At 33.9% G+C, this 144,179-nt stretch overlaps 3 protein-coding genes across 4 annotated transcripts in view; 2 read left to right on the top strand and 1 right to left on the bottom strand.

Annotated features, from left to right (window-relative positions):
* Positions 1-59,899: 59,899 nt before the first annotated feature.
* On the top strand, positions 59,900-119,532 carry LOC126965632 (suppressor of lurcher protein 1-like). Its single transcript, XM_050809303.1, has 15 exons — positions 59,900-60,071; positions 66,470-66,500; positions 81,109-81,181; positions 82,714-82,891; positions 97,022-97,248; positions 99,276-99,432; positions 100,996-101,055; positions 101,136-101,224; positions 104,024-104,143; positions 105,191-105,241; positions 105,624-105,810; positions 106,341-106,531; positions 111,421-111,628; positions 117,307-117,539; positions 119,408-119,532. The coding sequence occupies exons 2-15, from the start codon at positions 66,486-66,488 to the stop codon at positions 119,470-119,472; spliced, it is 1,854 nt and encodes a 617-aa protein (XP_050665260.1). The 5' UTR covers positions 59,900-60,071; positions 66,470-66,485; the 3' UTR covers positions 119,473-119,532.
* LOC126965640 (60S ribosomal protein L32-like) lies at positions 114,262-114,709 on the top strand. The gene has a single exon (XM_050809315.1). The coding sequence runs from the start codon at positions 114,317-114,319 to the stop codon at positions 114,707-114,709; it is 393 nt and encodes a 130-aa protein (XP_050665272.1). The 5' UTR covers positions 114,262-114,316.
* A 13,568-nt stretch (positions 119,533-133,100) lies between the features above and the next one.
* LOC126965636 (collagen alpha-1(II) chain-like) overlaps positions 133,101-144,179 on the bottom strand; it is a 26,535-nt gene continuing 15,456 nt past the window's right edge. For both annotated transcript variants that reach the window (XM_050809308.1, XM_050809309.1), the window contains exons 6-11: positions 142,955-143,139; positions 142,340-142,409; positions 139,686-139,778; positions 138,549-138,715; positions 135,823-136,032; positions 133,101-133,263 (exon numbers count right to left, since the gene is read on the bottom strand). In XM_050809308.1, the coding sequence (XP_050665265.1) occupies positions 133,120-133,263; positions 135,823-136,032; positions 138,549-138,715; positions 139,686-139,778; positions 142,340-142,409; positions 142,955-143,139 (869 nt within the window). In that variant the 3' untranslated portion in view covers positions 133,101-133,119. The remainder of the gene's footprint in view (positions 133,264-135,822; positions 136,033-138,548; positions 138,716-139,685; positions 139,779-142,339; positions 142,410-142,954; positions 143,140-144,179) is intronic.

Raw genomic sequence — 144,179 nt, 5'->3', positions numbered from 1 at the left:
AACACTCGATCACAGTCTCTGTACGAGGTGGAATTACATAGTATGGATCATAAAAATGAAGTGGTATTTTAAAATTACCTATTTTCAAAATGTCTGTGTCATAGTCGATGTTACAGCTGAATGATGTAAGGAGGTCGGTACCTATAATGCCATCATATGGTAAATTTATATTCGATATGACATGAAACCTATGACAAATCGTTTTCTTTTCGGCCAGCTGTAATTTTAGACCAAAATGGCCAAGTGTTGGTGTAGTTTCCTCACCTGGATCAATTCCTTTAATATTAATCGATTCCCGTTTTAGATGTTGTTTATATAATATACTGGACTGTTTTATTAGTGATATAGCTGATCCTGAGTCAACTAAGAGCGTAAGGGGAACATGTGAAACTTGCGTGTTTAAAAGAACGTGTGGTAACAACCTTTTAGTTGTGTCTATATTTACTTCGTAAATATTTTGATTGTGAGTGTTTCCTTGATTTGGGCTAGACATGAAATTGGAGACATCGTCGGTTTGGGGCTGGCTACCCTGTTGGTTGATGTTGGTTTTAGGGTGAATAGTACTGTCAATTTGGGGCTGGTTACCCTGTCGGTTAGTACATGGTAAGATAGTAGTAACACTGTCAGTTTGGGGCTGGTTACCCTGTCGGTTAGTGTTGGATTTAAGGTGAGTAGTACTGTCAGTTTGGGGCTGGCTACCCTGTCGGTTAGTACATGGTAAGATGGTAGTAACACTATCAGTTTGGGGCTGGTTACCCTGTCGGTTAGTGTTGGATTTAAGGTGAGTAGTACTGTCAGTTTGGGGCTGGCTACCCTGTCGGTTAGTACATGGTAAGATGGTAGTAACACTGTCAGTTTGGGGCTGGTTACCCTGTCGGTTAGTGTTGGATTTAAGGTGAGTAGTACTGTCAGTTTGGGGCTGGCTACCCTGTCGGTTAGTACATGGTAAGATGGTAGTAACACTGTCAGTTTGGGGCTGGTTACCCTGTCGGTTAGTGTTGGATTTAAGGTGAATAGTACTGTCGGTTTGGGGCTGGCTACCCTGTCGGTTAGTACGTGGTAGGAATTTGTGAATTTTGAGTGTTGTGTCGATTTTGGAAGATCTCCGGCCCGGACGGCACAAGCGCGGGCCAGGCCTTAGTTTAAATCCTGACCTTGACCGGGTTGAGCATCATCAACCTCGTCTTGGCCATAGGCTTCACTAGATGTGTTTTGAAGGAAATTGACACGTGGGGGTGGTCTGAGAGGCCCTTGTTTCTGAAAGGTATTTTGTTGGTTACGGAAACGATTGTTATAGTCGCGTTTCCGACACACTGATATATCGTGACCCGGTATTTTACAGTATCGGCAAATGATACTTGATGATGGGATTGTTGATCCCCGAAAATTAGAAGTTGAAGGCTGTGAATTGGTGTTTGGATTTGGTGACCTTTGTGGTTGCCGATACTGATTCAAAGGTTTTGGTTTGTGCTCATTATTAGGATTTCTCTTGAAAATACTTTGTTGAATTCTCTCTTCAGATATCGCGAGGTTTATGGCCTCGTTAAGATTCTTAGGCGACCTGCATCTCACAATGTTCGAGACCCGTGGTTGAAGGCCCATAAGGAAATGGTGGAGGGCAAGATCCTCCATAGCGGCTGTACGACCAGGTAACTCTTTAGCTTTAGTGTTAGACAAGGAAATTTCGGTTAATAATTGTGAGAGGCAAGTTTCCACTCGAAGCGAATACTGGCTAACGTTTTCCTGTGGGTTCTGCCTACTTTCTTGTAAGTCCGTAAGAAGATGTGAATAATGTTTGCGTTCACAAAACTGGGTTTTAAGAAATTCTCTGAGTTGATCCCAGGATGTGAATTCCTTTATAGAGCAAGCAATTTCTGCCTTTCCATGCAACTGGCTAAGAATATATTTAAAAAGAACTGGTCTTTGTGAGTCGGAAGCTAGCTCATATGCGTTATTAGAATTAATTATAAATGAATTGACTGATTCTCGGCTGCCGTCGTAAGGTTTAATAAATTTAAATAGGGTATTTAGGTCTAATTCAGCCATGACTGTTGCTGCGAGAGTGGCTCTAGTGATTCTTGGCGAATGTATTGGTGATTTAGTTAGATCGGTGGAGGCCTCGTCCACTTCGGGGATGTTAATATTTAATTTAGTATCTTCAACCTTGGAGACTTTGGGCATATTACGTCACGCGACACGTCGCAGGTGTAATGATGCTTGACATAAAATATATAAGATCTTGTAAAATAATTAACAAACTAATTGATTATAATAATTTTAACAAATAGTCTGGAGGGACCCTAATAAACAGCTCTAGACAAAACAATGACAAAAGACTTACGATAAGGCGGCTAATACGGCGAATGCCTCGAGCATTGATGCGATAAGACGTGATTCCCGAAATGCTGACTCTTCAGTCCTTCACGACGATTGTGTTGCAAGTTGCACGATGAACGACACTGCACGATCACAGGTTCACGATTTTGTGGATAGAGACTTTTTGATTTATTGGATTGTATATGATTTAAGATTACTGGAGATTTTGATTACACAATGAATAACACTTTTCACAATCACAGGTTCACGGTTTTATGAATAGCGATTTTTGATTTATTGGGTTTAAGATCACTGGGGATTTTTTGATTACACGATGAATAACACTTTTCACGATCACAGATTCACACTTTTATGAGTAATGATTTTTATTGGTTTATGAATAATTTAAGGTCACTGGGGATTTCCGTATCCCACCGCTGCCACCAAAAATGTTATGGGTCTCTTTTGAGTTCGCTTTTTAAAAAAAACATTTATTTAACACAAAGAAATATAATATATTATAAGGAATATGAAGACTTGATTATACAATAATAGTTTTAGAGACCCTTGGGCAGAACCGTAACTTATGAGAAGCGAGCACGAACTGGCTGCCCGCGCGCAGCTAGGGCTTATATTACTGATCCAATAATGCTGGTTGAGATGGAATAGCAATTAAGTCAGCATTAATACCTACATAACTGGGGTAAAACAGTACGTGTGGAAACCCACACTCAGCTCTCTAAGAAGAGATGTCAAGGCGCGGTGGTCCGCTACCTCTCTGGTCTCTAATTTGATGAGAGATTGGTACGCCCTCACCTGGAAGGAGAGCGTCTTCGGGATCCTATTTTTAATAACTAACCAGCGGCCTCGGTCTCCTATAAAAATAGGAGGCGGGCACTTGGTCGGAGGCGGTACGCAGGCTTTAGCGGGCGCGGGCGCGGACGCGGGAGCGGAGCCAGTTGTGGCCGCGGCTTTCTTCGCGGGTGTGCCATCAAGATAAGGCGATTCGCGACCGCGCTTCTTCTTGCGACTGACGGTGATGAAACCGTCAGCATCCGACGCGAAACTCTCCGCTCTCGACGGTAGAGCGGTTTCCGGCTGGGCCGGTGAAGCACCGGAAGCCTGAGGGGCTTCCGTGTAGTCAGGACTGACCGCGGGGACCTTAGGGGTCGCCTGCGCGTCAAAGTACGCCTGAAGGACAGGCAGACGGGCTGATCGGGTGATCACTTTTCTCGGTTTGACCGAGGCCACGGAACTTGCGTCGGACGCATTACCTATCTCCATTTCGGTTTCCCCGTCGGAACTCGAAACGTCAGATGACGATTTATATTTTTTGGCTTTCGCTGTCTGGATATCTATTGTTTCCTTAATTAACGGAGCGATCTTCTCCGTAAATAACTCATCTAGCAGGGCGCGTAGAAGGCCCTTGTGGGCAACCATTGGTGAAGCCATGGTTGTTATTAATTAGGTTAAGCGGGTGACAACCCCCGCTGCCCGAGTCAGGCAGAGGGGGAATATAATAATAAAGTGGACAACTATAGTTTACTTGTGCACTTGCACATTAATAAAATACTATTAATAATAATAAAAAATTAAAAGAAATTAATAATAATAATTAAGCCTAAGACTTAGCTTTGCTGGATGTAGACTGGCTGGGCCGGAACCCCGATGCACGCTGTGCAGGCACCCACGGAGAAGACACACACGGCACGATCTGCAACACTCACAACAACCCACGATTAGCGTGCAGAATCGCGAAACACAGCACAGGTGCTAACTAACACGATCGTAAAACCAGGTAATTAACACAGATAATAACTAAGCTACGTTCCGCGAAGGAACGTAACAGGTGCGAGACTCAAAGAGTCCCGAACAATAGCGCGCGATAACAATAGCTAGCCCAGGTGGCCTGAGCAGATAGTGCGATAACGCAGGTAATAAAAATATTCGAAGGAGGACAGATAACGCGGCACGTGTGCTCGCGTTGCCTGCCTGAATCGAACTCAATCTCCTGACAATTCTAATAAGCCCAAAGATGGGTTTTATGAAGTTCTGACTCTTACTGTAAGGCTTCCCATTCCAAAACCCTAATCAAAGCCTTCAGCAAAAAGGCTGCGCATGTGGCAGTAGGGCTAAGTAGGGAAAACTTACGCGTTCCTAACAGGACACTAACGGGGCACTGAAGATTAAACAAACACCTCTTAATCCCAGGCCTCACAGATTACAGAGCGTGTAGATTCTATAATAGTGCAGAAGAAACCCCGTTGTATATCCTTCTGAATGTGGTCCTTTAATACGTTAACGTAGCATCTCTTTGGGGACACCAATTCTTTAACCATTTGAGATACGTCAGCTCATTGCAAATAATAATTAACATTTTAGTTAATCACTTTATCACCACCGCACCGTACACCGATGGAACACGTATCATTGGTGGGCTTTCGTTAGTTTTCTTCATCATTTCGACTTTAATGATATTCAAGTGTTTGATTTGTTGTTGTAAATCCTAGAATCGCTTCTTGCACTCACTTGATATTTAAGTAGATTCAATTTATTAAATATTTTTATAACGATATAGAATCTATTAAGCTTTTATTGAAGTAAACGTCTAATATCTAGATAATATTCACAATTCAGACAAACAACTGAGGTGTGCAGCACGGGATACTCAATGCTCATTGATAACTACGGTCATAACATATTATCCTAATTTGGTCTGATAACTACAATCGCTACTGGTTGCTGTCAATTAATCAAGATATATTTTCCTAAAGTGTTCACCCTCTTATCCCTATAATTTCTAAAATATGTCAAAGCATACTATTATTGGTTGATATTGATCGTAATCATAAGTCATTTTTCTATTCAAATGTGAACAAATATTTTAAGTGACACAAGAACCCTGTGTAAAGTTTGACACAAGATAAGTGTCTTCTAGTTGCCTCACATTTCTATTTTCTTTTACTTTCATATAAGTTTGTATGAGTTACCCTTCATATTTGAAAACACATACAAACTATCATTCAGAGTTCCAACTGAAATATATAAATAATATATATAAGTATATTATAATGTATTAGTATTCTCATTGAATTATGAAATATTTCATATTTAAAACGCTTTGATAACTATATTACAGCCATTGTAAAATTACCTTTTTGATTTAAGAAAATGGCCGTTCAGTTTTTGTATGTTCTTTTCATTACCTCTACTTTTTTCTAACATATGGTAGATTAAATAATTAAAAACGACGATCTAAAAGATTATTCGAGTTTGACTTTGAATTGTTATTTGCAACTTTTCTGTGCCTGTTTTTCATTATTCCATAATAACGTATTTTGGATTAAAATATATGGCAATCAATTTTAACTATAAAGGCCGGTAATGCTCCTGTTATTCCTTTGGTGTTGCAAGAGAATATAGGCAGCGATGATTACTTAAGTTAAATAAACTAACACTTAAATTGCTGTCATCTAGCACACAATTTTATATTAAAGTGGTGGCAAACGGGTGAGACACTCACGTGATGTGAAGTGGTGAGGAAATCATGGACATCCAACACCAAGGGCTAAGAGATGGGTGCCGGCATTTAAGTTGGGTGAGTATGCTCTAAAATTTAAAGTCCCTAAGTCGTATCGATCGGAAAAAGTGCAGCCGGTAATTGATTACACTAACGGCCGTTTCCAATAACCCATCTATCCTTAGTTTAACTTACTAGAGGTATACAAATCTATCCTTTAACGCTTACTTACATGTCAATAACCTATCGACTAAAGCATTGGACTATTACTATATTGGACATCACTATGGATACATAAGATCTTTACATTAAACGGTGACAGCAATGTATCCGTTACTAGAGATACGTTATTGAAAACGGCGCAAGAAATTTGACGCTAAATGCACGGTTGAAATAAACCAGACGGCAACATGATGCGGGTGGAATCTCCCATGATAACGTCATATAAGTAATATAGGTCAACCACCGGAACTCATCTGAGCACTCTTTGCATTATCTGTCTACGCACCGTCAAAGAATCAAGCCGATCAGAGATGATGCGAGTCGCTCATCGTTGTATGAGGTCAAACGGAAGAAGCTGTCCCGTCCGTCCAGAGATGAGAACAGCTGCTGTGATATTGTATCTAAGCAATTTAAAGTGATAACTCTCATATCTGGCATATATACTTACACAAATTAATTTGAAAACAAAATTTATGAACGATGCAGGACACGAACCCGCGACCTCTCGCGTTCCGTCCCGCATGGAGTTAGTGTCATATATAGTCACAGGAAATGACTTGTGATAACGTATCGTCTCGCCTTGCTCAGTGCACCAAGCTTTGCTGCGATGCCCTTAACAGCCGGAGAGTAATGTATGTTTGGTTATATATATTATAGGCGACAGAATTAGTACTTATAACATTTATTAATAATAATATATTTTATTTGACACACACACGGAATAGGTACAAAAATATAATAAAATACAATTATAACTAAAAGTAACCTAAAACATATTTTAAAAAAAATTAATATATAGCGTTTCCATATTATAATATAACATCTGTATGGAAGTGTGTGTCAAAAGGGATGTTACCAGGACTCAGATTACCTGTCAATTGACAATTGGTCACAGCACTTATTTTCAGTGATTTCTTTCACCTTCTTATTTAGAGTGGATATAACTGTAGTTACTAAAGCGAATTAGAATCATAATAAATATAATTTTACACAAATTAAATATTTAATTATTAAAATAATTGACAATCAATTGATACACAAGTAACTATTTTCGGAACTTAATTACTCATCGCATTTCATAAATATGAATTTGAATGGCATTGCAGCTTACGGCGTTGTCGTGTGACGGGTCGTCTCCCTCTCTCACATATGTGAGAGAGGGAATGATGGCTGGTCCATGCGTCAGCCGGTGAACGGGTGCTGCTTTTGGTGCCAGGTCGACCTGTTATAGTTAATAAATCATTGTATTTGTTGGATGCAATATCTAATTGTGACAGTAATCACGAAGCATGAATTCAAACTCTCAAGCTCTATAGATTGATGCATCCAATATACGATAATTTATATTTATATAGTTAATTCTTTATAACTTTTTATGAAATAGTTTATATAATTTAAAAAAGACTCATATATTGGATGCAGCACCTTACAAAATAATTTGTTATGTATATTACAGCCATTACTCTATTTGATTGAAAAGAGTGATCGTTGAGTCTCTTATATGTTCTTCTCACGAGCTCAACGTCTTACGAACATACGGTCAACTCAGTAATTTAAAGGAAATATTTGTAGTGGCACATACAACGAATACATTTTTTAGCATCAAATGCTTGGTGTACTCCTGTGCCATTTCTCCAAATGCGAAGACCGTATCTGAGTACTGACGTGACATGTCCATGGTACGCCATTAAAAATAACTTATTAGAAGCCATTCTCCTCAGTCTTCTAAAGAAATACACAAATTTAAAAATTCTAGATCATAATTTGATCAGAGGCATTTAGGTCCTTATCTAACATAACACCTAAAAATATAGTACTGTAAACTTTTTCAATATTTATTCTATTATAATTAATAATAAAAATTGAAATATTTAGATCAGTTTGTCGATGTCCTGTTACACACAATTGCATATACTTCGTTTTCAATAAATTCACAACGAATTCCATATTATTAAGCCAATTTATAATATTTTTCAAAGTACAGTTAATGTTCGATGCATATACATTTAAATTATCAGTATTAGTGGACATGAGAATCGATATCAGCAAACATAAAATACCGGTGTTGAATGCTTTTTGAAAGTCATTAATATTAATTATAAAAAACAAAGGACCCAAAACAGTTCCCTGAGGAACTCCATTTTTACAGTTGGAATAGGATGACTTCTTGCTTTACGTTTACCACGTTCATTTGCGTACATTGCCTGCGTCCAATTGAAGAGAAAGCAGGGCCCCTAATGCCATACCTTTCGATTTTTCTTAATAAAATAACGTGATTTACGAAATTGAAAGCTTTGTGCATGTCAAAATGCGAGTTGTCAGTTTTTTGCAATCAAGATTGTCAATTACTGACTTCAATATGTTTATGTAATGGTAAGGGAAGTGGATGAACCCTTTTGAATTCCATATTAGTTTGGTGATATAATATTAAATTTTAAACAGTAATTCATAAGTCTTATATATCATATAAGAGTTATTAGACGGTAATTAGATTTATCTCATTGATCTCCTTTTTTAAAAAGTGATATTGTGCGTGGCTCTTTAAACACATCCGGATAAGTAGCTGTTTTGAAGTGTAAATTGACCAGATAAGTCAAAACACTTAGAATCTCAATTCCGGACTTCTAGCAGCTTCTAGATAGCCCACAAGCGGCATTGTTTAATGACTTTACTAATTCTACAATTTCTAGCTAACTGAATGGTATTGCAAAAAAAGAAAGAGTTAGGCACTTGGTCTACAGTTATAGCAGGATCAGCTGGTGAACTTTTGGAATTAGGTTGGATTGGTAAATTACAAAAATAGTTATTAAATTCGGTTACGGTGTTAGATGGATCAGAAGTTTTCAAGACTGAAATATCAATTACAGGAGGTGCATTAGTACTTTCTTCTTTTATAATAGACCAAGATGTCCTAGCCACATTCTTATTTTATTTGAGAAGATTACCTGCACAATTACATTGAACCTTGCATATGGAATTGCATTTCCTCATAATAGTTTAGAGCGGCTTTGAGCACTTTATTTGGGATGGATATAGAATGATAAACTCGCGTCAGGACACGTGGCCTGATCGAAAATTCGTAAGACAGTCGTTTATTATTATTATGGATGTAAGTTGATTTTTCTGAAAGATTTTTTATAGAAATCTTTTTTATGTATAATAATTGTAATAGTTCTGAAGTGGTAAATTTTTATGATATATAAATTGTCATTTTTGTGTACTATAACGCAATAAATGAATATTGTAATTAACCACAAAAATGCTAGTGCTTTTATACGGATAATAAAGAAATTCGTTCGAAATTATTCCCTAACCATTCCAAAATATTCAAAAATACACAACACGAATGTTTAAGTTTCACTTCTGCCGGCACTCCCGGAGTACAACCCGTTTTTTTTCTATAAGAGGGGGCAAACGGGCATAAGGCTCAAGGGATGGGGAGTGGTAAGTCAACCGCCCATGAAAATCCGTTATTATAAATTAAAAGTGTTGAATAAATAAACAAGAACAATCTAAGACAGCAACCAAATTGGCGTGCATTTTTTGTCATCATTTTAAAGTAATAAATAATAATTATTTAATAATCAATTCAATTATTGAAATCTTAATTTCTGTTAAATTAAGTATAATAAGACACAAAATACTGTACATATTTTGCTTTAACTTTTCTTCTCAGTGTAATATTCCATCAACGTTGGGTTTAAGGATTACTTTGCTGTTGGTTATTAAATTTTAAACCTTCATTACGTATTCTTTTTACTTAGTTGATCTCAGTCGCGTTCATCACTTATTTTATATCATTAGATTATGAAAGCATAAAAACCATATTTTGAAATGCAAAAAACATTTTAAAATCATCATCATTATCATCAGCCGGAAAAAGAACTTTGCTGGGTCAGCACTTGTAATGTAATAAAATTGTAAAAAAAAGCCCGCATAAAGTTGAAAACAATTTAATTTAGAGTTTTATTTGCTTGAGTGGTTATTTGTAAGCAGATTAAATTGTCCAAATTATTTATGAGGGGCTATTCAGTATCGCCAACCTCTCACGAAACACAAACCCTTTTTCACACTGTATATAGAAAATAAGATTTATTGTTATAATTTATTAAATGTAGGCTTAATTTAAATTAAATGTGTGATATTGTCTGTAATACAAAGTCGTGAATATTAATATTTTTTTTGGTTTGATATATTATCATTATCACTATCATTTTGGCCAGAAGACGTCCACTGCTGGACAAAGGCATCCCCACAGATCGCCATGACGATCGGTCCTGCGCTGCCCTCATCCGTTTATATATTATAATATGTGTAAAGAAACAATCTTTATCTTGTAGGAAAACTTACAAGATTCTAGTTTTACTACATGTAAAGCTGTGTAGCGATGCTGCAAACAGAAATTACAATTTAATTTACATTTAAAGATAGTGTCAAGTTGTATTGATAGCTTTATTTATTACACAGTGAAAAATCACTCTGTAATAAAGATTAACTTTGAAATATGCGGTGATTGATAATTTAGTGATACGGTCAGAATTTTAATTGCTCAGAACTTTTGTAACGCTCTTTTAACGCTGTGGGCGGCCGCGGCGGTGATCACTTTATATTTCATCACCAAATATAACCGTCATTCGGACGGTTGGCTCCGTTGGTAAGAAAGCTCGGACGATTTGAATCATCTCGGAGTAGTCAATTTTCAAAAAGCGTTAGATTAGATTGACGTTAAAAAATAATAGAAGTAGGCTTCAATATAGAAGTCAAATTACAAGTCAAAATCAATGTTCACTCGTACACAACTGTATACAAACCAACTAGCTGGTCTTTATAGAGTTGTGAGTGAACGGCTCGTAAGTAAGTCGACGCTAAGTAGAAACGTCGCTTTATTGTGTGTCGCTTCGTTCATTATATTTTGGTTTGTATAGTTTGTAGTAAAAGAAGAGCACACTGTCAGTCAAGTTTGCCAAAAACCATCTGTCTACAGCAAATACCACCTCTGAGGTAACAAATGGCTCTAACCTTCATAATGATAACCATGCTATTATAATATACTATCTTATTTCATTTCAACCGCACCCTCCCTGTAAACGTGCTCTGGAAAGGTCAAGAAACATCGAGTTTACTAAAATAATATAAAATGTGACTTTTACTTCAAAATATAATTTAAAATCTCAGTTACAATGACACGCGTTTGAATTCTTTTAACAAAGTGTTTCATTTTATGTAAATGTTTAACACTCGCGTTAATCAAAGAAAATACTATTGAACCCGCTATGTAGCAACGTCACTTCATTGTGTGTCTTCTGCCGTACTTATCACGGGGTATGAATGATTGAGCTGACTTGCTGTTTGATTCCTTCTGCCGAATGCCACCGCACTGACTGTCTCAAACTTAAATGTCATTCCCACGAAAGGATAGATATGAGGTTTTCATTCAATGTTTTCTAGGTTCTGTAGCTAAACTGTAGAATATTTGCAGTACGATACGGCATGGTTACCTCCAAGAAAACCGCAAACGCCGTTGTTCCTCATGATTCTTTCGGTGTTGTAATATATAATACTATGTTTACTCACCATCAAGTTCATTTATCCAACTATTTCATATTTTTTACAAAAAAAACTCATAAAATAAAAAGCGATACCTTTGATATTTGTAACAGTTGTTACCTGCCTTTTTCGCTACTACACATTTAATCAATCACTTTATTTGCGCGCTCGCGACATCCTGTCAAATATACTTGATCCTGTAAATGTTTAATTTAGGGGTTTATAATGTTTTGTTATTTTTCAGAATATTAATATAACCTAACTTATTTGCTATCCTAGTAATTCAAACGTCAATATTGTGCCTAAACTACTAATCTGGGGCCCCGCCAAGTGAGCAAAAACAATACAGGCCATATTCCCCCGCCTGTAACTTCGTTGTGGATAAAATATTTAAAAAGCTGATTTTTTATTAAGCAGCTAGACATTGTATAAATACGGCTCACGGTATATTTCATTCGTTCATTCTGTTTGAACCAGTTAAGAATTATAACTAGTCAAAGTTTCTTAATTTTGTCACTCACTGACTGAGTGACTGTCTGACCGATCATCAAAAGTTTGAGGTACTTCTACCAGACATAGATGTTTAAAATTTAGAATAGGATTAGTGTCTAGTATACAAAACAAGAAAAAATTAAAATATTTTTCATATTTAAAAATGGCCATGGTAATCTATTATGTTATAATGTCACTATAAGATGTTGTTACATTAGCTAATTACGTAATAACTTAAGACAGTAGGACCCATAAAAACGGACTAAATAAATTGACCGACTTCGTACTACATGGATCTCACAACATTTTACGATACTGACCTGAGTTGCGAGACTTGCATTTGTTTACTAGTTATGTTTTTGATGGCATTATGTCTTTCTAGTTACTATTGAAATTTGAGTAAAGGATTCTTATCCTTATCATTTTTCCAAATATAAAAATAAGAAGAAGATATAACATAGTAAGGCATCTTGTTTCTAATCCCAGCAGTTCAAACAATGACAGTGGTATATGTTATTATTATAACTGGCATCTTTTTTTCTTCATGATTCTAAATAAAACTTATAGTAGTAAACAAAACCTTGACCTAAAATGGCAAACACAATTTCACTGTAATTTATAAGGTGTGTAAAAAAACTGCTATCAGTGAATTCCATACATTTATCATTTGGGACGCTCGTCAAACGTCTTCTGGGACTACACAAACTCGATCAATCACTTTCTCTCCGAATTTAGCACACTCCAGTCTGGTTATACTTTGTCCATTTGATACCCTGATATAATGCTAAACATATTTTAGCATTATATCAGGGTATCAAAACCTACCTTTTTCTATGTCAGTGTCTCAAACAAAGACAATACAACACGATTAATATAACTGAGTACTGTAAATTGATCGATTAAATAATTAATGATATAGATACGTTATAAAATGTTACTATTTATATTAGAATATCGTTAATTAGTTACTGATGTCTCAATTTGTCATAGAATAGAGTATAAAATAGCACAATTAATGTAACATTTATTTATTTATATATATTTTTTTAAGAGTTAAATTAAAAAATTAGATCTATACTGCATTTATTTATTTATTTTCATGGACTTATATTCATAATTATAATTTAAAAATTACTAGTCGCTGCTACTCCCAGACTCAATAATGTTGGGGCTACTGAAAACCAGTGCTACATTGGCACGACGCCATTGCAGCTTTTTACTAAGTTAGCTCCATTTGGTGACATTCACTGCCGCACAGTACCTTTTTCGTTTTAAGCTATAAATTGTATTATTTAATTTGTTAGTTCTAAGAAATTATTACTTATTTTGGTTTGTATCATTTTAATAATTGTGTGGTGGTGGTTTTTGTTATCAATAAATTTTTATTCTATTCTATTCTATTCCATTCTATTCTATTCTATTCCATTCTATTCTATTATTAACCTATGAACGTTACATTATTCTAGTGTTCTATTTCATAACAATAATTAAACGAGTATTTATTTTACATGATTACTATACTACTAGCTGTCCTGGAAAACGTTGTTTTGCAATATAAATTATGTTTAGTGTTTATCAGTTTTTTTTTCCGAATTACTTTTTAAAGCTGACTACCACGAAAAAGTCTTAATATAATCAAGCCTACCACACTCACAAAAAATGTGGCTTTCTATTAGTAACAGAAATTTCAAAATAGGTTCAGTAGATCCAGAGATTATCATTATAGACCAGTGTCGATAATTTTTGAAACCCTAAAATAATAATAGTAGGTTCATCCTACTTTTTACTATATACAACTTTGCCATTTGACTTATTTTCATAGGACTTGCAGTTTAGCCGGAAATCGAGATAAACCGTTTATTACCTTAAAACACCCCTCTTTTCCACTTCCCGACCTCAGATCGTCCGTTATTTATTTTTCCTTTCATTTTTCTTATATTCTCTTCCTTTTTCAATAGGTTTCATCCTACTATTATTTTTTTTACTTTTTATCTTTTTCAAAAGCTTCTGCACTGGACTATTATTAGAAAGTATTTTAGTTTGTCGACAATATTTCAATGATTTATATTATTTTGCTATTCAGGACGGAGACAAATTAAGAAACATGAAAATCAGTCCAGCCATTCTCCAGATATAAGTGTTGAAACAACTATAATTATTGTATCATCATCATCTTCAGCCAGAAGACATCCACCGCTGGACAAAGGCCTTGTATAATGTATGCAAATTGGAACTTAGTATTTTTTATGATGACCTCACCAATAAATAATGAATCTTTTAAGAATTACTACAAACAAGCTTTTATTGCAAGAGCAAAAACTAAATTAAATACTTGGATTTTAGTGAGGATGGGTATCTTAACGGATATATTTTATCTATATAATATTATATTACTAATGCATTTTATTTTGGCAAAATATTAGATTTAGTTTTAAGTAATAACGTGCTCATTGTGTCAGCATGCACTGATCCTTTAGTACCAGAAGATCCCTACCATAAGTCATTAATTGTGCACTCTAACTTTTCATATATACCACACTTGAAACCAGCTGAGCGGACAATTTTTAACTATAACAAAGGTAATTTTGAGGAAATGAGTGCGGAACTAAGTCAGATTGATTGTGAAGATCAGATCAGATTCTATTGCGGGTCGATTGTGTCACAGATCTAGATGTAGCTCTTGATAGCAAGCTAACTTACGAATGTCACATCGACAATATTGCAAATAAGGCATCACAAGCACTTGGATTGATAATACGTTCAGCGAACTGCTACAAGAGAATGAAAACATTAAAAATTATTTTTTGCGCTTATATTCGTAGTCATTAAGAGTATGCTACTCAAATCTGGAATCCGGTATATATGATACATAGTAAAAGAATTGAACAAATACAGAAAAAAATTACTAGATTTTAAAATTATAAAATTAGAATTCCCAAAACAGATTACAAAACTCGGTTTACTCGATTTCATCTCTTACCATTAACACTCCGTAGATCCATGGCTGATATTACGACTATTATGAAAATTGCTCAGGGTAAGATTGACAGTCCAACCTTGTTATCTAAAATAAACCTCAATATACCGTACCAACATTCCAGAAAAAAGAATCTCCTCCATATTCCACTCATGCGCAAAAACTATAGATCACACTCCATTATACCACGTACTTCGTATAATATTAACAAACTAAAATCATCCGAAATAGATCTTTTTTGTTCCAGTTTAGGTAGTGTTAAGAAACATATCATACAAGATTATTTGCAAGACACAGAAAACTAATATAATGACATCATAATATGTGTATACTTTAAGTCAATTTAAAATGCAAAAATGTGTAGTTACCTAGTACATAGTAATTCCTTTAATTAGTTTAAGCATTTGTAAAAACGTAAAAAAAAATAATACTACTTAATACCAATTTGTGGAGGCTTTTAATTGGGCCATATGAACATGTAGATATATGTATTTGTATTGACGGCTGTTAGCCACCCTATGAAAATAAAATAATAAAATAAAATTCTATATTTATATTTTTATTATATACACGTGTAGCTAGTGCGGATGTATGTTAATGCGTGTATCCGCACGTATATCACTATGTAATATATATTTTCTTTTCAGTTTTACAAATGTATTAAATTTTGAGTTTTGTTAATTGGATATAGGATACGATAAATATTTAAATATTATAATTATTTTTTCACACATTACTGCCAAAATAGCTTGCACGGAAAAAAATCTAGGAAGTTATAGAAAATCATAATATCAGTGTTAGGAAAATACGTCATAACGTTTGCTGAGAACTTTCCTTTTTGCGAATCGCGCTGCTGCCTCGTTTGTTATCATTCTAATTATTAAATGATCCTTCCATGATTTAAAGTATAACTATCTCTTTCTTTATTGTTTTTTAACATTTGTATTGTTATTTTTTTTTTCTTATCAAATAATGTTAATTGTTCATTTCTATTGTACTTATAAAAAATTTGGCAGTTTTCGCAAATAAAGATTATTATTATTATATTATTATTATAATAATAGCTATTGTAGATAGTATAGTTTGTATGGATAGATTGGTACAAATGTATATATATCATGCAAAAGTTATAGGTAGCTACTACAATATCCTCTTACATGCATAAACTATGTAAAGGGAATTATAGCTGATTTGCTACCTCCCTGCGATTTGTTGATATTCATTTAAAATGCAACTTTTAATGGGAACTACAGACGTTTAAAGTAGATAACTCCCCCGCCCGCAGTCGTACGACGAGAGTGAATTTCTAATAAATTCAAACACTTACTTCAATTTGTACATAATGGGGGTGGCGAAAAATATTTTAGCGCTATCACACGGCTTTGAAACAGTAGGTAGCTATTTAACTCTTTTTTGGTTTTAAAACTGCCATCAAAAATAACATCGAATAATCGGTAAATTTAAGTCTTACTCTTCTGATGACGAAGACAGAGCGGCTGTATTGATTTTTAACGGTGCGACGTCACCTCTGTTGACGTTACAATTGTCGACTTGCTGGTAATCACTCATAATAATTGTATCATCGAAAGAAAATTGCAGCAGTATTAGATCACCTTTGTATATTCCACAGGCAGAGTAACGATATCCCAGGGAGGTCCGTACCGTACGACAGCTGGAGCACGAATTCCTCGAGGGTCGATAGATAGGGTTCAGCGCACGTGCACGTGTTTTCGATTAATGCTTTTTAACAGTAATTTGATATCAGAATGTAATCAAATGATGATTTATGATTGAATTTTAGAGAATAATTATTAGTCTAATTATTCTCGTTTTTATAATAGGTGAGTTCTAGTATTGACGCCGATTTACATTATCCGTATTTTTGTGATTCCTACGGGCTTTGTGCCGCCTATTATTTTATAAACTTTTGAAATAAAATAAATAGGTTTATTGCTTTTTATTAAAATTTCATGCAAGATATACATTGTGAGCAGCAGATATTGTATTCAGCTCAAGCTGGAAAATATTTTTTTATTATAATAATGATATATGATTATAATAAAAAAAAATTAACAAAAAAACAACCGACTTCAAATTACAACACTATTTCACTTACTGTAAGTCGTTAAGGTGTCCCATTGATCATCATATTCGACTTCAACAATTACTTGACCATAACTATGTTATGGTAGATGACTTAAATATCCGGATAGCATAATAAATACTCGGCCGAGTATCGTTATTTGCTCCTAAGAATTGAAGAGTTCCGTTACTTTGTTATGGATTCTGTAATCAGAACCTAACCAAACTCTCACCATACAATCTTTGAAGTATATCCTTTCCAATTAAAAAAGAATTATCGAAATCGGTTGGCGCGATATTGAGTTATTGGTAAATTTATAAACCACTTTGCTTAGACGTATGTATAGCAAATTTAAGACTTTTATGGTTTTCTCATGGATGCCATTGTCAGATCGAACCAAATTACAATGGGAATACACGGGAAGCACTAGCTTTCAAATAAAAAAAGAATTATCAAAAACGGTTCACCCAGTGGAAAGTTTTGAGGTAACAAACATAAAAGAAATACCGACGAATTGAGAACCTTTTTGAAGTCGGTTAAAAATAACTTTATATATCTTTTCTTCTCTTTTGTATTGTTTATTATCTTTTATGTATTTACTATTGTCTACCAAAACATAATATAAAATGAGAGAATTTTCTAAAGCAAATCAAAAAGCGGTACAAAGAATCAGAAACATTATTAAAGAAAATTGAACAGAGCTGTGAATTTATGGCGCTAAAACCGGTTAAAGGGATTTATCGAGAGAGTTTATTCAAAATCTCTAGATAAATTATGTAATATATTGGTAACTAACATTTGCTACACCTGCATTTCTGAATGCGCCACCTGCTGCTTGACCACTGGGATGGTCTGGGCCGATTGGAGTTATGAGGCAAACGGACACTTAAAATGGTCCAAGCAAGAGGCTTAGTGCGTTATTATTCCGGTCAAACCTATTACTAGCTATTATACGGTTTTTGATCGTCTTTAAAAAAGAAACGCCATACATCCTGATTGTAAATGGTTTTTGGATGCTTATTACCTCTTATTTCTATCGTTCATTTTTTCTTAAGGTTAGTTGGTCTGATTTTAAAACTCATATCTGATGATGGAGTTTATAACTTATAGATCGAATTTAGGTGTAAATTTTTATTCTATAAAGTTGAAGGATAAAAAGAATTAATGTATATCATCATAGGTTTCCTCAAGCTAATGTATCAAACCTCTGATGTCACCCATGACCTCGGGGAGAGTCCTCGGTGACCCCAGGTATTTGGCCCGGTACGTGGCAACACTCCTACACTTCTCTCTTCTACCTCCATATAGGCTCTGTGCAGTGGACTGTGGGTGACACCTATATTAAACAGATGTTTTTTAAAAGGGCATGTTATTACATGAGTTACTTTGCGTTACCTTGGTTGTGTGACTTTTACCAGCTTGCGAGAGAGCTTGGAGTCTATTTGAGGTACAGCTTCTTTTGCTTGTCTACACCCACTCGCTTCCATCCAGTATTTATTATGTAGTTCCTTGGTGTGTTGACGTATGACCGTTGCAGGCATCTAGAGAGGAGAGGGATAATTGGATCTGGTCCTATTGCTATCATCACTGAGCCCTCCTGGCCAGTTCATCTGCGGCATCGTTACCTCGTGAGTCACTGTGACCCTTTATCCGTCGAAGAGTTACTTGGTTGTTGTTAGCATATAACTCTACCGACACTGGTGATACGTGTATATTTGAGTTTGAGGTGATAGTGTTGCTTTGTGTATTGCTGTCTGAGAGTATGAGGATGGGGTAGTCCTCTACCTTTCGATTCAAAGCTGTGGCCGCTTCTATGATACCCATGCATTCTGCTTGGAAGAGTGATGCAGCTATTTTTAAATTTAGGTCTTCCGAGATCACTCCGTATCCTGTAAAAGACCTTGTCTTCGAGCCATGGTGGAGCCAAATATAGACGAAGGCGACCACTCGCTCTCTGGTGAGTAAGTTGTTTATGTGGGACCAGTATTTTTACCACAAATAATCCAGAATTTTTTGCATAAATCCTGAAACAAATATCTGTTAGGGATTGCACACGTAACCCCGCCTAACTCACAGCTCCTGGATTAGGGTGAGAGCTATAGGGTTAACCTATGACCATTTCCGAAGTTGAGCCGCTCCGGTTTCGCTGGAGGGGGGGGGGGGGTCTCGGCATATTTTCCCCCTGGTCTCTGGAACTTCAGATACACTGAGCCCAGCATAAACCATAGTGGGCGCTCGTGCTCCATTAATTTGGGGATTTTCTCCTCCACATACCGCCGATTGCTTTGGTGTCCTTCCATTCAACAAATAGCAAGATGCCACACTTTATGCGGTTGGGAACATCCCAAATGTTTTTCACAGCTAAGGTGTAACTACTTGGGATTTTAATATCCGGAAGCCGTTTTCAGCCATTCCATTGTCCTGAGATTAGAGTACCATAGTTTTAGGATACCTCCGTCGTAGATAGGTTTGCCCTGAAAAGATAAATATGTGTAGATATACAACATTTTTCAATGCAGCAATGAACGTAATCGCTTTGCAATTTGATTACAGACAGTCAGCCATTCTCTCTTTTCATTCATAGTAGCTATCATGGCTGCTATGAGCTTCTCTTCAAACTAACTCTAAATAAACTATACCGTATTCGCGTCTATGTGCCCTGTTGTGACGGATGTTATTGCCCACGCCAGGGTCAGTTTTCGTGGCGTTAGCGTATGACGTTAGATTAGGCCTATTTCGTATTTTAGCACTCTTGTGGTCACCCCCCTGAGAGTTAGTATCGCTTAAACGAGTACGTGTGGTTGATACCAAGGGTTGGACTACGGTGCAAGGAGGCCCTCGTTTTGGGCCTTTCCGGGGGTCATACCGGGTTTGATTACCCGGTATATACCAACCTCGTAAGTTGCTGGGTGACGGTTCGGGTTCAGAGGAGGGCATTGAGGCGCTTGCATTCTTTGTATTGGCCTTGCGAAGCCGATCTGCTATACGCCTCTGTCTACTGTTGGGTCGATGGTGACCTGTATTCTTCGGTGCTGATTGACTCTGCCTTATATGGTGTTTGTCTTGTTTTCGGCACTTATAAGACACGAGTGTCAAACCGGCCTCAAGTCTACTGACAAATTGGGCAGACACTTCCGATGAGGCGTCTGTGCTCATAGACGCTTCTTTTATAGGCTCATTGGCCTGTATGCTCCGCTTTGCTTGAGAGCTAGGAGTATTGTTATATTAGCTACCTATTTTTTTTCTCGCTAACGCTGACGATACAACCTCATATATTGAGCAGCGTTGGCATTTTCTCTGCGTAGAATATATGATAATTCCTTTATAATTATAGTATTATTTTAACAAGTGAGATTTTATAAATGTAAAGTTTTGAAGTAACTGAGAGTGACTTCCGACATAAAAAATCTCAGCACTCAGTCGTTGAAATGTTGTAGAGAATAATCCTCATTTTTTAGATTGCGACGTTATTTAGCACGTTCGAAGACCTAATTTTATATAAGATATTTAATTTTTGTAAAAATTTTGATACACAAAATATCCTTACGACATTCTCAGAGCAACACTATCATCTACGTTATTGAGATTCATATATACAACTACTACAGTTACTAATTAAGTTTGAATCAGAGTACGGAGTAATGCAACATAATCATTTCTTTTGTGCGTCTGTTGTAACTGAACTCCTCCTAAATGGCTGGACCGATTTTAATGAAACTTTCTGTGTGTCTTCAGGTGGATTCGAGAATGGTATAGATTCACAATTGAAGTACCTCCTAAATGTCTGAGCCGAGTTTGATGATTTTTTGTGTGTTCCAGTGAATTTGAGATTGGTTTAGATTCTCAATTCCGTCCATATAATATAATTCTCCTGCTCATGTGTATGTTAGTGAACTCCTCCTAACGGCTGGACCAATTTTTAAAATTTAAGATGTGTGTACAGGACAACGTCTTTCAGGTCCACTAGTATACATATAAATAAGCTTGGCAAATGTAAAGTAATTTCAATCAAATTCCTACAATATCCAAACAAATATATTTTGTCAATGCATGCAATGTCAAAGTGATTCAAGCATGTTTTTACATGACACTACAAAATTCTTTAAGAAAAGTGAAATCGAATACAAAAATAAATAACTGCTCAAATGATTTAAAGGAAAACTGAAAAGTGGAAATAAAGCCGTACTCGTCGTAAGAATGCAAGGGCTTATAACAAATCCCGCGGAAGTAGGAACGTAGCGCTGGCGAGTCGTCTGTGAAATGCTCCTCACATCCGAAACCTATTTTGTTGTTCAAATCCTTCTGGAAGAAATACATTCTCACATTATATAAAATTTTATTCATTCACGCGAAAGCCCACTGTGTTTTTCAATAAAACGTTTGGATATTGCCATAAAAACAAAGTTGTAAATGAATAACTTTTTTCTGTTTCTATAATAAACAATTTATTGGTCTTACTACAAATATTATGAACTATCTTTTTTATTTTGTGAGTATCGTAAGCGGATATTATTTTGGAAAACGTCATAAATCATTTCAAACGCTGACATTAGCCTGAAGCTCTTCTCCCACTGCCCGTGATACATTCATAAATCAAACCATTTTGGCAAGTAGATGTTGCAAGCCAGGTCCCTTCCATGTTGTGGTCTGAATGGTCCATCTAGCGTCTGGAAATGTGTCCGGCCCATTGCCACTTTAGTTTTAATGCTTGACTTAATGCATCAGTAAGTTTTTTTTTCTTCCTTATCTTCTGGCTGTGTATCTTATTAATTTTCCTTAATTTAAGCATGCTTCTTTCCATTCTGCCCTGACATGTCCTAATTAAGTGTTGTATTTTCTTGGTAAACATCCATGTTTGACAGCCATATAACAAAGTTGTATGAACACAGGTTTCCATTACCGTTTTCTTGAATTCTAAACTGTAGTTTCCTTTTAAAATTTCCTTCTGGCTCCAATATTTTTTCCAGGCTAGATTTATTCATCAGTTTATTTCCTCTTCATCACTTATTTGGGCGTATTATAAAGGAGACATTAAATAAACACACAGGCAGAGATATTTAACAATAATCATAAAAAATAAATTAAAAAATAAAATAATTCGAAATTTAAAATTTTCAAAGAAACAAATTATACATATAGAAAACAAAAATGGAATCACCCTTAAGTGCGAGTTCTGACGGCTACGGCTCGGAGTGGAAGAAGTAGGTGTCAGTGTCTACGTTAGCTCGCAGCTACTTACAGGATGTTACGAAATTATATTTTTGAAAAATTATTTATTTAGGTGAATTATTCTTACTAGTGACCTCTACAAACTCATTTTAATTAATGCTGGCAGTGGGAACGTTGGTGCGTTATATATTCCACTGTCTTACCCTTCCATGTCTCACTAGCAAGAGGTTCGTGAACATTTATTAATGCCGCTAATACATAAATTATTCTTTGTTTTATTTCAATATTATTGTGATTACATTATGTTTATAAGACACTCGTGAATGCTATAGCAGCCTGAAACTAATTGAATTTCTTCTCTATAATTGTTCTTATTTATAACGCTTTGTAAATAGTTGTAACTGAGTTTTAAATTTTGTACAAAAATGATAATGAAAATGGAAGTATTATTATAATTTGTGTACGTAGTGAATAGACAAGAAAAGATAAAGAGTTAAGGTATTTTAGTTATTAATTATAATTACTAAATGTAAATTATGCCGTCACATATTAGAGTCCTGATGAATCGCAGCTTTATCTTTATATTATACTAGCTGACCCAGCAAACGTTGTACTGACATATAAAGTAATCAAAAAATTTTTGGGGTATAAGAAGTAGATGCAACCGATTCTCAGACCTATCAAACTTATTTTACTACAATTATTATATTAGATTGCCATCTTGCAACCCTATAGCGGATTTGTGGATGAAACAGAATAATATAAAAATCATAATACAAAAATAGTTGTAGATCATAGAAGGGCGAAAATTTGAAATCGTATCTATTTTTTAATGCTGAATCATAATAAAATAACTAAAAAAAATCAAATATAAAAAATAGTTTAGGGTTGGACTACCCTTAACATTTGAAATTGGGGGATGAAAAGATGTTGTTCGATTCTCAGACCTACCCAATATGCACATAAAATTTCATGAGAATCAGTCAAACCGTTTCGGAGGGGATTAGCTACAAACATTGCGACACGAGAATTTAATATATTAGATGAAATTTGTCAAAAGGATAATCACGTAACCTATAAAATTATCTACTTAATTTATTCACAGCATAACATAACTTAAAGAAAAACATGACAATCAGAAAATATGTAAAAAAAAGTAGGAATATTTATTATTTAAATTATTATCAAATAATGAATATTATTATTTACTAACCAAATGACGTAACCGATAGAGTTAAGGACTCATCTGCAAGTAAAAGCGTTTAAACTACAGATATAACTTAAATATGATTGCCTGTAAGAACATGGGACGAGTCACAGAAAATCCCAAGAGGAACAGAAGTGTCGCTAGCCAGGTGTAGTGTACACGCTATTCTGAAGATAGCTGGAAACACCGCACTCAATTTTAATAATAAATTCAACAATTTCCCTCCTTGCATGACCTCTCTATAAATTAATATTTCAGAAAGTACGCCTTTCAAAATTCATTAGTATTTTTCGTGTAGAGTAGGTGTTACCTCTGGCCATTAGTATTTATGATTAGTCTTGGTGATGTTTTATCATTTATTTATTTTACTTTAATTAAAGCAGTTTACACCATGACGATTTTATTTATGATCATGACTCTTAAAAAGCGTTATAAAAATTAAATAAAAATTATAATTGCAAAGATAGATAAAATTATAATTTTAATATATATATATTAAAATCTCAAAAATAATATACTCGCACCTCGGTTTTTGTACATTTTTTAGTAATATTTTTGAAACTCTTGATAAAATACTTAAAATTACCAAAGTTCTAGTTTTACAATTATAAAAATCTAATCTATCTTCATTTCTTACACACTATTATTACTGCAGTAAAAATAGGATTACACAAAATAGTGTTAGATTCATATTTTAATTTATAATCATCGATATCATAAATATAAAAGTTTTATCTAGTTTTATCGCGGATATTATAAATAAGTATCGTGAATGATTTTATACAAATTTATTTTCGTATTAAGTCTATGGGGTGTCACATGTTGTTGTTCACAGCCCGCCCACTCAATATTTTGCCATAACTTTACAATGTAAATAATAAAAAAGCTGAACTAATTTAACAACTTACAAACATTTTTCGTTTCCAATAACATAAAAAGCAAAGTATTTGTTATGTTATATAATTATCATATTTTAATATAAATCGTGTCATAGCACAGTGATATTTTAAATATTGTTTTCCTTAATATCTTTCAAGACTTGTTGATGTTTACAGTTTCAATATGTCCAGTGTGTATTACAATATAATATGACAGAGATAACATTACAATGCCGCTATTTTCACCGACCCTATTAGAAATGTAATGTGACAACCTATTAATGAGACACTCGTATATAACTTTATTTGGCATTCTAAAAGTAGTCTCCTCGTGTTCCAAATCTTATATTGATAGAGTCGTTCCTGGTTAAATTAATAAAATTAATTTTAAAAATATAACTTGAATCTATACTTCTTACTAAATTCGTTAAAAAAAGTGGTTTGAAATGTGGAAATCACGGACAAAAATTTAAAATCGATTCGAATGTGTCTAATGTCAAATCACATTATCATCTGTCTAAGCCCTATGAGATGATACAAAACATTGTATGGTGGAATTATCTATTATATAGGTCTAAAGATAGAATAATAACGCATAGAACGTGAGTAGGCCCAAGCGAAATGAAGCAGTTTCAATGTGGTCGTTTATGACCACATACGTTTCCCGCCGCGTCAGTGTCATTCAAGTCATTCAGTCAACTTCCAGGACAACCAGTGCGCGAAATTTAATTGAAAAATTACAGTAAAAGGGTGTCACAAAGCGTTTTATAATAAAAATTATGATAAGAAAATCATTTTTCACACGTAAATACTATTTCACAACTTTTAATTTAAGCTAATACATTCGTCAAAACAGTAAAATATTTTGTGAACAAAACAGAAGCCATTAAAAAAATATGTTGCAAGCTATGAAAGTACTATATACCCCGAGTTCCTCCGCTGGGATAGGTTTTTGTGTTTATAATGTACGACGCTACATGATGTTATAACTTTATTTGGCATTCATATTCAAAGTCAAAGTACCTTAATTCAATTAGGCTTAAACTAAGCGCTTTGAATAGTCACTATAAATATTTCTTTTAAATTACTGAATTTACCATATGTTTGGAAAAAGTTGAGCTCGTGAGAACATTAACAGCCACTCTTTTTAACCGACTTCAAAAAAGGGGGAGGTTCTCAGTACGTCGGTATGTTTTTGAAGTGAAACTTCTTTATCGACGTATGAGAGAAATTTTATAGCAAATCGTCACGATTTTTGGTTACGCGCCATTTTTTTTAAACCCAAGATGGCCGCCGCACAAAATTATGATTTCAACAATATTGATATCGAATCCGAGGTTCTCGAGGGTGCAAATTTATGATTTCAACGAAAAATCGTTGTTGTGCCTATTGGAACTAAAAAGTTCCAGTTGGCACAACAATTTTCACCGCAGCCATATTGGATTTAAAAAATGATCCCAAATTCGTAATATAAAATATTATTTTATTAGTACATAATATTATCAAATCATTTATCTCATTAACATCTCCAATAGCTTTAGACTCAATGGAGCCTAAAGGAATAATGATTCCCGAAGACTTAAATCTGTTTTTTTATTGAAAGAATAGCGTCTGTCGGGTCGGCTCGTAAAAAATAAAACTTTGAGTAAGTACTGAAAGTATTATATTATAACTTTCTAAAATTAACCATATTAATATTGAGTCTAGGCGTATAAGGTATGTTTTAAAGATGAATTCCTTCAATAAAATCACTGAAAGCTAAGCGTCCCCGTTCGAGTGACTGGACTGGACAAACAATGCATAATGTAATTCTAGAACTTTAGAATTTCAAAGCTGTATTTATCGCTGTTGTATCTGGGCCGTTCTGAAAATTTTTAACAAAAAACAACCGACTTCAAAGACACTATTCCAAATCACTAGATATAATATGCTTTAAAAAGTATAAAAATAATTGCGTATGTTTATACTATCTAATTAATTAATCTAATTCTAGTTACGATTATTGTAATTTTTGGAGTCAGTGTCATCCAAGATAGGTTTGTAATTACGTACATAGTTGTAGGTGAGATGCGCTTGAGTCGTGAGGAGGCGAGAGGCGAGAGCGGGTCGCGGCGGAAGGACACCGATTCCAAAAATAATAATAATCGTAACTAGTATTAGATTCATTAATTAGACTGTACAAAAATACGCAATAATTTTTATTTTTTTAAGTGCATTTATATCTATTGTTTTGGAATAGTATTTTTGAAGTCGGTTGTTTATTTTATTATTTTATTTTTATTTTATTTATACTTATTGTTACAGATTTGGCTGCTATCTTATATATTCTATTGTTTATGATAATGTTAACTCAGTTTACGTGAACGCGCTCAAAATGTATCGGTGAAATCGCTTTGTCTCTAATAGAGATCAAAAATGACATTTCAACAAATTGAAGGAAAACTGAGATTTATTAACGATGCTGATGCTCTACTTTTGTGCATCCATATGATATATTAATTTACATATCTCTGACAAGAAAAAGTATGCGTTCCTGTCACACTCATGAAACATTTATATTACATACAATAATAATTTACTCGTATTTATTAAGAAATAATTCATATTCAGTGCGCTATGGTCCCGCCTAGTGAATAATAAGGACAAATGGAAGAAGAAAGGGAGGGCTTTGGTCAGCAGGGGGATTACATATTAAATATTAAAAGTAAGTTCATAAGAAAGTAATAGTTTTATATTTAAGTAGGCTTGAATAAATAAATGAACATATATATTCAACATTATAAGTTTGAGTCGAATCAAATTTATTTTGGACTATTCCTGATGTATTGGAAACCTTTTTTTCTCCAAATCGTGCCAAACGATACTCAATCATAATCTTCAACAAAAGTCTCCAGTATATAAATATTTATATTATTTATAATGTGAACAAATATTTTGTGCGACACACGATCCCCGAAGTAATATTTGATACAAGTTAAGTGTTTCCCAGTTGCCTCACATTTTCCTTTTTCTTTTACTTTGAGACAAGTTTGTATGGATTGTCCTTCTTTTTTATAAGACATCATATAAATACGCTTCCATTTTGTTATTTGGAGAAAATGCCTTCATTTTTTATATAAGTGTACCTATTCATGAATATAAAAGTAATTTACGAAGATACGGCATATACCACACAACCTAAAAAGGGTTTCACGCAGTTCACTGGCAGATCAAAATACTAAATAATCGGGATTTCGTGCTGGTTAATCTTAAGCGCGGCTTCCCGACTTCCCGACCTCAAGACGTCGCCCACTCGGTGTGCTCGAGTATTATCGTCCATCAACACAGCAGAACTGTTCTGTAACACGTAGCGTTGGTTGTACATGAGTGCATTCAGAGAGCCATTTTCCATGAAAACTAACTCTGACAGACAGAGATCAAATAAAGATATTCTGGCTTCATCAGAAATAAAATTTTACTCCATTCTACATCTGTCCACGTCGCACACTTTTGGTACAATCTTATTCTGGCAATACGGTGCTCACGGAATAATTTTGGAACCCGGGCTTCTCTTCGCCCATGTATTTTAACTTTCATCAGTCTCCGCCTGTCAATCACGTTAAATAAAAAGCTTCAGTGGGGTGCACATATTGCCCATCTAGCAGATAGACTCAGCTCTGCGGCATATGCAGTTAGAAAGATTAGAGAGTACACGAATGTTGCGACCGCTAGATAAGTGTACTTCAGTTATTTTCTCAGCATCATGACGTACGGTATTTTACTATGGGGTCATTGATATAGTGTTTGCTCTGCAAAAGAGAGCTGTTCGTGCTATATATCAGCTTGGTTATAGACAGTCTCTCAAAGAAAAATTTAAAGAAATAAATATTATGACTGCTCATTGTCAGTACACTTATGAAAATTTAATATACGTTCATAAAATCGTCACCTTTTTGCACTTAATAGTGATTTTCATTATTATAACACTAGACATAAGGGATTGCTTGTTACTAAGTCTAGTAGGCTTCATAAGATACATAATAGCTTTAAGGGTAAATGTATACACTTCTATAATAAAGTCCCAGCCACTGTTCAGACATTATCTATAAATAAATTTAAATGTTTTATAAAAAAATGGCTCTGTCGTAGATCCTATTACTCCACTGCTGAATATCTAAATGATCGGACAGCCTGGGAATAGATTGTGATTATTTTATAGCGATAGAAATGACTGTACAATATTGTATATTTTTATTGAAAAGAGCGCAAAAAAAGAATGCTTGGAGAGTTCCTTGCGCCGCTTCTTCTCTCTCAGAGCGCCATTTGTTTCCGAAGCGGTAGTAGTATCTAGTAGTTATTAGAAATGACATCAAAAAGAATTCTAAAGGAATAAATTTTGAGAAAATAAATGCCTTTTATTCCTTATATTATGAGACTTGGTTAAACGAAAGCATCCATAGTAACGAATTATTTAATGATAACTACCTTGTTTGGAGGCCAGATCGCGACAACCGAGCGACGGAACAAACACTAGGAGGCGGAGTTCTAATTGCAGTTCATCGGGAGCTTGCTACTGAAGTCAAGATGACTGGAATTCTACTGCTGAAGATCTAATGGTAACTATATGTCTACAGCATCGTAAGCCGCGGGTGACCTATAAAATGTGTAGTTTATATGAGTAATCAAAATTTAGGGAACTCTTTCACAGTACAGACGTCGACATTCGCATTAAATCTAACAAATATTGTAATGAATCATCCAACGACAAATTTATTGTATTAGGGGACTTTAATTTACCTAACTTAGAATGGAAAATATCTGAGGACGGTTGTTCATATCAAGCATGTAGTATACAAGGTACCTCTCAATTTGAATTAATTGACAACTTTTCGATTTGCAATCTTTTATAATATAACTCAATTTTGAACATAAATAATAAAATATTAGATCTTGTACTATCGAATAATGAGGTTTCCGTCTTTCAGTCAACCAGCCCTCTAGTGCCTGAGGATGCCCACCATAAAGCATTAACAATTTATGCTGAATTCGTTGAACTATATTCATTAGAAAGTGTTCCACATTTAAAGTACCAGTATAACCTAGGAGATTACGATAATATTAAAAAGAAACTTGATGAGGGTGATTGGATATACCATATTAATAATAAAACTTTTGAAGAAGCTGTAAGTATTGTTTATGATACATTATACAAATAAAGAGACGAGTATATACCATCTAGACAAATTTACAATAACCGCAAATATTCCCAGTGGTATAAATTGCCTCTTATCGAAATCTTACAGGAAAAATACAAATATCGCAAAAAATTAAAAAATTATGGCAATCTTTCCGATTTTAATTCATACGTCACTTTAAGAGATCGTGCTGTTAGAATGGAGCGTGAAATGTTTGATGAATATATTAAAAAAATTGAGACGAATATAAGCAAAAATCCTAGGTCATTCTGGTCGTACGTGAAGTCGAAGACTATTTATTATGGTGATTTACATACTTGGGCCGATACTCAAGTAATGGTGAGGAGATATTTAATATGTTCGGAGATTTTTTTCATTCAAACTTTCTCAACAACACAGTTTCCGTCAATAATAAAGGAACAATAGTTGTCATTAACTCGCTCAGTGATATTTCCCATATAGAAATAAGTGAAGAAGAAGTTCTTAAACTATTCAAATGTTTGGATCCATACAAGTCTGCTGGTCCCGATAACATTCCACCCTGACTGATCATCAGGTGCGCCGATCTCTGTACTCCCTTGACACTTTTTTATAGACGTTCCATAAATGAATGCATTTTAGCTGATATCTGGAAGAAGGCCTTTATCACACCAATTCATAAAAGTGGCCCTAAAGACTGAGTGGAAAACTATAGACCAATTTCTAAACTATGTGTGTTTGCCAAAGTTCTAATTCTCTTCTCAAAAAAAATTGTGTGCAAGCAAGTTCAATTTGCCCTAAAACACATATTTAGTGAAAATCAACATGGCTTTCTTCATGGAAGATCAACCACATCGAATTTGCTTATTTGAACTGAAACACTGTCAAAGTATATGTTGGAGCCTTCCCAAGTAGATGTCATATACACTGACTTTAAGAAAGCATATTTTGATAGAATTGACCATTCTATTCTTCTTGACAAATTACTACAAATAGGGATTCGAGGCAACTTATATCGATGGTTTTCAGCTTATATCGCCAATAGATGTCAAGTTGTTGTTCTAAATGGTTTTAAATCTGCTACTATGTGTATTCCTTTAGGAGTCCCACAAGGATTCATTCTGGGCCCCCTCTTATTTAATATTTTCGTAAATGACATATCCTCTAATTTTAAACATTCCAAAATAATACTATACGCCGACGATATGAAAATACTTTGCTCGGTTAATTGTGTTAGAGACGCTGAACTTTTACAAACTGATCTAGATAAATTTGTTAGTTATTCTGCAGAACACAAATTAGATCTCAATATTTCAAAATGCTTTATTTGCACATATACTAGAAAACAGAATGTCGTACATGAAAATTACTCAATATTTGGAACATCAATAACAAGAGTATCATTCATTAAAGATCTCGGAGTTATCTTTGATTCAAAGCTTCTATTTGATCTACACATAAACAATGTAATTATTAAGGCTAATAAAACATAAGGGTTTATCATAACTGGGTTCTGAACTAACATCAATTAAACTGTTGAAAATATTATACTGTGCTTACGTTCGTAGCCATCTAGAATACGCATCTCAAGTATGGAATCCAGTTTATAATGTGTACATTAACCGCATTGAATCAATACAGAAAAGATTCATACGTTACTTACAATTCCGTACAAAAAACTATTACCATAATTACATGTTACGCTGCAAAAAAATTCATTTTTTGCCTCCCCAAGAAAGGCGACGTGTTGCAGACATTACTTATATACTAAATATAGCAAACGGTAGAGTTAACTGTGCAGAACTGCTAGAGCAGATTGGCTTACGAACCACTGTCAGCTCCCAAAGGCAGGGCAACCTACTTGAAATACAATCAGCAAAATGTAATTATAGACAGAACAGTTTTCTTATAAGAGCATGCAAACTTTATAATGAAGTTAATAGTGAATACGATCTTGACTTATTCAAGACGACACCATTTCAATTTAGAATTTATATAAAGCAAAAGTCGGTTATATAATATTATATTAAATGTAGGTAAACGACTACACACAATAACTAGTTATTATTTGTGAAAACTTGTAAATAGCTATCTGCTGTATAATAGATTAATTTGTAATATGTATCTAGCTGTAAGTTTTCTAAAGTTGTAAAATAAAATAAATAAAATGCCTTTTAATCCATACGCAAATACTCACACTTCTAACATCGAAGTAATAACATCAAGTAGGTAGAATTTTTCGACGGTTTCAAATATCTTGGCTTACAATAATTCAACAGTATAAAAACTAAACGTACCTACAATAACTGATTGAAATATAATATTATGACAACTAACTAAAAGTGTTGAAACATTGAATAGTATTCAATGACCCGTAAAGAATATATAGATTAAAGTCAGTAAGAGTAACACAATTATTATGATTTATCATTAGTTTAATATCACACTTAGGAGGATGTGAGGGTAAAGGTTAGATGTTGAGTATCTTGGTTTGTTATGAATGATTCGATTGGGGTGTAACATGTATGTTATTTTAATCTTCTTCAAGACGTATTTGCAGTATTATTAATCGGTATTCGCATTACAATTTCCAGCTTTATTATCAAAATAATTATTGAAGTGTACGAGCACGAAACATTAATTATATAATTTGATTTGCGTGTTAGGTTATACCTAAATACATAGAATAAAAACGCTGAGAACGATAGTTTCATTCATAGTTCCTGTCAATATAGAAGTAACATAATAATTAAAGTGTGCGTGAGCGTCACGTACTTACATTCGCCAACACGCACACAGACAGCCGAATAATGCTGCAAGCGAATAAGTAAAGAAGAGGTTCTTTGGAATAGTTGTTTTTTTTTAAACTCGATGAAACGAAAAAGCGAGATGATAGAGGCGCCGTTCCCAGCTATATCTGAGGTTTTCTAGGTGCAGAGATCAATTCAGAGATTCAATTTTTCAATACAAATCGGCAATTTCATACTTTAACCCCTAATGTATGTTGTTTATATCAACTGTAATATGAATAAAAGGAATAAAACAAATGATTTTTTTTTTACTTATAAGGAACTATTGACAACTAATCTTTTTATAGACTTAGTAGCATAAAAAACTACGTTCTTTCCACTTTCAAAAGGGTTTATTTTTCAAATACATCGTTGTTTCTGTACCTATTATATAATAGCGTACGAACGAGGATCCATTATTTCATTGAACCTATAAAATCACAGAAATACTAACCAAAGATACAATAAAACATTTACACAATAATCGTAATATCGTCAATCATAGTAATCATATAATTTTATCTATATAACATTCCAGGCAAGTAAAATAAAAGAGTAATATTGTATGTAATATATAGTAGGTAGGTCTTACATCACCCACTGATAAATCGGTTTCAGGTGAAAAATCCGTAGCATTAGAAGGGTTACACCACATTGATCGTACTCCATTAGCTCAGATAGATTTAGAGTGACGATTAAGGATGAGTGGAATTTTTAAATAGCTCTCAGAATATTTTGAGAAAACCTTTGTTGTTTATTATCTTTTTCTATTTACATTGAAATGCAAAATTAGTAGGTTACTTTTCATTTAAAATAAATAAGAACTAACAGTGTGACTTATGAATTAAAAATATCATTATTTCGTTTATTAGTTTACTAAAAAATTAAAAAGCTTTATTTAAAAAAGGTACTGAGCAATTGGCGAGTCCATTTTTCATTTATACGTTAAATTATTACAAAACAAAAGTGAATATAATGTAAAAAGTTTAAGTGGTATATTCCTTCGCGAACCGATACCTCTAATCTTCAACTCCGTTGATTACCTAGCGATTTAAACGTGCGAATATTACGCGCTCGTACGTGTATCTCCGCGTATTATTTTACGTGTAGGAAAAGAATGGTTATAGTTAGAAAAAAATCAGTGAATGTATCTGAAAGCTATTGAAATAAGCTAAAAGACTATTCATAAATTGTGTTTAATATTAGTTTACACACACGATACAAAGTTGAAAAACCATATGTAAGAATAAATGAGTATTTTCAATGAAAACAATTGGTTTTATTTATTAGTGTTTATGGTTTTATAATAAACTTTATATTCTCCTTCTAAAACAAAACTAAAATATACTTGCTTTCATAGTAATAATTTGAGATATTTATTCCGATGGACTAGAAGGTCAAGGAATTCCCTTGACCTTGATCGACTTTCAAGTGCGATCGCTTGTGTATGATATAAAATGTAACTATGCTATATTTGAACAAAATAAGTAATTGAAATATATTTTACGATAGTTTTTCAAATAAAGTAAACATAAATCAACATATTATTAAAAAATATTAACAAAATATATAAATAATAAAAAAGGAAACGACGCTTCAAAGTCCGTATCACGTCGGCGGCGGACGATATAGACTCAAGTCCCCGCACCCTTTTTCCAACATCCCATTGTCTTTATTCTTATTTGTACAGAATTTAACTGAGTTTTATTTTTTTATAATTTCAAAGGGCCATTTGTACCGGTGGTGTCGTATTACCTGTGGAACGCTAAAAGATATAAGCAGCAGAAGCATTCAGAAGATATTTATATATTTTATTGTGTTAAGTACGACTAATAATATTATTATACATAATTTATAAACCAAACATCATTAATTCAGCCGTCAACTGCCCCCATCTTGCTCATACACTTATCTCTGAACACACTTGATGAAGGATCCACAATAAATACAACTGAATACTTTTACGCTGAGGAAGCTGGTATGAAAAAGGCATAGTTTATTAATATGAACTACTACTACACTCAATGATAATATTATATAAAAAAAATATATTACGCAAAAATACTTAAATATATTTTAACTAACATCAAAAATGGAAATTAAACTTATATTCAAATTAAATTTAAAATTAACATCTATATTCTTGACATATGTTCTACACCTCCGTACAATTCAAGGAAACTCCTCAAAACTCGTAATAAAATTGTGAACCTAAAGTGTATTAAGTGATACGTCATTGAGATGTTATTACACCACTGACTAATACTGACTACTGACAATACTAAAACGAGTAGGTTCTATGATTAGAGATGACTTCAACTTGGCTGGATTTCTGTTAAGCTATAAATAGTGGGTACAAAGGCGGACTAATTGGTATGAGGCGCCCCCACACCGTCCGATGGTACGGCCGTACCAAATCGGGTAATGTGTTTAGCCTATTAGGAAAATGACAATGACACTCCTTAGTAGTATTTAGCGAATATTCTATGAATATTGGTTCGAATACGAAGCACAGTAAGTATTTATATTCCAAATTCAAACACATTATTATTATTTTTAATCTAACTAGATATTTATGGCCAGACAACGTATATATATAATACGATATTGTAAATTTGATTAATTAGAGCGCAAAAAAGAATGCTGGGGGGAGTTTCATTCGCCGCTTCTTCTCTCTCAGAGCGCCATTTGTTTGCGAAGCGGTTGTAATGTTAGAAGTGACATCAAAAAAATTCTAAAGGAATCAATTTTGAGGAAATAAATTGCTTTTATGCCTTTTAATGCAAACACTTTGTTTGAAGGCTTTTCTTGTACCTACTACCTACTGCTATAACTAACGACCGGATATTACGGCCCTTTTAATTTTCACAAAATCCAGGTCAGAACTGTACGAACACACTCCGTAACACACTTTTAATGGTTGTTGTTCATAATATAATTCAATAGTAGTTATAATGTTCACGTAATATAGCAGTTTGGTATGAGTGATTCAGTTATTGGATGTACCGACATTACTAAATGATAATTTTAGTAGTTGAGCTAGTGAGATGTTTCTAAGCAAGTGAATAGCAAGCTATTCAAGTAAGTCAATGTGATAAATGTAATATATAAAAGTAAATATAATTTTGTAATAACATAAACGGAACATAACAATACTAAGATTAACAAAGTTAGTAAGTCTTTTGTGGGGCGATATATATTCTTTTACAACAAGATCCCAGAAAATGTTCAAAACAAAAGTATTATGTTATTCAAAAGAATTGTTAAAAAACGTTTGTGTGGTAAAGGTTACTATAACATAAAATGACTTTCTTAATGATGCCACAGATTGGGAATGGAGTGACCGCCCTCAGCCTATTAAATATATATATATATATATATATATATATATATAATAATAATAAGTTTAATTGTACAATATTACTTTGTAAACATATTTATTCGATGAAAAAAAAAGCCCGCTGAGTTTTTACGCCCATTCTTCTCAGGTCTGAGGCATTCATTTTGGAATGGGTGGTAGTTGTTTGACTTTCAATAAGTGATGTCACATCCTATTTTGAATAAAAATATTTGAATTTGAATTTGAATTTGAATTTGAATTTGAATTTGAACATATTGTAATATAAACATGACACGATATGATCACTTTATCAGTATTATGCTGCTATTATTTACTTTCTCCTTCCTCTTCTTCAGCATTTGTATGCAAGATGTACCAATTGGTGAAGTGAAAATGATGACGAAAACCAACGGATCTATTTAGGTAAGTATTACAGGTGGAGATAAGATAGCCATAAGCGATACTCTAACTAATGAAATTAATGAGAATGAAAATTACCATTTTGATTCAACGAACTTTAAGCCTAATTCAGTTCTTCATATTTCCGTTTCTTTAGTTTCCAATTGTTCTATAAAAAAAATTGTCTACGTGCCTGCCATCCAAAACATAGCATACAAAACATCTCCTCAACTGCACTTCTAAAACAAGATATAAAAGCTAATTGTAACAGTAAAAGTATAAAAGTGAGATCACGTGAAACAAAAGTTTGTGTTAAACATTGTGTGACACGAAGTTGGTTAACTTTATATATATCTTCATAAACACGCAATAACCGACAGAACATTTGTTCTTTCGAAAGTTCTTTCTTAATGATTTAGTTATTTTAAATATTATGATTTATTATTGCATTAAAATATTTGCGTTATTTTTCTTATACCGCATTTTTAACCAATTCCGAAAAGGAGTAGGTTCTCAATTCGATTGGTATTATTTTTTATGATTTTTTAACATTTTATGAAATTTTTTATAAATATTTATGTTAACGTGGATGGTGTTATTACAGTTTGTGTACTGCTTTTTTAGGAGTTTTCATTTAGTTGTACATTATTATTAACCCGTTTGCCAATAAGTGGCTACCGCCTAAGACCCACTTGACAGGTATGTTAGCTAACAAACGTTCTTCACGATATTTCAGTGTCTCACAAGAACGTGAAATAGGAGATCTATATTGTTTACACCACGCGGAACCTTCGTAGTCCTACCAATAGCCACTTAAATTAATACTATTTAATATATGACAATAAAAAACAACTAAATCTTATAGTTTTGTCAAATTAATGACACTAAAAAAGGTAGGTTGAAGTCGGTGCCAAGCCAAATATAATAGCAGGTACCTACACTCGCCTCGCCAGTGACTTTAAGCGCGATAGCTTCGTCTAGAACCAAACAACCCAAGCGGTCAAGCACCGACTTACAGCCTATCAATAGGTAGTACATACAAATAATAGTACTTTATTAATATTCATGGTATAAGATTTGCATAAGAGGTGTATTCAATTAAATCTCTTTTAAGTTATTTTTATAATTTTGAGTTTATGAAGTCGGTTTTTTTAAACATAGTTTTTTTATTTAAGCTATAAGTCGACCGGACTGATATTATAGTCTTTCCTGAAAGTTGATTGACGATAGTAAACAATGATTTGAATAATAACTTTTATTTAAATCACCTCAGCTGAGGAAGAGTTCAGTGCCTTAGGTACACATGTTTTGAAATATTAAGGGTATGAGGAGTTTAAGTATAAAATTGTCTTTTTGGCTTACTGGCTACTTTAAATTAAAATATTATAGTATGTGGTTGAATAATATGAGGTAGGTATGGTTGAATTTTAGCATATCCTAAATTTGACCATATTTTGCATCATCAGTAAGAAAAGCTTGAATAAAATATTATGTTTATTTATGATAAGCTTTACAGAGTATATAAATTTCTTGATATATTTGAAACGTTATTGCAAAATGTATCACAGATCCAGAGATAAAAGTATCCAGGAATAACCTAATGTTAAATAGCAAGAAAACGAAATTTAAATATTTTACTGTTACTAAATGTCAAAAATGTAGATGAAAGTGTTTTGTTAAACGGAGAGGTGATAAAACCGGTGGAATCTGCTATATTTCTTGGCATTACTCTGGATTCCAAACTACAATGAGGCCCCCATATTGAAGGATTGGCAAATAGACTTAGTTCTGCAGCATAGGCGGTTAAAAAGATTAGACAATTAACTGACATAGATACGGCGCGACTTGTATACTTAAGTTATTTCCATCTATCCTATGGTATATTGCAATGGGGCATCGCAGCCAATATTAATACAATATTTGTGCTGCAAAAAAGGACTATTTGCGCTATTTATCATCAAAATAATCATTTAGAGCAAAATTCAAAGAAATTAACATCTTGACTGATGCTTCTCAACATATTCTTGATAAAGTAGTGTATGTTTATAGGCACATTAGTGAATTTGATAGAAACTCTCATAACCATAACCAGGAACAGACATAAGCTTATAATCACTACTACTCGGCTTAGTCGAGTTAGTAAATGTTTTGTGGGCGATGTATATGCTTTTACAACAAGATCCCAGAAAATGTTCAAAACAAAAGTATTTAGTTATTCAATAGAATTGTTAAAAAACGTTTGTGTGGTAAAGGTTACTATAACATAAATGACTTTCTTAATGATACCACAGATTGGGAATGGAGCGACCGCCCTCAGGCTATTAAATAATAAGTTTAATTGTACAATATTAATTGTTAACATATTTTTATATGAAAAAAAAGCCCGCCGAGTTTGTTGCGCCCATTCTTCTCAGGCCTGAGGCATTCATTTTGGAATGGGTGGTAGTTTTTTTGACTTTCAATAAGTGATTTCACATCCTATTTTGAATAAAAATAATTGAATTTGAATTTGAATAACTTTTTACTATCTTAGATATAATATGTTTCTAAGTTAACATTCTATATTTATTTATAAAATAATTATCTTCACTCTAGTTTTAAGGTTACGATTTTATAGAAGCAATAGTTAGTACTTTACTGGTTCTATTAATCCACACAGGGAATAGCGCAGAGTTTCAAAATGCTCTGCAGTGACTCATGTCGTGACTTACAGTCGGTACATGCTGTTTATTTTCATTGAAAGTTTCCAGCTTCCCTCGGGATCTGTTTGACTGAGTCTTGTAAATAAATATATTATGTAATATAAAATTTATATCATCAACTGAAATAAAATAATTATATTATGTTATATATTATGTATGCTTTTAAACTGTATTCAAAATTTATCATACTTTAACTTAATGTAAAAATAATAGAGATATTTAAAAATGCCTTCCTCCAGAAAATAGAAAAAAAAACTTTAAACTGTAAATATTCTTCTGAACTAAAGTCTTTTATTATTATTATTTTATTTTATCTACATTTTTTCTCGTTATTTAGCTTTTGTTGACTGTAGCCAAGCAACTTACATGTACTTTACAATTTTATACTTTTACTGTCACGAAAAGAATACTATTACAGCAAATATACTACAATCAAAATACAGTCTGTTGTCGTTAATGTTATATTATAATATTTTTAAACTGTGTGTTTACGTGTTTATTAACTATGTAGTTGATTTGAATTATATATATACTGCTTTACTTACTCTGTGTATTGTAAAAAAAAAGGATCAACAACCTTAATATATATTAGTCCAGTGTCCTGATGTTTCTTTCCAGTGAACTCCTAAATTAATGAAGGGATTTAAATGGGGAATTACTTCATGGAATGCAGACAATCAGCAACAACAGCCAGCTTGAGAGATAGGATATGTTTTATTTAGATTTGGGACCCATTATTATTTTTGTTTGAGAATATTTATTTTTTATGGCCATATATTCTATGAGAGAATTTAATGAGGCACGGTTTGACAGTTCTGCTGTGAAACAATTTCATTATAACAACAGAGAGTATATTTTACGAAAAAATTCTTGATGTTATGAAACTTTATGTTGTTGACAAATTCATAAAAAAAGTATTTTATAAAAAAATTGCTCTGTCGTAAATCCTATTACTCCACAGCCGAATATTTAAGTATTCGGACAGCCTGGGACTAGATTATGATTATTTTATAGCGATAGAAATGACTGTACAATATTGAATATTTTTATTGAAAAGAGCGCAAAAAAAGAAAGCTGAGAGAGTTTCTTGCGCCGCTTCTTCTCTCTCAGAGTGCCATTTGTTTCCGAAGTGGTAGTAGTATCTAGTATATTAGTAATGACATCAAAAAGAATTCTAAAGGAATCAATTTTGAGAAAATATATGCCTTTTATACCCTTTTTATGCCTTTACTTCTACGAGTATATTAAATAGACTATTAACAATTACATGATTGTAAGAGCTTTTTAATTAATTGATGCTGTTGTCCCCCTGTAGGTGGGGGGGGGGGGGGGTTGAATAATGTGCCAACGGACACCTTTATTCAGTCATTTTCTATCCAAATTTATGCTCAATGGCGCTGCGAGAGGACCGCGTTTTATTAAAAAAGTTTACTACCTGTGCAAATTTTAATCATTCGTATTTTTTTATCCGAAATCAGATGGATTAATTCTTTAATTCTGGTGATGTAATAAAAGTTTTAGTAGTGAAAAAATAACAGTTTTTTTATCCAGCAACAAAATTGAGTTACATTGACTTACAATATACTATCATACAGACTAAGAAACTAATACCAAACATGGCTGAATATTTACGACGATCCAATAAATGCAACTCTTTAAAAAAAACTCCCCCAAAAATCTTTCTGGTCTTAATTTTCAAAGCATGCTAATGACTTTTGTGTTTTTCAAAACATTGGAATATAGCTCAATTGATTGTGATATTAAAACCTGGCAAACCAGCACAAGAACATTCCTCCTATAGGACTATAAGTCTGCTACCTATAGTAGGTAAATTACTCGAAAAATCATATTATCCAGATTGATAAATCATCTTGAGAAGGTGTTGCCTCAGCACCAATTTGGCTTCAGAGACGGTCATGGCACGATCGAGCAAGTCCACCGCCTGGTTGAAATAATCAACAGAAATTTGGAGAACAACCAATACTGCTCTGCCATATTTCTAGACATCAGTCAAGCATTTGATAGAGTCTGGCATGATGGCCTTCTTTATAAAATCAAACGGAATTTTCCTCATTGCTTCTTCCAAATCATCAAGTCATACTTGGGAAAAAGATGCTTTGAGGTTAAATATAACGACGAAGTATCACCAATGCATGAGATTAAGTCAGGTGTACCCCAGGGCAGCATTCTGAGACCAGTGCTTTATCTTATTTTCACAGCAGACTTACCATTTCTTGATGAAGTTACCACAACAGCTACATATGCAGACGACACAGTGCTCCTATCTGTACATGAGAAACCACATACAGCATGTGACAACTGTGATAAGAAGTACATACTATTTAAAGGTAGTATATCATAATGTATAGAATTGTAGACCACACTTGACGCTACTCACAGAACGTAGTGATTATATTCTCTTTGTGAGTCACAATCAAACCATGTTACTGAAGGACGTGTCTCATTTACTACTACCCGAAGACATCTTTCTTTAGTTAGTTCAGGAATGGTTTTATAAATGGCGCATTAAAGCAAACAAGGATAAATCCATTCATGTAAATTATACACTCAGATGAGAAACATGTCCACCAGTTTTCATCTACAATGAGCAAGTGCCTCAGGCGGATGATGCAAAATATCTTGGGATGCACCTTAATAGACGACTTACGTGGTAGAAACATATCTGGACCAAACGCAAACAGTTAGATACCAAAGTCCGCAATCTATATTAGCTGTTAGGTCGAAAATCCAAACTCACATATGAAGGCAAAATGGCTGTTTCCAAATCAATTCTAAAAAACCTATTTGAACATATGGCATTCAGCTCTGGGGATCGGCAAACACAAGTAACATAAAAATACTGGAGAAGTTCCAAAGCAAAACAATCAGAAACATGCTTAATATTCTTTGGCATGTTAACAACAAACTGATGTACGCAGACATAAAACTGGAAACCATTGAGCAAGAAATAGAAAAATACAGTTACAGCTACCAGTTTAGACTTAACAGTCATAAAACAAACTTGCTTTTAAACTTCAGGGTCCTTGGAGCCTTAAATTCACTAGGCTGAAGCGCCACTGTATTCAGGGACTAGCAGCATGATTTGTCGACAAGGATTGAGAGACTTCTCACCAAAAAAGCCTCTCCTAAACACAACACCAAAATATAATCATTTGCAGACAGCATATTGGATCATTATTGAAAGACTTTGCCTAGATGCAGAATACAAAAAGAAATAAAAAACTGGTGATGTAATTAAAGTTTTAGTAATGAAAAAATAACAGTATTTTAACCCAGCAAAAAATTGGGTTACATTGACTTACAATATACTATCGTACAGACTAAGAAACAAAATACTAAGAAACTAATACCAAGCATGGCTGAATATTTACGACTTGTCAATGAAAATCAGTTTCAACAACAATAGATTCGCTTTCCGCATCTAGCGGTATCTTCATTAGAGATTCTTCTCTCTTGCACGCTGTTATTTCTATGTTAGACATGGCTTCCTATCCTATCTCCTTTCATTTCATTTCATTTATTTATTATTAATTATAATTACATACATTGTGATGGCTGATCGTTATTGGTAAGTAATAATAAGTGAGTTTAGTTTTTTTATAATAAACTGTGATATTAATACTTTATTTAAGAGTCTACCCTAGACCCTCTATACTGGTATTTAATAAGCAAATTCAATTATTACATTAAAATTTATCGATAATTTGGCATTCCAACGATTAACAGCGTTCTTTTTGCGATACGCCCCAGCGCCCGTCACAACCCTACAGTTGGACAAATATATCGGCATTTACGGATCATGCGTCATTAGTAGTAATATTCACATGATACTGCGCGGCTCGAGCGATAGAAGTCCGCTGGCTAATATCCCTTGGCTAAGAGTCAGTGTGTCGGTGACATAGTTGGTGAGATCTTTACATTTACTAGACAGTGATGGGACATCTAGTCAGGTTCGACCGAACGACAGGATAATGGAACATGGCAAGATGTTAAACTACATAGCTATTAATGATTTTTAATATTTTCATGTTTAATGGATCCAACGGTGTGAAACTGGCTCGGAGTGCTGCAAAGTGGAAACCACATTTGCTGCTTAGCCTGACGTGATGCATAGCGTCTACGGAAGAGGCGTGGAGCATCGTGAGCGCGCCTCAGAAATATTAAATTTGTAACGATAGAGGAGCATAGTGCACATATGAAATTAAATAACTTAAAGGGCGTGCCCTTGAACCGTGTTTTTTTATTATTGTTGCAGGAGTGGCGTGGTACCTCAGAGCTAATCACGTCATAAACTGGTATTTAAAGGAGATTAAATCTGTCTCTTATACTACATAATTTGGACAAATATTTGAATAGTTATTACGATGACGATAAACAACCGAGTGCGCGATATTATGGTGCGGTCCGGTGACAGGCGAAAGGGGCGGGCACGCAGGCGGTCGTAGGACGTAGAAGGGAATAGGGTGCCGTACGGATTTGGTGTATCTGAAAAATATATACAAATACTTTTTGTTGTTGTCAGCTTTAAAAGTAAGTCGAAGAAACAACGGTCAAACACTAAAAATAATTTATATGGCAAAACAACGGATGCCGTGTAGTATTCCTATAAAAATTAATTATTTTCATAATCCAATCTGATAAATTAAAATTTGGCGGATGATTAAACACACTGTTCAAAGTACACTTCAATAAACAATTTAACATTTAATTGATAAACGAAGGCGCCATTAAATTTTCAGAGATCTCAAACAGTGCGGAAATATTGGATAGAAGTGTTTTTGTTTTTGCCGCTGGTAAGAATAATATCGTCCAATTTGATTATCGTTTAACAGATTTATATATTGATATATTTATGGTCGTGACTCATTCCTATTTAATTATAAGTAAAAGCTTGGTTGACATTTAAAGAATGCCCTTAACTTTTTCTCCGTTTTCAATTATACGGTTTGCTATCTGATCTCGTGTCTGTTATATCTTATTGTGTTATCCAAATAAACCGAAAAAGATGTAAAAGTAGACAAACCGCCTGTTCTTATGAAACTTGTACAAAATTAAGTTTGGGAGACTGGTATTTTATTGTACCCAAACAAAGATAAAATTCAAACAAACTATTGGATCTCCTATAAAGCAATTCAATTTATATATTGAAATAAGTAACAATAAAATAATAATAACTCTGATATATAAAAAAGTTGACTTATTTTATTATAATATATTATTCTGTAAGAAATTTCTTATTGATAAATTTTTCATCAAAGAATTTTCTTCTTGATGATTGTTGAATAATTGATTGATGAATAATGGTAATGTATTTAGTTCATTGATATATGGATTATAGATTAATATGAATACAGATAATCTTACTACCAAATAGTTTATATCCATCTGAACAGAAAGGCCGCACCAAAAGATTATAATATTATAATGACTATATTTTTAGAATAGCCTTGGGCAAAACATAACGCAGTCTACTAGTACTTTCAAAACCATCAGACTTGCAAATATAAATTTATAAAAATGTACCCAGTCTTGCCATAAATACTGAATGAAACAAAGAAAAAAATTGCTGTTTTCTGCAAATAACATTTACTACGTTTACAGTGTGTTAGTTTAATACATAAATATAAAAATCTTATTCGAAGCCAATGGAGGCCATTGGCAGCAATACAGAACTATAAACGTTGCGGCCAGTTATCAACAGAAGCCAAATTCAGAAAATTTACACGAAGAATTGAAAGTTTGGAAACTGTATTGTCGTTGGATCCCTCATGAACTGACAGCGGAGCAGAAGTGGGTCAGAATGGTGCTCACTGAAGCTATTGAAGTACGACCACGGACATTCTAATGCTGTTTATGACATTGTCACAGGAGACAAAACGTGGTTTTATTGTTTTGAACCCGAAAAAAACAGTAATCTTTTGAATGGGTTTTTGAAAATGAGAACAGGCCAACAAAAGCGAGGCAGGCGAGAAACGTTGGTAAAAAAATGATCGTTTTTTTTTCTTAGCTACGGGTCCCATCTGCACAATTCCACTTGAAGATCAAAAGAGTGTTAATGCCGAGTGGTAATCTGCCATTTGTTTACCCAGGTTGTTAAAAAAAGTTCGCGAAAGACGGCCAAAAAGCCGCGTTCTCCTACATCATGACAACGCTTCTTCACACACGGCCAACGTATTAAGTCATTTTTTGCTTCCGAAAATGTACAACTCTTCACTCATCCTGCACATAGCCCCGACCTAGCACCCTGTGATTTCTGTATTTTTCTCAAAATCAAAGATTTGATGAGAGGTTTCACTTTTTTTTTAGCTTTGAGAAGCTAATTCAATATACATAATATTATTATAAAGAGTGCTTTTCGAAGTGAAAATGCCACACAAAAAATTTGCATAGCTTCTATTTTATACACAAATTTTAAAATGTAATTAAAATCATATACTAAAGTCTACAGTCTCTTAAATCTGTGAATCAAAGTTAGAGTTAACGTAAAATGGCCGGCCGTTTATGCCCCAAAAAGTACATTGCGACCCAAAGAAATCAAAATATATACGGCATTTCCGTTGACATAGATATTTGAAAATCAGTAAATATACTTCAAGTGTAGGGAAAAGTCTGAAACCTATACATTTTTAAATCATAAAACAACAGGAAATGGAAAAACAAAGGGATGCAAGGGACGGCGGTCCAATTTTGCATTAAGTTAACCAATTTTGAATTTTGAATTTTTGTTAACCGTTAATCGTATGAAAGGCCTTCATTGGCTCAAGGATAAACAGATTATTATTTATATCAATTATGTACAATTTTCCATTTATGACGAAGAATGAAAAAACCCTCATTTTTTATAATATATAGGTAGGTACCTCTTAATACGTTCGAAACTCTCGGTGGGGTAGTCGATTGTTTTTAATATTGTGAAATGTATCAGTTTTATGTTGCATCCTCCGAATGCTTACACCTGCTAGGCTAACAGCCAGCTTACCTGTCCAAGTCATTACAGTGTGTTGAGAGGTCGCTCATTACTATGAATCATAAGTATTATATGAACTGTACCTTCCTACCTTAATCAAAATGGCTATAATTTTACATATTCGATTTCCTATATTAAAGTAGTGTTCCGGAGAGTCCGTAATAAGTAATAAGTCCCGCATTAAGATTAAATCAGTTTCCATAACAGATTCGTCACGGATGAAATTGGATTTGCAAACTTTGTCTGGAAAATTTTATTAAAATGGGATTTTTGCTAGTAGACTTTGTCGATTTACATTTTATTATTGTTTTTAAATAATAGAGAGTTGTTGATAGGTTAACAATTAAACACCAGAGTTTTTTGTTGTTAAGAATATGAAAAGAGTATAAAATAGGGTCTCGTATTCAATACCTGTAGATGCAAACTTTTGTATAATTAATATTTATGTTTGTTTACGAGTCATGGATGTGTATGCATTTAACCGAATTAAATATATCGATATTTGGTAACCATAGTACAGACTATACTTAATAAGCCAAATTTGAAGCTAGACAATATTAAGTTTGAAGTGTTTCAAATATTATCATTACATATTATAAAACAAACTACCCACCGTGTCTGTTTGTCTGTCTGTTCGCGATAAACTAAAAAACAACTGAAGCGATTTTCATGCTGTTGTCACCAATAAATAGCATTAATAATGTATGGTGAAATTGCGTATCTTTTATAGGCCTACAGAAAATCCGCAATAGCATATGTCTGACTCTTAAGGATAACAACCTGTATCTATTTTAATACTTTAAAAAGTTGGTAATTATACTTAGTCTGAACATAAATACTGTAACAATTAAAAATAAACATTTTTTGTGAAAAATGTTTCAAAACATCAACACACATATCAAGATACCATTCTTGACAAGGTTGTGAAGCCCCTTAACAATACTATGTTTAATAACTAAGAATGGTCCTTCTAGCAAGACTAGGCGCCGGGTCATAAAGGTTGGTCTACACAGTCTTGGTTGGAAACCAACGTTTCAGACTTCATCAGAGCTGAAGACTGGCCGTCGTCTTGTCTCGATCTTAATCCGCTGGATTATGATTAATAATCAGTTTTAGAGAGTACGGCTTGCTCTAAACGCCATGATAATTTGGAGTCCCTAAACCAATCCGTACGATTGGCAGTGAAGAATTTTCCCATGGAAAGAGTGCGTGCTTCTATTGATAACTGGCCTCTACCTTTAAAGGACTGTATTGCAGCCAATGGAGACCACTTCGAATAAGGTTTTTATATTTTAAACTGTTTTATATTTTTGTATAAAACTAACACACTTTTCTTAAGTTGTAACAATATTTATGGCTAGTCTATTTATAATATTTATGAATTTTCTGTAATGTTATTAAATTTCGTTTTCCGAATAATTTCCATAAATTATCCATATTTTATTTCCCTTGGCAATGTTTAATCATATCGGTTTGATCGGATAAAGTATAATTGAATTAGCATTCGATGGAAGCCGTACTGTGGCCTTCCCAATGAAATTATATAAAGAATTAATCCTATTGAAAAAAGTTTATATTGTATGAACGGTATTTATACAATATTATTAATTTTAAAAATGGACTTACTTCCTTTATATTTTATTTATTTTTTAATTTGTAAATGCAGATTAATATGACTCATTTGAATAATGTTGGTTATTCCATTGCGCAATTGCGTAATAACATACAATACTTTTAAAATATCATTGCATAAGTCAATTTCTCTCACAGTTAGAGCCAATTTTTTATGTGGCTGGAGTGCTGAAGCAACTCTTATAAGATGGACACGTCAATACCACAACATAAACAAACGTCACAAATTTAATAATTAACTAAGTTTAAATGAACAATGTTGAGAGTATATTATTTTGTCTTACATTTTAGGCTGTACTTTGCATCTTATATATATTATGACTGTATCTTTAAAGTGTGTTATAAGTGAGAAATTACACTTTAAATTGTAAGACATTTAATTGTTTATCTGATTAGCGTATTCAGATAGTATTGATGGAATAATTGAATAGATAAGATTCTTATAATATTGTTTCTTTAATCATTTATTTAAAAAGTTTTTATCTCAAAGACATAAATTGATTATAAAAACAATAACAAGTGTTTGTATTTGATTCTCCAAATCGTTGATCCGTTTACGGTTAACCTGGCCATTTGACTCCCAGTTAGATTTATAGACTTTTCATAACGGATTTATGGCTACCATTTATTATTCACTAACCATTGTACAATGGAATTTATGACTCAGTTTTCCATAAATGTTATACCAACAATTATTAACGCGGCCTTAATTTCGGTTTCATGTTATTATGCATTACTCATCTCAAACTTAAACATCTGTTAATAATTTTATATTTAATAAGGTAAGTAAAACAATTACCTATAAAGAAGATTTTAAAATTTAATATTTTTTGTGGGTACTTATATCATACGGGTACATAAGCTAAAGTGTAGTCATATTAAAAGACATATAAAAATATCAAACAAAAATATAGCTCCATATCCTTATCAAATAAATATTATAATTTTTTAGTCGAAATAAAGAATTTATTATTATTCTTATACGAATGAAACTGTTGAAGCATGAGATATGAACATTTAGATCATGAAGTGTTCGAGTAAAGTGTACTTGAGGATATACTCGCTATGAATCAATCTGGAAAAGTTGTCGATTTTCTTGGAGTGTTTCTCGTTCACTCCATTAGTAAATGTGCTCGAAATAAAATAAATAGAAATGCTTTTAACACTTGTTCAAATTGTAATTATATTATTGTTTTACATGAATGGATACTATTTTAAAGAATGTGTGTGTATGCTAGAAGTAATACAAACTTTTTTCATTATACCCCTCTAAAGTACTCTGACTCTGTTGGTTACCTTACCTGTTCTTATATATAGACTGTGTCGTTAAATATTGCCAAATAAATACCTGAAAATATTAAATACTTTCATCACTACGAAGCTAAACTAGATTAAGCTGTTTAACCTGATTCCTGCCGCCGAATTCCACCTTCGCACGACACGCCACAAGTTAGGTTATCATCCTCACCATCTGGATGTGTGCCTGTCCTCCACAGTGCGGTATTCAAGGAGCTTGGAATGAACTTCCTTGTGCGGTGTTTCCGGGACGAAACGACATGGGTACCTTCAAAAAAAGCGCGTACCCCTTCCTTAAAGGCCGGAAACGCTCTTGTGATTCCACTGGTGTTGCAAGAGATTGTGGGCGGCGGTGATCACTTAACAACAGGTGACCCGTACGCTCGTTTGTCCTCCTATTCCATAAAAAAAAAACTAGATTGAGATTTATCAACTCACTACATGGTGTCGGACAATTATCTCACTTTGTGTCACTAAACTCAGTCTCATAATTTTCTTGTTAGCCCTACAGAGAGACTTACAATTACAATTATTAATAATAATAAACGCTTAAGTTAACACTCCCATTCTGCTTCCAATTTGTGAAAAAAAAAAATATACTTAGTATGCTCTTATTCTTGGTTGTGATAAAGTTGTTGATAAAATAAAATAATAACATAAGAAAAAAATATTTTGATAACAATCGTAGGCACTTTTGTAAAGGTTGCAAGATGGCTACCAATAATGGCAGTAGTATGCAAACATTATTAATTAAGTCTTGTTTAGTAACTTAGTAAGGGTTTTATTAATAATTATAGCGTTTTGCTCGTCTCGTCAGTTTTTCTCATAATAAAAACATAATCTACATAACATTAGATTATATTCATATTGCTTCGGTATTTAATAAAAAATATTTTATATTTGAAGTTTTTGTAGAGATTGCGCCTTCTGTAGCGCACGATAATATATAAAACCTGTCATTTATGCAATGAGATATTGTCAGCAATATTGTATGAACAAACAATACGGATCTTTCAAGTTCATACGTCTCTTACCAACTCCTTTTTATTTATTTACATCGGGTGCTTCACCATACTTCCCAAAAATGGACTAAAATCGACTTTTTAATATTTATAGATAGAATAAAATGTTAAGAACTAGAATGAAAGAATACAATATAGCTATCGTGAAATTAATATACATATAATTTTGAATGTTTTTTGCCAAATATACTTTTACGCAACTTAGCTTATTTTATATAAGGAATACTTTTGTTAAAAAAACTACGTTTAAAAAAAACGAGTTTAAAATCTCTAAAGTATAAATTACTATTATTTATATGTGCTATCTATTGATAGGGTTTAAGTCGGTGCTTGCCCGCTTGGATTGTTTGGTTCTAGACGAAGCTATCCCGCTCAAAGTTACACGAGGCGAGTGTAGGTACCTGCTATACATTTGGCTTGGCATCGAATTCAAATATATCAATAGGTAGCACATACAAATAATAGTATTTCATTAATATTCAAGGTATAAGATTTGCATATGACGTTTTAAATTAATTTATAATTAATAACTCTCTTAAGTTATTTTATAATTTTGAGTTTTTGGAGACGCTATTTTTTATTATTTACTTTTTAGTGTCATTAATTAGATAAACTATATGATTTTGTTGCTTTTTATAGTCATATATTTAACAATATTTTTTTATGTGGCTATTGGTATGTCTACGAAAGGTTCCGCGTGCCGTAAACAATATAGATCTCCTAATTCACGTTCTTGTGAGACACTGAAATATCGTGAAGAACGTTTGTTAGCTGTGAATGAAAGGTAGCCTTAGATTCACTTATCGGCAAACGGTTTATGAACATCATCCACATTAACATAAATATTCATAAATTGAAAACTACTGAGCCAAACTATGTCAAATTTTTATGGCTCGAAATGGCAAACATCCCGCATCATAAATCTCAGCGTAATCATAACAAGATGTATATACATACATAAAAAAATACCAATCGAGTTGAGAACCTCCTCCTTTTCGAAGTCGGGTTAATTAGGTAAAAATTCTATTTCTGGCTCTTGAGAATATTCTACTTAACATTTCGTTCCGGGATACACTGAAAGTTCTAATAAGCATAAAACTTATTCTGTTACAAGTCCATGAATGGATTTTATTAGTTAGTTTAAGAACGTGAGCCATTGAACCAGGAATCCTTCATTCATGAATTGTATTTATACCGTAATATATATACAGGATGTCCCAAAGTTATGCCCACTTAATTGACTACTTTCTTTTAAAATACTCTGTTACTTAAGAAGAGTTATTAGTTTTTGGCCATTCTTTCGATTGGCATCATAAAAGTAGTGGTGTTTTTTTTTTACATTTCAGTCGGTTCGATTCCCAGACGAGGAAGTAATTTTTAGAAAATCTTTGAATGCAGAAGTACTAACTTTTAAAAATAACATAAAGTCTTCTTTCAGTAAAATAACCTATCTTCGATATTTAAGGTACTTTCCCTTCATGTCCCATAACTTTGGGACATCCTGCATATGGAGGTAAAAATAAAGCTTTCTTTGTGCATGATGTGTTCACCTGTAATTGCAGGAACACGATTTTTTAAATTTATGTTACAATCTTATGAATTGTTTTGTGTATTCTGTGTTGGTGGACCTTGTATAAATAAATAAATAAATAAATAAATTATACATAAAATAACACAGAAGTAATTTACGTGCTAACGATAGGAATAGAATGAAACCGTATCAAATAAAAATTCAACTTAATTTACGTATAAAATTTGATTAGATGAGAACTATAGAATATAAAATTCAACTAAAAAACAAGAAAATAAATTTTAATAAATTTAAATCGAAAATAGTGTAAGAAAAACATATATTTCATTATAAAAAAGCGTGGGGTGTAGAAGAATTATTATTTTAATAATATCTTAAAAAGCAATAAATTGTGATTAACAATTCAAATTCAAATTCAAATATTTTTATTAAAAATAGGATTTAAAATCACTTATTGAACGTCAAAATCTACCACCCATTCAAAAGAGACTGCCTCAGACCTGAGAAGAATGGGCGCAAGAAACTCAGCGGGCTTTTTTTTTTAATATAAAATATGGATTACAATGTAAAATAATATAGATATTGTGTTTTAAAATGGATATGGGATAATTTCTGGAAAAAATATAGATAAAAACGCCCCCTTAAACAGTATTATAAGCTCTTATAACGATATCACGACAAAAAATGGTAATATAGATATTTTTCATATGACTAATATAAATAAATTTAAAACCGACTGCATTAAAATATTAAGATCTTAGTTATGTAAGTTAAATATAAGAAATAAACTAATGTATTGTTGTATAGTTATAAATTTTATAAATCTCTTTTTTTAAAGTTCTAATTTATTTAAGTCATTTAATATCATAATTTTTATTTAACTCTTCATTTCTTTAATCTTAATTCTTCAACTTTGTTAATCTTTTCGCATTATTTTAAATTTGTTTACACCTGTAAAGACATGTCATATTGTACTATCCCTTGTGTACTTGCTAAAATTTTAATTTTATAATGATATGTTGTTGGTGTAACTATCTAAATAAATAAATAAATAAACCAAGATTGACACCGCGCTATTTCTATTGCTATTATGATCACAACAATAGGGGGTATGTTGCCAGGTTCTCAGAGTTGTACAAAACGAATTTGGGATCATTTCTGAAATAAATGATGGTCATCACGTAACATTATCATAACTACAATATAAATATCGTTTCTGGGGTTGGATGAGATCGAATTCAAAATTAATAATATATTTTAGGGTTCCAAGCAGCCGAGTGAAAAAATCAGAAGCCGGTATAGTATCACTCCCGTTTATCTTTTCGATAATTTTTTGTTTATGTTTAACAAATAGAAATTTTAATATTCATTTGTATATACTACACACAATATACATTTGACGCGCACTAAATAGCAGTTAATACGATCTTGAATGATCCTTCATAAATTAATCAATTTCAACATGAAGTTATGATGATAAGATTTATTACTTCAAGGTCATGACAACACCAAACCGCAGACGGTACAGTTAAGCTATTTTAAGGTTTACATTGACCCTCGATACGGAGCCATATTAATTTACAGTACACAATGAGATCTACTAATCGGTCGCATTATAACTATTTTAAATTAAAGCTAATATGGAACCGGTGAATTAGCAACTAGTTTCCTAAGAATATAGTTCCGCTTTTGATCGATAATAAAATATATTCTATTATTAAGCTATTCGCGCGATTTATAACCTAGGTCCTAAAGAATCATTAAGAGAAAAATTTAAAGAAATAAACAATTTGACTGTTGCTTCTCAATACATTTTTGATAATGTTCTGTATGTTCATAAGCACATTGAAGAATTTTCTAGAAACTGTGACAATCATAATGTTAGCACGAGGAACAAACATAAACTTGTTATGCCTACTACTCAGTTGGGTCGAGTTAGGATGTCTTGTTGGGCGATGTATATGCTTCTACAATATGATCCCAGAAAATGTACAAAACATATGTGTTATGAAATTTAAAAGAATTAGAATTAGAATTAGAAGAGCACAAAATAATTAAACATAACAAAAATCGAGACTACAAAAAGCAATAGGCGGCCTTATCGCTTAAGAGCGATTTCTACCAGGCAACCTGTAATGAAGTAGTTTTAGTTGAAAAGATAACAGAAGGTGGTGTTATCGATATGCATATAATTTAAACATACACATACAGTAAATAATTCCAAGAAAAGAATGTAATAAATTTGTCACAGTAATAAATAATAATTGTGGAGCATTGTTTTGAAAGATTGGAGAGTTTGAGCCTTTCTGATTTCAGAGGGAAGAGAATTCCATAGGTTAACAGCTTGCACAGCAAATGAATTAATGAATTAATGAGTACAAAGCAAGAGATTATGGACAGACCGAAGATATAGTTGGTGAGAACTTAATGCTGAAAATTTTTCCTTGAGATATATAGGAGTTTTAGGATCAAATAGGACACGATAGAGATGTATAAGTATATGGGAATTTCTACGCAAGCGGATAGGGAGCCATTTGAGCTTTTTGCGAAATTCAGACACGTGGTCATACTTACGTAGTCCAAATATAAAACGAATACACATGTTCTGCAATCGTTCAAGCTAACCCAACTGGAGTTCGGTTAAAACGACATATGAAATGTCAGCGTAGTCAAGAATGGACAGGAGAAGGCTTTGAGCGAGTAAAGTTTTCTTGGGAATAGGAAGGAAGTTTTGGAGTTTTTTTAATGGGTGAGAGGCAGCATAGAGCTTCCTACTAACTTCTTTTAACTGTAGGTGCCAAGACGAATTCCGATCAATGAATACGCCCAGGCTCTTTACAGAGCAGCTGAAAGGAATAAGAGTTCCACCTACACAAATGGGAGGTAGATTACCCCACTCAATTTTATGGGTTAGTTGTGAGCTACCAACAATAATACATTGAGTTTTCGACGGATTCACTTTTAGACCATGGGCAGTACTCCATTCCACGATTGTAGTTAAGTCTTTGTTAGTGTTTTTAATAGCTAAAGGCAGACCCTCGAGAGAAGATTGAGAGTATATCTGGAGATCTATATAACCATAAATAATAAATTTAAAAATATTTTAACTGGACAAGTTAAAATATTAAACTTGCAAAACAAAAATCCGCTTATATGGAAGAGGAGGACAAACGATCATACATACTCTCAACCTCTCTTGGTACATACTCTTAACGTGATGGCAAGTGATCCCGTGGCCCACACTCTCTTGTAATAAAATAACACCAGAGATATCACAAGAGCGTTGCTGACCTTATAAAACGATCATTAATTGTGTTCAAGAAACCGAAAATACTTTGGTACGTACGTGGTGACGTCTTCCCACATCCACAGCTCTCATAATACAAAGACTGTATCCCATTAAATATACTTAATTAGGAATCGAACACCAACTTTACTATATCTGGTAATAATAGAAGTTATGCAAATCTTCACCCCGAGCCGATGAAGAAAAAATAAATGAAAGCTACGCAGCTTTCCCATCCCGTCAGACATGTTGAATTAAAAAACTTTTAGAATTAAATTTTTAAGATAGTAATAATTTGAAATAAAAAACCAATATTCTAGCATAAACAATGTTATCGAAGCTGTAGCCCGTGGCTGGATAGACAAATAACGTAACGGGATCGTCATTGGATCACTATCAAAACGTCCGCGTCGTAATGAACGACTTTTACGTATTCACTAAAGTCTATTCAAGACGAAGGTGTTAGTGGAAGTTGGCATGAGTCCTATTGCAAGTACTTTGTTGATATTTATTACCTCGTATCCAATCCACAACGGTCACATATATTTGGTCCCCTTTCAGTACACTGCATATATTCAGTTTCTTGATGTCTAACATGAATAAATTGAGCATTTTATTTACTATTCAGTTTTATTATGGTATTTATAAATTCATTGATCTGTTTGTATTTCATGTCGCATAACTTATCTATAAAGAATGGGTTACACTGATCATAACACCAAACTATAAAAATAACATGAAGGCTTCATTAATCACTGTCGAATAAAACACATAATAAATGTGTTCTACTTTTATTAGGCAAAAAGATAAACTTGATTGTAAAAAATTCACGAGCAAAGTAAATTCATTGCGTTTCCATTAATTAATAATTACAAGTTACTTAATTTAATTTAATATTTACTAAGATGTAATTTCTTCGGAAAAAATACAGAAAACCCATTAAATATCTTTGTCATTTTGCCTTAAAAGGCTTTCAAAGATTCTCATAAAGTGGACTGTTGTTTCCGCGAATAAATTGAACCCCTTTTCACTAAGTGGGCTGTATATCAAAGAGGAATCCTTAAATCAGACAATTTATTGAAAAATATCCTAGTAAGATTAAAACTAGGTGGAAGTTTCATATCCTATGTTGTAACTAATGTTATTGGAACCATAAACCTAAGAGTATTGTGAAATATAGCCTGATTTAAATTAAAAACTGGATTCGCTGTGCATTTCTTGAAATTACACTGAACATATATTATATGGAAATATATGTTTAGAGCGCTCGAACCAGAGATGAATTGACTGCTATATAAGAAGTATAAATTTGTAAATACAAAGTATTGATACAACATGATCCGGTAAGTTGTGGATTCCTCACACTATGAATCAAAAGTTTTAATTTCAACCAAAATATTTATTTATGTAATTTTTCTCAACACACTTTGTTGTATAAAATTGAAGATTATTCTCATACAATCATTATAGATAAAAAAAAATTATATGATGTTTGTGTTTTTGTGGTATAACCTATAACATAAATGGCTTTCTTAATGATCCGTTCCCAATCTGTGGTAAATTGGGAACGGAGCGACCGCTCTCAAGCTATTAAATACTACCTTAATTGTAATTCTAATAAATAATTTTATTGTACGATATAACATTGTTTCGATATTTTTATGAAAAAAACGAAGCCCGCTGCGTTTCTTGCGCCCGTTCTTCTCAGGTCTGAACGGATAAGAATTCGGGAGGTTATTGGTTTTACACTGTTTTACGAAACTCGAGTTTTCATCAGATCTCGACGTTTTAAGGTCCTTGGATGTTTCTCTAAATATTTATTCCCGCGATTTATTCCGTACGTCTGTATGTTTGTATGTTTGTGTGTGTCATACATATGGATGTATGTACACCTCTTATAACGCTTAAACGGCTTGACCTTTTTCTCAAAAATCTCAAAAATAAGTACGATAATTTTATTTTTCATATGTTTTTTTGGAATGATTTTTAAACTGCTTTACCCATTTATTCCAAAAAATAATCAGCTCTTATCATCAAAAAACCATGTTGATCGCTAACAAGCCGGTTCAAACCAGTTGATTCGTTCGTGAGTTATCGTTGACTAAAGAAAACCGAAAAAAGTGTTTTTTCGGAAATACTTAGAAATTACTTCTATCAATTATTGAAACTCAAACATTACATTCTTTAATAAACTGAAAACTGTGAATGCCGCCAACCACGTGAAAATCGGTTCATTCATTCAAAAGTTATAGCCGTTTGAAAATTCAAAAAAACTGTGTTTACTATACTTTCACCAGAATCAATAAGGAAGTACGATTTGAAGCTCTTAGGTATGGAATTTGCGGGAAGTTTCAGGGTTTTTTTATATCAAACACTCTGATACATTTAGTATGAGATTAGTAGAAAGGGCATTGATCCACACAACAAGGATGTAACTTTGAACATCTGCTTTGAGTACAAAACTTTGTAAGAAATAAACACAATTCAATTAAAATATAGTTTTATTACTGTGTAACAACTGTAAACATTATCCTTTAATATCAGTAGTAAGATAATATAAGGAAACTAAAATCTTTCTACTCATCTCATACTAAATGTTTAATATCATCAAAATTGGATACTTCTCGTTTGATGTTTAACAAGTTATTGATGTCATTTTATTGATTAGTTAACATATTATCGATATCAGTTTAAAGTTTTCAGATCTATAATAGTTACGAAATAATTTCCTGGTCACACTCACCATTACATCCTGTATATAATTTCCGGAACGTTGACTTACTGATAAGTCTTGTTCAAAAGACCACGGTACATCTTTAAAAAAGGCATTCGCATTTAAATTTTTTTTCTTCAAATTAGGATGTGACATCACTTATTGAAAGTTAAAAACTATCACCAAATGGGTGGTAACTTTTGTTTTTTCAACCTTCAGACTTGAGAAGAACGGACGCAACAAACACAGCGGGCTTCTTTTAAAAAAAATAATATGGTTACAAAGTTATATCGTACAATTAAACTTATTATTTAATAGCCTGAGGGCGGTCGCTCCTTTTCCAATCTGTAGTATTATTAAGAAAGTCATTTATGTTATAGTAACCACACACACATTTTTTAATAATCCTTTTGAATATCGTAACACTTTTGTTTTGAACATTTTTTGGGATCTTGTTGTAAAAACATTTACATCGCCCCACATAAGACTTACTCTCGACTTAACCGAGTAGATGGCATTATAAGTTTATGTCTGTTCCCCTGGTGTTAAAATTATGGTTATGACAGTTTCTAGCAAATTCACTTATGTGCCTATGAACATACATTACATTATCAAGCTAAATATATTGACTGAACTCAATACTGTATTAAGAAGCAAAAGTCAAGAGGTTAATTTCTTAAAATTTTGCTCACAATGATTCTTTAGGACCTAAGTTATAAATAGCGCGAATAGACCTTTTCTGCAGCATAAGTTTTGTATTTATATCGGCAGGGTTGTCCCATAGCAATATACCATACAGCATAGACATAATACTATAAAAATAAAGAAAGTAAACTAGTCGCGCTGTATCTATGTCAGTTATTTGTCTAATCTTTTTAACCGCGTATGCTGCCGAAACTAAGTCTGTTCGCCAATCCTTCAATATACATGGTGGTTTTTTGAGAAGGGCGGTTATGGCCAAACAGAGTCCATTGGTCCAATAATACAGGCTGTATTTTTTTTTTTGAAAAATCATTCGGGTCGATTTCCTACAAAAGTTCAAAAAGATTTAAAGTGTGAATAGAAAAAAAAAATATGTACCTAGTAAGTATTCGGAAATTCAGAAGTATTCGAAGTAGATAAGAATTTGGGAATAATGTAGTCTAAAACCAACGCAAATGTGTAATCCTTTTTGATTAGTTAAAAATAAACAAAACTTATTTCTGAATGATCATACCCTTCAACTACCGTTCCTTGTTTCCCAGCAGGTAGGATGGTGTAGGGGAGGGTCGTATCAATTCGAGCAATTATATGGTGTAAAAGAGTAAAATATCTAACTCATTTAAAATGATAAGGATTAGTATAGTATTAATTGTGTAAGCAGCTTTTACATTACCGCTTTAAAATTGTAAATTTTTTTAAAGTATGAAAATGGATATTGTATATTATCCTTATGAGATAGACATATTATGTCATCACAGACTTTTTCTATATACCTACATAAGACACAATATTTTGTTATATCTCAAAGGGTTTAGACAGCGTTTTCGTTGAACGGTCCAGACGGTTTTTTTCCGACGCCTCCAACAAATATCGTTAATGTATAAAAAAGTTAAACACACTATATACTAAAAACTTCAGACAGACAGACGCGGACTTTATTTTATATTTAGAATCTATAAATATGTAATGATAATTTTTGTATAGGTAAGCATATCCTACGATTAGCTTATAATCTCCAGACAAATATTACTAAAATAGTAACTCTAACGTTTATAACACATCATAAACATAGTCTAAAGATAAATTATTAAGGCCGAGAAAATATGCAATATTGAAGTCTTCACCGGAGACTCAAATGGAAATTCCATATTGAGGATATAACTTATTAATATCTCAAAGCATGAAGCAATATTCATATTTTCTATATGTAAAAATTTTGTCACTGCTAAATTTTATATCTGTTTCATTACATCTTCACTTAAGTATAAGGCATTTAAGGTTTTTCACTATCTACAGAAGTTTTATTTTCAAAAAATAAATGATCAAACTCAATTCTTTTAGGGTTATTTTCACGTATTAATAATAGGGTATAATAAAACAATCTGTAAAATAATAAATAAAGTGAAGAGTCCCCCTAAATTATACAACTATCAATTTCTAACTTGATGCATATCAATTGAAACTCTGAATCAGTATAATAGAAATATAATTAATTTTTAGAGAACTTTGATTGACAGATAGCACATGATATATGTGGAGTATCTAAGGCTATTTTAATTTAGAGAAAATCTATAAAAAGTCTGCATAATTTCAAAAAGTAAAACTCATTATATTTATAACTGCCTCATCAGCACCATAAAAATCTATTAAGCTCGACGACACTGATGAAAGTAATAAAAATGTGTTGTTACATTTGGCTCGTATTCTTTGTTGCAAATATTATAATTTTTAAATTACCCAGCCGCTAAAATATTAGACTCATTTATGTAAATAATTAATTCTGACACGTTATACAAATTGTGAATAATGATAAAGATTCTGCGAAATTCTTGTAAGCCAAAGGGAAATTGCGAAAAATAATTCTCACCTCAATTTACATGTACGAATATTTGCGAAGGCTTCTCGCGTGAAATAAGTCAGTCGTAAGAAGGCATTGTTGCGTCCGGACGTAGCGGAGCGTAGCGCAGCGTAGTACATCACACACGTAGACTGTTACTTTTTTGACGTAGTAAATAACGTAGCGATAAAAATATGTAATATTACTGTAACTGTAATATGGCTTTGTGATTATTTTTTAAATTTTTTGTGATAAAATGTGATTTTTTGCGTGAGTATATCCAACAATTTTTAAATTCTTTAGAGTTTATAGTTTTTTAGTTCAATTTTTTTTTTAAATCTCTTGTCTTGTTAACGTAATTTCTACAATTATTATTACTTATTGCATTTTAATCTTCAAAAATTATTGTTTTTTCGCATAAAACAATAATTGATTTTTTTTCAAATATAAATATTTTAGAAATTAAATTTAAATTATTTTAAAAGTTTTAAAAAATATTTATCTTTAATGATTCAGCTTTATGATATATACACATTTAAAAATGTGTAAAAATTTTTACCTTGCTCTGTTTTAAATAATTTTCAAATGCTGTTACCGTTAATTATAATATATATATTGTGACAACTATTATATAACAACGGCACCTCCAACCATTAATTTAATTCTCATAATTGGCAGTACACTTTTTTTTAACTACAATATAAATAATGTGATATGTTGAAGGTTGAGTTTTGTATATAAGTGTTATACATATACATGTACATATATATATAAAGTTAACAAACATGGTCCACTAGCTTATCCTTTACTCTGATATTTTGAAATAAGTTTTGCTTAAAAAATAATAGGGGAATATCCGATAATCCGTGAGGTGGTTGTTCTATGAGAGGGAATTATCGTGAATGACTAAGAAACCTTAAAACAACAAATATTTCTACGACTTGGAGTTAATACTGATTCAGAAATTGCCATGACGCAAAACTACATACTTACGTGCGTATATTTTTTTCATTATTAATAATTGCAAGAATATATCAGAAACTCCAAATTTTTTTTATCATTGAATTATCAATATCAATAGTATATTAATACTTTAAGTTATTCAATTTGACTTAATAATAAGTAATTATATTCCAATGAATATAATAACTTATTATCAGATTGGAAGTACATTTTTATCACTGACTCTATTATTTTGTAATTTTATATATATTACTAGCTGACCCAGCAAACGTTGTATTGCTGAAATTAAAATCGCGATACAAAAGTAACTGTTGATCGTAGATGGGTGAAAATTTGAAGTAGTATGTATTTTTTAATGCTGAGTCATATTCAAACAAATTAAAAAAAAATCGTGTGGACCACCCTTAACATTTAGGGGGAAGAAATATATATGTTGTCCGATTCTCAGACCTACCCAATATGTACTCAAAATATCATGAGAATCGGTCAAGCTGTTTCGGAGGAGTTCAAAGTTTAACACTATGACACGAGAATTTTATATATTATATTTTATATATTATTAGATTAACTGTTAAGAATAATAAAACATCTTTTTTTATTATTGGAGATAAGAATAGTAGCTATCTCAAGTATGTTTAAATTTGGAACTATAGAAGTGTTAATATAACTGAGTATACGCTTATAACACCTTCTAACCCGAGGCTTCATTCCGTAGGGAATATCTGAAGCTTTCATTTCCAATAAAGAATTGGAAAGCAAAACAAATTGGAAAATTCCACCAAACTTTAGCCAGTCATCGTTTAATAAACAAGTTGTAGCATTATTGATGACTTTCTGAAGCCCGCCTTGTTCGAACGTGTTTAAAATATCATTCAACATAAAAAGCAGAAAAACCAAATATTTGGTTGATGTTGATCAATCTGTGAAATATTTCAATAATAAATAAATACTTGACTTGCAAGTTTTTATGGTGTACTGTAAGGTTTTAGCATAAAATTGTCTCACATACTATATACATAGTACTATATTCATACTAGATAGAAAATATACAAAATAACGAGATTAGCATGGCGTTCACCTGATGGTAAGTGATAGTTCTTCAGGATTCTTGATTGAACCCAAAATTCTTAGCAGCATTGCAAGTGAACGTCACTTTAAGATGTTAAGTGTCCAAAGACATTTGTGTATCATAATGTTACAATAACAATGTACATAAAATATGGTCTACCTATCTACGATGGCATCTATAAACACACATACATTACAATTAATTCTAATACTTAGTTTAGAGTACGCTACAACTTAACCTATCAACGACAATAAAAAACTTCAAAACAGTGAAAATATTGTCACGAGTAGTCTAAAATAGATAAAAAGTCAGTTATTAATATATGTCGTAGTAGTCTATACATTATATATATAATGTATGGCATTACAAGGTATGGCATGAAGCCCGTCAAACTGATAGGCTTGCACCTAAATACTTTACGGCAGCAAAAAGCGCCAAGCAAATTAAAAAAATATTTACGACTGATTAAGATACTTAGAAGTTCTTAAGCTTTGAGTGTATTTTTTTTACTATTGTTGTACAGAAAATATGTTAACTTTACACGCGTTATAACTACACAATACATTTCTCTCACTCCCACTTTTAATTATTATATTTTATGTTATAAGAAACAAAAGCTGGTATGAAAATGTAAATACTATTAATGCTTAATGTAAATAAAAACATTAATAGACATCAATATAATTGAATCGATACAACCAATAAATTGAATTGAATTTTCTGTTAAATAAATACAAACTTTTACTTGATATTAACGCACACATTTTTTTATTCAAGAATAAAACTAATTCGGACCTTTAAAATGGCGGCAATGTCATAAAAACAATGAATGAATTTCCAACATTATTACAATACTTCCGTCATTAGAATACTTTACAATCAAAGGGGAGTGCGCCTTTTGTAAAAGACATAACACTCAAAACGAACATCTCTTTATTATCTTGTTCAACAAGGTTTTTTAAATTATGGAATGTTTTCACAAACTTTATCGATGACTATATGAAATGATTCTTAGTTATGCAGATATACTATGTTAAAATATACAATACATTCAATAAGAAGAGAAAACGAGGTAATCTCATATATAACTCATAAGATGAAAAGGAAAAAGAAAACAAATACACAGTTTTATACATTATTTCAAGTATACTATACGAATTAAAATGTTATTTTCATATTTCTAAATAAAGATAGACAACGCGTTTGGAGTTTTTTTAGGAAGGTTCTCAGTTCTACATGTATATCATTATATTTAGTGCACAAATACAGTTTTATTAATTATATTCTTATATTATATTATACTCAGGAACCACAACAGATATATCAATTGTCTCTAGACCCCCATTATAAAAATCATTCAGTTTGGGTTTCTAGGTGGTCATGTGGCGGGATCTAAAGTTTTCCAGAGAATTCCATTGAGAATGAGGTTTGTTCACGAGAACCTTCTTTAGAGTCTTCTATAAAATGATAAATAAGATAAATTTTAAATAAAAACAATTTGTTGAATATATTTTTCTTTTGAATTTATAACGTTTTTAGGCGTGCAAAGTTTTACGTCGATTTTGAATGAGACTAAGCCGTAACGCTCGGCTAACATTTACGCTCGTACCGGTAAAGTCAGCATGAGTGGTGCCTCCAACAGCTTTTATTTACAACAAGCTTTTATTTAAGCTTTATTTGTAAGTCCCTTCAGTGAGGATCAACTCTCGGAACTCTTTGTTTTGAACCTGTCAGTCTCAACTGATGCATTAACAATGCATTTTATGATAAGCATGAGGTGTATCAACACTCAAATTATATATTTATAAAAATTATCCTATGCAAATTAAAAGCTTAAAACACACTGTACTGCATGGTGCGTAAAATAATTTCATTCCAATAATATCATGTGCAATGACATTCTAAATGGATATTTCTTTTTTTTTTTTAGTATTTGATTGAGTACTGGTGACAGCTTTCATCATGCTCGTTGAAATGTCACTGCTTGTGGTGGCGACGTGGGACGGGTTGTTCCCTTCCCTATATTTGGTTGAGGGAGGCGATGGCTGGCCCTTTCGTCATGCTCATGAACGGGCACTACTGGTGGTGGCAGGATGATCCTGTTACTGGAAACTCTGTTTCAGATTCTTTAAAGTTATGATATTTATATATTTTTTTTATAATCGCTTATGCTCGCAAAATACCTTTATTTATTCACGGTGTGTGTGGATGATGCAGCTACCGTACCTACTCAATAACTTTTGTTTATATTAATTTATCTAAACCCATTCTTTAAATCCTTTATTAAAGATTCTGAAACAGTTAGCTTATTGCCAACATTAAAACACCCAATGTTCTAATAAACATTACATCACCCAAAAGACTGTTGTAATGTTGTACTGAATTTCATAACGACACTCCTATGTTTTTTTTTATCTCCCTCCATGCGCAAAGAGTTTCAACATACAGCCACATTCTTATTGCTCGATGCGTGGTATCTCTATGAATTTCAAAAAAAGAACATTTTCGTTTACGCGCGCTCCACACACACAAAACGTCGCGCGCGCGCGTAAAAAAAAAGTAGGTTAATCGAATCCCCGCCATTTTTCTTCGATATTTTTATTGTTTTGTTTACAAAAAATTAGCGATTCATTTTAATTTGTTTTAGTAGTAATGTAAATTACTACTAAAATAAATAATTGGTTCATTAATACTTGGTTTATTTGTATATAATCAGTGATGAATGATATTAGGTTACTACTAGGACTGGTGTTTTAATGTTAGCAGTAAGCTAACTGTTTCAGAATCTTTTAGAGGATTCATATTCTGGGTGTAGATAAAGTCTTGTATGCAACTGTTGATAATTAGGTATTAAAACACTCATGTGATACTATTATCACATGAGTGTTTACAAATCCACATTCGTGTTTTAATACCCCTTTTTACACAACAGCTGCATAAATAAATTTTACATTTACTTTTTTGACTTACAAAGTGTAAGGCATTGACTATTTGACGTTTGTAAAACAGTGAAGTTGTAAATGTTTATTTAAAAGAGTGGCAATGAGTATCTTGCCACTTTTTACTTGCTTTATCCTTTGCGATGTGGCGGTAAATTCGACAGGAAAAAAAATTTTCAACAGTCATAAATTTTTATTCCGTGACGTACATGAATAAAGTGATTTTGATTTGATTTGATTGTGCCAAAATAAAATTTTATGGAAAAAAGATATTAATAACCGATTTTATCAACACACTCATTTTCACTTTTAATTGGATGGCCCTCGTACGATTAAAATAACTTATCTTCAATGTTTAAAAATATTTAAAATTTATTCATAATATATAATCATTATAATTCACAAATGGAGTACCACATCCGTTATTGAAGACTTTGTAAAGTTCACTGTCAAATGACTTATTAATTAAACATTATTATATCGATTTGTTATATGTTACACACAATTAGCTTTCAACATGCTCTACGAAATAATACATTATTAATGATATTTAAACTATTTACAAAGGCCCTAATAATAATGTGTTTAGAGCTTTAATGTTAACAGTAGCATTGCTGTTGTTGAGTTTGAAATCCCAAGCGACTCCTAAGCTTTTAGGATTCAAATAGGCCACATTATTGTTAACTTAATTAAGGCCTGGAGGCTTCAAGCTATGACCTATTAACGCGACCATACGACTGCCTCGGGTGGTCGTGTGTACTCGTTGAGTGCGCTTTACAGTTTAAAACGATATTATGATAGGCTTTTTGGTCCTAGGATATATTTTTTAGATATGCCTTAAATATGAATTAGTTGAGGTTTCATTCACCACTAATTTTGTGTAATGTTGTAATGAATATTTAAAAGATTGTAAAGTATCCTTTGAATGTTGAAGTTATTCAGAAAAAATTTACAAAAAGGAACGACGATTTATATGATTGAATAATAACTTTTTCAAATTTTATTTTTATGGAATAGGAGGACAAACGAACGTACGGGTCACCTGGTGTTAAGTGATCACCGCCGCCCACATTCTCTTGCAACACCAGAGTAATCACAAGAGCGTTGCCGGCCTTTAAGGAAGGTGTACGCGCTTTTTTTGAAGGTACCCATGTCATATCGTCCCGGAAACACCGCACAAGGAAGCTCATTCCACAGCTTTGTAGTACGAGGGAGAAAGCTCCTTGAAAACCGCACTGTGGAGGACCGTCACACATCCAGATGGTGGGGATGATATCCTAACTTGTGGCGTGTCTAATCTAATTTTAATGATTTTAATAATAACTTAATATAATATTTATTATACTGTCAAGCAGTAGTGTGTGAGAGAGTTGTCCGTCCTTCTGTCATAAAACTCATTAATAAGGCGTTCTTAACTATCTATTGCCACAATAATAACAATTACAAAGAAATCAATATGAGGCATTCCAATTTTACACAATATTGTTAAAAGACCCTCACTCTTAACAGAAGTATTTATAAAGTGCAAAGTGCTTTATCTTGCACGACGGTCCCTACATCCTATACAAGAACAAGTCACACATACAGACATACAAGCCATACATTTATATTTCCGATAAATTGGTTGTGAAGAGAAAAACAATGTATTTTTCCAATGAAATGTTTTGATATTTCATTAACATTATTCATTTTTCCAGGTCTTTAATTGGATATATGAATAATATGCAGGTAAGCTATCCAACTTTTTCCAAATTAATTCAAATAAAATATCTTCTTCTACCCCATTCATCACGGGGAGTGTTCAGAAGAACTGTTTGACCTGATTCCTGCCACCAAATACAATCTTCGCATAATACGCCGAAGTCAAAGTCAAAGTTTTTATTTACAAAAATATGTTAGATTGATGTAACATAAATATTATAAAGTTTGCCGTAGGTATTTATGACGTGCAAATTTTACAAAATACATCACTAAATCATTAGTTACATTAATATCAATTTAATTTTAATTTTAAACTATAAAATTATATTTTTTATTATTATTTGTAGTAGTATTATATATTATAAAAAAAAAAATATGATTTTTTATTGAAAATATTCGTCTAATGAATATAAGCAGTTCTTACTAAGATATATTTTCAATTTAGATGAGAAATTCCTACTTGACGATACCTTCTCATTATCTTTGGGATGTGATTATAAATTTATATGCACACATAACAACAGTTTCTCTGAAATAATGTAATTCTACAATAAGAGAAAGAGTGTAAAAAAAAGTTTTTAACAAAAAAACAACCGACTTCAAAAACACTATTCCGAAACAATAATGTGCACTAAAAAGTATAAAAATAATTGCGTATTTTTATACAATCTAATTAATTAATCTAATTCTAGTTACGATTATTGTTATTTTTGGAATCAGTGTCCTTCCGCCGCGACCCGCTCTCGCCTCTCGCCTCCTCACGACTCAAGCACATCTCACCTATAACTATGTATGTAGTAACAGACCTATCTTGGATGACACCGACTCCAAAAATGACAATAATCGTAACTAGAATTAGATTAATTAATTAAATTGTATAAAAATATGCAATTATGTCTATTGCTTTGGAATAGTGTTTTTGAAGACGGTTGTTTTATTGTTATTTGTTTATTTGATGATTTTTTGTCATGGATTCCGTAATCAGAACCTAACCAAACTCTCACCAAACTATGTTTGAAGTATATCCTTTCCAATAAAAAAAGAATCATCGAAATCGGTTGGCGCCATATTGAGTTATTCGTAAATTTATCATCCACTTTACTATACGTATGTATAGCAAATTTAAGACTTTTATGGTTTTCTCATGGATGCCATTGTCAGATCTTATTACAATGGGACCACACGGAAAGCACCAGCTTTCAAATAAAAAAAGAATTATCGAAATCGGTTCACCCAGTGGAAAGTTTTGAGGTAACAAACATAAAAAAAAGAACATACCGACGAATTGTGAACCTCCTCCTTTTTTGAAGTCGGTTAAAAATTGAAGAGTTCCGATACTTTGTCATGGAGCCCATATTCAGAACCTTCCTTCAGAACCTTGGCATGGTTATACTTCCTTCGAAGTATAGCCATTTCAATAAAAAAGAGTTATCGAAATGGATTGGCGCGATATTGAGTTATTCGTAAATTTTTCACGCTCATACTTATAGCAAATTAAAGATTTTTATGGTTTTCTCATGGTTGCCATTATAAGATCTGGACTAAATTGCAAGGGGACCTCACGGTAAGCATCAGCTTCTAAATAACAAAACAATTATGTAAATCGGTTCTCCCTTAAAAACAAATACCGACGAATTGAGAACTTCTTCCTTTTTTGAAGTCAGTTAAAAATGAAAAACCTTAGGAAATAGATTTGTCCAACTGCAATACAAATTCCATAAAACCTGTCTTTAAATTGCAATAGCTAATATTTTCGGTTAACCTAAGATGTCAATTCGTAATTATAGGTACTCGTATATTATACCTACAAATAATACCTACTTACAACTAATTCCAACCTACAATTAATAGCTACCTACACAACTTTTATTAAATTGTAATTTTTTATATTTTCTCAACGTTTAATATACTCTAGAATGGATCGCTTTTAAAACTGTCCTTTGTTTATCAATTCATGAAATTAGTTTTCGAATTGTAAGGTTTTGTTATGTGTAATTAGAATGAGATTATTGTATTTTATTATTTTAAAAATTTATAGTTAAAACAATTAACTTGAAATGGAACCCGAACTCCGTCGTGAGAGTCAACGTTTTAATAATTAATAATAACACCAACATAGTATTAGTTTATAATTTCTAACGAAACTTCTTAACCATTTGACAAGGGTTGCCATGTTGGGGACAGTAATTTAACTCTGACAATTGGTGAATAGTGTTGCCTTTGTTCTAATATACTTAGTTGAATAACTGCCCTGAAAATGGGCGGATTAGAATTCTAAAGCTGATTAGTTTGGAAAATATTAGTGATTCCATTTTACTATTGCGTACAGTAATAATAATTTTAAGGAGAATGATATTTTGATGCTCAATTTAGATTAATTGTTATCAAACAGCACCCTTTAACAGAGTTTAGGCCAGAGTCTACTCGCCGCAATCATCTTGTGACAGTATCTACGAAGGTAAGGACATCATTCAGCCGCAGATTCTTTCTGTTTCTGGGACCGTACCTTTATAATAAGCTACACAAGGTATTATGTTTGTATGGTCTAAACATGTACAAATGTCGGTCAACTACATGGCTCCTTTTGCAAGATTACTGTCACACAGAGAGACTTCTGGAGGTCTTGGATAGTTAGCACACCTATAAACCGAGATCACCCTATCGTACGCAGGTTTGCACATACACTCTCTCTCTCTCTCTTTCACACACACACACATTTACCTCTATCCTTTGGAATTTCAAGCTTTTTAGTCACTGTGTAAAAGTGGAATCCTGGTGACCAGTAATACAGGTATTTTATTACTACCACAGGCACCAGCGATCCACGACCAAAACTTATGTATCCCCTGTATTTTTTAGTTTTTCGCTATATTGTAATTTTGGTTGTTGGTGAGAAATAAAAGTTATTATTACTATGCGTATTAACCACTTTGTAATGAATACAGCATTGATAGAGACACAGATTGATTAGAGATAATTGAGATACAGCATTACGACAATAAATTATAATATTATATATATCCAAAGTAGCCAGTACTAATTGCTTATTGTGATCGTTACTTGACCAATGAAAATCCCATTCCGCGCGCCCGCATACCTTTATATGGAACAAGAAGACAAACGAACGAACCACATGTTTACTGATGATCACCGTTCTGGTCACAGATGACGAAGTTACTCTTGTTCTCAACAATTTCACCTTTCACCTTTCGAGTAACCAGAAAGATAAGCACACCAAAAACTTAAATTTTTTACTATTCTATAGGTACTATAACTTCCTCGCTATAATATTACTTGTATCAATAAAAATACATTTAGTCCTAAATAAGAATAACTCTAGGTATAACACAATATACTCGTAACAGTGTAATATGATGTTAATGAGCATTCATTAATATTTCAGACATCCATTAAAATAATCCTGACTATTAGTGAATAATTAATTATATTTCGCTACATCATGGCTACATGAAAACACAAACGATTATAATATTATCACCTACATTCGTCACTAATATTATATATTATAGTAAAAATTCATTTTTAAATAATGAAACTGATAAATACAAGACACACATACTGAAGACCTTTTGAAATGTTGACTCAGATCATATTATTATTAACGTATGTTTTCAGTTAAGGCCAACTACCCGCTCCATTCTAATAAAATATAGCTCTTCAATTAAATTCCAGAACATTAAAATGGAGCTTTCATTCAAATACTGCTTGAATTTATTAAAATACCGTTTAACAAAGCTGTTTTGTCAAGAGGGTAATTTAAATGAGAACTGTCCTTTTGATCGAATCGCGGCATAAACGGTCTTCGAACAAAGTGACAAAGTAACTTCAATGTAATAAATAATATTATGCTTTTATCAAAAAATTTCAGAGCTCTGAGCACATATTTAAGAGGTTTTAAATTAAACGAAGTGTTTTGTGACACCTAAATGTTTTCCAATTAATAATGTAACAGAAATAAGTAGATAACATAGAAACAGAGATAAATAGATTTTCGTAAAATTCAGTGATGTCTAAGTATTGATAATATAGATAAAAATCATACCCAACGTTGATTTTTTACAGTTCGATAGAACAATATTAGAGCCAAGTTATCTATTGAATATGCTATTCATTGTCTCGCCGACTAAAAAAGAAATGAAATATAAATTGGTGCAAAGTCTTGCAAATAACATTGAAATGATTGCTCATTTAAGAGGTCGGGGATGTGTAAAGAAAGTGAATTAAAAGTCATACAGAAAAGTATCTCTGTATGATATCTCTGGCTACTAACAATTGTGCGATGGATAATTAAAATTAATTTCTGTTTGGATTACGTTCGAAGTTATACGTCAATTTTAATAAATAGTAATTTAAAAGAAATTTTTATAGTGACGACTAAATGTGCTTAGTTTAAAACTATTTGAATAATGTTTATTTAACTTTGTATTTGAATTTGACAACTATCACATATTATTGTTGTTACTATCCAGATGGTGATGAGTTTATTTTTTATTTATTTGTAGTGATATTTAATAAACATCCCTCTATTATAAAATTGTAAAATAAATGACATGACTCGTTGGGGAAGGTATTAGTACTAATGTACAAAAATATAACAAGAAAGATTTTTTAAACTAATTTAAATTAAGTTATTCGCATTAATGCAGGGCAACTCTTGCAATATAATAAAAAATAGGCAACATTCACGAAATGTAACTGTTACTGCTAGGGATAATCATAAAATTAAAGCTCCTAAATATTGTTCACCAGAAATTACATTGTTATTATTTACAGAAATTATATTGTTCTCCAAAAATTACAATAATCGCACCTAGAATTAGATTAATTAATTAGATTGTATAAAAATACGCAATAATTTTTATACTTTTTAGTGCACATTAGGTATATCTATTGTTTTGGAATAGTGTTTTTGAAGTCGGTTGTTTTTTGTAATATTTTTTTTATTTTATGATTTTTAGTGAAATTGAAGTACACTAACTAACAATTTGTCTAAATATGTGTAGATATACTAAATTTTTCAATGCAGCTATGAACGTAGGTGCTTTGCAATTTCATTACAGACAGTTAGAAATTCTGTCACAGATTCGCACCATTACTGTAACAAGTGGTTAAGGAGTCCCATTAATCATTATATTCGACAACGACAATTAATTGACCATAAATATGTTATTGTAGATGACTTAAATATCCGGATAGCATAAAAAAGTTTCGGCCAAATATCGTTAATTTGCTCCTAAGATTGTAAGAGTTCCGTTACTTTGTCCTGGATTCCGTAATCAGAACCTAACCAAACTATCTTTGAAGTATATCCTTTCCAATAAAAAAAGAATCATCTAAATCGGTTGGCACGATATTGAGTTATTCGTAATTTATCATCCAATTTGCTATACGTATGTAGGTATATTTTAGACTTAGACTTTTATGGTTTTCTCATGGATGCCATTGTCATCTGAACTGGACCAAATTACAATGGGACCAGCTTTCAAATAAAAAAAGAATTATCAAAATCAGTTGACCCAGTCGAAAGTTTTGAGGTAACAAACAAAAAAAAAAGAACATTCTGACTCTTTGAGAACCTCTTCCTTTTTTGAAGTCGGTTAAAAAGCGAGCAAATATATAATAAAAGCTAAGATATAATTAAAACTTAAATTTTAACGGACACGGTACTGAGTTCATACTGAAAACAAAGATGGAGGAATTAATACGGATCTCCTCATTTCTGATTTAAGATAGTATGGCTTGAGTTTATTTTTAACTTCGAACTATTGGGGAAATTTAAAAATGAAAATAAAATAAAAACTAAAATGTACGTGACCATAAAACGGAAAAATTTCATAAGATGATAGTTATTATGCTGCGATATCTGATAGTTACTGAATAAGCCAGTGGCTCGTGTCATACTGCCTTTCTGGGACTTATTTTGATCAAAAATTAAAAGATATAAGCGCGGGGGCGTCTTCTCTTTATGTCTAAAAACGTGACCATACGACTAGTGGACTTACCTGTTATTGCGATACTCAGCTCGTAGTGCTCCCAAATTATATCACTAGCTCACACACCAAACACCGGGGTATAAAGCAGTTGTAATACACCACTTAAGTTACTACGTAGTCATTATATTAAGACGGATCTGCCAATCCTAATCTAATTGTGCGCTTTCGCGGCGGCAGGACTTTCTAGCGACGACTGGCTGGCGGCGGCTAATCCCATTGTTCAAGCCAGGTGGAGCGCGGTCACGCTTTAGATTAGGAATTTTAAGTAAATGGCGCGAACAGTTACAGTCAATTTAAAGAGCGCAGTGTTAATCATATGTTTCTACCATACAGAAGAGCTTCACTTGAACTGTTATTTCGGTATCGCACGGTCGCGTTGTTGAAAGGGGCCGACTTACAAACGAATGAGGCAATTCATTATTATGAGTAATTAAGTAAACAATTTGTTATGTTTTTAAAGTGATAACCCTAACTTCTAAAATAAATATAAATTGAAAACAAAATTTTCGGAGTTGAAAAAAGCATACAAGATTTTATAACGATACGTTACTTGAACGGTTAGCTCAGTTAGCAGAGCACTCGCGCAGAATGCGAGAGGTCGTGGGTTGGAGTCCCGCATCGTTCATAAAATTTTATTTTGTGTAGTAATTAACTACATAAGTTGTTCTTTCCACAATAAAAATACTGGTTATTTTTAAGAATTTACAATTTTTGAAGTGAAAACTTCTATAGTGGCATTGAACACTTTTCTTGGGATGGGTATAAAATGTTAAACTCGCGTCAGGACACGTGACCTAATAGAAAATTCGTAAGACAGCCGTTGAAATTATGGATGAAATTTTATTTTGCTGTGAGATAAACTTTTGAATGTAAAATAATTGTAAAAGTACTAGTGTTCAATTTTGTATGTAATATAAATTGTCATTTTTGTGTACGATACCTCCAGATATGAATATTGTATTTAATCAAATATATGCTAGTAGTTTAACACTGATAAATAAAGCAATTCGTGCGAAATTATTCCCTAACCATTCCAAAATATTAAAAAATGCACAACGTTAATGTTCAAATTATCACTTTTCTTCAGCCGGCACTCCCGGAGTGCAACCCGTTATTATTGCTTTTCATTTCATGAATGTTTTTTATTTGCAACAAATAATAGTAAAAATAAAATGACTGCTACAATATATCCAATATTGTAGTACCCAAATAGAATTTAAAGCCTTACTTTAAGCTTCCTTCAGTACAAATAATGCATGACTGAAAGGTAAAAAGCCTACAAACTCAAAGTTAACGAACATTTTGTTTTCAACACCGCTTTCACTCTCGTCCTAATATGAAATGTCGGCTGTCTTTCACGTATTCTTGAATAATTCTGAGCTCATAACACGTGACACATGAAACAGAAAATCCTTAGTGAATATTGCAATTCTGTTACCATCTGCCAGTGTCTACTTAATTCAATAAAATGTTTATGGTTCATTGAATACGAGATATCAGACGAATCAAGACGTTGAATTCATTTTATTTAAATCTGACGAGTTGAATACCAAATCGTAGAGAAATTAATATATTTTTTTTGTAACTCTCAATTTAGTACTAATTAGTATAGTGAAGATCGTTTATGTTATACATAAAGTTACTTGTGACTAGTTTCTAACATTCATTGTTGTGTTTTATCATAATCATTGTACATCTCTTACTTGCAATGTGTCAAAATATTAGACTTAAACGGGGCTCATTTTAAAATATTGATACTTTTACAGTTTTAAGTTACCGCTGACCTTATCGTATGATTCTTTTATCGTCATACCTCCACGTGTTATGTTTCTTAGAAACAATGTCTTGACACACTTATTATTTCGTATATGTGTTACTCTCTCAGCATAAGAATCCCTTCTATATAAATATATAAAAATACATTATTTCTGCATTTGATTAAACATGAAGATTGCTAAAATATTCCATAGCCAATGATGTATAAACCAATAGCCAAAGAAAAATTTGGAGATTCAGAAAATATGTCTTTCGGAATATTGTTCATTTATGACTCAAAATGAAAGTTAAATGTAATATGAAAATTATTTGAGAAATTTCATTAGACTTCTTAATATTATAGATAATATCGAGCTAATGTTACAAATATCAAACAGGATTCATCAAAACAAAAATAAGATATAGTATATCAAAGAATCATGCAAAAAAACATAACTATAGGAAAAATTTATAGTGAAAACAGTTATATATCTAGAAGTAAAAATACATTTGTCTTAATATGTGTAAATTTATTTGCAATGTAGCAATGAACGTAAGCAAATTATAATTTGATAACAGGCAGAAATTCTGCTACAGATCGCACCCTTACTGCAGTCATTATGGGATTCCATATTCTTCTACGTCATATTCTACTACCACAATTATTTGAACATAACGACGTTACGGTAGGTGACACAAATATCCGGATAGCATGAAAAACATTTGACCAAGTATCGTTAATTTGTTCCTAAGAATTGAAGAGTTCCGTTACTTTGTCATGGTTCCCATAATCAGAACAGGCAGAATGATCCTGTTGCCGGAGACTCGGTTTCAGATTCTTAAAAGTTATTGTGCGTATGTATACCTTATTTATTTATGAAAGAATACCTTTATTTATTTATGGTGTGTGTGGATGATGCAGCTACTGAACTCAATAATTTTTCTATTAATTTACATTTACCTTTTTGACTTACTCGTGTAAGGCATTGACTATTTGACGTTTGAATATGTTTGTTGCATCATTTTACAAATTGTATTGTAATTGAAATGATTTGTAAATCGATGGAAATGTAAATCTTGATATAAAAGAGTGGCAATTAGTTTCTTGTTTGTCGTCTCAGATCAGCGAAGCTTTTGGCGCACCATCCCTCACTCCAAGCGTATTATTTTACGTGTAGTACTACAAAGGTATTTTAGCAAGCTATAAGACTGTGGATAGATTAATTTTATTGTTTTTATAAATTTTATTTTACAAAAACCTTCCTTCGAAAAAAATATTTTTCAGAATAATTAATGATTATTCTCAATGAAAATCATAAGTATTACTTATTCATTTTTATGTTTTTGAAGTTAAATTTCCTTAGCCGCGTTGGGCACTTTTCGGTAGTAATTTGTTAAATCTCATGGGACCCATAAGCGTCACCAACATGCTCATGACTGGCGCACTTAATAAAAAAATAATTAAGAAAATAAATATAAAGATTTATAGTTAGACCCTTTTTGGTTGGATGAAATCTCGAGAGTTCGCGTCACTGCAATGCTAATAACAGTTTATCTGTCATCTGACGTATTGTGCAACATTAGTGCTGTGTATACCTTATAAATGAAATTGAACGGATTTAGTGAAAAGTTTATTGTGTATATATACTGTGAATTGTTGAAATAGATTTAAATATAAATTTAACTAAATAATAAAAATTTAAGTATAAATTTAAATTAATAATTTAATTGTTGTTTAAATGTTTAAACATTGTGAAATATTAATACTATAAGTTGTAAATTTTCACTTCTATAGGCAGTATCTACAACTGCCAATTTTTTGAATAAACTTAATCTGTTCTTTGAAACAATAGTAAATTTACATACCTTCATTGTAATGATTTGATACCCCGCACCCATCCACAACAACAAAGTGGCAGGAGTCTGTGTCGTTTTATTCGAAACATTTGTACATTTTAGTATGTTGGTATTGTTTGTATTTTTATGCTCTCCGGTAGGACAACTTAGAAAAAAGTACATATTGTAACAAAATTTGCAGCAAACCATTACGCAAACTATTTTATTTAAACGCCAAACTTAAGTCGTACATAAAAGGCTTTACCTTAACATCGTAATCCTACGAAATTTACTTTTATTCGTGTATGGCAGGTTCCCGGAGGGTTTCTCCAGTGCGGTGTAATTAGGTTTACTTCCGCTGGGATATGTATATGAGCGGTATCTTATACAATATGTAAAGCCACGTCAAATTATTTTGGTCTTACAAAAATTTGGCCAGTTCCAATTTAGAATTTATTTATGAAGAGAAGTATATATAAAATTAAAATAAATAAAAATAAAACATTAAATCAACTTAAACTCAAATACGTTTTTATTCAATCTAGGATTTTTAAATCAATTTTTGAAGTAAAAATTCTTTAGCGGCGTTGAGCACTTTTCTTGGGATGGATATAAAATTTTAAACTCGCGTCAGTAGGACTTGGTTACCGAAACACGAAGTTTCGGTTGTTCCTTACAGTTCCATTCGTTCGAGGTTTCGTCCCAAGCGTCATTGTTTGACATTTCAAATTTCTAAATCTACTCTAATTCATTTTGAGAACATAAATTTTAATATGACAGCTGTTTGTTCGGAATTAGCCTGCTGTGTTTTATATAACTAATGTATAACGAGTGGTATTGATATTCCCGAGTTTCCTCTGTCTGAACTCCAATCTGATTGAAGCAGGCGGGTTGCCTCTTAAGCAGCTGCTTCTTCACCTCAAGCTCTACAGGCAGATCGAAGATTCTTTAGGACCTAGGTTATAAAAAGCGCGAATATCCCTCTTCTGCAGCACAAATATTGTATTAATAACGGCAGTGTTGCCCCACAGCAATATACCATAGGACATAATACTACGAAGATAATTAAAGTAAACGAGTCGCACCATATCTACGTCGGTTAATTGTTAAATCTTTTTAACCACTTATGTTGCAGAACTAAGTCTATTAGCCAATTGTAATTTAGCAGATTAATAGTAATATACCAGATTCCACCAGTTTTATCACTTGTCCGTTCAGACAAACACTCGCATTCACATTTTTCACATTTGGTACGGTACATTTTATATATTTCCTTTTCCTGATTTTTAACATTAAGTTATTAGCGCTAAGCCAGTACACGATGTCAGATAGAATATCGTATTCATCGTATATAACCTGATTTCTTTTCACTGGAGTGTCATCCGTAAACAATACTACCTTATGTTATTTTTTTTATTAGGTTAGGAAGAACATTTATATAGATAAGGAAGAGAAACGGTCCAAGAATAGACCCTTGTGGTACCAGGAGAGCTCTGCCAATCACGTCAACCTATTACAGCTACGTATATATATATATATATATATATAAACGGGAAGGCCGTTGGCGTGGGACGCGACTTGCGTCGACCCTCTGGCTCCTTCTTTTGTCGAAGTTACTTCAGTTGGTGCTCAACTCGCAATATATCGGTCTCAGTGAGTCTTACATAATTGTGCCGTTACAGAATATACACGCCTACGTACTATCTACGCGACTCAGTAGGGCTACTGGTGACCCGAGCGCTCACAGCTATTTCGGTCAACGGATCAGCCTGCTATCCAACGTGGTAATGCTGCCAGTGTTCTTGGTACACTTCCCCATATTTTCATTAATTATAGTACCTACTGATTGTTAGTATAGTTATATGATTATGTTTTGACAAATTAACTGAGATAATATTAAACATTTTTGGGTACCTAGAGGACGCCACTTAAGAACGGGTAGGCTAGATATTCGTTCTGACGTCTTACTCCTTTACAAAATTGTAAATTAATGGGATTTGGCATGACGAGGAAAGAACCTCTGTATTGTTTTTAAAAGATGTGACGTCATTACTGTTGACATCACAATTGCTATCTTGCTGAAGATCACATAACCACATAGCCTTAGGCTGCGTTGGTTATGTGGGACTCACGTAAGAACCTAAGTGCCTACCCACTAAACACCACCTGAGGTTGACTTTGGGCAGTGTGCCCTCTAAGCCTTCATCGTAGGCGACCATCTCTCGGGGAAGAGAGGCGTGTCGACCGTGCGACTGTATTTATAGGACCCGGCGCACGTGCTACTCCACGTGTTTTGAAATGCGGCCGTATTTATCGGGCTAAGTGCACGTGCACGTGTTTTCAATTCATGTTGTTTTTACAATAATTTCACATCACAATGTAACTAAAGGATAAATTATGAACTAATTTTAACTAAAATTAGTTAAACTGGATTATTCTCGTTTTTATAATAGGTGTGTTGTAGTATTTGCGCCGATAGGCATTATTTTGCGAAAATGGTTCCAGCGTATAGCAAGTCAGCAGTTCTGAAGTGTAGTGGTTGCTCAGCAGTGTTTTCAATCATTTAATATTTATTCTCTGTAAAATGCAAACACTACTATAATTTGACCATCACCATATAAACTTAATTGAATTATAACTTTACGGTAAAGGACATATTCAACACTATAATTCAACATAATGCGCCTCCGTATAACTCTATAATACCGATTTATAGCATAACTTAGTGTTGTTTTCAACAAGCTTATGGCTTAGGAACATAGGTAAGTAATTTAATAGCTTAGAGTTGTGTTTATTGTAAGGCTTCTAGGTTATTGCTTGCATAGGTGCGACATGGAAGTAGGTCACCGCAATGTACTTATTCCTTATTATGTATGAGTACTTTCTTTTTATGTTCTTAATTACGTAAAATTGAAATCGCTATATTGACTCAAAATAACATGGTTTAACAAAATAATAACAATGGTATGTTTAAGTTGTAATAAAACCTCTTTGGCTGTACAATTTGTATCTGGCTGGTTTTGGAGACATAAAAAAAAATCTAACAGCTTAGTCACAGTAGGCATATGTACTATGTCTACTGTGGCTTAGTTAACCGATAGGCTCGTTTGATCTCCTTCCTCATAAAACAAATCTAATGAGTAAATTCAATACATTTTAAAATTTATGACAAAAAACGAAAAAATGCAATGCAAGCTGCGCAAAAAACTGTGACGTTCATGGATCTAATGCAATGACAATAAGATTATCTAAGAGTAGTTCCCTATTTTAATAGACCACCTGCACATATTGATTGTATTTTAACGTGAAAGTATTTTTTTAGTATCGTAACCTTAAGCAAAGGCTATTGCGGAATCACTTTATGAACCAAACGGAAGTATTCGTTATTAAGCTGTTAATCTACCATTGCTTGAAATTTATTTATAATATCAAGATATATATATATATATATATACTCGTTTATATAATTGCCGATTTGTACTGAAAAATTGAAATTCATTTTTATTTTAACATATTTATTTAAGTAAAATAATTATAATTATTATCCATACATTGCTGCCATCTAAAAGGAAGGTCATTTATGCGTTTGCGATAGAACTGTAGTGTCACACAAACTGTGTGAAAGCATTTTGTACTGCCTTCTGAGAAGAAAACTTATTATCGCGTAGAAAATTGTCGTTGTAAAAAATCGCATGGTGCGTTGGTGATGAGCAGTCCCCTCTCCAAACACAACATTGATGTTGCGAGCTGTTTCTGCTGCGTTAGTTATGATCAGAAATCATTTTAACATTGTTCAAGTACTAATATTATATTATTTCACTATACGGATACAAAACATACTCTAGTTCCAATTATAAAACTCAGACATAACCTAATTAGTCTTGGACACGTTGTCTTTGCTTCTTACTATGTAAGCAGATTTAAAACCAGCGAGCAATACAAAGTATTATGTTATATTACATTAGAGTAAATCTTATAAACAATGTATTAAGTTTATTTTATAAAGACTTCAATCATTGGTTTTATACCTCGTGATCATATTATATAATTCAAGCTGACCCGACAGACACTGTGCTGTCATTAAAGTAAATTATGTAAGTATTCAGGAATAATTTAATCCTAATAAAGCTATCGGAAATGTATAATCAAAGTTAAAAACAACATTAATGAACGATGCAGGACTCGAATCTGCTACCGTGTCTTCCGTGCATTCCGTGCGTGATTATTACTTTTAAAAAATAACAAATTGTTTAAAGTTAATGAGTTTAAAATGAAACAAAAACGTATTTCACAATGATTTTATAATATTATGTAGTAATAAAATGGTAAGGATTAACATCGTAACTGTATAAACAACTTTTACATTACCACTTTGTAATTGCCAATTTTTTAAAGTACTAAAAATGATATAGAACATTATATTTAAGAGATACACATATTATGACGTCATCGCGGGCTTTTCTATAGACCTATATAATATACACAATTCCACAATACATTATTTTGTTATATTTTATAGGGTTTAGACAGCGTTTTGTTGAAAGCGCCCAGACAATTTTTTTTCCGACACCTGCAACAAATATCGTTAATGTTTACAAATATCTATACAAAATTTAACAAATTATACACTAAAACCTTCCTCGGGAACCACGCTATCCAATGGTGAAAACAACATGAATATTGGTGCCGTAGTTTTTGAGTTTATCGTGAACAGACAGAGAGTCAGACCAAGCGGAGGACTTTGTTTCATAATAAAATGTAGGAGTAGGTTAACGTTAAGCATGAAAACGAACATATAATTAACACAATCGACGTATCGAATTTCGAATCAATTGAAGGTAGTGTTAATTAAAGAAAAATCGTAATAAACAGAATGAATGATGAAAATGTATACCACCAAAGCAGTATCGTATTAATATCAATAATGTAATCGTATAATAGATCCCTGATATTATGACACATCTCCGGCACGATGTGTTAATCAACTATTTATTAACCAACAATCTCTAACCAAGCATCATTTATTCCAGCCGTCAGCCGCACTCATCCTCCTCATACAGTTATCTCTTCACACCGTTGATGAAGGATCCGCAATAAATCCAAGTAAGTATTATCTCAGTGTGTGGACTATTGTCCCAACTCCAGTTATAGTACTTAGATATTTGTTTTAGTTAAGTTTATTTTAATGGTGTAGGTTCACAATAGATTGTAGATAGATTGAATCGATAGTTGCAAGCTTACCGGGTTTTATATATAGTTAGATATTTAACCCCAAAATCACGTAGAAGAGATAGCATTTAGAAAAAAGTGTTATGCTGTATTGCATGTAATAAACACAGATGTAATAAATATGTACTAGAAGTGACATAGTCGCGTCAAACATGGTATTCTAGTAGCGCGGAAACTCTCCCACAACCACCATAATATCATTCTTAGTATAACATTTCATCAGTAAGTATTTTTTTTAATAAACTGCTAGTTTTCTTAATTATGTAGAGATTATAATTATTCAGTATGATTCTCTTAATTTATAACTATCGTAGTCATTTTGCACACCGTTGATGCACAAGTCCCTCAATAACCAGGACCCTCGCAATCAAAGGGAGCAATGTAATGAATGAATATATAGACAGTCGTCTCATAAACAATTAGCACTTATTACAATTGTATTTTTTATCACCTTATTTAGATAATATCTACAGGGTGGTTTTTTGAGAAGGGCGGTGATGGCCAAGTCGGAAACTACGAGACTTAGAGAAAAGTAGTGAAAGGAGTCATGCCCTCGATTTATAAGAAACCAATAACTGATTACTTATAATAAGTAAACATATTACTTAGTATACAAATGGTTGGGAAGTCGATGTTGATAAAATATCAAATAACATTTATTGCAGCTAAAGTACAAAATATTATTTCGTATAAAGTTCTTTTACAATTCAATTGAGAACAGTTGAAGGTAAATAAACCTTTATTTCTTTTAAGCTTTATTTGTTAAACTTGGTAACTCGGTACTCACCACACGAGTACTTTTGGCAACAGTTAAAAGCAACTCCAAAAAGTATAAATTTCTTCCACATCTTGTAACATCTCTTAACTCTCAAGAGGATCGTCATTCAGCGAAACTTTTAACATTTCACAATATGTGTTTTGTTATGTACCCGTGCTTACTATATACACTGACTTGGTTCCTCGGGGTTTTTTAGATATGTGGAATATTTGCTGGGTTTATTTTACACGTATATTATTATCTGAAATATTATCTTATTATATATTTATATTTTAATATAAAATACATATTCTGAATAAATATATTCCATCAGTATTTGAAAAATATAAATATCTAACTATTATGTATATAAAAGTAGATAGTATAAGCTTAAAATAATTTTATCAAAAGAATGATTGAACCGATTTCTTTCAAAGAGAAAAACAATGAATACAATAAATAACTTTGGGTAAATATAAAATGCCGATTTTAAATGTAGTCTTAATTTTTTTAAGTATTTAAACACAGCTCAGGGCTGCTTAGATTACGTTGTTATACGCTGATCAATTTTGTTACACAAACTTGACATCTTCTCTCAAGAGCACTCCAATGTTCGACATATAAACCTGTGAATGTCTTCCACCACCAGGCTGCTCGTGCATCCGTTTCTCATCCTTGCTGGAGAAGCCCCGCGGCACCGTCAGCAGCCCGGACTACCCTCGCCCCTACCCTCGCCCCCTCTGTCTGCTGTATACCTTCATCGCTCAGCCTCACCAGATCGTCGAGCTGGTCTTCACGGACTTCAACATCTACAGGGAGCATCTTGAGTAAGTTATAAACATTTTATAATGTTTTTATAAAATATAATTCGCTCTTCCTCTAAGAGATCTACTTAAATTTAAGAGCCCGGTGGGTAAATAAATAAATTTTGAGAACACGTTTATGCGCCATTGTGCATTGGTCCCAGACTATGATTTTCGATGCCGATAAAACTTTGGCCATTGCTGAATTTTTTGTAATATTACACGTTGGTTCTTCAATAGTTTGAAGATTAAACGGTAATTTTAATGCTGTATGAGCAGTAGGGCATCCTTCTAACAACGTGGCTGCTATTCCAGAAGAAGCAACTGCTACCGCTATTTTGGATCTCGCACAAACAGTGGCTAAAACTACTAACACGAGGAATGTCCAGGGGCATCTAGGAAATATTATAGACCACCATTTCCATCATCGATTTCCTTCATTAAAGTATCATAAACTTCCTTCTGTTGGGAATTCAACAGGGGTACATTCGTTTGAACTACTAAATCTATTTCCTGGTGATCATATTCACGTTACCGTTCCAATTCTGGATTAAATGCGTCATTCATTTCACGATTGGGCGCTGGCATTCCTAACCTGATTATTAAACTACCGCACATGAGGTAACACATATCTTCGATCAAGAGTAAAGCACGATTATGTATCTCCTCATTCATCTCAACATCGTGATTTCGGGAAGTTACACGAATTTGATGTAAAATATCTTCTGACATATTATCCTTGTATTTGTGCCACAGGTTACATGGGTTTGATGAAAGCATGTCGAAATTATGATAGCGAATAATGTGCGTATCTGACTTGGAGATGCAGAGATAATGGCTTCAGCGATTGTCGTATCCCAATGGGTATCGTTTTCTAATAAGTTCAGTTCTTCACATGCAGCACGATATTACACCATTAACAGCCCGTAGTGTCTCAAATGACGTTGACCCACGGACATTTACCAGCAACAACCGCAAACAGAAACATTCATTCTTTAGATGAACTGGTATACAGTTCATACGACCAAGAGCATCAGTAGAACGCACATCCGGATACCCAGTAACCGCATCGCCTTGCTTCCGTCTTTGAAATTTCTTCGATGAAGCATTCCAAGTATAATAACGTGGCATCTCCGAGTAAAGCAAAGTTCGTGCAAACGGATCGATTTGGCAGATCGCAAAGAAACTGGTCAATATAGTTGCTGGAGGTGTTTCAGCACGTTGCATAGCATTCGAAGCCGTGAAATATACTCGTTGACCAACCATTCTCCAGATGCACCGCCAAATGCACAACAGTAGGATGACGTTCGTGAATAAGGAATGCGAATATACGCCAAATCGCTTCATTACAGTTTACATAACGACCAACTTGATAGCGTGAAATTTCATCGTTGGTATTTGAGGATCGCAATCCAAAAACCGCCTTTCGTGACATATTTGCAAATATATATCCGACCAAGCAAGGTGATTGGGGATTGATGGCGCCACACAGTCCATGAATCATATTTGTAATAACAACATCATGTAGGACTGGATCGGCTTCATGATCAGCATGATTTTGCATTGTCGACCGAGCCGTTCACGGGCTGCCTCACTTTGCTCTTGTGATTGAGAAGCACGAAGTAGAGCCATACTAACGCGGCACTGTTCACGTGCAATTTCTTGTTCTTCTTCATTCCTTTCATTTGCAGTGTTTCGTATCCTTCTTGCATTACGGCTTTGTCGGGAAAGATTCGATCGTCTTGGTCGCGGCATTAGTAATTAAACTTCACTTCAATTCACCTAAATATTTATTTCAAAACTCAAATTTTCAACCATTTATTCATATACAAACTTACTTAGCTTTTTGAGATAGGCAATGGCTCCATTTTTACATTATGATTGTTATTTATTTAATAGAAATAGTTTTAATATTAATTTCTTACAAAAATCAAATTGTCATCCATACGTCCATTACATAGCTGTCATTTGTGTTTTGTTATTCCAAGTGTGATTCTTTTTTGTTATACCACGTTTTATATTGACTGATGTTTTATGTCAAGTCACACGGGAACGCTGTCGAACGAAACAAATAGTCCTATGTCCTATGTCCGTCTCCTGGCTCTAAGCTACCTCCTCACCAATTTTCAGCCAGACTTTCTTTTATATATATAGATTTGAAATTAACTTCTTAGAGTCAGTGTATAATAGAAGGCTTCATCTTTCGAAATGGGCTAAAGGAGGATTCAATTTGAATTTTACATTTCAATACATTCACAACATTGTAATAAAATTACAAATTTTTTTCTTATAACAGGTCTGATACTCACTATTTATATAGGTGATATAATATAGATATTTATATAATATTAATATTTGTATCGACCTGAAAAAAAAAGTCATACAGGCTACTTATTCCTTCAAAAACACATTACGGAGAGGAGATTGACTGTATTTAAAAGTAAAGTAAAGCAAACACTATTCATAAAAGAATATTGTAATAAAAAAAAATTACACCACCAATAGAACTGGTTCTGGATGATACAAAAGTGTTTTATAAACCAGCATTGATTTTTGAAAAAATAATTAAATTTAAATGTAAAGGTAAATAAAGTGAGTGGCTTTAAATTAACTACATAGTTATTATCATCATATTATTACTATCCATAAGCAGAAACTTTGTTTGCTATCGGAGATCCTGCTTTCACTGAAATACAACTCGTGTTACATGTGTAAAATGTCTAAATGTAAGTCGCCTTCACTAGTCCAACCTGAAAGTATAAACATCTGGCGCTGACATGTCTTTTAACATACATGTGTCAAAATATAGAAAATTCAATTATTGTAAAGTTTATTAGACCGTACTTCGAACAATATTATATCTAATCGTAAGCAATGGCTGTGCCACTCGTGACAAATGTTGATTTCATAAAATATCCTCGCTTTTGCGAACAATATTAGACTCACTGCAACCACTTTTTTTATCATCAATGGTATTATTATGTTTGAATTTTCCTATATTTATCGTATGGCAGGAATTCAATATTTTCAAAGATACAACGCAGCAATAAAAACCGATGAATTTTTGGAGTTATTTAAAAAAATCAATTAAATTCGATCACAGGGAACAACTTGACTTGAATATATAATATATAGGGTGTACTATAATGCCTAATACTTAAATATTTGTTCCAGGGCGTTATGTAGTCCCTAGTAATTGCTTACGATTAGATATAATATTGTTCGAAGTACGGTCTAATAAACTTTACAATAATTGAATTTTCTATATTTTGACACATGTATGTTAAAAGACATGTCAGCGCCAGATGTTTATACTTTCAGGTTGGACTAGTGAAGGCGACTTACATTTAGACATTTTACACATGTAACACGAGTTGTATTTCAGTGAAAGCAGGATCTCCGATAGCAAACAAAGTTTCTGCTTATGGATAGTAATAATATGATGATAATAACTATGTAGTTAATTTAAAGCCACTCACTTTATTTACCTTTACATTTAAATTTAATTATTTTTTCAAAAATCAATGCTGGTTTATAAAACACTTTTGTATCATCCAGAACCAGTTCTATTGGTGGTGTAATTTTTTTTTATTACAATATTCTTTTATGAATAGTGTTTGCTTTACTTTACTTTTAAATACAGTCAATCTCCTCTCCGTAATGTGTTTTTGAAGGAATAAGTAGCCTGTATGACTTTTTTTTTCAGGTCGATACAAATATTAATATTATATAAATATCTATATTATATCACCTATATAAATAGTGAGTATCAGACCTGTTATAAGAAAAAAATTTGTAATTTTATTACAATGTTGTGAATGTATTGAAATGTAAAATTCAAATTGAATCCTCCTTTAGCCCATTTCGAAAGATGAAGCCTTCTATTATACACTGACTCTAAGAAGTTAATTTCAAATCTATATATATAAAAGAAAGTCTGGCTGAAAATTGGTGAGGAGGTAGCTTAGAGCCAGGAGACGGACATAGGACATAGGACTATTTGTTTCGTTCGACAGCGTTCCCGTGTGACTTGACATAAAACATCAGTCAATATAAAACGTGGTATAACAAAAAAGAATCACACTTGGAATAACAAAACACAAATGACAGCTATGTAATGGACGTATGGATGACAATTTGATTTTTGTAAGAAATTAATATTAAAACTATTTCTATTAAATAAATAACAATCATAATGTAATAATGGAGCCATTGCCTATCTCAAAAAGCTAAGTAAGTTTGTATATGAATAAATGGTTGAAAATTTGAGTTTTGAAATAAATATTTAGGTGAATTGAAGTGAAGTTTAATTACTAATGCCGCGACCAAGACGATCGAATCTTTCCCGACAAAGCCGTAATGCAAGAAGGATACGAAACACTGCAAATGAAAGGAATGAAGAAGAACAAGAAATTGCACGTGAACAGTGCCGCGTTAGTATGGCTCTACTTCGTGCTTCTCAATCACAAGAGCAAAGTGAGGCAGCCCGTGAACGGCTCGGTCGACAATGCAAAATCATGCTGATCATGAAGCCGATCCAGTCCTACATGATGTTGTTATTACAAATATGATTCATGGACTGTGTGGCGCCATCAATCCCCAATCACCTTGCTTGGTCGGATATATATTTGCAAATATGTCACGAAAGGCGGTTTTTGGATTGCGATCCTCAAATACCAACGATGAAATTTCACGCTATCAAGTTGGTCGTTATGTAAACTGTAATGAAGCGATTTGGCGTATATTCGCATTCCTTATTCACGAACGTCATCCTACTGTTGTGCATTTGGCGGTGCATCTGGAGAATGGTTGGTCAACGAGTATATTTCACGGCTTCGAATGCTATGCAACGTGCTGAAACACCTCCAGCAACTATATTGACCAGTTTCTTTGCGATCTGCCAAATCGATCCGTTTGCACGAACTTTGCTTTACTCGGAGATGCCACGTTATTATACTTGGAATGCTTCATCGAAGAAATTTCAAAGACGGAAGCAAGGCGATGCGGTTACTGGGTATCCGGATGTGCGTTCTACTGATGCTCTTGGTCGTATGAACTGTATACCAGTTCATCTAAAGAATGAATGTTTCTGTTTGCGGTTGTTGCTGGTAAATGTCCGTGGGTCAACGTCATTTGAGACACTACGGGCTGTTAATGGTGTAATATCGTGCTGCATGTGAAGAACTGAACTTATTAGAAAACGATACCCATTGGGATACGACAATCGCTGAAGCCATTATCTCTGCATCTCCAAGTCAGATACGCACATTATTCGCTATCATAATTTCGACATGCTTTCATCAAACCCATGTAACCTGTGGCACAAATACAAGGATAATATGTCAGAAGATATTTTACATCAAATTCGTGTAACTTCCCGAAATCACGATGTTGAGATGAATGAGGAGATACATAATCGTGCTTTACTCTTGATCGAAGATATGTGTTACCTCATGTGCGGTAGTTTAATAATCAGGTTAGGAATGCCAGCGCCCAATCGTGAAATGAATGACGCATTTAATCCAGAATTGGAACGGTAACGTGAATATGATCACCAGGAAATAGATTTAGTAGTTCAAACGAATGTACCCCTGTTGAATTCCCAACAGAAGGAAGTTTATGATACTTTAATGAAGGAAATCGATGATGGAAATGGTGGTCTATAATATTTCCTAGATGCCCCTGGACATTCCTCGTGTTAGTAGTTTTAGCCACTGTTTGTGCGAGATCCAAAATAGCGGTAGCAGTTGCTTCTTCTGGAATAGCAGCCACGTTGTTAGAAGGATGCCCTACTGCTCATACAGCATTAAAATTACCGTTTAATCTTCAAACTATTGAAGAACCAACGTGTAATATTACAAAAAATTCAGCAATGGCCAAAGTTTTATCGGCATCGAAAATCATAGTCTGGGACCAATGCACAATGGCGCATAAACGTGCATTAGAAGCACTTAACCGAACATTTAAAGATTTACGGAATGACTCGACATGTTTTAGAGGAGCAATGATTTTACTGTCTGGCGATTTCAGCCAAACACTGCCAGTAATTCCAAGATCTACAGCTGCCGACGAAATAAACGCTTTCCTCAAATCGTCGAATCTATGGCGCTATGTAAAGAAACTGCAGCTGACATCAAACATGAGACTTGCATTGCTTAATGAGACATCTGCTGAAGATTTCTCTGAGCAATTGCTGACTATCGGTAATGGTCAAGTACCTGTCGCTGAATCGAGCGGATTGATATCATTTCCAAATAATTTTTGTAATTTTGTCTCATCAAAAGACGAACTTATCAATAATGTATTTCCAGACATTATTTCTAACTACAAAAATGATGAATGGTTGAGTGAGCGAGCAATGTTAGCGGCTAAGAATAAAGATGTAGACGACCTGAACTATATAATTCAAAATAAGATCATTGGAACAATGCATTCATTCAAATATATTGACTGCGTCACAAATGAAGACGAAGCCACCAAGCATCCAATTGAATTTTTAAACTCCTTGGATGTGCCTGGCTTACCACCACACAATTTACGACTAAAGGTTGGCTCCGTAGTAATCATGCTTCGAAACATAAACCAGCCAAAACTGTGCAACGGTACGCGTTTGGTGGTTAGAAAAATGATGAACAATGTAATTTACGCGACGATACTTAAAGGAAAATTCTCATTCCGAGGATCCCGATGATCCCAACCGGTATGCCGTTTGAATTAAAAAGACTTCAATTTCCGATCCGTCCTGCATTTGCCATGACCATCAACAAATAACAAGGCCAATCCTTAAAAGTTTGTGGTTTGAATCTAGAACATCCATGTTTTTTATGGTCATGGACCCATGGTCAATTATATGTGGCATTGTTCACGGGTCGGAAGACCATCTGTGTTATTTGTTTTTGCGCCTGATAAGAACAAGGTACTTAATTGAAGAGTAACCTATGTACTGAAATGCAGAAACAATAATAAATGTTTGATGTATTCCTTTTTTTTCTAATAAAAAAATTAACTGAATAAATTCGAAAATCAGCTGACTTATTGCCTTTAAGGCGGAACAGAGTTCGCCGGGTCAGCTAGTTAAATATAAAATATAACTCACATTCAACATCATTCTCCTAATAATAATATAATAATAATAATATTGACACACTTTTTACACAAATTATCTTGCCCCAAGTTAAGCATATATAGCCTGTGTTATGGGTTACAAGGCAATGATATATTTAACACAATATACTTACTTAAACATACATAAATTCATATAAACATACATAAATACATTTAAACATCCATGACTCGGAAACAAACATCCATATTCATCATATAAATGCTTGCACCTACCGGGATTCGAACCCAGGAATCCCTAAGGAATAACAAAATAACCAATGAAATAAATAATGAAAATACAAAACCTTATACAGAAGTAGCCCCATTCACGGGAAGGTCGTAAACCAATAACAAGGGAATCTAAAGTGTAACCGCAATGTCCATTTTAAGAACCATCTCGGTTAAAACTAATAGGGAATTAACTTTTTGTGTAAAATCCTGTATCCATTAAGTCCTAATATTATGCATAATATAAAATATGATAATAATATATAACTTCTTTTCAAATGTGATCCAGTGCTCTGTGACCGGCTAGATCACTGCGGAGGTGATCACTTAATATCAGGTGACCCGTAGCCTCCTTTGTCCTCTTCCATAAAATTGTGCATTTTTGATTATTCTGGAATGGTTAGGGAATTATAATTTTGCACTTATTGCTTTATTTATCAGTGTAAAAGTACTACCATTTATGTAGTTAAATACAATATTCATTTATTGCTCACAAAAATTGATCTCTCAGAAAAATCAATTTTCATCCATACTTTCAACGACTCTTTCACCATCTTCATTACCAGCATTATCATCGCAAATCACTAAAAACTGATATAATAGTTTATGGTAGCTGAAGTAAGAAATAAAATACAAAATATAATTTTCAACAAAATAATAAGTAATAAAGAAATACAAGTATAACTATCGCCTTAGAGAGTGTCTTGGAAAATTTAAAAAATGTTTTTTAATTTACGCAACAAGCTAGCTACAATAATAATTTAATTAAAAATAAAGAACTATATATATATTATAAATTAAATGGGACTAGATTGTGATTATTTTATAGCGATAGAAATGACTGTACAATATTGTATATTTTATTGAAAAGAGCGCAAAAAAAAAAGAATGCTGGGAGAGTTTCTTGCGCCGCTTCTTCTGTCTCAGAGCGCCATTTGTTTCCGAAGCGGTAGTAGTATCTAGTTGTATAAGAAATGACATCAAAAAGAATTCTAAAGGAATCAATTTTGAGAAAATAAATGCGTTTTATGCGTTTTGCGTTTTTAAATACTTTGTAAAGTAGTAGTAGTAATAAAATAAGTATTTTATGTCACCCACGTTAATGAAAGAAAATATAGAACTAGGGTTAACAAGGCTTATGTTTATACTTACCTCTTGACACAGAAATAACGCGATTTACATAATATTGAACGAAACGAATAAAAATATTAAAGGTGGTCCCAACAGTAAAAAACGACCAGTTTTAATAATTGTGAAGTACCAGGAGTCCGTATGATATCTTTTATTTCGAATCGTTTATCTCTGTCCACGTGCACTATGGCCAGTAATAAATTGCTGAGTACTCACGTGGAAGACAATAACGACACAGTACTGGGGCGTATATTTTTCGACCGTTTTCCGATTTTTGTACTCTCAAAGCAAAACTTGGTATGAAGTAACACCTGAGAATAATCCAAGAGTAATATCGAGGGTACTCTGGCAGAACCAAATAAGTGCAAAATTTTATAAAAATTAGTTATATGCATAGGCATACTTCTTTTTCTCTGTTTTTTTATCTAACAAAACCGTATAACCGCAGAAGCTTGTATCGTCTGGTTGTTTTGTCTGTGCAGCTTTGCACAGTAAAATAGCTATTTTCTACGATATTTTCTTTTAAACCTAAAAGCAAAAAGTGATAGAATCACTTATTACACAACATGAATATTTAAATACAGTGATAATAAAATAAAATAATTTATTCTCTTTACCCACAAAAACGACTATTAATTTAATTTTTAACTACAGACAAATCAGTATATCGGATTTTATTTGGTTCTCACTGTACGTAATAACTAAATCACTCCTTGGTTTTATGCACAGGTAGAACGGAATAAGTGAGTTTGCTGTGTTTTTCGTGTTACGAGTAATGAAATTTGTTGCTTTACTTTTAATATCAAAAGCATATAAGTCTCATTTAAACGATTTTGCTTGCTAACGTTTTTAGTCTCATTACAAAATCGTCGCGTGCGCACGTGCTTCATTTAATAGAAATGTTTATTAAATATCCTACTATGGACTGTATGCGTGTATACCTACAACAAGATCGTATACTTATGTGACAATGTCATCCAGAACAAAAAAGATTTTGGTTATGGTAACAAAAAAAATGCGCAACACAAGGTGTTTATATTCTTTACTACAGAGTTTTGAGTTTATAATTTTGCTTAATTCAAAACAAGTCATAAGTAAGTACAGTAATATTTCATTTTAGTTTCTAGGACATCACTATTCTTCTGAAATTGATACTGAACCAATTCAGCATCGTACTGTCATCGTTGCAGATGTGCACAAATTAAGAAAACTTCTCTAAACGTCGAACAACTGGCACGTGTTCCGCCCATTGCCAAATATAGGTCTCTCCAATCAACCGTCATATAAAAACCTTTTATGTCTTATCTGTTTGCCTAACATTGAATTGCATTCTGTACCCACCATAATCATTGTTGTTAAGTACCTACTTTAATTTGTAAAATATTAATTTCTCAGGTAAGTGACAATAGGTCTTAATGAGAATAAAGTTATTAAACCTAACCTAACCTCTACTCTGTGATATTATACCTATATAATCAAGAAAAATCTAGGCATCGTGCGTGATATTTGTTGCAGATCGACAACCAGTACCAAGAGCCTCGCTATATGAATGTGTTAATGAAATCGAGACAGATGGAGAGCTTGTTTGGCGACGTATTCGATTAGGAAGATCCCCTACTCTACAAGATTTACTCAAAGAAGATAAATCTTCTTTGATATTCTTCTTTAGAAGCTTGAAAATATTAAAAACTCTGTATTAGAGGAGATTTATCAAAAAATGTGGAATAAAGTCAAGCTGATGAAGAGGTGGAGAAAATCAAATGCATATTATCCGTATATTTTAACCTCACTATTTACGAAGCAGGACTAACCAATAATGCATACTGTTTTCTATGGTCTGAATATAAATAGAAAAAGGGTACTATCTCAGGCCAAAATAGATACCAATATGTGGCTGCTATGCTTCTTTGGGTTAAACACAATATTAAAAAATATGCAGATAAAAGTGGTTAGAATCTAGACATACATGGAGGTAGATTCTATGCACAGTGCTATAGAATCACAAAAGAAAGAATCTTCAGTATATTCTATGCAAGGCGTAGAAGAGTACCTATTATTAAAAAAATGAAGATATTTGAGGAGCCACATAAAACACCAAAATTGAAATATCATGAATTTTACGACTTAAAAGATCTGCCTTCTAAAATAATTCATAACAAAGATAAGGACAATGTAGGAAATTGTGTGCAGTGGCTTAAAATTAATATAATTTTTTTTACGACATGAGTGAGGATTTTAGTTCCATAGATTTTACCGGCAAAGATAGAAATACCAGAGCTACACGAACAAAAAGGAAGGAAAGTGAAGCGTTTCCAAATTAATTGAAAAAGATGTATGATGAGTCATTACCTATATCTAAGCGCAAAAAAGGATTTACTTATTGTATTTGATTAAAAAAGCCTTGGTATAAAAATTTAAAGACGTTGAATAGTGTTACTTAAGATATTGAAGAGGAAAACGAGTTGTCTGGCGACGACTATTTTTTATTATTTTCGGTGTTCTTGATTTCTTTTGATATTTTTCCTTTTTATTAAAATTATATACATGCAATAAAGCTGTTCTCATAAATCAAAGCCTTAAAATAAAAAAATATACCACTAATTCCTTTTTGTCATTCAGTAATGTTCAAAATATTTACAGGTATAAACAGGCAACAATGAATAATTCCGTTAATTGCTCTCTTAAATACATGATTATTTTAGTTTTTTTAATATATACTGAGGTACAGTGATATAGTGATCCATTGTTAGTATGACAGGTATTAATATTTGATGTTTTTAAGGATTTATAGCCAAATAACGAATTTAAGGTAAAACAAAATAACTACACCGCCTTTACGCAGATTTTACCTCTTTTCTTCACTTTTAATGATAATTTTCATAAAATTATTGTATTAAATACATAATAAATAACATTTCTAACTATAATAATTGTTACGATATTTACATTACGCTTCTACGTTTAACTATGATCACTCAAAAGTTTAAGTGCGTTTTTCTCAATATTGCATAATGTGCACTTATTCAGTTCTACCAGGATACACTCGACATATGCAAAATGTTTATCAATAGAATGTTGCTTATGATTGGTTTATTCGGACGTAAAACGTTTCCCGCGTTTATTGTGAAAAGGGTGCCAGATTCGTAAAACTCAAAATGATCTTTGTATTGACAGTGTTGTTAGTGATATATTATATTGTATTGACAGTGTTGTTAGTGATATATTATATTGTATTGACAGTGTTGTTAGTGATATATTATATTGTATTGACAGTGTTGTTAGTGATATATTATATTGTATTGACAGTGTTGTTAGTGATATATTATATTGTATTGACAGTGTTGTTAGTGATATATTATATTGTATTGACAGTGTTGTTAGTGATATATTATATTGTATTGACAGTGTTGTTAGTGATATATTATATTGTATTGACAGTGTTGTTAGTGATATATTATATTGTATTGACAGTGTTGTTAGTGATATATTATATTGTATTGACAGTGTTGTTAGTGATATATTATATTGTATTGACAGTGTTGTTAGTGATATATTATATTGTATTGACAGTGTTGTTAGTGATATATTATATTGTATTGACAGTGTTGTTAGTGATATATTATATTGTATTGACAGTGTTGTTAGTGATATATTATATTGTATTGACAGTATTGTTAGTGATATATTATATTGTATTGACAGTGTTGTTAGTGATATATTATATTGTATTGACAGTGTTGTTAGTGATATATTATATTGTATTGACAGTGTTGTTAGTGATATATTATATTGTATTGACAGTGTTGTTAGTGATATATTATATTGTATTGACAGTATTGTTAGTGATATATTATATTGTATTGACAGTGTTGTTAGTGATATATTATATTGTATTGACAGTGTTGTTAGTGATATAATTGTATTGACAGTGTTGTTAGTGATATATTATATTGTATTGACAGTATTGTTAGTGATATATTATATTGTATTGACAGTGTTGTTAGTGATATATTATATTGTATTGACAGTGTTGTTAGTGATATATTATATTGTATTGAAAGTGTTGTTAGTGATATATTATATTGTATTGACAGTGTTGTTAGTGATATAATTGTATTGACAGTGTTGTTAGTGATATGTTATATTGTATTGACAGTGTTGTTAGTGATATAATTGTATTGACAGTGTTGTTAGTGATATATTATATTGTATTGACAGTGTTGTTAGTGATATATTATATTGTATTGACAGTGTTGTTAGTGATATATTATATTGTATTGACAGTGTTGTTAGTGATATAATTGTATTGACAGTGTTGTTAGTGATATGTTATATTGTATTGACAGTGTTGTTAGTGATATAATTGTATTGACAGTGTTGTTAGTGATATATTATATTGTATTGACAGTGTTGTTAGTGATATGTTATATTGTATTGACAGTGTTGTTAGTGATATATTATATTGTATTGACAGTGTTGTTAGTGATATATTATATTGTATTGAAAGTGTTGTTAGTGATATATTATATTGTATTGACAGTGTTGTTAGTGATATGTTATATTGTATTGACAGTGTTGTTAGTGATATAATTGTATTGACAGTGTTGTTAGTGATATATTATATTGTATTGACAGTGTTGTTAGTGATATATTATATTGTATTGACAGTGTTGTTAGTGATATATTATATTGTATTGACAGTATTGTTAGTGATATAATTGTATTGACAGTGTTGTTAGTGATATGTTATATTGTATTGACAGTGTTGTTAGTGATATAATTGTATTGACAGTGTTGTTAGTGATATGTTATATTGTATTGACAGTGTTGTTAGTGATATAATTGTATTGACAGTGTTGTTAGTGATATATTATATTGTATTGACAGTGTTGTTAGTGATATATTATATTGTATTGACAGTGTTGTTAGTGATATATTATATTGTATTGACAGTGTTGTTACTGATATATTATATTGTATTGACAGTGTTGTTAGTCATATATTATATTGTATTGACGGTGTTGTTAGCGATATATCATATTGTATTGAGAATAAACCAAGAATATTCAACATTTGCATATTCTTGGTTTATTCTCTGCCAACTACTGTATGCCAAGTGCATTTGTAAGGCCGTGAGATAATTATTGTAAATATTAATATTTAAGATAGCAAATGTTGGGTTTGTTTTTTTTAAAGTTCTCTACATAATATTGTCTGGCTATAAAAACTGTTACAACTCTAAATTTCCCAATGATTTTTATTTTTCCAATTTAAGTATGTAAAAAACTTCCCGCTTATGTAAAAAACTATTTTGTCGAGGCTATTATTTAAATTATAGATTATATATAAATAAACACTATTTCAACAATGCACAGTATATACTCATTGGACTTTTCACTAAATCTATTCAATTGCACTTATAAGATATACACAGCACTAAAGTTACATAATACGTCAACTGTATAGCTACAGATATACTGCTATAAGTATTTCGGTGACTCCACCCATTACTCACGAACTCACGAGATTTCACCCATCCAAAAAGTGTTTTATTTAATATACTTATTTGACGCGAACTTATAATACTTTATCCTACCAAAAAGTGCCCAACGCGGCTAAAGAAGTTTTGACTCCAAAAAAACCATACTCTGTATATTAAAATCGATTTTCAGTTCTGATTTTTATTTCCAGTTGTACCGGTGGAGATTATGTGAAGGTGTATTCTGAAGTAGTGGCGGGTCCCGGACCTCCCGCTGTTAATGACAACTCTAAATACTCCCGAGTGCTGTGTGGGAACAGAAATGACATTCCACCAGCAATATATTCACATGGTTCAGCGCTCATTTTGGAACTGAGTAGCGGGGAAAAATCATCAAACGCCACAGGATTTATTGGAACTTTTAAATTCATTGATAGAAGTGAGTACAAATAATATTTTACTTACACCTATGCCATAATACATTCAAGAGTTTCAAATTACTTAACTAATAATTAAGAACAACTAAGCTATGGAATTAGCTTCTTTGTGCGGTGTTCCCAAGACCATACAACATGGTTACATTAAAAAAAAAGTGCGTACACTTGTCTAAAAGGCCGGCAACGCTCCTGTGATACCTCTGGTGTTGCAAGAGAATGTGGGCGGCAGGGATCACTTAATGTACGCTTGGTTATCTTCCTCTTCTATATAAAAAATGAGTTTTAAATTATATTACTAATGCTTTCTTAATAATATGCTAAATATGTAAAATATTGTCTGATATCTCATTAAATATTATTTATTATTTTTGAATAAAATTTTAAACATATTCAAGTCACTGTCTCTCGTTAATTGTACAAAGAAATAAATACAGTCAAATTAAGTTTGATACTTTGTTAATTACAAGTTTAATGTTATCTACAACAACTAATTGGAGAAGTATTTGAAACAACATAAAACTTTTTACGAATACTTTGACAGGTATCACATCACAACTCTGAGTTTGTCTTGAAACTTCTAATTTACTTGGCTGCTGTTAATAATTTACATACAATTAATTTTGTTATTAGATCACAGGAAGAAACATTTATTATATTATTATATTGTAGATTGTATATTTATTATGTGATATTGTATATTTATTTTGTTATATTGAATATTTATTATGTTATATTGAATATTTATTATGTTATATTGAATATTTATTATGTTATATTGTATATTTATTATGTTATATTGTATATTTATTATGTTATATTGTATATTTTTGAAGCAAAACTTCTTCACGTACGCTTGACTTAAGGAACAATCTGGTGAATGTGTGACGAGAACGTGACGAACGAATGCTAGCGTCACGCAAACGGTGTTCATTACTTAGTCTAGCCATAAATACTGTTACAATAACAAATAAACAAATTAATATAACATTTGAATTTCGAATCTATTATTTTTATGTGATTGTTCATGGAGTTTTCTCATTTTGGCGAAAATACATTGTACAATATTTTGCGATATTAAAATGGAGTGGGGTGATAAAGAGAACCGAATCGCTGTGATTGTATTACACAAAGTAGGTAGGTATGGAGCCAAATGCAATTTTAAAATGCTATAAATATGTACAATGTGACCTCTTCTGATTGTGACAGAAAAAGATCTGGCTGTCCATGTAGTGTTCGAACGATAAATTTGGTGAAAGCAGTAAGGGAAGGAATTCAAAGAAATCATGTCCGAAAGCAAAAGTTTTTATCTCGGAAAACGAAGATAGCAACTAGAACCATGTTGCGTAATTCAAAAGAAGACTTGATGATAATGACGAGTAATTTCTTTACTGATTATTAAAAAGGAATAAAATGGAAACAACTACTGAAGCGGTACGCAAAGGGAGATCAAAGTAAAATTTTGTTTACGGATGAGATTTTTTTTACAATTGAGCAACATTTAAACAAACAAAATGACCTAATTAGTCAATAGAGTGCAGCGTGGGCACTATCCGACTTCACTGATGGTTTGGTGGGGTATTAGCTATGAAGGAGTGACTGAGTCATACTTTTGTCCTGGTCATGGTCTTGATCTTAATGCGCTGGATTTTGATTTATGGTCTGTTTTAGAGAGTAGGGCTTGCTCTAAACGCCATGATAATTTGGAACCCCTAAAACAATCCGTATGATTGGCAGAGAACAATTTTCCCATGGAAAGAGTGCGTGCTTTTATTGTTAACTGGCCTCAAGGTTTAAAGGACTTTATTGCAGCCAATGGAGACCACTTTGAATAAGCTTTTTATATTTTAAATTATTTTGTATTTATCTATCAAACGAACAAACTGTAAAAGTTATATTTTTAATTTGCAATAGAAACTTTTTTTTTTCAGTATTTATGGCACGACTATGTATTTTTCGTGAATTTATAGAATTATAGTAATATTTTGTTTCACTTTAGTCATGTGGTCTAAAGCACACTCGTTTTTTAAAGGTGACTTCGAAATGGACGGAACAAGGGTGCCACATTCGCGATGCGATTTTGTTTTTAGTTCCCATTCGAGTAAACCTCGAGAAGGAAAGTTTTATAGTCCTAATTACCCTTCGAGTTATCCAGAACACTCAAGGTGTTACTATCATTTCAATGCAAGGTAAACTATTATGATTAATATTACGGGATCTATAATATATTTCACCGGGCCACCATGGCGCCACCTTCGCCGCTACCAACAAAGTATTTACATCTCTATAGAGAGTTAATCACTTGGTATCCGTTTGGGTGCGCAATCAGTTTCGTGAACCTGATCGCACACGTGCACAGAATATTACTGGCCGCGCCGCCACTAATTACTATGTGGGTACTACTAGGGGTATGGTGTCTCACTCAATCGGCCGCAACACGAGTGCACTGTTGAGTTATTTTTAAATTTCGTTTGTTAGTTGCATACGATGGATAATAACGATACAGAAAATTCAAAGTAAAATATCAATTTAGGATGATTCCTCATCAGATAGAGATTACAAATAAAATGCTAAGTCTAAATAACGATGATCCAACCATTGTTTCTTTTTTCTATTTAATTTGCTTTTAAGTTTCTACTTACATACAGCAGTAGTGGTATGTCTTCAAGGTACACTTTGAAATACAGTTCTAGATCTATAAGTTAAAGATAGATACAGTAATGTTATCCGAGCCATGTCACGATACGCTATTGCTATTTTCTGATTAGCTAGGAGTCATGTAATACTATCAATCCTATTGTCACTGGAGTCATGCAATAATATCAAGCATATTGTCCCTGGAGTCATGTAATACTATCAATCCTATTGTCACTGGAGTCATATAAAACTATCAATCATATTGTCCCTGGAGTCATGTAATACTATCAATCCTATTGTCACTGGAGTCATTTAAAACTATCAATCATATTGTCGCTGGAGTCATGTAATACTATCAATCATATTGTCGCTGGAGTCATGTAATACTATCAATCCTATTGTCACTGGAGGTCATGTAATACTATCAATCATATTGTCACTGGAATCATGTGATACTACCAACCCTATTGTCATTGGAGTTATATAATACTATCAATCATATTGTCACTGGAGTCATGTGATACTACCAATCCTATTGTCACGATTATTAGCAGATTATGCCACTCAGTATCCCTAAAACAAATATTTTCACAAACAAAACCATAATAATATAATATTATTCTTGTTTTTTCATATGCCTGTATTATTACAAGAACTATTTTATCAATTAAGTCATGCACAAGAAATGCGCTACGTATTTTGTCATTTATTATTAAATTACTATTCTTTAGAACATGAATATATTTAAGTGAGTGAAAATATACTTCACTTTCACTGATATCCGATGAATTTTTATGAAACATTTAATAAATTTTGACTGATCATGAAACGAATCGTATAAAAACGATTTTGTTTGTTATTTTGGGTTAAATAGTATTTTACGAAAATATTAAAACAATTGGTTTTGAAATCAAATATTAAATGCAATTATTTGAAAACTTTCAAATTACTTAATATAATTAGTAATAGTAATTGGCTTAATACAATAAAAAATAATTTATTATTTTCTCAATTATTATGAAATAATCCTCGACTTTCCTATACGATTAATATATTCTATATTTTCACGATGGTAAAATTAATTAAAAAAAATATTAAATTTTAACTTTTTATAGGAAACATGAGAGAGTTAAATTAGTTTTTGAAGAATCATTTCTACAGAAAGGCGATGAGAGGTGTGTATTTTAGTTTAACAATTATTTCTATTGAGATTGGACATTCAAATGTCACAATAACAGTTAAAAGTTTGTTTCAGTTGTCTCAACCGAGCTGATACTATTAAGGTTTTTGATGGAAAAGTTGCAAGTGCTCCTGTCATTGCGATTCTCTGCAATGAAGTTGTGGGTAAGAATGTCGCTTATTAATAATAACTCTTCTACTTAGATATTTAATTATATTATTTATTATATGAAATGATTATTTCTGTTCGTATATAATTATATGTTAGTTGATATTCATACTTACAAACAATTTCTTCTTTTTATTATATGTATTATTTTTAATAATTTGCTTCAAATTCTTGTCAAATTTGTAGGTCGAACTTTATTTTGTATTTAAATTAATGTCTTCCAGTGAGAGTGGTGTATGCACTAGTAACTGGCATTTATACCAGATTATGTATCTTTAAGACCATAGTTATTTTATTGTTTTGTATGTAATGTTGGTGTGTCAGTAAATAAATAAATAAGTAAAAGGGGTAACGGGCAAGAGGCTCACGGGATGGGGAGTGGTGAGGTAACCCCTGGACATCCGCAACAACAGTAGTCAAGAGATGTGGGAGCGGCCAATAAGGTGTGATATGCTCTGTACTTGTAGGTCCCCAAATCGTATCGATTCGGAAAACTGTAGGCGATAATTAATTCCACAAAGTGGCTGTACAAGGCAAGAAATTTGTTATACTGACTCTCATATCTGCTGTACCATAACGTTTGTAATTGATATACAATCAGGAAGGATGGTTTCAAGTTACACTATTCAAAATGGCTTAAGACATATCGAAATTTGACACATGAAGACTATGCACGTGATTCGTATAAGGGATAATATGTTTTATTAAGAGGCTGAACACTGACAATCAACTTTAGGGATTGAGGTTTTTAGCCACAATTTTAGTCACACGCCAATGTGAGGAAAAAGTGTACTAATTTTACATTTTTTTATTTATACTTTAATAAAACGGCGCAAGCCAATTACAATATTAAGGTAAGAATGAATTACAAACTAAACATATTACACAAATAATAGTTAATAAATACAAAGTTTACTGTAAATAACTAACAATTAATTAACATCCAAATACCGTTCATCCATTCCTCTCACAAAAACGAAAGCACTCTGTTAAAATCATCTGCCATCCATCCGCAAATAAATCATACATACATAAAATTGACTCTATTATCTAAATCCGCTGATAAATTCACATAGAGCTACGAAGAATAAGACAGTTATGTTTCGTTAACAGTTACGAAGTTAGTTACGTTACGGTCATAACTGTACTCAATAACTCTTGTTTTTACGTATTAATTTACATTTTTTTTGAATTGTTTAAGGCGTTGAGTTATTTTTTGTTTGCGTGTTTCCTTCCCTAAAATATGGTTGAGGGAGGCGATGACTGGCTCCTGCGTCATGCTCATGAACGGGTGCTGCTTGTGGTGGCAGAATGATCCTATTGCCGGAGACTCGGCTTCATATTCTTAAAAGTTATTATATATGCGCCCTGTACTTTCCCCGGGGCGCAAAAAGAATAGGGGAGTCCCAGGCCCATGGGTGTCGTAAGAGGCGACTAAGGGTGGGTTTTTAGAAGTGGGAGAGTCACGCTGCCGTCTTATGACGTCAGCACAATCGGGCCAGACTCGTCCGGGTTAATTACCACACTCGCACAGAATAACGGCGTGAAGTACCGGCCTAGTGCCGCTATGTTTCGCATAGGTTAGTGTCGAGGACCGGAAGCTATCCCTCCCTCCCCCCCCTCCCCTCAACATAATATGAGAGCGGTCTAAAAAAAGAAACTGCTCTGCCAACAGTATTAATATTTTTTTTGTTAGTTCAAATAAAATATGAATCTTTTGACACTATATTGGAGATGAATGTGCTGTGCCTTGTCCTGCAGAGTTTTTCCACACTCTTGAACCACCAGAAATCACATCCTATACCTCAAAGTTGGCGCTCCAATTATTTTAATGCGCAATCTAAGCCTTCCAAAACATTGCAATGGAACCGGACTTCAGGTCAAGACCTTGCATAAACATGTGATCGAAGCCACCATTTTTACTGGCGTCAACCAAGGGGAAACAGTCTTTATCCCTAGGATTCCCTTGATACTATCGGATTACCAATTTCAATTGAAACGTCTGCAATTTCCGATTAAACTATGCTTTGCGATAAAAATTAATAAGGTAAAGGGCCAAACTTTGAAACCGGTATAGATCTCGGCAATAATTGCTTCTTGCATGGCCAGTTGTATGTGGCGTGCTCCAGAGTCAGTTCACCTGATATTTCTCCAACCCGAAAAAGAACAAGTAATGATGTTTACAGGGAAGTTTTAAAAATAGGGCTGTCTATTTTTCCATACCATCGAATTACCGATTGCAATTTAAACATAGCAACAATTTCTGGTAAAGAAATTATGCTACTCGATAATCTTGTTATAATAAAGCCAGAATCAAACTTTGAAAAATCTCAGAAATTGTTTCTTTCACTACCAGTTGTACCTATGTAGAGGCTTATAGCAATATGTAAATTGAAATTTTGTTTAGGGGGAAGGAGAAGTTCGGAAAAAATAGAACTGTCAGCTCTATTTTCCAAAAAAAAATGTAAATTGTGACCTCTTTAGGTATGAACTATGAAGTGCGGTTTTTACTAGCGGTAGGATTTTTGTCGATAAGATTGATTGCCCTTGCAGGAAAATAATCTCATAGGAAATCAGAAATTATGCGCGGACGAAGTCTCGGGCTAGTTAGTTATAAAGTTAAAATATATTCGGAACTCAATATATTAAAGAATTATATTTTTTTAGTTAATGAACCAGTCCGATACTTTTAGTTGTAGATCTCGGTTACACTCTAGAAGGAACCTCTCGAGAAAAAAATATGTGAGGGTACTCACCTCAATACCTGTTTGTTACATTTAAAGTTTTCCTTTCAGGATATGAAATCTTATCAACAGGTCACGATGTCCTCGTGGAGTTCATTGCCAGATCAAAAGTCGCAGGGCAAGGTTTTAAAGCTAAATATCAGTTCCAAGAAGATGACGACTCTGTCGAAGGTTTAGTAAGCATACAATTGTGTGTTTTTTGTGTCTTATGACGTTTGGTTTAAGCGTACGACTAATACAGACTGCTCATATGAATATTTGCGGCCATGCTCATTCAAATTTAAATGATGTATTGTAAATCCCTGCTAAAGAAAGTATTTCAAAGAACGCTTAATGAACGAAACAGTTTATTATCTAAGGCAAAATATTTTTTCAAATAACTAGTTTTCATTGTGGACTCGCTCGTCCTCAGGAAACGAATAAAACCGAGAAATGTTATAATAGGTATATTAAATGTACATAGTGCACTGTATTAATGAATGGGAATTATTTTCATAAAATTAAATTTTTATCACACCTGAACAAGTCCTTAAATAGTCTTAAGCCTGCATAAAGTAGGAAGGGAAGTTCATGTTGGTATAGTGATAGTCAGTCCGAAACATTTTTATAAAGCGGTTTTATTAAAAACTGTTTTGTATTGTTCTTTTTCCAATGACATCTATTCACAATGCGGGACTCGACGGCAATCTTTTCACATTTTGACAATGCGGGACTCGAACCCCCCTCTCTCGGGTTCTGTCTGAGCGCTCTTACCAACTGAACCAACCGTCCGAGTGACGCATCGACCGAAGTTTTGGTATGTCTTGTTCAAGTCTCAGGTTGTGGCATCATCTACAGGATCTACTTTACAGTTGATAACCTGCTCTATTAGGAAATTGTCTTGAGGTGTCGCTTTTGTAAATCTAAACAATTTGTTATTTTCTTAATTGGTATCCGTCACTTCTGGGATCAAGTTGTAGTTTATTAAGCACACAAGGTACAGGTACATATGAAATTTCTATATTTATTTCCAAAAGTGAGGGTTAGGGACAGTTTATTATTTTCTTAAGTCATATGACTTAAGAAAATAATAAACTGTTTGAAAATTTAATACAATAGAATAATTAGTAGTAATAATTGTTCTGTGTAACACAGCTCGATTGTCTTTTCCTGTTACATGCTCGTAGATAAGATATAGAACAATTATGTTACGTTTAATAATGATTGTTTATCTTGTAGGAGCTATTACAATAGATGGAACATCTATCGGACCCGCAGTAAGAGCAGCCAGTAAGCATGGATATTAATTTAGTATTAGTCAACCTTTACATGTAATATCATAAGAGTTCCAATTGTGAATCAAGGAAAATCTCCCTGAGAAACGTGTGCCCATTTTTCTCATTTCTTCTCCGTTCTTTTGTGGTATATACGTATAAAATTATTGCCAGGTGTTTGTACAATGTACGTCTAAAATCAAATATACAAAAAATAATTAAATTATAAAACGTTTCATGCTTAGCTCTAAAAGTATTTGATAATATTTTACGATTGAAACTTACAATGTAATCCATGATTAAATTACTCTCTAAAAACTCATTTCCTTCTATTAGTTGAAGTCAAGAAATTTTGTAAGTAAAATCAATATTCTTTTAAAAAATAATTATATTTTCAGCCTCATCCTGTGATCAAATATTCAGATCTCACAAAAGTAATTCCGGGAAGCTCATGTCACCGTTGTATCCTTCACCATATCCGCCGAACACACATTGTCATTATAATTTCGTAGCTCGTGGGCGACAGAGAGTTAGACTAGTTTTCGAAGACTTCAGCTTGCAGAGAATAACTGGTAATATTATTGAGTGAGTATTGACTATAAAATATATAATAATTTCGTTTCGGAGTCTCGTGCCAGATTTTGGCGAGACAACACGTCCTGAGGATGCCTCGTGTAGAGGCGAAACACGTGTCGAATTGTTTTAAAGACAAATATTGGCGGAATTAACACTAAAGAAAACTTAAATAATTTGTATATAATAATTTATTAAAGAAAGTACTGAAAAATAATTTAAGGATTATGAACTGACATTCGCCTTTCAAATTTCACAGTGTGCATTTAAGTACAGATTATATTTATTGATTGTATTAATTAAAAAATACCAAGAAAAAAGTACATATTTTTTTGTTTTGTAGTTGTATTGTAGTTAAAAACAACTGAAAGAACACAGTATCTTGTTCCCTTTTTTAAATATTATATATACTTTTCTTCACATTCTAATAATTTATAGTTTTTCTATTTTGTAATTTTATGAAAACTTATATATGCCATGTTGTTGTGATATTTTTCGTGTTGCTCAAAGCAGATATCGAATTTAAAGATATTTGGTTACAGTTGTGAGAGCATGGATTCGCTAGACGTGTTTCTCAACGTTGATGGCAGATTAGAGAAAATGGGTTCATTTTGCGGCGGCGAAGTTCCGAAGGCAATAATGTCGAACGGACCAAAATTAGCAGTAGAATTTAGAGGTGCTTACTCATCCAGACAAAGTAGAGGATTTAAGATATCATATTATTTCGTTGAAGGTAATGATTAATTATACCAGAAATTAAACTGAATTGCTTATGTTATCATATATTGCTCGGTAAATTGATAAGTGGTTCATCATATTGTTCCTAGAAAAGTATTTTATGTTTCTGGAAGAAGTGGAAGAATGAGTGCACGTGTCATTTGATAGGAAGTGATGGTCGCCACCAACACTCGGTGGTGAAGGAATTTCAGGAGTGTTGCCAGCCTTTTAGGAGTTTGTGCTATTTTTGATGACACTCATATCCTAAAAGATAGAGTTGTTCAGACAATACTGTATCCTCGAATATTCAAGAATTGTGCATTGCACGCGTTTTATTGGTTCAAGCTAATACGGGAGCGAAACCGACTAGAAATCAGAACAGTATGATAATTTTTTACTGTTTCCTCGAAGGCTCGCCCTGTGCTGCCCCGGGGCGTAAAAAGAATAGGGTAGTCCCACGTCCAAGGGTGTCGTAAGAGGCGACTACGGGCTTTTTGAAAGTGGGAGAGTCACGCTGCTGTCTTATGACGTCAGCACAATCGGGCCAGACTCGTCCGGGTTACTTACCACACTCGCACAGAATACCGGCGTGAAGTAGCGGCCTAATGCCGCTTCGTTTCGCATAGGTTAGTGTCGAGGACCGGGAGCCGTTCCCCCCCGTCCTTCCCCCCCCCCCCAGCAAAATATGAGAGCGGTATTTACAGAGAAATTACCCCAGGAGGGTACCGGCTCTTGAAGAGCCGGAGAATCCCTCCCCGAGCATTCGCGCTCGGGCTGCCCCTCGTATTCTGGGGAGGGCACAGTACCGCGTATGTCACAGGACAAACAGGGCAGCAACACCACGGCACCCCGCTCCACGCTTAATGTGGACTTTTGTAACATCCGGGGAATTTACTCCAACTTAAACGCCGTCCACCACCACCTTGAGACGGCGCAGCCGGCCTTGTGTTTCCTTACGGAGACGCAGATATCTCGACCTAGCGATACGACATATTTAACGTACCCCGGGTACAAAATTGAGCATAATTTCATGCCTCATGCCGGTGTATGTGTGTACGTTAGGGAGGATATCTGCTGTCGCCGTCTCGGCAATTTTGAGGGTAGGGGCCTGTCTACTCTCTGGCTCCGCGTAGATTTAGAGGATCGCGTCCGCATCTATGCGTGTGTCTACAGGTCCCATAGTGGTAACGCAGAAACGGATCACCTCATGGGCTGCGTTCAAGCGGCATTTGATGACGTGCTTGCTCAGATCCCCTCCGCTGAAATCGTAGTCTTGGGTGATTTCAACGGGCACAATGCCGAATGGCTTGGATCACGTACCACAGACTACGCAGGGCGATCTGTGCATAATTTTGCATTGGCGTATGGTCTGTCCCAATTGGTTGAGTCGCCGACGCGGCTCCCGGATGTGGATAGCCACATGCCGTCCTTATTAGAACTTCTGCTGACTACACATCCCGATGTTTACCAGGTCTCCGTCGACGCCCCTCTCGGAACGTCCGACCATTGCCTGGTCAGGAGTGTACTGCCTATCCGACGCCAACGTCGCAGACCACCAGCGACCCGCCGCGTTTGGCACTACAAGTCAGCAGATTGGGATAGGATGCGTTCCTTTTTTGCATCCTACCCTTGGGGCAGGGTTTGTTTCCCTTCGGATGATCCTAGTGCCTGCGCCGTTGCAGTAGCCGATGTGATACTGGAGGGCATGGATATTTTTATACAAAGCTCTGTAGTACCGATCGGTGGCAGATCACAGCCCTGGTTCGATGCGTCAGTTAAAGCAGCATCTAACTGCAAAAAACAGGCGTATCGAACTTGGGTTGCGGCGCTGGGCTCAAAGAATCCGAACTGCAAAGTTCTGAAGAGGAAATATAACCGTGCCTCCAGATTTTTTAAGCGGCAAATCGCCCGTGCGAAATCGAAGCACGTCGTCAAAATTGGTGAGCAGCTTTCCAGTTACCCGACCGGAACACGCAAGTTCTGGTCGTCGTCGAAAGCTGCTCTTGGTAACTTCAACCAGCCGTCCATGCCGCCGTTGCACATGAGGAATGACACCCTGGCCCATACGGCAAAAGAGAAAGCCGATCTCCTGTGCACTCTTTTTGCCTCCAACTCGACTCTTGACGACAACGGAAAAACACCGCCGACCATCCCTCGGTGTCAGAGCTCCATGCCCGAAGTACAGTTCCGACAGGAAACTGTTAGGCGAGCTCTGTTTTCGTTGGACGTCAGGAAGTCGAGCGGGCCGGATGGCATTTCTCCAGTCGTGCTTAGAACGTGAGCCCCTGAGTTGACGCCGGTGCTAACGCGTTTATTCCGGCACTCTTATTCAAAAGGCGTAGTCCCTGATTCATGGAAGTCAGCCCTTGTCCATCCGATCCCAAAAAAAGGAGACAGTTTGGATCCGGCAAACTACAGGCCTATTGCTATTACCTCCCTACTCTCCAAAATCATGGAGAGCATAATTAACCGCCAGCTCTTGGTATACCTTGAGGGTCACCAGTTGATCAACGACCGGCAGTACGGCTTTCGCCATGGTCGGTCGACTGGCGATCTTCTGGTATACCTAACACATAGATGGGCGGCGGCTATTGAAAGCAAGGGGGAAGGCCTGGCACTTGCTCTGGATATAGCGAAGGCCTTTGATCGTGTATGGCACAAGGCGCTCCTCGCAAAACTTCCATCATTTGGGCTTCCCGAGAGCTTATGCAAGTTGACCTCCAGCTTCCTCACTGGGCGCAGCATACAGGTCGTTATCGACGGTTATTGCTCGAATCCCAAGCCCGTGAACGCTGGTGTGCCCCAAGGCTGTCCGGCCTCACATGGAGTATTGCTGTCATCTCTGGTCTGGCGCACCCCAGTATCAGCTCGATCCATTTGACCGCGTACAACGCAGAGCAGCTCGAATTGTCGGGGACCCAGTACTCTGTGAACGGCTGGATCACTTGGCGTTGCGTAGAGACTTCGCTTCATTGTGTGTCTTCTACCGCATTTATCACGGGGAGTGTTCCGAAGAGCTGTTCAACCTGATTCCTGCCGCCGAATTTCACCTTCGCACGACACGCCACAAGTTACGATATCATCCTCACCATCTGGATGTGTGGCGGTCCTCCACAGTGCGGTTTTCAAGGAGCTTTCTTCCTCGTACCACGAAGCTGTGGAATGAGCTTCCTTGTGCGGTGTTTCCGGGACGATAAGACATGGTACCTTCAATAAAAGCGCGTACACCTTCCTTAAAGGCCGGCAACGCTCTTGTGATTCCTCTGGTGTTGCAGGAGAGTGTGGGCGGCGGTGATCACTTAACACCAGGTGACCCGTACGGTCGTTTGTCCTCCTATTCCATAAAAAAAAAGGCTATTTGGCTTTGCCAGGATCAGATCAATCGCCCAAGATTTTGATACAAGGGGAGGTATAAGAGTAATATTATTGAAGAGCAGTGATGAGATATATTGGGTTTGTTCTTCTTCAGGGGATTAACTTAAACAATCCTCATTTTACCCCATTTCTCAAGATTCTCAATAGAGATACACCAGGTATACAGAAGTCGCCTGATAATTTATTGTCCGGACTGTATTTTGCATAGACCTCTGGTAACGCGGACGGTCGATGGTGTCTTTCCATATTCGTTAGAAGTCAAGTTTAAGACGGAGAGATTTGCTAGAACATCGGCATCCTTCTTTGCCATAAGAGCCAGGGGTCATTCCCACTGTGTAGAGTTGCCAATGACGGCTGCAGTCTTTAAGAGCAGCTTTCAAATGATCAGAACTTACTCCAGACTTATGTTTCGGACTGGTGACTAGAAAGCTTTTCACCGATTCTGACAGTATGCCCCACCACAGGTTGCTTGTTCTTTTTTTGCTTGAAGTAAGCTGCAGAGAGCTTGGTTTGAAATATACATGCCGTGAAGTACCACAGCGACTACTGCAACAGGACAAGCACTCAGATCACCGAGAGGGAAACAATCCTCGGCCCCAGGAATATATTCTATCCCAATCTGCTTACTTGTAGTATGTAACATATGTGGTGCTTGTGACGTCGGAGCCGGTTCAGAGGAAGTGTTCCGAACACTTCCTCTGTCGAATCCCATAAGCAATCGGGGTAGCCACTTGCTGGTAGAATCAAAAAAGCTAGTAATGATATTGAAATGCAGAATTCACCGAAATTCTATGAGGGAACAAAACATTCTATAGTGATAAAAGAAGACTTTGTAGCGTATCATGAAAGAAGAATTGGAAGTTTGGTGATTGTCGTGATATTATACATGACATGTCTTATATCAATAAAAAGGCATAAAAGGAATTTATTTTTTCAAAATTGATTCCTTTAAAATTCATTTTGATGTCATTTCTAATATACTAGATACTACTACCGCTTCGGAAACAAATGGCACTCTGAGAGAGAAGAAACGGCGCAAGAAACTCTCCCAGCATTCTTGTTATATAAATTGGCTTAATAGACATGTTTGCTGTCGAGCTGAGATTCGCGATGAATTTTACGTCGAATGGAAAATTATTAAGAAAAGTTATAAATACAGCAAAACATACATCCCTGATTTATACTGACTGTTAAAGTGCATTAGATTCTCAAGAAAGACGTAAAAGGAAATACGAGCTATTCACTTTTGGCCAAAGCTGTTTTTAGCAGTACATGGATCAAAACCAAGGTTTGGGTTGAAGATTGAAGATGAAAAATTGTACAATTTATGATTTTCAGAAGATCTGATTATTTTGAGCGCAACGGATGATTTTTTAACGGTGACGTAATACCGATTGCTGTTGCATAACGAGGTTGCTAACTAATATATGTATAAGAGTCAATAATAATTACTGCTTCTTTGATATATATTTATATTTTTTTTATTTTATGATTTAGGCACATGAAATACCTAAATGTAAAATGTTCCAGATTACGGCATCACAGGTGGAAAGCAATTGATGGAATTTCCCTGCGCATTTGTTTATAACAGTAGTGTCCGGGCTAGAGGTGTGGTGGTATCACCCAACCACCCGGGCCTCTACCCACGGGATACGGAATGCAATTACTTCTTCCATGCCAAAAAAGGTCAAAAAGTTCACTTACACTTCACACACTTTGATGTTGAAGGAGTTCATCCGTAAGTATAATGCTGCAGGCACACTACATTACCAAGATTTTTTTATAAAAATAAGGGATGAGACGAGCCGCACGTTCAGCTGATGGTGATTCATACGCCCTGCCCATTACAATGCAGTGCCGCTCAGGATTCTCGAAAGACCCAAAAATTCTGAGCGGCACTACAAGTTACAACTGCGCTCGTCACCTTGTCTCAAGATGTTAAGTGTCATTAATTGCCCAGTAATTTCACTAGTTGCTTGTTGTGGTACCCATATATTAGCCGGCATCCTGTGCCAAGGTTCTTCTTGGTTCTTGGTTCGTAAATTTACCAGTGAGAGGATACTCTCACGCGTAAATTTACGAACCAAGCGTCACTTGCACGGTTGGTAGGCTCAGTTGGTTCGAGTCACGCATCGTCCATGAATTTTGGTACAAATTAATTTTTTATATTTAAACCCACACGGGATGGATATCTGTTAATAAAAAAATTAGGAAAATGGTTGACCCTAAAGGCCATCCCTGCAACTCCCTGCTAATTGTTTACTTAAACATTTCAATTGTACTTACGGTGATTTTGATGTCTTCGAGCTCAAAAATATAATTTGTGTTATTTTGAGTTATTCGAGCACAAAGAGTTAGCTGTTATGTTTTTGAGCTCTTAAAACTCAAAAGTCTGATGAAATTTAAATAAAACTCTATTTTATAAATTATTAAACCGCAATTACTTTTGCATGAAAAAACCGATTTTCACGCAGTTTTCAGTCGATCGGTATAGCCGTTTTTAGTATTTAAAAAAAACACACATATTTTAACCACAGATCATTTAGTATTTTTTGATTTGAGATTTCTCAAAATATACCGGTCCGAATCCCTACCCTCACCTCTCGTATTGTTACGTTGCGTGTGCGACACAAGCACATCTCATCTACAACTATGGATATATGTAGTTACAAACCTACCTTGGCTGACACCGACTCCAAAAATAACAATTATTTTAACAGGAACTAGATTTATTAGATTGTATAAAAATACGCAATTTTATTACTTTTTAGTGCATTATATTTATTATTGTGGAATAGCTTTTTTGAAGTTGGTTGTCTTTTTGTTATTTTTTTTTATTTTTAGTGAATCTGAAGTACACTAACTAATTATTTGTCTAAATATTTGTAGACCTATTAAGCTTAGCAATGCAGCAATGAATATAAGCGCATGCAATTTGATTACAGACAGATCACTTAGCGTTGTGTAGAGACGTAGCTTCATTGTGTGTTCTCTACCGCATTTATCACGGGGAGTATTCCGAAGAGCTGTTTAACCTCCGCCGAATTCCACCTTCGCACGACACGCCACAAGTTAGGATATCATCTCCACCATCTGGATGGGTGGCGGTGCGGTCCTCCACAGTGCGGTTTTTAAAGAGCTTTCTTCCACGTACTACAAAGCTGTGGAATTAGTTTCCTTGTGCCGTGTTTCCGGGATGATACGACATGAGTAACTTCAAAAAACCTTCCTTAAAGGCCAGCAAAGCTCCTGTGATTCCTCTGGTGTTGCAAGAGAATGCAGGCGGTGGTGATCACTTAACACCATGTGACCCGTACGCTATTTTAAAAAAACACATAAATTTTGCCACACATTTTGCACCATTACTGTAACTCGTTAAGGAGTTCAATTGATCATTATATTCGGCTACGACAATTACTTGATCATAACGACGTTACGGTAGGTTACTCTTATATCTGGTTAGCATAAAAAAGATTCGGCCGAGTATCGTTAATTTGTCATGGATCCCATAAACAGAAGCTAATCAAACCCTCATAAAAGTACCATTGAAGTATATTCTTTCCAATAGGAAAATAATCGAAATCGATTGGCGCGATATTAAATTAATCGTCCATTTGTCGCGCAAATATATAGCGAATATAAGACTTTTATGTTTTTTACTTTTATGATGCTATTGTGCCATGACCAAATAACAATGGGACCACACGGGAAGTACCAGCTTACAATTAAAAACAGAATTATCAAAATGGGTTCAGCCAGTCGAAAGTTCTGAGGTAACAAACATAAAAAAATACCGACGAATTGAGAACATCCTCCTTTTTTGAAGTCCGTTAAAAATGACACACTGTGATAAATTATTGTTCATAAAACTTATAATAATATTACCTAGACTTGCCATAAATTCTGAAACAAAGAAAAACAAAAAGTTTCTGTAGCAAATAACGTTTATTACTTTTACAGTGTGTTAGTTTAACACATAAATATAAAACAATTTAAAATGGAAAAAGATTATTCGAAGTGGTCTCCATTGGCGGCAATATAGTCCTTTAAACATTGAGGCCAGTTATCAATAGAAGCAGGAACTCTTCCCATGGGAAAATTCTTCACTGCCAATCATAATCACAATCAATCATTGTTTTAAGGAACTCCAAATTATGATGGCGTTTAGAGCAAGCCGTCCTCCTTAAAACCGACCATAAATCATAATCCAGTGGATTAACATCGGGACTAGACGACGGCCAGTCTGCAGCTCTGATGAAGTCCTAAACATTCGTTTCCAACCAAGTCTGCGTAGACCGAGACCGATTTTTTTACCCGGTGGGTCATAAAGCTCTCATAAAAAATTCAAGACGCGGTCTTGCTGGAAGGCCCATTCTTGGTTATTAAACGTCGTTCATCGCCGTGTGTTTTTGAATAACACATCAAAATGGCAATCAAGCCCGTATACAGGCCGACTCTCGTCAAAAAGAGGACGAAAAGATGTATCCGCCATCAATCGGATCGATATGACAAACTTAAACGTAACTGGCGCAAGCCCAGAGGTATTGACAACAGAGTGCGTAGGCGTTTCAAGGGCCAGTATCTTATGCCCAGCATTGGTTACGGTTCAAACAAGAAAACACGTCACATGTTACCCAATGGTTTCAAAAAGGTACTAGTACACAATGTTAAGGAGCTGGAAATCCTGATGATGCAAAACAGGAAGTACTGTCACAAAGTCTCTTCAAAGAAGCAGAAGTTGATCGTAGAGCGCGCACAGCAGCTTAGAGTCAGACTTACTAATGCAGCCGCAAGACTTCGTACCCAAGAGAATGAATAAATTTATTATAAAAAAAAATTATTATTATTAAACATGGTGTTGTTAAGGGGCTTCACTACCTTTTCAAGAATGGTATCTTGATACCTGTGCCACCTTGTCACAAATGTATGGCTCAGTCACTCCTTCATAGCTGCTAGATAATACTCCACCAAACCATCACTGAACCACATCGGATAGTGCCCACTTTGCACTCTGTCGACTAATTGGGTAGCTTCCTTAGAGCTTTGAGTATTAATACGTTCATTTTGTTTGTTAAAATGTTCCTTAATTGTAAAAAAATCTCATTATCAAATAATTTTTGTGACCTCCCTTTGTTTACCGCTCTCAATATCAGTAGTTGTTGCGATTATACGAGTACCAACCTGTTCTTTTTAAATTATCTTAGTCATCTTTTAAAATACGCGACATGGTTCTAGGTGTTATCTTCATCTCCCGAGATAAAATCTTTTGCTTTCGATCAGGATTTCTTAGAATTCTTTCCCCTAGTGCTTTGACCACCTTTTTCGTACGAACACAACGTGGACGGCCAGATTTTTTTCTGTCACAAACAGAGGAGGTCTCATTGTACCTATTAATAGCCCGCCACACAAACATTTTACTAATACCAAGCGTATGCAGAGTTTAAAAAAAAATAACAAAAAACAACCGACTTCAAATACACTTTTTCAAAATAATAGATGTAATATGCACTAAAAAGTATAAAATTAATTGCGTATTTTTATACATTATTATTATTATTAATCTAATTAATTAATCTAATTATAGTTAAGATTTTTGTTATTTTTGGAATTGGACCACACGGGAAGCACTAGCTTTCAAATAAAAAAAGAATTATCAAAATCGGTTCACGCAGTCGAAGGTTTTGTTAAGGTAACAAACATAAAAAAAGAACACCGATGAATTGCGAACCTCCTCCTTTTTTGAAGTCGGCTAAAAATTGCATTTGGTTCCATACCTACTTTGTGTAATGCAATCACACCGATTCCGTTCTCTTTATCACCCCACTCCATTTTAATATCGCAAAATATTGTACAATGTATTGGCGCCAAAATGAGAAAACTCAATGAACAATCATATAAATATGACGGATTCCAAATTCAGATGTAATATTTTGTTTATTTTTAATTGTAACTTTGTTTTATTTTAACTTTTTTTTTGTACTTTAATTGTATTTATGGTCTGACTAAGTATGTATAACCCGAGAGTTATTAGAGTACCTATATATATTTGAAGACTTCCTGAGACATTCCGACCCGTCGTTGTCGACGGACATTGCTCGAACCCGAAGCCCGTGAATGCTGGAGTGCCCCAAGGCTGTGTGCTATCTCCTACGCTGTTTCTTCTGCATATCAATGATATGTTGGACACCTCCAACATTCATTGCTATACAGATGACAGCACTGGTGATGCCGTATACACGGGCCATGCACGTCTCTCTCGGGAAATCGTCGACCAGTGCCGGGAGAAACTTGTGTCTTCTATCGAGTCCTCTCTTGAGAAGGTCGCGGAATGGAGAAAATTGAACGTTGTCCAATTTAACCCCCAGAAGACTCAAGTTTGCGCGTTTACCACTAAAAAAACCCCATTTGTCGTATCACCGCTCTTCGACAACACTTCCCTCAAAGCCTCGCCTAGTATCGGAATACTGGGTCTCGAAATCTCGAGCGATTGCCAATTTCGTGGTCATCTGGAAGGCAAAGCCAAATTGGCTTCAAAGAAACTGGGCGTCATTAATAGAGCACGGCAATACTTCAAGCCGGCCCACATTCTAGCCCTGTACAAAGTGCAGGTCCGGCCACACATGGAGTATTGCTGTCATCTCTGGTCTGGCGCACCCCAGTATCAGCTCGATCCATTTGACCGCGTGCAACGCAGAGCAGCTCGAATTGTAGGCTCTGTGAACGGCTGGATCACTTGGCGTTGCGTAGAGACGTCGCTTCATTGTGTGTCTTCTACCGCATTTATCACGGGGAGTGTTCTGAAGAGCTGTTTAACCTGATTCCTGCCGCCGAATTCCACCTTCGTTATCATCCTCACCATCTGGATGTGTGGCGGTCCTCCACAGTGCGGTTTTCAAGGAGCTTTCTTCCACGTACTACAAAGCTGTGGAATGAGCTTCCTTGTGCGGTGTTTCAGGGACGATACGACATGGGTACCTTCAAAAAAAGCGCGTACACCTTCCTTAAAGGCCGGCAACACTCATGTGATTCCTCTGGTGTTGCAAGAGATTGTGGGCGGCGGTGATCACTTAACAACAGGTGACCCGTACGCTCGTCTGTCCTCCTATACCATAAAAAAAGACTATTTTGTTTTAATAAGTCTACACAAATCTATGAACTATAATACATCATTCTTAGCTTTTACGGCTATTGACAATAAAAATAATTCTCCACTTTTCACTCTCAACCCATCACACTAAGATTTTCACTTTAGTTTCGTTCGGTTCTCTTCCAAGTTTCATAACCGCGGGTTGACCAACCAGAAGAGCCGATACTTATAAATTGAACCTTAGTATGAGCCCACGTGACTATTAATCTTCCCCAAGTTTCTAGATAAGTACGAGTATATTAAATATAAATAACATTATAAACTTACAGTTGTGAATCAGTATCGGCGAGTGACTATGTTGAATTTTCAAATGAAATAAAAAGTACAAGGACGTCGCGACATTGCGGACAATTAAAGGACTTAAAAATTGTGTCTAGTAAAGACTTCTTCAGAATAACGTTTAGATCAAACGACAGATTAGATGGGACTGGATTTAAAGCAAATTATATTTTTCTAAAGGATTCAGAAATGAACATAATCAAGATGGCAGCGAGTGCTTGTGGTAAGAATAAAATTATGATAATATTGAGGCATGCGCTGGCAAGCCATTCTTTAGTAAATAATAAATAACACACAAGTGATAATGAACACTAAAATCAAATTGAGCGTCGTCAACAGAATCTTTGAGCGGTGTATTCGGTGTATGCGTGTCAGCAGAATCTTATTATATCATCTAAAATTATCAATTTATGAAATTTATTTATTGATTAATTAATTATAAATTAGTTGTCCTTCCTAACTTTCTGTAACCAACACCTACCTATCAATAATTACCGTATTTGGACGTAGTTACGCAAAAAGGACTCAAACCACACTTTGGTCAAAATAGAGCTAAGTATGTCATCGTACTTCTGAATGTCGAATCTGTCATGTAGTGAAAATCCTATTTTTAGAATGTACACAGAAACTGTTTTTTTTGATATGGAAGATTATTTAGAGCAGAAATTTCAAATGCCTTTAACACAAGAGTGCCTTTGTGTGGTTTGAGTCCTTTCTGCTTAACTACGTCCAATTGAAAATATTGCGAATTCCACGTTTCTCTAAATATCTCTAGTATTCAATGTTGAAATAAAAGTAAATAAATAAAATTAACCATATCAGCTCGAACCATTTGACTGCGCGCAACGCAGAGCTGCTGGAATTGTCGGGGATCTAGCCGGCAGGCCTAGCACAGTAATGTGAACGACTAGGTCACGTGGCGTACGTTGAGACGTCGCTTCATTGTATGTCTTCTACCGCATCTATGCAGGCGTTGTTCCGAAGAGCTGTTTCACCTGATTCCTGCCGCTGAATTTCATCTTCGCACGACACTCCACAAATTATAATATCATCCATCTGGATGTTTGGTGTTCCTCCATAGTGTGGTTTACAAGGAACTTTCTTCCACGTAGGTACAAACTAAGCTGTGGAATGAGCTTCGTTGTGCGCGAGTGTTTACCGGTGGTTTAAGGAACTAAAGTCTGACAACGCTCCTGTGGAATGTGGTCGGCAGTGATCACTTTACATCAGATGACCCGTTCGCTTGTTTGTCCTCGTATACAACTTCTTTAGTACTATTTCTTACTGTTACATTAATGATCCTCCGACGGAGTTCCACCGCCGTCGCGGCACCATCAATAATGTGTGGTCTTCCATCACGCAGCCAAACTTAGTATGTACTTCCTTGATTTCTATGGTAATGCTAGAGAAATACGAAAAAAAAGTACTGTTAGAATTGTAGAAGAAATGAAATAATGAATCTGAATAATCTAATGAAATAAAACAAAAATACGATATTCTGTTTCATATATATATCTTGTTTTATTTAATATCAACTTCGTTTAATTAATTTCTTATCATGAATATAATGAAGCCATTTTAAATTAATTGTCACGGGGAAACTTATTTGTTGTATGTTATATACAACTTTGTTTATTACACGCCTTATCAACAAGAGGCGATAGCGTGTATATAATTAAACGTATAGTGTGACAAACAATGGATTACTAATAACACCTGCAAGGTGCCTGTCTACACAATCATAAGCTTTTAATGTATTTTTTATTATTACAATTAGTTGATTGATAGAGCCCAAAAAACAAAAATTAAGAATAAAGAATGCAATTATTTCTTGCTCAAGGTGTCTTCCACTAAGTTATCGTTTAAATATCTGTTAAACATTTTAATTTTAATAAAAATTTACTTTCTACACAAAACCATGACTTCGCACGGAACGCGAGACGTCGCGGGTTCGAGTCCCGCATCGTTCATATAATTTTGTTTTCAAATTTTATTTGTGTAATAAATGTAATCCCAGAAGTCAAGCTTATCATATACTTTGAAACGTAACAAATTGTTTATAATATAATGTTTGTCTGTCTTTTGTTTCAGATTGGAGTCAAATATTCAGTTTGACAATTTGGCTCTTAATATTGATACGTCACTTAATCTTCTGAGAATTAATAATAATAATGTATTAAGTTAAAAGATAAATAAATTATTATTGTTGGTAAAAATGAATATTATTTCAAAACTTGCTGACCCGGCCAACGTTTGGCGAATTGTTTATAGTTAATAACTCCTCCGCCCGCAGTCATCCTGTCGCCCGCCACCGGACTGCACCATAATATCACGCACTCGGTTGTTTATCGTTATCGTCAAAAAATAAAGAAAATTAAAGAAATACAAAATCATAAAGCAGATTTCCCAGTGAGAGGATCATCCATCCACCACAAGTAGCGTTCACGATCATGACACATGGACCAGCCATCGCCTGCCATTGACATATTTTAGGGAAGGGAATGACCCGACCAACGTTGCCGCCACAAACAGTGGCATTAAGCGAGCATGGCGATGCCAGTCACGAGAACTCTACCAATTAACAAAACATTTATTTATTTTCTCAAAATTAATTCCTTTAGAATTTTTTTTGATGTCATTTCTAATATACAAGATACTACTACCGCTTCGGAAACAAATGGCGCTCGGAGAGAGAAGAAGCGGCGCAAGAAACTCTCCCAGCATTCTTTTTTTGCCCTCTTTTCAATAAAAATATACATCTATTATATATATAAAATTGGAGGTGTGTGTCCCTATATGTCAAAACTACGCATCGCAGACCAAAATTGTGCACTATGGTGGTTGCAAGTCGATAATTATAAGGGTGTAAAAGATACGGGGGTTGAAAGATGTTAACTTTGAAAATGTGACTATTATTGATCTAAAATGGTCTGGATTGTTCAGGAAATTTCTGGAATGTTCTAGAAAGCTTTAATATGTATACCAATGTTCTGATCGATCGAAAATGTTCTAGTAAATTCTAGAATGATCTAGAAAATTCTAGAATGTTCTAAAATGATATGGGAAGTTCTAAAATCGACGCTTAGATTCTGATCGAATGAGAATGTTCTAGAAAATTCTAGAATGATCCAGAAATGTTTAGAATGATCTGGGAAATTCTGGAATGATGTAGGGAGTTCTAAAATCTACGTTTAGATTCTGATTAAATAAGAATGTTCTAGAAAATTCTAAAATGATCTGGGAAGTTCTAAAATCTACATTTAGATTCTAATCGAATAAGAATGTTCTAGAAAATTCTAAAATGATCTGGGAAGTTCTAAAATCTACATTTAGATTCTAATCGAATGAAATGTCTAGAATGATCTGGAAAATTCTAGAATTATATAAAGAGTTCTAAAATCTACGTTTAGATTCTGATTGAATAGAAATGATTTAGGAAATTCTAGAATGATCTAGAAATTTATCGAATAATCTAGAACATCCAAGAATAATTTGGATATCTTTGGAATGTATTTCAAGGCTCTGATTGATCAAATATATTTGAAATGTTCGAAAAAATTCTAGAATCACCTAGAAATTTCTAGAATGATCTAGAATATTCCAGAATGTTTTAGAAATGATTTATATGCCACGGTTTTGAACGATTAAGAATGTTCTAGATTGTATGCTAATTTTCTGATCAATATAGAATGTTCTGGAAATTCCTCCAATGATCTAGAAAGCTCCAAAATGTATCTCAAATTTTTGATAGATTAGAAATATGCTGGATCGTTCTAGAAACTTTTAAAATTTCTTGAGATACTTAAAAGTCGAAATTATTAGAACAATCCGGAAAATTTGGTCGGTAGTGGGGATAATTTTTGCGACTATATAAGCCGAAATGTCAAACCCGTGCTTCAGTCGATTTTTTATAAGAATTGTATAACGAAAAAATAAATATTAAAAATTAAATAATCATAAATAACAGCGTAGAGTGTTTTTTAAAGTGAAGAATCAAAAGTTTTAACGTGCAGTGTAATACACAATATTGTTTCTTTTTTTTTTTTAGTTTTTTTATTTTAGTGCAGTGTGAAAAAGGTGAAAAAAAAAATTAAAATATTACTTACGATGCCGAAACGTAAATGCGTATTCTCACGTTCTCGAATTGTATCGAAAAGGCAAAAAATGTCACGGAGAAATGAAACTACAGACGAAAGAGAACAACGTCTCACATTACTTCGAGAAAATTATCATCAAAGTCGAAATAATCAGACTGAACAGCAGCTTAATGATTCTAAAGAAACGGACTGAATCAGAAAAAGATTGCAAAGAAAAAGAAAGACAAATGAACAGGCAGATGATAGAAGAATACAAAATGCAATAAGAATGCGTGATCTTCGACTAAATGAACAAATGGAGGCTCAAAATGTTTCTAAAACAACTGTATATTCTGTTCGTCAAAAACGTCGGGAAAAATACAGTCTTGAACAAGAGGCGTTTCATTATAATCCTACTAGAAATTATTTTGAACATTCAAGTATAGTGATCGGAAGAATGAATGAAGTATGCAAATTTTGTGAAGCTAGAAAATTCAAAGGAGAAACGCAAAGTATATGCTGTTCAAGTGGCAAAATTAAATTACCAGAGTTAAAATCACTGCCACCGGAATTTCTAGAATATATGAAAGGAGAAACACAAAATTCTAAAGAATTCTTACAAAAAATTAGAAATTACAATGCATGCTTTCAAATGACTTCATTTGGAGCAACTGCAGTAATTGAAGAAAAAGGATTTAGTCCAGTATTTAAAATACAGGGACAAGTATATCATAAAATTGGATTATTATTGTCACTCCCAAATAATACTCCGAAGTTTTTACAAATTTACTTTGTAGGAAATGAAGAAGACGAACTGGATCAAAGGCTTTCAAATTTTACAGAATTGCGTCGAGATATAATTCTTCATTTACAGCGCTTTCTACATGAAAATAATGAGTTGATAAAGATATTTAAGACTGCGATGGAAAAAATGGTTTCGGATAGTTATAAAATAATAATTCGGGCAGATAAAAAGCCAATTGGCGAACACGAAAGACGATTTAATGCACCTCAAGTAAATGAAATAGCCGTAGTTATGGTGGACAATGAAAGTAGTTATAGGGATATTGTGGTACAACGAAGAAGTAATAAGTTGGAACGCATCGCTGAAACTCATCACATGTATGACGCCTTACAGTATTCACAAATATTTTGTCATGGTGAAGACGGTTACCATTTTAATATTCAGCATGTTGATCCACAAACAAATAGCCCTACAAACAAAAAAGTTTCTTCCAAGGAATTTTACGCATATCGGAGAGAGTGAATAAATACAATCATAAACTCAATTGTCAGAAATTGTTTTTACAGTTTATTGTTGATATGCAAGCAAAAATAGAAGCAGAAAGATTGTTATTTATTCGTCTAAATCAAAATAAATTACGAACGGATGAATATATTCACTTACGAGATGCGGTAGCCAATGATGGGGATGTTGAAAATTTGGGACGATTAGTAATTTTGCCTTCTATATTCATTGGTAGCCCTAGGCATTTGCTTCAATATGCACAAGACGCAATGGCGTATGTGAGAAAATATGGTCGTCCTGACTTATTTATAACGTTTACGTGCAATTCGTCATGGAAGGAAATTAAAGATGAGTTACAATTTGGACAAAAGTCACATGACAGACATGATTTAATTGCGCGCGTGTTTAAACAGAAACAAGTAAAATTCATTAATGCAATTGTGAAGAGTTGTATTTTCGGAAATGTTTATAGCTGGATGTTCTCCATTGAGTGGCAAAAGAGAGGGTTGCCACACTCACACAATTTAATTTGGCTGAAAGAAAAAATTCACTCAAATTAAATCGATGACGTTATTAAAGCAGAATTCCCAAATCCGGTTGAAGATCCTGTTCTATATGAAATAATCGTGAAACAAATGATACATGGACCTTGCGGGGCACTTAATATGCAATCACCCTGTATAAAAGATAATAAATGCTCAAAACGATATCCAAGATCATTTTTGAGTGAGACGCAAACGGGAGATGATGGATATCCGCAATACCGACGTCGACCACCGAGTGAAGGAGGATTTACAGCAAAAATTAGAGTACGGGGTGAAGAAATCGAAATTGATAATCGATGGGTTGTCCCTTATAATCCGTTATTATCGAAAATGTTTAATGCACATATAAATGTAGAATATTGCAGTTCAGTTCAGTCAATTAAATATGTGTGTAACTATATTAACAAAGGAAGTGATATGGCTGTCTTTGAAATTACAAATGAAAATAGATGAAGAAATTTTAAGTTATCAAATGGGACGATATATAAATAGTAATGAGGCAGCTTGGCGTATATTGGGGTTTCCGATTCATGGCAGGGATCCAGATGTTTTTCACTTAGCAGTTCACCTTGAGAATGGGCAACGGGTATATTTTACTAATCAAACAGCACAAAAAGTTGCAAACCAACCTGTTAATACTACGTTAACTGCATTTTTCGAATTGTGTCGAAGTGATCTGTTTGCTAGAACTCTTCTTTATGGAGATGTTCCCAGTTATTACACATGGGACTCATCGCAAAAAGTATTTAATCGACGAAAGAAAGGAGTTTCGGTTGAAGGATTTAAAGGTGTCTTTAAAGATAAAGCTATTGGTCGAGTATATACGGTACATCCAAAGAATGCTGAATGTTTCTATTTACGTCTACTACTTCATGAAGTACGTGGACCAACTTCTTTTGAAGATCTTCGAACAGTAGATGGTTACATTTGCGAAACGTATCGTGAAGCATGCCAGCGTCGTGGTTTATTAGAAAATGATAATCAATGGGAGCAGGCAATGAAAGAGGCAGCAGAAACAGCAACAGCGAATCAACTGCGAGAACTCTTTGCTATAATTCTAACATCGTGTAATCCTTCAAATCCGAATAGACTATGGCTGAAATATCGTGATAGTATGAGTGATGATATTCTAGCAAGACTACGTAGAGAAAATCAAGATATGAATATTACATTCAACCATAATATTTATAATGAAGCTTTGATAATTTTAGAAGATCGATGTTTCGCAATATGTAATCAAACTTTTGTTACTCTCGGAGTGCAATCTCCTAAAAGAAACGAATTAAGCGTGACTAATTCTGAATTATCAAAAGAACTTAATTATAATAAAGATGAATTGCAACGTTACATTGAAGAAAATGAACCAAAATTAACACGAACACAACGAATAGTATATAACACAATAATAAATCGTATTGAGACGAATGCAGGAGGAATAATCTTTTTAGATGCACCCGGAGGTACTGGAAAAACTTTCCTCATTAATTTGGTCCTAGCTACAATTCGGGTGAAAAATGAAATAGCATTAGCATTGGCATCCTCTGGAATTGCCGCGACATTAATGGAAGGTGGAAAAACGGCACATTCTGCACTAAATTTGCCATTAAATGTAGCTGAACAAGAATTCCCAGTCTGTAATATCACAAAATTTTCTGTACGTGGCCAAATTTTAATAAGATGCAAACTTATAATATGGGATGAGTGCACGATGGCTCATCGAAAATCACTGGAAGCGCTGGATAGAACATTACAGGATCTTCGGAAAAATACAAAACTAATGGGAGATGCTTTATTGCTACTATCAGGGGATTTTAGACAAACGTTACCAGTTATTCCAAAATCAACACCAGCTGACGAAATAAATGCATGTTTAAAGCGATCAATTTTTTGGAACAATGTTGAAAAGTTATCACTGACAGAAAATATGCGAGCGTTAATTACTGGAGATCCAAAAGCACAAGAGTTTGCCGACAATCTTTTGAAAATTGGGAATGGCACCTACCCACTAGATTCACAGTCTGGTAAAATAATGTTAACTGAAGAGATATGTCATGTGGTAGACATCGAAGAACACCTTATAGACAAAATTTATCCATCCATACAACAAAATTATTTAAATAAAACATGGTTGTGTGAGCGAACAATTTTGGTTACAAAAATGATGCAGTAAAACGAATAAATGAAAAAATACAGGAAATGATACCGGGAGAGGAAAAAATCTATAAATCAATAGATACAATGATGGATCAAGATGAAAGTTTAAACTTTCCAACGGAATTTTTAAATTCATTAAACCCACCTGGTATGCCTTCTCATGAATTAAAGCTAAAAATTGGATCACCAGTCATATTAATGCGAAATCTTAATACGCCAAAATTGTGCAATGGTACAAGATTATGCGTAAAACAAATTTTGAACAACATCATTGAGGCAGAAGTTCTCACTGGCAAAGAAACAGGAAACTTGGTTTTTATAATTCCAATAATTTCGAATGATTTACCATTATATTTTAAACGGTTACAATTTCCTGTACGATTAGCTTATAGTATGACTATCAATAAGGCGCAAGGTCAGACGTTCCGATTTTGTGGAGTTAATTTAAAAGAATCCTGTTTTCACATGGTCAACTCTATGTAGCTTTTTCACGCGTAGGACAGAAAGAAAATTTATTTGTTTATGCACCAGAATGCAAAACTGTAAATGTAGTATATAATAATGTATTTCAATAAAAATGTTTAGGATATCAGTTAATGTTAGATGAAAAAAGATATTAATGTCTACTTAGTCGTAAGATTTTAATGTAAAAATAAGTAAGATTAATAAATTAATAAGAAAAAAGAAAATGTGTCTTTTATGTGAAAAAATTGTGAAGTAAGTAGTGATAGATTATAAACATTAACAAATAAGTATACAATTAAAAATGACCCAGCGAAGCGGGTATTCATAGCTAGTATACAAATAATCACAATCTAGTCCCAGGCTGTCCGATCATTTGGATATTCAGCTGTGGAGTAAGAGGATTTGCGACACAGACATTTTTTTATTATTTATAGATAATGCCTGAACAGTGGCTGGGACTTTATTATAGAAGTGTATACATTTACCCTTAAAGCTATTATGTATGTAAGCCTACTAGAATTAGTTACAAGCAATCCCTTATTTCTAGTGTTATAATAATGAAAATCACTATTAAGAGCAAAAAGGTGACGATTTTTGCCAACGTATATTTAATTTTCATAAATATACTGACAATGAACAGTCATAATATTTATTTCTTTAAATTTTTCTTTGAGAGACTGTCTATAACCAAGCTGATATATAGCACGAACAGCTCTCTTTTGCAGAGCAAACACTATATCAATATCAGCAGCATGACCCCAAAGTAAAATACCGTACGTCATGATGCTGTGAAAATAACTGTAGTACACTAATCTGGCGGTCGCAACATTCGTGTACTCTCAACGTGATATCCACGAAGATCGTAGTGTCCACAAGTTCCAATCTCTGGTCATTTATAAGTACGTTGGTTTCTACCTCCGCTGTGTTTGGTGTAATGAACCGTAACCACTTTGTTTTCTACTGTTTATGTGCAGATTTTTCGTCTCAAACCAACGCACTATCTTTGAGATTGCATTGTTTACCTCTTCATCAATATCTGCACGTCGCTTCACTTTAAAAATAAGTGAAGTATCATCAGCAAACAATAAAATCCATGGCTATCATCTACCACAAACTGTAAATCGTTAATATATATAAGGAACAAGAAAGGACCGAGAAAAGAACCCTGTGGAACACCTATTCCCACAGGTTTACCCGAAGACCTTTTGCCATTTACATCGACTATCTGAACTCTTTCGCTTAAATATGATTTTAACAGATTTGGGGCTCTACTTTTCACTCCATAATGCTTTAGTTATAGGAGTAAAATTTCATGGTGGACGCAGTAAAATGCTTTGGACAAATCATAAAAAATGCCCAATGCTACCCGTGACTCTTCTCAGGCGTCAAAGATGTGCTCAATGAGTCTAGTATCCGCATTAATTGTTGATAAGCCCCAAGTGAAACCAAATTGATTTTTGTTCATTAATTTACAAAAATGCATTTGTATCTGTTGAAGCAAAAGTTTATCAAAAATTATACTAAAAACAGGCAGCACTAAAATAGGTCTGAAATTAGCAGGGTCAAAAGAACTGCCCGATTTAAACAAAAGTATAACTTTGCTGTATTTCATGAGGTCAGGGAACACACCCTTTGTTTCAAAAGAACTGTCCGATTTAAACAAAGGTATAACTTTGCTGTATTTCATGAGGTCAGGGAACACACCCTTTGATTGCTCAATGAGTCTAGTATCCGCATTAATTGTTGATAAGCCCCAAGTGAAACCAAATTGATTTTTGTTCATTAATTTACAATAATGCATTTGTAGCTGTTGAAGCAAAAGTTTTTCAAAAATTATACTAAATACAGGCAGCACTAAAATAGGTCTGAAATTAGCAGGGTCAAAAGAACTGCCCGGTTTAAACAAAGGTATAACTTTGCTGTATTTCATGAGGTCAGGGAACACACCCTTTGTTTCAAAAGAACTGCCCGATTTAAACAAAGGTATAACTTTGCTGTATTTCATGAGGTCAGGGAACACACCCTTTGATTGACACGATGAGTTACACACATTGACACGATGAGTTATATACATTTTACCCCAGTGGCGAAGCAACTCACCAGAGCTAATGAGCGGTCTATCTGATACACACCGTTCCTCTTTACACTTTGACGCTTGTCAAAATATATCGAAGGTTTTAGGATTATCATGGGAACCTTTGAGTGATACTTTCCGCTTTACTTCCTGTCAAGTTTCTGAGGAATGTACTAAAAGAAAAATACTCTCCGTTGTAGCCCGCTTATTTGACGTGCTAGGTCTGGTCGCTCCCTTCATTATGTACGCTAAATAACTCATTAAAGAGCTGTGGCTAAGCAATATTGGCTGGGATGATCCTACTCCGTTGCGCATCACTCAAAAATTTAACGCGCTTATACAGGAATTCCCGCTACTAGATAGCTTGGGTATTCCGCGTCATGTAGGTGTTACACTTGAGTGCACTTTAAACCTTGTTGCATTCTGTGACGCAAGTATTCAAGGATATGGTTGTGCGGTTTATGCCCACTGTACCTTCCCCTCTGCTGTCACAGTGACGTTGCTTTGCGCAAAGTCTAAGGTATCACCAACTAAAGTGACAACGTTGGCAAGACTCGAGCTATGTGCAGCCGTGCTAATGTCTAAATTAATATGTACTGTGGAGGAGTCTTACTCTAGCTGCTTTCTAATTTCATAAATTTATGCTTTTTCTGATTCCACGATTGCTCTATCCTGGATTCACTCATCTCCAAACCGTTTTTTTTTTCTGTTTTTGTCAGCAACCGCATCGCCCAGTGTCAAGAAAACTTAAGACCTGAACATTTCTATCATGTCGCTGGAGTTGAAAATCCCAGTGACTGCCTTTCTCGTTTCGGTTTGCTGCCATCCCCACTTGTATCTCATCTGTTGTGGTGGAACGGCCCTTCTTGGCTGCAGCAACCACCAACGTTCTGACCTATTCAAAGATTTTCTCTTACGAATTCCGGAGAACTTCTAGAGCATAATGCTCATGATTGAACCGCTACCGCTATGACTGAGCCTCCTAAATTATCTGAGTTAGCTCAACATCATGGGATAAATTATTGCGTACAATATGTTATGTACTCCGCTTTATTATATATAAAAATAATCTAACCGCTAATTTCAGTCCTTTTGAAAATATAAACTTGGCGGAACGAGTTATGATCCGCATACTACAATATGTTTATTTTCACAACATATCGCTTTACTTAAAGACTCGAAATTGCCGTCTAAGAAACTTCGACCACTGGCAGTTTTCTTAGATGAAGAAGGCATTTTGAGAGTTGGTGGAAGATTATCCAAGTCGAGTCTTCCCTTTGATGCCAAGCAGCCCGCTCTTCTTCCAAAGAATAATCACGTGGTTAATTTGATTTTTCGACATTACCACGTAATGAATTGTCATACAGGAACAGGACTTCTTGCATCAATTCTTAGACAGCGTTATTGGATATTGAATGCCAGAACTGTCGTAAGATCTGTTAATCGAAAATATAATTTGTTGCTTTAAATTAAACCCGCATCATCCGACGCCGTTCATGGCAGACCTTCCTGCGTATTGTGTCTCAGAGGCTAAAGCATTTGTGCATACTGGAGTAGATTAAGCAGGTCTTATTCACATCACTCTTTCTTGACGAAGAGCACAACATGCTTAAAAGGCATACATCTGTTTATTTGTATGTTTAGTCACAAAGGCAGTCCACATTGAGTTAGTTTCGGATTTAACCACTGATGCGTTCTTAGCCGCTCAAGCGTTTTATTTCCCATCGGGGGCCTGTGTCTTGCCTTTATTCTGATAACAGAACTAATTTCGTTGGCGCGAAGGCACATTTCGATGAGTTATATACATTTTTATTGACTTCAAAATTTAAGACTTCCCTTTCCCAAGAACTTACCTTGCATAAAATCAATTGGAAAATGATTCCGCCTAGATCACGGCATTTTGGTTCTATGTGGGAATCAATTATTAAGAGTTTGAAGACACATTTATACCGAGTTATTGGGTTGCAGTTTCTAACTTATGAAGAGCTCCAAACAGTTTTAACCCAAGTTGAATGTATCATGAACTCGCGTCCTCTTAATGTGGTATCCTCTGATCCACATCCTGAGGTTATTACTCTCGCTCATTTTTAATGGCATCACCGCTAAAATATTTACCTGCTCCAGATTTGTCTGATCAACCTGTTAATTTAGTACAGCGTAAACATTTGTTACACAGCATGGTGCAATCGTTTTGGAAGAAATGGCACACTGAATATCTACATACATCTACATACATACAGATTCGACAGAAGTGGTCTACTCCTGATAAACCAGTATTGGTCGGAACTGTCGTGTTAGTTGGATAGGACGACTCCCCCGATAAGTTGTTCGAGTTGCGAAGGTTAAGACTAGATTCGGTGCTTTCAAACGCCTGCCTTCAAAAATCTGCAATCTGTGAGGTACGTGCGACACACAAATTGTAGGAGTTACCAATATTATTTTGTATAATATAATTGTTTATCAGACTACTATTATGAAGGCGGAAGTTTGTGAGTTTGTTTCTTCTTCACGCGCAAATGGCTGGACCAATTTTGATAAAATTTGGTATGCAGGAAGCTGATACCCTGGATTAACATAATGGTTTTATATATGTATAAATACTATTTAGTAATAAAATAAGGAAGAGTTGTCCCGGTGAACGCTGCGAAAACAGGCATAGATAGAACAATAAAATGTTGTAAGGAATTATATAATTTTAAAATATCGACAAAAAACTACACACTATACACTATATATCCATACCTATTACGGTTTTGCTACAGTAACTGCTTTTATGTGTTAAAAATTAATAAAATTCTAGGGTGTATCTTTATATCACTACTTTTCAGTAAATTGAATTACCACATCATAAAGAACACTTAATGTAGGCAATTTGTCAATTTAATCAGTAAAATCTAACCATTAGTATAGAATAAATCATAGGTAATGTACCAAATTTGCGTGTATCGGGCTGCTAATTAATCGACGTACGCGGTAAAGTCCAAGTGGTTTTCAATACAGTAGAACTCCTGTAAAATCGAGCACGCAAATTCGACTTCGAATCTCAGAATTCTCAGTCCCATCGCCTCGAATTTATAGGAGTTGTATTGTAGGTGGCGCGTTAGAATTCTCCACTGATGACTCTTGACTTATTGCTTAAGTTACTTTTTTCTACGTAAAAAGTGATCTGCAACAAGTAATTTCTGGATTTGTTATTATTATTTTTGTATTTAGTACTTTAGTTTCTTTGTTTAAAATATTTATCATAATATAGCGTAGGTAGTATATTTATATTTGTTGTTAGTTCTTTAGTTTATAGCTAATTAGGTAGGTAGATAAGTTTAATAATTTTTATATTATTATGACTCGCAAACGCAAATCCAATCTTCCACGGAGCTCACAAAGAGCTAGGAGCTATAGCGATTGCTAGACAGCAAAAATCGAATGTTCATGCTGAGCAGTGTAGTCGTGAGCAAGCAGAAGTCAGAGCTGGAGAAAGTTCTGGACGATAGCGACTCAGCGTATATCAGACACTATTGAAGAAGCAACTTTTCGGCGTCAAGAAAGCGCAGAGTACATGGCCTCTCAACGTGTCGCTGAAACACCTGAAGATGCACTTTCTCGACGGATCAAGCATAATGGCTAAATAGCATGCTTCTGAGATAGCAGACGAGGCACGATACTCACCGTTAAACAGAGCGCCAGCAAATAATAAACAAAACATGAAACACATCCATAACAATACCCAAAAAAATTACTGAACTCTAATACGGTGCAACAAAAGACACATTCTTCCTTAATTTGTATAAGTAAGGTAATTTTAAAAGGAACGTACAGCGGGATAATGCATAATTAAAATGATATTATTAACAATATTTCATTAAAATTTTCCAAAAGGTCGAGAAAGCATTATTTAGGCTACAGGCAGGCATAGTATTGTCGTAGCAACGCTTCGACGTATATGACGAGAGTTGTCAAACGACATATCGTGCAGCAACGTATATGACGAGAGTTCTCAAACTTCAAGACATTGATAATTTCAACAGCTCCGACAGCAATACTCGTAGCTTTTGCGTAAAAGTGTTTACTTTAGACGCTGTAGATCCGGGTTCGATACACCTACCAGTGTATGGAATTTTTTGGGTTTTGTAAAGCTAATGGAAATTTCTAGTAAGTTCAGGATCAAATCGAACAGAAAAAAAGGGATGGAAAATGTGTAAGCAGGATAAAAATTGTTAAACGAATTTTCTAATACAATTTAAATTTAAATATGGAATGGGAGTATCATTTTGAAAATAGAACAGATCCGGGGGTATATAAGCCGTACTAAGCGTGGCCTACGGCAGTTCTAGTTCTGACTCGAAAGTATAAAGAAGAAGAAGAAGTAGTGAAAAGTGAAAGTGTTCCAAGAAGAAGAAGTTAGAAGAGACTTAGTGTTCGGTGCGGTGTGACGCGTTGATGGTACCGCCGCCTACAAGAGGAGCAGCGGCAGACCGGCGAAGTGCAAGTTCAGAATAAGTGAACGCAAATAAAGTCTCGCTCCTATAAGCGGAGTATTATTTCTAATCCCTGACCCACTATCGTGTCAATATTTTTGCTGCTTCATAGCGTACTCGAGGACGACGTCGCGGGCATCAGCTAGTATAAAATATATAAATTATTAATTAATAAAATAATTAGTATTATTAAATTATTAATTAATAAATTAATTAAATTATTGTTATCCATTGTATACTATAACGAGTATGATATATTATAATGTCTCTATTATAAAGTAAATATACAAATGTTCTTGGATATTTTAATGAAAATAATTTTTTAATCTATATATATAAAAATGAATTGCTGTTCGTTAGTCTCGCTAAAACTCGAGAACGGCTGGACCGATTTGGCTAATTTTGGTCTTGAATTATTTGTGGAATGCCAGGGAAGGTTTAAAAGGTGAATAAATATGAAAGTGTTCGGAATACAATAAAAACAACAATTTTGTTTTTCCTTTGATGTGTCCCCTGTCGTCCGATGTTTGTGTTGTATGGACATGTTTTCTATGAGAGAATTTATTGACGCACGGTTTGACAGTTCTGCTGTGAAACAATTTCATAACAACAGGGAGCATATTTTACGAAATAATTCTTGATGTTATGATATATTATTATTGACAAATTAATAAAAAACATTATTTTATTTATTATATACAGAACAACGTCTGTCGGGTCAACTAGTTAAAAATAAAATACAGAAGTGATTGTAACGGACTTTACTTATTTCTCATGAAAACAGAGCACATGATTTTTTATACGAAACTCGGAATTTTCTGTCGAACCTCTTATATAAAAGTCCAAGACAGGAACATGTTTCAATGAAAAGGTATTCTTTATTTCAATATACGCGCCATCTGCATCAGTCTGTAATATAAGGAAAATTTTATTAAGGCCACGATTCAACGATAGTTTTATATTTATAACCTCAGGTACACGTTATTATTGTATTCTAAATTATTTATTCATTTGAATATGATACAGAATTACACATTTGAAGAATGAGAGTACAAACGAGCATACAGGTCACCTGATACCAAGTGATCAACTCCTCTTCCTCCTGCAAGGCAAAAATAGAGAAATCACACAGACCTTACGAAGTATGACAGATCATTGTACTCTTTGACCTCACGACTATTGGGAGCTTAATATTTTAGTTTAACTCTCCTGACATGACTTTAAGCTTACAACACAATATTATACTTAAAGATTTAAAATTTCCCTTAATTACCATTTATCTAGATTATAGATCTTAGAATATTAAAATGACCATATCATTTGATTGCTTGATTGAGAAGTTTGATTTTAACGGAACAATACATATGTTCAAGAGATCGTAAAGTAGACATTTGACTGAAATGTATATCTCCATGTGTCAATACAGTGAACCCATATAAAACATGGAAGCATTTCTGACGCTTTGAAATAGCGCATCTAAAACTATACTGCAGCGGGCATCCTACAAGCTTAGCCAAGATCACTAGGAACTTTCTTGGCTTTTTCCAACGTCAATGTCCGTTGGCAAACCGTTGGCAAAATGATCCCAATGCAATGCTGTTAAATTAAATTTATATAAAAACGCTGCTAAACTCGCAACTTCAAAGTTTCGTTTGATGAAAGGCTGAAAAATTTGAAAACCGCACTATGAAAGCTATACTCAAGCAAAACAAACGAATACACCGCTTAAAATAATGGCGTGGAATGCAAATGGATTACTTAAACACCAAAATGAATTGCAGGTAATCCTCGATATAGAAAATATTGATGTGTGTCTAATTTCTGAAACACAGTTTATGACGCACTCATATATAATTTAGAGGCTAAAAAATCTACCATGCCTTAGATCCGTATAATACAGCAAGAGACCAATATACTAACTTTCTAAAACGCCTTGGTAAAAGATTTATATTATTACGACTTCAATGCCGAAAATACACAGTGAGGCTCCAGGTTGACGACAACAAAAGACAAAGAATTATTAAGTGCAACAAGAGAGTTGAAATGTGAAGCAGCATCTACAGGACAGCCGAAATATTGGCCTTTTACCTGACCTGATGGACTTTTTTATAATAAAGAATTAATCAACCAGCTGCATAAGAACGTACCAAAATAATGTTATAAGTTCAGATCATTCTCCTATATACATAAAAATAAGTGACAATATCTTATTAAATTGTAAATAAATATACAAACTGGGATAGTTTTAAAATAGATTGAGACAATAATGTAAATTTAAATTTTCTACTTAAGACGCCTGAACAGCTAAATGCAGAAGTTGAAAACTTTGTGAAACTGATTCAACGCACAGCTTGGGACAATACTCCTAATTTAATTAAGAAAACAAAAACCAATTCTTATCCGTTAGATTAGAGAACTCATTGGAGAGATAAGAAGGTAAATAAATATTTGGCATCAGTCAAGAGGGCATCTTAAGGATAAAACAATTTTAAATAACTTAACAAAGAAAGTAAAACGCAAAATACAATATATTTCAATGATATTTCAACTAACAAATATCTGCAAAAGTTGTTGGTGTAATTTTATTATGCCTTAGAAGGTTAACTTTATGAATTCATATATTACTAGCTGACCCAGTAAACGTTGTATTGCCGATATTAAAATCGTGATACAAAAGCAACTGTTGATCGTAGATGGGTGAAAATTTGAAGTTGTATTTATTTATTAATGCCACATTATAAAAAAATTAAAACAAAAAATTTCGTCCAAAATTAAAAAAAAAAAATTAAGGGTGAACAACCCTAATTACTTAGGGGTATGAAAAATAGATGTTGGCCGATTCTCAGACCTACTCAATATGCTCACAAAATTTCATGAGAATCGGTCAAGCCGTTTCGGAGGAGTACGGGAACGAACATTGTGACACGAGAATTTTATATATAAGATATATAAACTTTTACCAGTGGGAGGATTCTTTGCACAGGATGCCGGCTAGATTATGGTTACCACAACGGCGCCTATTTCTGCCGTGAAACAGTAATGTGTAAGTAATGTTGTGTTTCGGTCTGAAGGGCGCCGTAGCTAGTAAATTACTGGGCAACTGAAACCTAACATCTTATGTCACAAGGTGACGTGCGCAATTGTAGTGTCACTCAGAATTTTTGGGTTTTTCAAGAATCCTGAGCGACACTTGCGGCAGCGGCATTGTAATGGGCGGGGCGTATCTACTTACATCAGGTGAACGTCGTGCTTGTCTTGTTCTTTATTAACATAAAAAAAGACTTAGTAAATAGTTGGTATAAATAAAAAATAAATATAAATCTTCTAATCCAAAAAAAAATAAGTCTGTAATTAATCTTATTTGTAATAAAGAATATTTGAAATTGAAAAAAAAAAAATTGTTGGTATATTAATCATTCATAATTTTCATTTGGTAGCAACAATAATAATATATAATAAAATACGTACGTTACAATTCGAATAATTTGTATATGTATAGTGTAAAGGAGTCATTTCTGTGGGTCTTGGTCCAATAATCACATCAGTGTTCAGAAGTAACTGTATATACTTGGTTACATCATAATTTGATATTTTACAAATATTCTTATCGTACACTCTGATTACTTGGTCAACATATTTCGATATGCTTTTAAGGTATTCAATATTTTCTAATGTTTTCTGAAATAAAACAAAATGTTAGTTTTTATGTATTAGGAAAATTATTGAAAGTATTGAAAAAAGCTTAAATATAATGCTGCAATATGTAGCGGGTATTTTCTATTTGATGACCAAAGAGTTAACGGCTGTCATCATTCGGAATACTATATGTATTATATCGATTTATGTTATATCTTATTTAAATATAAAAATTAATATTCTTTTAAAAATAAATTAAATATTTCTTGTTTCTTAACTTCTATAAAAACACACGCACTAAATAAAACCACGCTTTCTGTACGAACCGCATTAGCCCTCGTCAGAGTACCACATGACAAACAAGACGTTAACGAAGTAGATCGCGAAGTAGAACGTGGTTCACCCTCAGCCCTTCAGGTGACCAAATCAAACTCACTACAGCCAATGAAAACACTCATTATGTAGCTTCATTTCAAAAAGGCATCGGACATGCATTGAATAACGAGATTCATGAAGCAGACTTGTACATTTATCATTGTTTACTGAACGATTTAATACGAGTAAAACGAGGAGTCATAGCTAGTAGAGGATGTTATTATATTACCCAGTTATTACTAATCTATTAATCGATTTTGTCATTACAAAAATAAATAAAACATACAGAAATAATAAGTCTAATATCGATATAATTTAGGCACATGATTTATACACTAGTAGTTTTAAGTATTCAGTTACCTAAAGAATCAGCTTAAGTATTTATTAATTATTATTTATTTATTTTGGTTATACATTCGATGAGGCTCATAGTAATATCTCAAACCGATATCATCTGTCAACTTTAAATGCAACTTCTATCATTGTTTTTAACATTGACATAAGATTTTATTTCATTGCGAACGCTTGTTGAATGCTTTTGGTGTGTGGTACCAGCCGCGTTCCTTGAAGATTTAATTTTAAGATGTAGAAAATGACAAAATCAATAATTAATAAAGTAAATCAAATAATTTTTGTTTTTTATTTATTCTTTTTGTGGTCTCTTTTGACAAAAGGTTCTGATGAACTGAGAACCTCTTCCTTTTTTGAAGTTACTAAAACACCTGCACCGTTTGCAGGTGATATATCACAAGTAATTCAAGTGCATGGCCACAAGTGCCCCGTGGTATGCAAGCAACGTCGACCTCCACCGTTATCTTGAGCTGCCAACCATCGCTTAACATTTCCTAGAGACGAGTTTTTAACAACGCTTCTTTGACAAGGCAACCCTCCATCTGAACACCTTGGTGACGGAGCCATGCCACTATGTGTCACTACACCCGTGTGACACACATACACCGTCCTTGTCCATCCCTGTGACCGATCACACGGTCCTGAGACGGTATGCAACCCTCAAGCCGTAGCGCCCTCTAAGTGCGAAAGCGAGGCCGGCAAACTTTTGGGACCCAGTGGGAGAAATAATTTTACACTCTCTATCTCTTCATGTCAGAGAAATGCAGATAATAATAAGTATTAATTATAACGTAAAATAAATACGTGACAGATCTTACTCTGTCAGTCTTGCAATGGGTTACGCTGAAAACCCGCGATGTGGCACTCGCTGCAGCAAGTGCTGAGCGGTGTCCATTTTCGCATCACTCTTAAAAATAAATCTTACTATCATCATTGTGATGTCCACTGCTAGATAAAGGCCTCCCCCAGGGATCTCCACGACGATCGGTCCTGCGCTGCACTCATCCCACCTATTCCGGCAAACTTGACCAGGTCATCGGTTCATCTTGTGGGGGGGCATACCAACACTGCGTCGTCCGGTACGTGGTCATCATTCGAAGAATTTACTGCCCCAACGGCCATCTGTCCGTCGAACTAGGTGCCCTGCCCACTACCACTTCAGTTTCGCAATCAACTGGGCTATGTCGGTGACTTTGGTTCTCATAGGAGCCATGAGCTTTCAAATCAGGTCCATAGCTAACGACCAAGACTGCGTACTGTAAGTCATCACAAGCAACATACACTGCTTAAGAAGATTCGCCTTCAGACACTGCTATTTGGGATGAGAAAAATCTTACGGAACTTTCCGAAAGCTGCCCATCCGAGTTATTCCACAAGTCTAACTGAATTGTTTGTCTGAGGTAGACGTACTCGTTAAAAATTTCGAAAGTGCACTTCCCAAATGTTATGGGAGTAAATTCGACGTGGACATTAGACATGATCTTCGTCTTGTCCATGTTATTGTTTAGACCTACTCCTTGGGAAGGAGGGTACTCCTTGTATTGAGGCCATCTAGCATATGGCTTAAGTCTTCTATGGTCTCAGTCATGATTACGATATTGTCTGCAAATCCAAGGTGGGTGATGAATTCCCAGTTGATGTTAATCCCCAGCCCGGTCCAGTCCAGAAGCTTAAAGACATCTTTGCGTTAAAAGCGTTTTATCGCCCTTTTTGAAGAACTATTATACTTCTGTACAATGTGTATGTTGTGTAATCTTACTAGCTACAAGGTTGGCGTCAGGGTAAATGCTTGCAAAAAATATAAAATTTAATTTTTATAAATATATAATAACCATATTATAAAAATATGTAATATTAAAGCCCTTGGTACTTAGCCAGAAACCCTCATTCTGATATTGATAGTGTTGTCCTGGTTCAATGTTTCTTAAACAAACTTGTTGATGCTCGATGTCACAGTATATATCAGTGAATGGATCCACTGGATTAAGAAATACTGTCTCTGAAAATCAAGAAGATATAATTATTACAAATAAAATGTGAAACCACGGGCATATAAGCTCCTTTGTAGGCACAATGCACAATTATTATGTTCTTATCATAATAGACGAAAGAAAATTTTTCGAGAAGTATAAAAAAAAACGTATAAAAAACCCGACTTCAAAATCTGAAAGGTATAAAATAACTAAAAATTTAATTTAATACACCTCTTATGCAAATCTTTACCTTTAAAATTAATAAAATACTACTATATATTACCTATCGATAGGTAGCACAAATAAATAGCAGGTTTTAAAACGGTGCGATTGTGATGTTCCTCGTTTGCTCTTTACTATGTAGCACTACATCCGGGGACGTCCGCACGCAACCGATAGCCGATTAGAACTGGCCTTCCGCTGTACTGTACATTCGTTATATAGCACTCAACATCACACGGTTAATGTCACTGTTGATGTCATGACAGTGACAATGTTAACACATACTCAATTCAGACTAGATGTCAATACACTACAATAATATATACAACCTGAATGAAAACTCCTAAAAAAGCCGTACACAATAAACAATTGTTTACTCCAGATAGACAAAAATATTCAATAGGCCAAAATATGTAATAATTATATCTGGCATCTATTCTGCTCGAACTAATGAAGAATTACGTAAAGCGGATCATAAACCTCAATGTAATCGGTGTACATACATAAAAACAATACCGACCGAATTGAGAACCTCCTCCTTTTTGAAGTCGGTTAAAAATATATTAATGGCTGAGGAAAAGTATATTCATAATATGTAGTATATACACTTCGATCTCTAAACCAAATGAAGTACACCACTATTTAATGTAGAACTATCATACATAGTTTGTTGTGTAAATTATGTTTTGTATTTGTAGTAGCCTTGGTGGTTAACTTATATATAGGCAAGGTTCATAGATTAGACCCTAGTTTTCATATAAATAGATAACTTACCCTCCGTTGTGACATCTTCAATGTCTCGGCAAGTTTGGGCTGGATTTGATGAGGTTCCAGGAGTCTTTAGATCATTTTCCGAAGGAGTAAGGCCTGAAAATTTAATTTAATTTTAAATGAAGATTATATCACTTACAATATTAATAGTTTTTTCAAATTTAAGACATTTGATTATTTACTTTATTTATAGTTGGTAATAACATATTTTAATATGTGCCGTTATAATCGATGATAATACTGCAACTAGTAAATAGTTTTGAGGTAACTATCTTGAGGTAAACCTAACAAGCAGGTATAAATCTTGGCCTGGAAGAGCAAAGCGTTTTAACTTTCCTTTCTTAAATTTTGCTGAGTGACTAATTTTGTATGATTATGAACCCTGATTATTAATCAGTTCCACCCGACAATTTTCAATTTATTACTTGAATTAGCAGTAGAAATCGAAACAAAAGATTTGATTGGTAATGAAATCTCCAAATAAGCGATGATCTTCCAATCTTGCAATATACACAGCAACACCTCACGTGGCGAGTGAGTAAGGGTTTTGCTATTGTTTGGTGACAGGACCGTCATTTTACCTTTTTTGCACGCAGTAATTCCGCGTCTCATTTAAGTGTTTTTTTTTTAATTCGTCCACGTTAATTACGTTGCAATGAAAACCAATAACAACCAATGATAGCAGTGGATATTACCGAGATAGCGCAAAGAATTACTTTGTTGAAGTGATAATAACCAGGCCACATCACTCGAACAACTTCAATTCGGTGATAGAGAAGGTCCTCGAGTGGCAACCGCGGTTAGGAAGACGAATAGGGGCCCCCCACAAGATGGGCTGATGACTTCATAAAGGTAGCGAAGAAACATTGGATTAAAATCACCCGAGTTTGTATTGTGAAAAACTGGAGGATCTCAGCAGTTATAACATAAAGTAAAGTTACTGCTCCAAATAAGAGAAAAATCGGATTGCAACCTCCTACAGGACATCTCAAAACTCATAGACTGGGGCAGGGAGAACAAATTGAACTTCAACCCTGCTAAGTGATGTGTCTTTAGTTTTACCCGAGCCTGTAAACCTATATTGTATAACTACAAGATAGGTACGGATACAGTGCAGCGCGTGAAGCAGATACAGGATTTGCGTGTTTTGTTTATATAGGACTTGATGTTTAGAGGGCATGTTATTAAAACCTGCAAAAAGGCCTATACGAATTTAGGTTTGTTTTGGTTCACTCTAAAGAGTTTACTAATCTCACAACCGTCAAGGTACTGTATAATGCACTGTTAAGGAGTCGTTTGGAGTACAACTCGGCGATATGGGCCCCTTATGAGGATAAGTACAGGTTGATGTTAGAGCGTGTCCAAAACAAATTCGTTAGGCACCTATACTTCAAGTTATATGGAGTATACCCATTTTACCCACTTATGTACACGACACTGTTCGTGCTGGGTATGGTAGGGCATACTGAGTTGAGCGTTCGTAGGGACTTTTTTCTAGCAGAGTATGTGGTGAAGTTGTTGCGCGGTAAGGAGCACAACCTGGGAGTTCTGTGCTGCTTGAGTCTCCGTTTACCGGACCGGTACGTGTGGAGGCACCTCCACCCGTCACTACTACATTCCGATGGCAATTAATGTGTCGGCAAAGTCGCCTTTAACAAGAACCCTTCGCCATATAAATGAACTCCATAACAAAGTTGACATTTTTGGGTGTATGTGGAGTGAATTCGCAAGGGTATTTATTGTTCTATGTACTATGTTATGGTAAATAGTTGTTTGTTCAAGTTTTTTGTATTTTCTGGTGTAATGTTTGATTTATAATTATTGCTATTGCATGATTAGTTTTAGATTGATTTGTTTGTTGTTTGCATATGTTATTCTTGTTTTTTTTTTGTAACTGTCGCATTAGGTAATACCTGTTATGGTAGTTGCTGTGTGTGGTAAATAAAGTTAATAAATAATATGAGTACAGCATTCATCAGGTTTAATTCAATGAGATAGTGTAGCACCCAGATGTTAAGCTTTATTGGATAAACAGAATTATTTGAATAGATCATCTTCTTGAAACTTCGACTTCTCGTCATATATGCTGAGTTACCTATCTGCATCTTCAATATGCTAAACTACTTTTACAGGCACTGCGTAATGTCAATTAAAGTCACTACTATACGCGGCTATGGACGCCTTTTTCTATTTTTCATAGTAAAATTTAAAAAATCAATTTCAAATTATCAGCGCCACTTTGTAATAGTGGTTATAAAAACAACACCAGAGGCTAAGAGATGAGTTGCTGTTCATATATTTCATGCCACTCCAAAGGCCTCCCCTTTTTTTTCGTTGTTGTTGTTTTTAGTCGATTATTGATCTGGTCCAGAGTACTCTTTCAAAAGTAATTATTTCATTGTTCCACCTACGGCTGCCATTTTATTCCTTATGAGCTTCCTTGTACGGTGTTTCTGGGACGATACGGCATGGGTACCTTCAAAAAAAGCGCGTACACCTTCCTTGAAGGTGGGAAACGCTCCTGTGATTCCTCTGGTGTTGCAAGATAATGTGGGCAGCGGCGGTCATCACTTAACACCAGGTGACCCGTACGCTCATTTGTCCTCACTTTTGCACCACACATAAAAAAAATATTATTTTCAATAATTTTTAGGTACCTGTTGAGCACCGCTTACAACATCCTTCTTCACCCTTGTCACCTTTGTCACCCATGAAACCTTTATCACCCTGTATTTTAAAATTATTATTCTTTACTTATTTTAGTTTCCTCTTCCTCTCAATAATGGACCATTGTCGTGTATTGTTAACAGATTTTAAAAATTATCTCATGGCTGTCAACCTGTTGACTGATATTTTAAAGTGTGCTCTTTAGTAAAATTAATTGTGATACCAAATATAACTATATCGCCTCCTTTCATGGCGTACCTTCGTAAGTATTCAACACTATTATGTTTTATGGAATTTAGAAGGAAAAATAGGCCTCAAAAGTTGCAATGCGCTTTGATTTAATACAAAAAAAATCAGTTGTGTACAATTGTAATGTTCTTATTTATTGACTTATAACGCCAACATTGTGCTAAATTATTTTATTTGTACTCCGCTACAAACCCGTCATCACCCAAGGTTGATTTAAACAAATACACGTAGGTATTCCTTATTGCTATTTTCAAGATCTTTGCCGATTTTATTTATAAATGTTAATTTTTGTTTTTCACTTTACTGTCAATAGTGATTTTGTACCAGTGATATAATAATAATAAATAAAATCGTACTTTGAGTCCTGGAGCGCCCGTATCTCCCTTTTTACCTATGGCATATGCCCCTTTTTCTCCCTTTTCACCAATTTCTCCTTTAACTCCCTTTTCTCCTTTAGCACCAACAGGACCAGGAGGTCCCGCAATGCCTCTTTCTCCTTTAACACCGGGAGGACCTTGTAGTCCATTGGAACCAGGAGCTCCTTATTTATGAAAAATAAAATAATGAAAATGAAAGATACTTTCCTTGGTATATCTCTAATTAGCTTTATTTCTTCCGCAGTATGTTCATAAGCACATTGAGGAATTTTCTAGAAACTGTGACATTCATAATGTTAACATGAGGAACAAACATAAACTTGTTACGCCTACTGCTCGGTTGGGTCGAGTTAGTAAGTCTTTTGTTGGGCGATGTATATGCTTCTACAATATGATCCCAGAAAATGTACAAAACAAATGTGTTACGAAATTTAAAATAATTGTTAAAAAACGTTTGTATGGGAAAGTTTATTATAGCATAAACGATTTTCTTAATGACACCACGGTCTGGGAATAAAGCAAACACCCTCAGGCTCTTTAATTATAAATGTTTATTGTACGATATTACATTGTAATCCATATTTTATATTAAAAAAAAATCCCGCTGAGTTTCTTGCGCCCATTCTTCTCAGGTCTGAGGCAGTCTCTTTTGAATGGGTGGTAGTTTTTGACGTTTAATAAGTGATTTTAAATCCTATTTTGAATAAAAATATTTGAATTTGAATTTGAATATAATGGGACAAGTGACTGTAATTATAAAAGATTCATAAATATCACATAAATATATGTAAAACGGAAACGAATGCAATCAAAATATATAAGAAACCAAATGACTTATTTTTGTATTTAAAAAAATAATCAAAACACAAAATTATTCATAGTTTAAATTGTTTTAATTTGGTTTACTTACTTTTTATTTATATTTTAAACTAAATGACTTGCCAAACTTTAACGTTTAATGTCTTACAACCCGAGCTGGATTGAATTTGAATGAATCAAAATTGATATAATTGGATATTTGTAGCGCCCTTCGGCCGACCTGTGATCCTATTTGCATTACTCTATCAAAACTAGATCAGTTACAACAGCAGAACTAACATATTTGATATCATAATAGACAAATATCATCCAAAGCGTGTGTACAAAAGTAATATTAGGCAGTTAAGAACTGTTACTTACGAAACTTACAACCCGAGCTGGATTG

This window comes from Leptidea sinapis, chromosome 8 (assembly GCF_905404315.1).
Source record: "Leptidea sinapis chromosome 8, ilLepSina1.1, whole genome shotgun sequence".
NCBI classification, from domain to species: Eukaryota; Metazoa; Arthropoda; class Insecta; order Lepidoptera; family Pieridae; genus Leptidea; species Leptidea sinapis.
This window is presented reverse-complemented; position numbering and strand designations above follow the sequence as displayed.

Bases quoted from the DNA above. Each gene is read 5' to 3' on its own strand.
- LOC126965632 (XM_050809303.1), top strand. The intron at 101,056-101,135 runs GTGTGTATTTTA...AGTTTGTTTCAG, and splicing joins CTACAGAAAGGCGATGAGAG to TTGTCTCAACCGAGCTGATA. The intron at 106,532-111,420 runs GTAATGATTAAT...AAAATGTTCCAG, and splicing joins ATCATATTATTTCGTTGAAG to ATTACGGCATCACAGGTGGA.
- LOC126965640 (XM_050809315.1), top strand. From the start codon at position 114,317: ATGGCAATCAAGCCCGTATACAGGCCGACTCTCGTCAAAAAGAGGACG.